We start from the raw sequence: 134,324 nt of genomic DNA on the forward strand, positions 1-134,324 counted from the left end.
CGCTTACAAACTTACACTAGCCTGCAATTTTTGGAAAATCTCAACCTCTCCTAGCTGTTCCCCCTTCCTCGCCTATCTCCCAATCTCAGCCTCTCACAATTCTCCCCCACTCAGACTGGCACAGGTTTCTCTGAAGAGCCAGAATCTTATTTCAATAAATATGAGTACCTTGTAGTCTCTGCAGAAGCATATGCACAAATATCAAACAATCAACAAGGAGTTCTGCCAAAACAAGAAATCGTCGACTCTGTGGTCCAGATGTCATGAATGTCATAGTGGTAGCTGCAGAATGCGCGCCATGGTCTAAAACAGACATGACTTGTTTCACACTGACTGAATGAAATCATCTTTATTGAAAATTTATATTTTTGACAATGGAGGTTAATTTTTTGGTTTCACATCATTCTCAATCAGTTCTTCTGACCTTTCGTTTTGAAGAAACTTACCTTCTAGTACTAACCATTACATGAGTTGTTTGAAATTTGAGCTTGTTATTCTTGGTGCTTAAATTGGTTGATGTTTTCATTTAGGTGGAGCTGGAGATGTTGCTAGAACTTTACCCAAAGCATTGGCCAAGAGAGGACATCGTGTAATGGTACTTGTCATAACTCTTGACTCGATCCTGCTCATTGGTGAGAGCACATCAATATTCCTATAGGTTCCTTGGCATGTCCCATGTGGTTGATTTTTCTGATAAGGGATTTATGATATGTACCCCAATGTGCCTGGGTAATACACAACATTGCACATCAGGTATATGTTTATTCATGTGTTGTTTCTAGTGTCAAATACATTAAGATCCTAAAATCATTATTGTTCATATTATTTCCAGGATGATTTCTTGAATTTCATAATTATGTTCATGGCGATCCATGCTTATGTTAAGAACCCTTATCTGAGAGCTAAAATGGTTGAAGTACTAAATTGTTGGTTACCAAAAAGAAAGTTGGAAATTCAGTTCTTTCAATTTAATTTCTTTCTAAAATTTAACACAATTTACAAATTTTAATTCTTACAGTGGGTTTTCTGCTACTATTGCTCTTTTTAAAGGACACCAGTTGTCTCTTGACTATCTAGTTAGAAATCTTCTTAAAATTTATGTGGATATTGAATTCACTGGTCTGCATACACAAGTAGATTTTTTTCCCGCATATATATTCATATTCTAGAAGTTGTTTCATGGGTAGTGAGTATAATGACTCAGTATAAGAAAAATAAACAAAAGGAGAAAATGTAAATAGAGGCCGTGGAAAATAAACCAAACAACTCGAAAGAGAATCCAAACTCGAGTGGGACTGACAGGTAGAACTTTTGAGTCACACGAACCTAAAAGTCACAGGAAAAAAATAAGGGGTAGTGAGTATAACAACTCGGCGGGTATAAAAAGAATAGTGCACGGACTACATAGTGTAAGTTAATCAAAGGAAGCAGTATAATGCTACTTCCTAATGTAAATAAGAGCACCAATATAAATATCTATTGATAAAAGCAAAAGCAAGAACATAACTATCTACTAACATGGATAACCAGGTATGCCAAATAACATTGTCTCCGATTATCTTACCTACTATCTGATATCAAGGATGTCAATATAACCAACAATTAACCTAATCCATCAAGTATAATAAACAACAATAATAATCACACAACCAATACAAATCTTGCGCATACCAAGTCTTGACTACGGGTAACAATATTTTACCCGGAATGAGCCTCATGGGCAGTCAGGTGTGTACATACTAAGGACAATATGCTACCACGAATAGTTCTTGTGGGTAGTTAGATGTACACATGACATTATCTATGTGCAACAACATGCTACCACGGATGAGTTTCGTGGGTAGACAGGGTGAGACAACTATTTAGCTACTGACTGCATGCAACAACATGCTACCACGAATGGATCTTGTGGACAAATGTAATAATAAGCAAGTAAGTAGTAAACAATCACACCCAAGCGTATAAGCTGCCAATTATGCAACGGTGTACTATTATTAACATAGAGCACAAATGTAAATGACAAACAACATAGTATGAATAACAACCAAACTGCATAGATATCCAAATAGATTAAAAATAAACTCAAGCAAGTAACTATCAAACTCAAGAAGCAAATAGAGTGGAGTCAAGGTAAGCAAGTAAATGCTACCTAATTAACATAAATGAAAGACAATCATGATCTAAAGAGGTTAAAGAAGAAACTATCTACCTCTATTGTAGATTGTCCTAACTGTACCGTGTTCAAGTCAAAGGTCTACCTCGAGCTCGAATCCTACAAGTAGAGGATACCAAACAAACTAAGTACTAGAATAATACTAATAACTCTAAATAATCTAAGTAGGTTAACCATTTATTCCCCTTTTTATCAAGTAATCATTTAACCTTCTTAATCATGGTGTAGCACATTCTTAAGTGATTGCTTAAGGATTTATCAATCAATTAGTTGACTTACAACCTAAATAAATCAATTTATTAGTTTATCTTGATTCAGCTATACTTAATCTTCAGTTTAGTTATGTAAGTCATTAGCAACTGTAATTAGACTTCAATTAACATCCTTAACTAATTAATTGATTATTTAATCAAATTAATCTCTATTAGTGATCTATCAAAATCGACAATGAATAAATCTTACTTTTATCTTCTTCTCCGCATCTGCATTTAAATCAATTAGTTTAATTTACCATTAAAAATTGAATTAATCTTACCTCCTTCTCTATTTGGTGTGGGCTACATGGTGTGGGGCTATGATGGGAAGGAAATAGGTTAGCGATCGGCAAAGCAGCAACTGTTGAAATCTGACATTAGTGGCGGCGACTCACCAACTTATGGAGATCTTCCGTCTTGTCGTGTGAGATTTGTTGGCTTGCATTAGAGATTCAACTTGCCACAAAATTTCTCCATGTTGCCCAAAAGGAACACCAACATTGACCTTCGGTGCAAGGGGGAAAGGTTAATGACTCAATGGGTGGAAGAGGTACGAGGCAAAATAGAGAACAACGACGCGTGGGTCATAATGACAATGTATTCACTCCATGGGGAAAAGGGTTCGGGAAGTCTGTGGTTATGCCGTGGACAAGAGAAAGAACAGGGTTCAATATAGTTTTTTTTTTCTATTTGTTGAATTAGTTAATTAATTTGATTTGATTACTTTATTTTAATAATGGTGTTAACATGCATTTAATTAATTTGATCTTTATTGATTAATGTTTTATTAACATAACACTTATTGCTTTCAGTAATGGTGATACATCTATTCTAGATATTTCAATATTTATTCAATTAAGTACAAAATCTGCATTCAACAATTGTACATGGGAAGAATGTTGTCTCATCTTTGCCCGTCCTTGCATTCCATGCTTTGTTTTCTTAGAATATTAACTTTGTCCTTCTTAGAGAAACCAATATAAATTTATAACTAATATATTTTATATTACATCCTCAAAAGGGATTATTGTAGTTTGAGTTATAGCTTTGGATTATTCAAGACAAAGTTCCAGCAATTTCAAAAGTTGAAACTAAAGATCTTTAAACTATTTCAATTCTTTCAAGTTATTGTTAATTCGGGTGACTTTTCTATCACCAGGAAATATTACTGTTGGATTAATTAATTCTTTCATCTTTTTCAAGTTGAAAGGGTAGTTAGTATGCTAATTCACTTTCTCTTGCAACTTGCTGATCTTTAACAGAGGTTTTGTAATATAAAAGATCCAGAAAAATACGAATTTAGAATCAGACAATTGTGAAACAAGTTAATGCAATGGCCATTTGACTTTTCGTATGATCTTAAATTACATTGTTGTTTAATGCCTGTGAATTTGCTGTGAATGATTGCCGAGGTTTATATTCATATTGCAAGAGGTGGCAAAGAGAATGTATTTCTTGTTGCAATCTTGAAGGATGGATGAACATATAATGAGAGGTATTTCCTATGCACGATTGTCTTGCATAGATAAGGATGCCTTGGGAATCAGCCTTTTTTATCATGATTTATGTAGTGTTAAATTTTTTGAAATTTTATAAATGAAACAGTTGTTTACATCTACCGTTGATATTTCCTCGAATATTGGCGAAGATGGTAAAGTGATCCAAGAGTTTGTTCAGTTTGGTCTCAAAACCAAATCAACAACTTCTGAAGCATTGAATGTTAAGGCTATTTTTGGAGAGATATTAGATAAATTTCTTGTCTCGATTCAAGCCTGAATCGGGTTAAGAAATTCATCTGGTAACTTGTTAAGAATAGCCTCAGTATTCAATGCTTCAGAAGTTGCTTATTTGGCTTTAAGCTAAACAAACTCCTGGATCACCATACCATGTTCACCAATTTTCGATAGAATATCAACTGCAGACGTAAACACTATTTTATTTATAAAACTTCAGAAAATTTAACACTGTATAAATCATGATAGAAAAGGTTGATTCACAAGACATCCTTATCCATGCAAGACAATCGTGCATAGGAGATATCTCATTGTATGTCCATCCATCCCGCAGCAGGAAACACATTCTTTTTATCACCTCTTGCAATATAAATATAAATCTGGGCAATCTTTCATAGCACATTCATAGACATTAAATAAAAATGTAATTTAAGATAATACGAAAAGTCAAATGAACATTGCACTAATTTATTTTCACAATTGTTTTGTTCTAAATTCGTATTTTTTTAGGATATTTTATATTACGAAATCGCCGTTGAAGATCAACATGTTGCAAGAGAAAGTGAATTAGCATGGTAGCTACCCTTTCAACCTGAAAAAGAGAAAATAATTAATTAATCCAATACTAATATTTCCTGATGACAGTAAAATCACCAGAATTTACAATAACTTATAAGAATTGAAACAGTTTAAATCATTGATGGACGAGTGATTCACAAGGCATTCTCGCCTATGGAAGACAATTGTGCATAGAAGATACATTCTTATTGTATGACCATCCATCTTTCGAGATTGGTGAAGATGGTAAAGTAATTCAGAAGTTTTTTCAGCTTGGTCTCAAAGCCAAATCAGCATCTTTTAAAGCATTGAATGTTGAAGCTATGCTTGAAGAGATATCAAATGGATTCCTTGATCTGATATAGGTATAACCTCCTCGAGTCCTTGAAAAAAAAAATCATAATCTAGTAAAGCAACACGTGATAAATTCATGATTATGCAATGAATAGTTTATTAATTTTCTCCTTGTGATGCTGACAGACATTATTACTTTTGTTTAGTATAACTGATGAGAGATCCTGTCATTTTACCTTTATCAAGAATATAAGTAGACCGGCCAGTTATCCAAAGGCACTAGCTGAGTGGTAATGTATAGTTTTCCTATCATTAATCATTTTCTTTCTCATGTCTGATGATGAAAAAACTAAAATATCGTCTTTGTCCAGACTGATCCATTCAACCGTTCCCATCTCACTCAAGACATGCTAATACTCAACACAGAGCTGAAACAAAGAATCCAAGACTTCATCAGATCCTTAGAGGAAACGAAGCTGAGGGCATGAAACTTCTGAAGAAGTTTGTGGTTGAGTAAATGCGGATCAAAGCTGTTTACGAAAATGACAACGGGTGAAGCTGAAGGGCCACCTTTCTAGTCTTCAATAGTGGGCGAAATTGTTATCCATATTCCAACACCTTTGTAACCGACAAAAAGGCCTTACAAAAGGCTTCTGCTATGAATTGTAAAACTTTTCTTATTCTTTCATTACACCTATAGAGAATTTATACTCGTTTACAAAGGTTTACAAGGTTTTTCCACTTCTCGGCTGCCTAGTTGGTTGGATTTTTTACTATTTTTTATACTTAATATTATAAATAATTATTATTCTTTATTATATTAATTAAAAATAAAATATTTAATCTAAATATTTAAAAATAAAAAATAAAATAATTTTTAATATATATGTACATATTAAATTAATAGAATAATTTTCTTAGATTTTAATTAAATCTATTTAAATTATTCCAATCATAGTTAAAAGTTAATTTTAATTAGTAACATGATGTTATTTAATTAAATCTAACTTATTCGTGTACAAATAGTTAAGTGACGAGTTTGACGCATCGTCGAGACTAGGCGCCGCCTAGGCTGTGTGACGCATTCGGATGTGTCCTTGGGTTTGGGTGATGTGTTCGGTCTTGTCGCTGGGCTTAGGAGATACGATTGGACTCGTCGGGTTCGGATGATGTGTCCAGTGCCCTTCGTTAGGCTTGGGTGATGCATTCAGGCTCGTCACTCGGCTTGGGCGAAGGGTCCAAGCTCGCATGACGCGTCCGGACGTGTTGTTTGGCCTCTCGTCAAGCTCAGGCGACGCGTCCGAACTCACACATGTTTGGACGCATCACCGGGTGCATTGTCAATCTCGGCTGATGCATCCAGACGAGTCTAAGGGTTCGTTGCTGGGCTCGGGTAACGCGTCAGAGACGACACGTCCATGCTTGCGCGCCGCGTTTGGATTCGTTGTCGAGCCCAGGCAATGCTGCGCTGTGGCGAAACAGTGGCTGCAGTAGCAATTCTAGGCACAACGATGGTAGATGGAGGTGGGTTATTGCCTAAAGCATTGTCTCAAGCAAAGACAGTGTAGTTGATGTTCGCCTCCCTTTTAGGTTGCCGCCTCTGCCACCATTTAAAACACTGCCTAAAGATAACACATTAACAACTAGGATATTTCAACAATAAATTGAAATTATAAAATGATGATTTTGAAAGTTTAGAGTGGTCATGCAAAATGGAGCAAAGTACAATGGTAAATTTTTTTTTCAAATTATCTCACTTCTTTGATAATGGTTTATTTATTAACTTCTTTATTAGAATAGTTGAAAAAAAAAAAGGTGATATTGCTCACTCTAAATGGTTCAGTATTATTGATCCCATGATAAAATATAGACAGGTAAATTATGGGTGACATTTTGTTTTAGTGCAGTGGTCTTTTATATGAGGAAGGTCAGGTAGAATAGTGATCCTATATATAGAACTAGCATGAAATTTCCTTTGTTAGCTCCCATAGGCATAACTGAGTTTGTATTCGAGTGGTAGATTGCCATAAAAGAGCATAGATCGAATCTCCGGAAGAACAATTCCTTGGGAAATAAAATCCCTCTCATCTAAAGGGACATCATTCGATCACTATGATTTACCTCCCTTTCAAATGCCTTGGGCAGACTTGAAGAGCCACCTTAGTTGAGCCCATCACCACTTCATTCAGGATCGGCGGGGAGTTTCTTCTGTACATTACATGTGTCGTGCTCGAATCTTAAATGAGTTCACGTTTTTTTTTTTTATATCTATTGAGTTAGACCTTCAATTGGTGATTAAGCTTTTTTTAATAGTCTACATAATGTCTCAATTGATAGAGATAGGAGATTGTTTCTCATTCATATCATATGATTTACTTTTCTGTCGGATTTTCAAAATTTAGACCTAAACCTATGATTTTCTGTAATATCTAGAAAATCTCAAGCTAAACTGCATGAGGTTAGTTCTTGTCACTTCCTTCAATGAATGTGGCCTTCTTTGATATGTATGGGTTTTCCCAAGTATCACTTATAAGAAGCTAATCTACATATATTCCATCTATTTAGATTGAAATGACATGCAAATGATTCTGATTTATACGAATTATGTTGACAGCATTTGTTTGTTTAGTGAACGGTGTGGTTCTTCTATCTGTTAAATAACATGTACTGTTTTTTCCTTTGTTATTTTAGTTATTCATCATATGTTCTTCGGACTGCAAAGATGAGAATCAAAAGAAGATTGCCAAGAATTCTTCGAGATTCTGATCATTTGTCTACTTAAAGAACTAAAGGAGAAATCCAGACTGAACAAAGTGACTTGCCATTTTGTAAGTTATGACTCTGTAGTGCAAACTGTAGCGAGTAGATTTGGATTAGTGAAATATTGAAAAAATAGTTATCACATTTCCAATAGTTGCTAAATACAAGAAAAAAAACATGAGGGCATAACTTATCCTCTCAATGTACTGATCTAGAATGAACTATACCTGACAAATCTGTATCAATCTCATTCTACAGCAAATAACAAAACCCTATCCTCAAGATGACTGCAAACAGAGGATAACAAGCTAAGACAGCTACAGATTTGAATGTAGCATCCTGTAAAGGAAACAAATGAACTCTAGGATGTTACACTATGAAACAGGAGATTGATCATACATGATATCTGACAGAAATTTGGTCTAGACATTGCATCCATCCACTAGTATGTGCTTTCAAAGTAACATTTATCAGTTCAATTGTTGCTAAAGGTACTGTCAATCAAAAAGAAGGGTAAAGGTTTTAAAGTGAACAATGGCATTGGGATTGGCCAGGAAAGACAACATTCTCTCAGGGATGTTTTTATTTGCCTCTAAATTGTATTCTCAATTTTTTTTTCCCACCTTCAAAAATGAGCTACAACACGAATATGTACACAGAAAATTTAGGAAAACAACTACAAATAGAATGAGAACGACATTTCTAGTTTAGGTGAAGAAGGTTGATCTTGAGAAAACTGAGAAGAAACTCTGTGATGTGAATCGTGCTTGTGATCATAACGTTCACCTTCTGTAACTCTTAACTTATGGGCTTCCTTGCCACTATGTATACGCACAACCCTCAAGAATCAAACATAAGTTGGTCAGCAGCTGGAAGAACACTATTTGAACGGGAAGCAAATTGCGGGTGCCTGCCATGGGTGTTATCTAGATTACCCGACAAATTTGTAGATACAAATGTGCATCATGACCTCTGTGGGCAAGAGGCTCATGCTTGTATTACTCCCACCTTTTATTCTCATGATTTCTAGCTGCAGGAAGTCGGCCAGTCCGGGCACTTGCTCTATCAGATTAGTTGCGGCCATGACTGAGATCAAAAGCCCTTGGTCTGTCCCCAGTATCATTTCAATCATAGTTCCGGCTCCATTGATTCCTCGAACTACATTGCTGATCTCTAAAAGAAACTGTGTACAATGACAAAGAAATTCTTTTACATGTCATATGATAGAAGTACAAAATACAGTTTTATTATTTATCAAACTTCCCTTATCCCTTTTTGGAACAAAACACAAATATATTTTTCATATCATAGAAGATACCTAACTTTCAGAAAGCATTAATTGGGAAATAGCTGATAAATCAACCAATGCCCACAAAACAAAAGAAAATGCAAAGGAGGCTATGGAGGGCATCAAAAGTCCAAGTGTACAAGGTTTTCTGGTGCAAAGAGCAAGCTTGGTTAACCAGGTATTATCTATCAAAACTTTCTCGCAAATGATAATGCATTAAAATGGCTAAAGGTACATATGGAACCAGGACCGGCTCAAGGCATAGACCACAAGGCCTATGCCCCTATTATATTGCGGCCATAAATTATATATATATATATATATATATATATATATATATATATATATATATATATATATATATATATATATATATAAATTAAATATAAATATTAATTTAAAAACATATGAGTATGGATATTAAATATTTAAAATTATAGTTAAAATAAATTTTAGTCGAGATTTATTTTTATCGATAATTTTAATTTTTTACTAGCTAAACTATATTTGGTCAAAAATTTTAAATTTTTTATAGATTAAATTTAGATAATTTTTGTTTTTTTTACTCGTGTTAGATTTAATTGATAATTTTAATTTTTTACTATTAAAACTAGATTTAGTTGGTAATTTATTTTTATTTTTTTTAATTAAAATTTAATTAGTAATTTTAAATTTTTTTAATGATAAAAATTTAATTTATTAATCAAAATTAAATTTTGTTAATAAATTAAAAATATTTATTGGTTACACTTAATTGATATATATATATATTTTTGATAAAAATATTTTTGAAAGTCAAAAATATATTCAATAATGTAGTATTATTTCTTTCTTAAATTTTATTTTTCTTTCACTTTTTTGTTAATAATTCACCATCAATATTTTCTAGCTAAGCATTTTTGAATAAATAAATTTTATTAATAATTTATCAAAGTTAAAATTGATAAAAAGACAGTTTAGTTCACGAAACTCCCGTAATGAGGGATTCCGAGGAAGAATCTATTATATGTAGTGACTATATCTAGTACTCGAATCTATTTCCTTTAGGTTACACAATAATTTTACTGTTGTGTCGAGACTTTCATTCCCCGAAGTTAATAATGATTGATATTTTTTTTAAAAAAAATTGTAATTAAAATGTATATGAATAGTATTACAATAATTTATTACTATTTATAAATTAGATAACATAAAATATTTTTTATTTTTTAAATTTGACTAATAATAAAAAAAGTGAGGTTTGACATAAGATAAAGTTATTGCTACATGGCATAGTTGGTCACTGCTCCTAATTGTATAAATAATCATTGACAATATATGAAAATATCTTTTTAAATCTTACTAACAGAATTAAATGTCACCCCCGGGACATGGTTAAGTTGACTAATACGAGATAGATATTGTTACAATGGACAAGGTGTCGAATGTCGACAAAGTCAAGAAAAATGCTCTCCCCATAGTGGTCAACTGTAGCTTCCCGATTTACCTCCTCACAGATAGTCGTAGGGTCGGTCGTGTTGGGCTTCTAGGGTGACAAATTTCACCTTTTGCTATAACTAATAAAATTAAATGTTTCTAATAATATTTATTTAAAAAAATATTAAATTAGTTTTTTTTGTCTAGGGTCTCAAGAATGGTTGAGACGACCCTGTATGGAACTGATGCATATAGAAAGAATAACTTCTATGTAAAGTAAATTAGACTAATAAGTTGCTCTATGCTTATCTTTAGATTCAAGTATCAATAGACTTTCAAACTAAAAATTTGTAGCTAACTAAAAACATCATATTGAGAAAGAGTTAACGGGCAAAAATACCGTTCAGCCTAAAGTGCCCCATTATCTATGACTAGGAAAATGAAATAAAGTGAACAAATTTTAGAATTCATCAAAAAAGAAAGAAAAATGTGAAAGACAAAATTTTACAAGCTTATTCTTCATTTAAAGCAAATTAGAAACTTCTTTTTGAATTACAAGAGTTAACAAGCTAAGTAACCAACTATAAATTAGTAGGGTAGACGAACAGATATAAATCTCCTCCAATGGTATATTAAAATTTTCATGCTTTATAATTCTTGACAATAACAATTACAAACTAATGCAATACATAGATAAGATGCAAAATATAAGCAAAAAAAATCAACTGTTAGCACAAAAATCGGATAAAAAAAATACAAGATCTAAAACAACTCAAATAAAACATCTATTATAATCTAAGGAAAAATATAAAACTATAAAAGTTTCTAACACACTTACATATTTTCTTAATATCAAAATGTTATGAAATCTTACAAGATTTGGCAGGTAAGTTCTAGTACCAACACGAGACCTCAGAGCTTCATCTACATTATGCTAGAAGGTAACAGAGGCCGCACCAAGACCAAACTGGAGTGACATAACAGGCATTTGTCGAGAACTATATCCCATAACTTGTACATAGTTCAGATTAATAGAAAGAGATCTTCCAGGACCATCCCATGGATAATGACTAGGATGATAAATTTCTGGCCCTGCATAAGGCGAAGAGTAGAATACAGTTCCATAACAAGGATTTTGACAGAACCATCCATATACTAGATTTTGCTCATGGCCATTCAGATCAATGTTTAGAATGTGAAGTAGATTCCTTGGAGAACTCAACCAAAATTCATTGAAACAGTTGGACTCACTACAGCCTCAAACTGCTCAAGGTTGTCCAATAAATAGATGTGGTTGGTGTTCAGAACTTTCTTGAAATTGATCCGTCACTTCTTCCCTATCCAATTGCCCTGCGTGTTCATCTATTTTTCAGAGTTGGAAGTGAAACTACCAAAGGGAAATACCATGTATGGAACTGGTGGACCGGTAGCAACAAATGTAGGAAAGAACTTGGAATAATCCAAGGCCCTCTACTGGGAAGTGTCAATAAGAACTGGTGCAAAAGGGATCAATGGATCTGACAGATTTTGCTCAGATTCCTAGCCTAGTAGGTTCTAGCTCTTGCATCTGGTGCGACTAAAGATGATGATTCTGTGATTGTTTGAGGCATATCATTTCCTACAGTTGAGGGTATAAAATTTGAGACATCATTATTTACCTTGACTAAACCAATGTCATAGGAACCCTCAAACTGCAATCTACTGCTGTCTTTTCTACGAGGAGATGGTGATACTGATGGAGAACTTGATTTTCTACCCCATTGTTCCCTGGCAAACCTTGAGGTATTTGCAGTTAGCTTGCCTTTATGATTTTCTAATATAGATTTGCCTCTATAACTTCTTCTAGAAGAAGCTGACCGTGACAGAGGGAAAATCCTAGGGTTTGCAGTCCAGGAATTAGATTGAATATCATCAACTTTAGTTGTTTTGGATTGAAATGAGCCATTGGTTTCTTCTCTAGTCAAACTCCCATCTTCTCTACCTACTCTATCACATTCCCATATATTTGAACCTGAATTGATGCCTCTTGCTGTCGGACTCGAGGTGAAACTGCCCTTTAGTTTTTGTTGCTTGTAGTCAGGAGAAACACTGTGACCAGGATTAGACCCTCTGGAGAGTACAACCTTTTCTTCCTGCCAATTACTGTGACCAACTTCATTTGCCTTGAGCTCCGCTACTGCAGAACCATCATTAGAAGAATCGACAGTGCCCACATTTGAACTCAATGTGGCAACATTGATGTAATGGGAAAGGGAAATGGAGGCAAGACCAAGTCTTGTTCTTCCTGCTGCATCTCCAAGGCCTCTGATACAGAAGCAAGTTCAACCCCCATCTTAGAAAATCCACAATCAGCCTGATGGCTATATGAAAGATTGTAAACATTTTTGTGATGGAATCAGCTGCTTTGATGCAGAATCATCAAAAGACTTGGAATTGTAACTGCCTCTCATTTCAGATCCCATGTCTTTCTTTCTGATATTAGAATTGAACTTTGCTTGGCTTTGTATTTTCACTGTTTCCATTGCTCTACCACGTCTTGCACGAGATAAATCCAAAGATGTTTCTGTTAGCTCAGGACTAGATCTAGTCTAGTCCTTGCAAAGTGAAGTTTACCCTGCTCTTTCCATGGATTGGCAGAGTAACTAGATTTCAATTTTTTATTTTTATCTTTGTCACTGCTAAGGGAGACTGCAGATAAAGTGTTAGCTTTGAACATTTCCTGATGATTGGTAACAATTTCATTAATCAAATTATGAGAACTTTGGCTAGTTTCAATAGAGTGTGTTGGTGTGGTTCGTACTAACGGTCTAATCCGGATTTTAATGAATGATAAGTAAGTTAAATTAGGTTCTGTCGTGATCTAACCACTTGATTGAGTATACAGGAAATCCAACTAGGTCGACAGGCCGACCGGATAGCTAGTACGAAATTCAACTAGGTCGACGGGCCGACCGGATAGCTGATAAGAAATCCAGCTAGGTCGACGGGCCGACCAGATAGCTAGTACGAAATCCAACTAAGTCAACGGGTCGACCGAATAACTGGCACGAAGTCCAGACAAGTTGACGGGTTGACCGGATGTCTGGCAAACTGGTAAGTTAAAGTAAGTCACTGGAGGAGAGTGACCAAGTGAGGACGCGTCCCAATTGAAGGGACAGTTGGCGTCGATCCAGTTTAGGTCCATTTACGATTCCTAAGCTGAAACCTAGACTAGTTCCTGGTCCTGAGAGGACAGGAACTAATTACTATTCTGCATTATTATTAAATTGTCATAATACTTATTTTGCAGGGTATTTTTAGACTAACATTGTTTTGCAGGGAAAAAAATTACTTTCAGATGAACAGTGTCAGATGATGCCTTCGAGCAGTGAAGGCACCTTCATACTGCTCATAGATGATGCCTTCCATTCTATGGAAGGCGCCTTCCACAGGATAAAATTTTGGCATCGCAACGAATAAGGGCCGGGCTATTTGGGATCAAACTTGCCTCATTGGAAACGCCTTCCACAGCCTATATAAGGCAGACTCGACCAAGCAACCAACAACAACTACCATACGACCTACTACGCATTCTTTTGAGGTTCCGACTGCTCCAGACTCCTGCTACTACTTTGCTGCGCATCTGCTGCATCCAACAACTGCTCCAAGGAGTTTCGATCGTGCCTGGCAGATCGACATCGACACGAGCACTTCAACATTAATCTCTAAGTGTCGGTAATATTTTTTTGTATCTAATTACTGCAAAAGTAAAAGTGCAGGGTGTTGCACTTGTTCTAAATTTCTTTGTATTCGATTCCCTCTTTTGGAGGTACCGGAAGAGGTTTTTAGTGAATTACCCGTCGATAGATCCACGGGACTTGGGTCTTGGAGTAGGTGTCGCCGAAGGCTCCGAACTAAGTAAAACCGCCTGTGTTTTCTTTTACTGTTTTCTTTTTATTTTCCGCTACACATACTCGTGATTTCAAAATTACAAAAAGAGAATTTTTGAAAACCACGTGATTCACCCCCCTCTCATGTGTGTAATCGATCAAACAAGTGGTATCAGAGCAGGTTATGCTTTGAATTGATACAACCACCAATCATGCCGAGGGAATCATTTTTAGATTTTTTGCATTCCATTTGAATCATTTTAAATATATCTCAAACACTGCTAATCCAAGACCAAGTGTTGGTACCCCATTTTAGTTTTTCTTCTACAGCTGCCAAATGGCACAACTTGAAGGGTACATCACCGTCCGCCCTCCCCTATTCAATAGTGATGACTTCCCGTACTGGAAGAAGCGGATGGAAGTTTATCTGAAGACCGACTTCGACCAGTGGTTCAGCATCACCAGAGGTTACAAGGTTCCAATCGATAACGCCGGAATCCCAATGGTCCCGGAACATTAGAATCCAGAAATGAAGAAAAAGGCGTAGATCGACTTCAAAGCTCTCAACACAATTCAGTACGGACTAAAAAAGAAAAGCTAAATCGCGTCGGCCCACACGAAAACGTAAAGGAACTTTGGGACAAGCTAATAGAACTGCACGAGGGAACCAACGACACCAAGGTAACAAAGAGAGATTTTTTTTAAATAAATTGTTTAATGTCAAAATGCAGGAAGGTGAGACTGCCAATCTGTTGCATGCGAGGATAAAGGTGTTAGGATGTATACTAAAAGCCTAACTTTTGGTATAAACATTTATCTAGAAATAAGAATCACATTGGTCAAATGTCTACATTTATGATAAATGTAGTTGTTCAATTAATTTATATTGTAGATAACATGGTGTGTGGTGTCACACACAGAGGATCATGTTATTAGTACCTTATAAATTATAAATAGTAGCTCACGACCAAGATGGAAAGGAACAAACCATTGGAAGGTCGTAGTGTAATTAGGTATTAGTTTATCTTAACTATATAATTACACTAGTACACTTAGAGTGTATTGAGTAGGACCATTAGAGGTCGTTTCTTTTATACTGATTTTATAAAGGAACAAAGACCTCAGTTATTATGGAAGTGTGTGCTCTTAATCCTAATATAATAACAAGCACATATATTTGATATTTATTTCTTTAATTTATCAACGGGTGAGATTTAGTTCGATAAATCAATAAGCCTGATAAGTTGGGAAATGATATCACTTATAGTGTGTGTTGTTGATTATAGAAGGAAACTGTGTCCTAGTAATCTAGGTTGAAAATGTCCCCAAGAGGAGCTCATAAGGATTGTCATGTTAAACCCTGCAGGTGGACTTAGTCCAACATGACGATAAGGTTGAGTGGTACTACTCTTGGACTAAGATATTAATTAAATGAGTTGTCAGTAACTCACTTAATTAGTGGATATTCGACATCTTAAACACAGGGAGCACTAACAACTCATAATAAGAAGGAGCCCAAAATGTAATTTGGGATCGGTGCGGTAGTTCAATAATAGTTCTCTAGTGTAATGAATTATTATTGATAAAATTAAGTTGTGTGTTCGGGGCGAACACGAGATGCTTAATTTTATCGGGAGACCAAAACCAATTTCTCCTCTCGGTCCCTATCGTAGTCTCTTAATTATAGAGTACTATACCCACATATATCCACCTTCTTACCCATCCTATAGGGGCCGGCCAAGCTAGCTTGGAGACCAAGCTAGAGCCGGCCATGGCTTGGTTCATGGGTGAATTCATGTGGCCGGCCCTAGCTTGAACTCAAGCTTAGGTGGCCGACCCTATTAAAATAAAAAGGAATTTTAATTTTAATTTTTTTTTATGTGGATAACATGATTTAAAAGAGAGTTTAAAAATTTAAATCTTTCCTTTTATAAGATTCTACAAAAGATTAAGAGAAGAGCTAAATCTCTTTCCTTATTTGTAGATTAAAATGTTGATTTTAATTTTGGTAAAAACTTTCCTTTTAATCATGTTCATGATTTCAAAGAAAGTTTAAAAATTAAAAATTCTCTTTTATTAGTTTCTACAAAAGATTAAGAAAGATTTAATATCTTTCCTTATTTGTAGATTGAAAGGAGATTTTAATTTTTAGTGATAACTTTCCTTTTTGGAAATTATCCACATGTTTAAAAGAAAGATTTTAATTTATAAAATTTCCTTTTTAACCAATCATGATGGGATAAAAATTATTGGAGAAATTTTTATAAATTTTCGGAAAAAAATTAGGAAGTTTTAATTCTTGTTTTAATTAAAACTTTCCTTGATTTAGGGATTGTAGGTGGCCCACCATTGATATTAAGAAAAGAAAATTATTTTTAATTAAATTATTTTTTATTTTTCATGGAAAAGGAATTAAGGAAGTTTTTATTAAAATTTCCTTATTTTCTAAAACCAAGGATTATAAAAGAGGGGGTAGAGGTGCCTTCATGGCGAACGACTCTATTCTTTTTCTTCCTCTCTTTTCTTCCTAGGTGTGGCCGGCCCCTAGAGTTTCCCCTTCTCCTTCTCTCTTCTCCTTCTTGTGGCCGAGACTTCATCACCTCTTAGAGACATAGAAGTGACCGGATCTAGCTTGGAGAAAAGGAGAGAAAGGAGGCTTGTTTCTTGCATCCCTTGGAGCTTGGTTGGTGGAAAAAGTTCTTCATCCTTTGGAAGTTTTTGCTTGGCCAAAACTTGAAGGAAGGAAGAAGAAGGTGCCTTGGTGGTTCTCATCTTGGAAGATCATTGCCCACACAATGTCCGAGGTTAGAAGAGGAATACGGTAGAAGATCAAGAGGTCATTAAAAGTTCACAAAGGAAGGTATAATTAGTAATTATTTTCCGCATCATACTAGTTTTATTTCTTTGTAAAAATACCAAATACAAGAGGCATGTGATTCTAGGTTTCGAATTAGTTTTCGATGTTGTGTTCTTTTGTTTTCTTTTCGAACTTGTGCTTCGATTGTTCTTTTTGGTTAACCTAGAGTTATTTAAGGAAATTAAATATTAAATTTCCTTAAGAGGCTTTGTCTAGGCGGTGGTGGTTGCTCCCATATCCAAGAAGGCCATGTGCCTCGCCATGCAATCCTGGAAGCCAAATTTAGAAATTAATATTTAATCAACTTTGTGACCTAGGTGATTTGGATCGAACGTGTTAAGTTCCGCAGGAGATCCAAATCTAAACCTAAAAGAACATATAAGTTAAACTTGGGATCAAACGTGTTAAGTTTCGCAGGCGATCCAAATTTAATTTAAAAGAACACATGGTAGCTAGGAAAAGGTTCAGACCTTTGTACAAAATTTTTGTACAGAGAAACCGTTAGGCTTTCCGAGTAGCAACCAACAAAAGGACATCTTCAATGGACTCCACACAATCGGCCACCAATTAGAGAACCGGGATCTGATAAGGTATGCCTTAAACATATTTCCTTGAAATGCACTGTGGGCATCCATTGTGGATGCCCATAAGATTTTGAGGAATTTGTCAAAATTAAAACTAGATGAACTATTTTGTAAACTAGAACTGCACGAACAGACTAAGGCCAAATCCGAGAAAGGTCTTGTTCTTATTACAGGATCATCAAAAGACAAGTCAAAATCCAAGTCTGAATCAGAAGACGAGTCTGACCCAAACTCAGATGATGAAGAACACTTGGTGAACTTGGTAAGAAAAATGTTCACAAGGAGAAAGAAGAATTTCACCAGCAAGAACTTGCAAAAGGTCAACTCCACATCCAACTCTAACAACAAGAACGTGACCTGCTTTGGATACAACAAGAAGGGTCATTACAAGACCGACTACCCGAATCTGAAAAAGAAGAAGGCCCTCAAGGCGACGTGGGACGAATCGTCCGGAGATGAATCAGATGGAAGAGAACCGAAGCACTCCAACTACCTCACACTAATGGCGCACCGCCCAGAATCGAAGAGTGAATCAGAAGACGGGTCCGAACCTGAATCGAGCCACGAGTCTGCACTCGTTTTTGAAGGTTTCGATGAGGTATATTTTAGATTAAATAAAAAGTTCTTTAAAATCATTGCATACTTAAATAAGAAATTAACTACTTATGAAAAACAATAAATAAAATAATAAAAGAAAATGATAAACTTAATGAACAATTAAAATTGATCTTAACAACTGAACCAATTCAAATTGAAATCCCAACTCAAGTTGCAAAACTTGAGGAGGATAATCTCATATTGAAAAATGAAATAGTTAAACTAAAGGAATTACTTGAAAAATTCACAACTAGATCCAAGTATCTTGACATAATTCTTGGATCACAAAAAGCTGTGTACAACAAGTCCGGACTCAGATATAAGTCCAGCTCAACCAACAAATCCTTTATATCTTTAGTTAACCAAAATAAAAATCAGAGTAAAGCTTGGGTTCCGAAAGCGTGTCTAACCATGCAAGTAGGACTCAATCAATATTACATACCTAAAGATAAAATTTATTATATAAATCATCTCCCTTAAACTCTAAAGTTAAATCTTCAAAAATAAATACAAAGCAAAAGAAAAACCTTAAGTTATTCAAATCAAACTTAAACAAATACAGTTTAAAAAAATTATAATCAAGTATACTATAATTATAAAAGTAATCGACATAAACCCAAAACTTAAAATCAAAATGTTCAACAATTCGGGGGGAGACTCCAAATTAGTTGACACCTCCAAAATAATAACTTACTGAGCAGGGTAATTAGGACTAGCTAAAATAGGGACAACAGTTTAACTTGACAAAAGTACTGACGACGTTTTGGATGATAGTAGGTTAGTCAAACTATGTCTATGCATGTCGAGGAAGATATGACTTTGACCTGGTGCATTTGACTTATTGGAACTAACTGAAGCTACCCCTTACGGATCCTAACTAGTTAGACAAAGGTTTTATATTAAGTTCAATGGATAGAACTATATGGAAAATCTCGAAGGTATAGTTACACTAATGATGTCCAGGTGACTCATCATAGCTCAGAAGTTTATCCAAAGAATGCATGTTTGTTGAACTCAAAGCTAAACCTGAATCTACACAAAGTTAAAACCCAACCCTGAAATTAAACTTAACTCATCTCACAAAAATATATGATTCCTTAATTGAAAATATAAGTCGGGTGAGATGACTAAGGATTTAAATTTAAATTAAAAATTAAAAAATAAATTAAAAATTAAACAAAAAAATTAAATCAAAAATAAAAATTAAGATAAAAAAGAAATTAAAAATAAAAATTAGATTTAAACTTAAATTTTTTTAAAAAATTAAAATTAAATTTAAACTTAATTTTAAAATTTAAAATTAAAATTTGAACATAAAAATTTAAAATAAAAAAATATAAAATTAAACTTAAAAAAATTAAAATTAAAAATTAAACTTAAAACTAAATTTTTTTAAAAAAATTTAAATTTAAAAGTAAGTTCAAATCTAAATTGATATTAACTCTTATCTATTATAGGAAACCAAGTGAATATTAGTGTTAGGACCCTTGGTAACCTGCTAGAGGAGAGAGAGAGAGGGGGGGGGGGGAGTGAATATCCCTTGATTACTACTGGAGAGATTGTTAACCCAAGGCAGATGAAGTCGCACTATTTTCTCCTTCAGGCGGAGAAACCTCTTTACAGCAATGAAAGCGCAGAAAGACGAAGTTAAACAGAAAACGAAGTGTGTACAAGTGTTGCTGGGATTTTTCTTATTGTTGTTAGCTTTTGGGAGCAGAGCTGCTTATATAGCCCTGCTCGGGGCGCCTTAAAGGGTTCCAGGCACCTGGAATGGGATAATATTTCATCCCTAACGCAATGGTACGTACCACGTCAAATTTGGCTAAGTTTTGGGTTCTGAGAGCCCCGGACTTCTCTGGGCGCCCCGGACAACCTTTGTTGACTTTCTCTCTGGCCCTCCAACTTCATCTTCGCTTGCTTCGGTCCGGATTTTCCACTCGGGCTCCGCTCGCTTGGGTGATTTCGGCTATCCGAAATAGGGCTCACCCGAATCCAACTTCCGATCTTCTCGAGCAAGTTTCTGCTCCGGCTTCTCGTCCCTTGGAAGCGTCGCATGCCTCCTTCTCGTCCGTCCGCGTACTCTTCTGTAGCATCTCGTCCCACAGACGCACCGAGCCCATCGGCTCTCTCTCGTACCGTCCTTCTCGCTAGCTGTGTCTTTTGCTCGACACCCTGTGCTCCTAAGTTCGTGTACACTTAAACAAAAGGTTAAACATAATAGGACTTAACTTAACTTGTATGATCACATCAACACTACTTTGAGGTAACAACAATCTCCTCCTTTTTAATGTGAGCAACCTAAGTTAAGTTAGGGTAAACCAACATAAAGTAAACTAACATAAAGTAAGAGCAATAAATTTGAAATTAAAGTGCAAAAATTTTAAAAAGTTTAAACTACCTCCCCTAGACTTAATCTTCCCTTCTCCCTCCTCCTTTGATCATATAAAAAATGGGGTACCAAAAAATATCTAAGGGTAACTTTTCAAAAAATAAGAAAGTTTTTTTATAAAAAAACTCTGATTTTCTGACAATTTTGAAAAACTTATCAAGTTTTTGAAAACTTTGGAAAAATTTGAAAAAAAAATTTGATATCACTTAAAAATTTGCAATGTAAATAGTTTTGGAAACTTTAAGTTTTGCAAAGAAATTTCTAAGTAAAAAAATATTGAGTAACTATTTAAAGCATTAATTTTAATTAAATGTTTTATCAGTTAGTCAATTAAATATTTTATTTCATTAATTGGCTTCTAGGCTACGACGAGGTACTAGGTCTTCTTGGTTATTAGAGCAACAACTACTTTCTAGACAAAGCCTCTTAAGAAAATTAAACATTTAATCTACTCTCTGAAAGTCCTAAGTCCAATTAAATTTTAATTTAGACAAGATTTTGAAATCCAATATAGATTCCAGTCTACTAGATTAATTAAAAAATTTTTAGGAACATATTTCTTTAAAAATTTTCTAATTTGTCCCTTGTGGTAATTTAGGTATCAATTAGACCATTGAATTTTCTAATACATTTATTATATGAGCATATATAATTTTTCAAGTTTTTTATTTCTTTTTACAAATTATCATTTTCTAATTTTATTTTATAAAATTCTTCTAATGGACAGTATTTGGCTAGAATTAATTTTAACTCTTTATTTTCTTTTCTAGTTTGCAATAATTCTTTGATAAATATTTTATAAACTGGAATGACTTATTAGGAGGAAGAGATCGTACCTGACTTACCTTGTCGATCCCGTTATCCGTAGCTCCCCCTGAAGTGTTGCTTTCTTCTGATGTCACTTCCCCTTCATCGATGCTCTCGATACTCATTTCGGACGAGCTTGCTTCGTTTTCATCGTCTTGATGACTTGCCATTAACACAAGTTTGGCAACAACTTCAATTTCTGATTCGGACGACGTTTCGTCCCACGTCGCCTTTAACATCTTGTACTTGTTTGATTGGAAAGGCTTTTTGTTCATTCCTTTGTCCTTGATCTTTAACTTAGGGCAGTTGTCTTTAACATGTCCTTCTTCATTGCAATGGTAGCATCTGATTGTTCTTTTCTTTCTATCCTACAGATGGTTAGTTTTTCTAGATTTAAATAATTTTTTAAATCGCCTTACCATCATTACCATTTCGTTATCATCAAGAGAGGATTCTGAATCTTGTTCATCCATCTTTGCTTTAAAGGCAATGTTGTGCTTCAGCTCCTTCTTTGAATCTGCATATCTCATTTCATGGACTTCAAATGTGGAAAATATTTCTTCTAAGGTGACAGATTCTAAATCTTTAGATATATAGTAAGCATCTACTAATGATGCCCACTCGGTAGTCTAGGAAATGCATTAAGCGCGTACCTTAGCGAATCTCAGTTGCTTACCTTTTCTCTGAGATTCGTGAGTTCGGTGATTAGTTCCTTCATTCTCGAGTGAAGATGTGCAACGGTTTCTTCTGCTTCCAATTTTATGTTACTCAGTTGGTTCCTTAGCAGATCCCGTCTTGCGAGCTTGGCTTCGGATGTCCCTTCATGTAGCTCAAGGAACTTCTCCTAAACCTCCTTTGTTGAGTTATAAGCACCGATCTGATTGACTTCTTGTGGTGGTAGGGCGCTCAGCAGATGGTACTCTGCTTTGTCGGTTGCCACGAAGTCGGCATGCTCCTTCTTTGTCCACTGGTATTCTTCCTTACCTTTGGGTGCTACTAAACCGAACTTCATTATTAAAAGCAATTCAAAATCAGTTTTAAAGAATACCCCCATTCTCTTTTTCCAGCTTGTGAACTCCCCCTCGAACTTTGGTGGGTAGATGCTCGGTCTAGCCATCGTCTTGTGTGCTTCGTTTGACGGTTAGTCCTCCTAAAGCATTCTGGCTATGATACCACTTGTTAGGATCCTTGGCGGTCGGCTAGAGGGGGGGGGGGTGGAATAACCCTTGGTTACAACCGGGGAGGTTGTTAATCCAAAGTAGATGAAGTCACACTATTTTCTCCTTCGGGCAGAGAAGCCTCTTTATAGTAATAAAAGCGCAGAAAGATGAAGCTAAACAAAAAAAGGAAGTGTGTACAAGTGTTGCTTGGATATTTCTTATTGTTATTAGCTTCTAGGAGTAGGGTTGCTTATATAGCCTTGCTCGGGGCGCTTGGAAGAGTTCCAGGTGCCTGGAATGGGATAATATTTTATCCCCAATGCAATGATACGTGCCAAGTCGAATTTGGCTGAGTTTTGGGTTCCAGGAGCCCGGAAGGGTTATGAGTGCCCCGACTGCTTCGGGCGCTCGGAATGGCTCCGGGTGCCCCGGACTGCTCTGGGTGCTCAGAATGGTTCCGGGCACCCAGAATGGTTCTGGGCGCCCCGAAGGTGAATGTCAACCTTTTGTTGACTTTCTCTTTGGGCCTCCAGCTTCAGCAGCTTGCTTCGGTCTGGGTCTTCCGCTCCGGCTTCATTCGCTTGGGTGATTTCAGCCATCTGAAATAGGGCTCACCCGAACCCAATTTCCGGCCTTCTCGAGCAAGCTTCCGCTCCGGCTTCTTGTCCCTTGGAAATGCCGCGCGCCTCCTTCTCGTCCGCCCACGTACTCTTCTGCATCACCTCATCCCTCAGACGCACCGAACTCGTTGGCTCTCTCCCGTGTCATCCTTCTCGCTAGCTGTGTCTTTTGCTCGATGCCCTGTGCTCCTAAGTTCCTGTACACTTAGACACAAGGTTAAACACAATAGGATCTAACTTAACTTGTTTGATCACATCAAAACAAGTTTGGGGTACCAACAATTGGACAGTGGTTGCTCTAAATACATGACAGGGAATCACACCAAGTTCACTCAGTTAACATATAAAAACTTAGGAACAGTTTCCTTTGGAAACAACGACAAACTCAAGGTAATTGGGGTAGGTAATATTGAACTTAAAATTGATTTTATTGTTAAGAAAGTATTGCTTATTGAAAATCTCAAATACAACCTTCTTAGCATTAGTCAATTGTGTGATTCTGGATATAAGGTTAGGTTCTTATCCTCTGAATATCTAATTAAGCACTTAGATAACCTTTCTATAATTCTAAAAGGGTTTCGAAAAGACAATATCTATGCAATTAACCTAACCACTTCCTCACTCAAGTGTTACTTAATACAAAAGGAAGAAACTTAGTTATGACATAGAAGAATGTCACACACAAACTTTAGAAATCTAAGTAAATTAAATGGATTAGTTAGACGCTTACCAAAATTATCTAACTTGGACTCAACAATTTGTAATGCCTGCCAACAAGGAAAACAAACAAAATCTACTCACAAATCAACTTCAAATAAATTTAATTCTAAAACTATTGCACTTAGACCTATTTGACTCCCATGGGATCAAATCAATAAATGGAAGTCTATATGAGCTAGTAATAATAGATTATTACTCTAAATTTACCTGGGTAAATTTCTTAAAAAATAAGGATGAAACATTTGAAATCTTTAGTAATTTTTGAAAATAAATTGAAAATGAAAAAGACCAAAAAATTAAAAGAATCAGAAGTGACAACGGAGGTGAATTTAGAAATTAAAACTTTGATCAATTCTGCCTTGAAAATGGCGAATATTCATGCCCTAAAACAACTCAACAAAATGGAATAGTAGAAAGAAAGAACATAACTCTACTTGAAGCCTCTAGGATAATGTTAAATGAATATAACCTGCCAAAATACTTTTGGGCAGATGCTGTTAGCACAGGCTACTATGTACAAAATAGGACCACTATAAACAAAACTGATAATAAGACATCATTTGAACTCTATTATAATAAACAACCCAATATTAAATATTTTAAAGTATTTGGATGCCCAGTCTATATACTAAATACAAGAGAATACTTAGGAAAATTTATCTCAAAAATAGGAAATAGAATCTTTGTAGGCTACTCACTAAACAATAGATGTTATAGAGTATATAACAAAGTTACACTAAGAATTGAAGAAACCTCAAATGTAAAATTTGAAGAATCTAACCAAAACCTAGATCAAACTCAGAATCAAACAATCAAATTTGTTCGAGGTACCACTAGTCAAGGGGGAGCAAATGAAGACCTAAGTCACGAAGAAGAAAATCAACCTCAACTGAATGAACCTACTAGAACCATAAGAGTAAACCCAAATAATCCAATTGACCAAATAATTGGTGACCCATACCTAAGAGTTCAGACTAAGTCATCATTTAGAAATTTAAGTCAAATATCCTTGGTCTCAAAAATTGAACCCAAAATGATAGAATAATCCTTACTTGACCCAGACTGGATAATAGTCATGCAGGAAGAACTAGCTCAATTGAAAGAAACGAAGTCCGAGACTTAATACCACCACCTAACAATAAGAAGGTAATAGAAACAAAATGAGTTTTTAGAAATAAACTAAGTGAAAATGGAAAAATTCTTAGAAATAAGGCTAGACTAGTGGCTAAAGGGTTTAGTCAAGTCGAGAGACTTGACTATGATGAAACCTATACCCCAATAGCTAGACTTGAATCTATTAGAATGCTACTTAGCTATATAGCCCATAAAGGTTTTAAACTTTATCAAATGGATGTTAATAAAAGAAGAAGTATATGTAGGTCAACCACCTAGATTTGAGAGTCTAGATCATCCTACCTATTCCATTAAGCTTAAAAAGGCCTTGTACGGTCTTAAACAAGCACCTAGAGCCTGGTATGAATGGTTAACCTCCTACCTTATTTTCAAAAGGTTTAGTCAAGGACAAATTGACCGAACCTTATTTGTAAAGTCTATCAAACAAGATATATTTATAGCCCAAGTATATGTAGACGACATACTTTTTAGTTCAACTAATTTAGAATTCTTACAAGAATTCTTAACCTTAATGGAACAAGAATTTGAAATGAACTTAGTAGGTAAACTAACTTACTTTTTAGTCTACAAATTAAACAAACTAATGAAGGAAATTATGTCTACCAACAAAAATATATTAAGGAATTACTTAAAAAATTTGGAATGAAAAACATCAAAGAAATAAAAACTTCAATGGCAACTAATACAATCTTAGATAATGACCCAAATGGAAAACTAGTTGATCTAAAATACTATAGGAGTGTCATAGGTAGCCTTCTATACTTAACTGCAAGTCGACCTGACATTTTATTTGCAGTTAGTATGTGTGCTAGATACCAAACCTGTGCTAAAAAATCTCACTTAACTAATGTAAAAAGAATTTTTAGATATCTAAAAGGAACTTCAAATGTAGGAATTTGGTATCCGAGAATAACCAATTTTGAACTTATTGGTTATTCTGACTCAGACTATGATGACTGTAAACTAGACCGTAAAAGTACAAGTGGTGGGTGTCAGTTATTTGACTCATCACTTCTCAACTGGTTTAGTAGAAAGTAACATTACCTTATCTACTACTTAGGCAGAATATATAGCAATAGGAGAATATATTGCACAATTGTTATGGATGATGCACACTCTAAAATATTTTAATTTAAACTTTACAAAAGCAAATGTACTAATTGGCAATGTTAGCTCAATTAATTTAACAAAAAATCATGTGCATCATTTAAGAACCAAACACATTAAAATTAGACATCACTTTATCAGGGATTATGTCACTAAATATGGCATTGAACTCAATTACAATGAGTCCAAGTCAAACTTAGCTGACATATTCACCAAACTCCTCCCCGAAAGTGAATTTAACAACTTACGACGTCAGTTAGGAATGTGTTAATAGACTAGGATCAAAATTTTCAATATTATTTTTAACATTTTCAAATTCTAGGGAAAAATTCTTTATTTTTCTCAAAATTTCCTTATTTTTAGACTTTTCAAAATCAGTTTTAACCTTAGTCTAGATCAAACCCATAGAAAACATGTTCCTATATATCTAGGACTTGAGCATCTCATCAACACATTAGGGTTATCTTGTTTGTAATTGTCAAACTTAGAAAGGGGTGAGATGCATAGGCAAAATGCCTGGACTTGAGATGCTTATATCAATGTATCAAAATAAGTCTGAGGGTTAAATACCAAACTTATATTAATCAGGTTAAGTAATTTAGGCTAGTCAAACACTAACTGGATAAAATAACTTAACCTGACTAACCAAGTAAACACTGCTATCTTCTGATAGCTAGTTAGTAACTAATGGTTAGACAGTTAAGGATAATTTATAGTTGATTCAATTATTTTAAAAAATAAATATCAGGTTTAGGGGGAGGATTAATAAGTCAATAAATTCTAAAAATATTTCTTTTATTCAAAAATTCATTTTTAAATGTCTTGAAAAATTATTTTGAAAACTGTTTCAATTTTGTTAAACTACTTTAAAATAATTTCAAATATTACAACACTTAGTATTTTGATTTTTGTTTTGGCAAACCTTAACTTTAAACTTTTAAAGTTTCTTTTGGAGAACTTAGCATTTTCAAAATTCTTTTTGAAAACTTTAAACTTTCTAAAGTTAATAAATTTTAAAAGTATTTTCAACTTTATTACTATTGTGAAAATACTAACATACGGTGTTTTAAAATTTGTTTTGAAAAATATCTTTAAAATATTTTTAAAATCTGCTTTACAAAACACTTTGAAAATAGTTTTGAATAGGTTTTTTTTTCAAAACTTATTTTAACTTTGAAAATTTTAAGTTGTTTTCTTTATCATTTTAAAAGACTAAATGGCTTCAAAACTATCTTTAAACATATTTCATAGTTATACATTTTTTCTTCTTTCTCCCTCAAAATAATCCTGAGAATAATTGTAAAAAATATTTTCTTACTTTTCCTAGTAATTTTTTGATGAATGCCAAAGGGGGAGGGTTAAAGGGTTAAGCTGAAACAAATCGAAATCCGAATAACTTAAACCAAATCATATGTCTATTCATACTTGCATTTTTTTCCCTAACTTAACCCAAGTTGTCATCACATCAAAAAGGGAGAGATTGTTGGTATGGTTCGCACTAACAGTCTAACCCGGATTTTGATAAATGACAAGTAAGTTAAGTTAGGTTCTGTCATGATCTAACCACTTGATTTAGTGTGCAAGAAATTTAGCTAGGTAGACAGGCCAACCGGATACTTGGTATGAAATCCAACTAGGTCGATGAGCCGACCAGATAGTTGGTACGAATTCCAACTAAGTCAACGGGTTGACCGAATAGCTAGCACGAAGTCCAGACAGGTCGACGGATTGACCGAATTTCTGGCAAATTGGTAAGTTAAGGTAAGTCACTGGAGGAGAGTGACCAAATGAGGGCGCATCCCAGTTGGATAGACAGTAGGCATCAGTCCAGTTTAGGCCCATTTGGGATCCCTAAGCTAAGACCTTGACTAGCTCCTGGTCCTGAGAGGATAGGAGCTAATTACTATTCTGCATTATTATTAAATTGTCCTAATACTTCTTTTGCAGGGTATTTCTGGACTAACATTATTTTGCAAGGAAGAAAATTACCTTCGGATGAACAGTATCCGAAGGCGCCTTCACTGCGCCTTCGTACTGTTCATAGAAGGCGCCTTTCATGGCTATGGAAGGCGCGTTCCACAGGATAAAATTTTAGCGTCGCAGCGGATAAGTGCCGAGCTATTCGGAATTAAACTTACCTCATTGGAGGCGCCTTCCATGGCTATGGAAGGCGCCTTCCACAGCCTATATAAGACAGGCTCGACCAAGCAACCAACAACAACTATCATACGAGCTACTACGCGTTCTTTTGAGGTTCCAACTGCTCCGAGCTCCTGCTACTAATTTGTTGCGAATCTGCTGCGCTCGACAACTGCTCCGAGGAGTTCCAATCACGACCGACAGACTAACATCGACACAAGCACTTCAACATCAATCTCTAAGTGTCACTAACATTTATTTTTGTGTATTTAATTACTGCAAAAGAAAAAGTACATGGTGTTACACTTGTTTTAAATTTCTTTATATTTGATTCCCTCTTTCGGAGGTAGAAAAGTTTTTAATGAATTATCCGTCGATAGGTCCGTAAGACCTAGATCTTGGAGTAGGAGTCGCTGAAGGCTCCGAACCAAGTAAAACTGCCCGTGCTTTCTTGTACTGTTTTCTTTTTAATTTCCACTGCGCATACTCGTAATTTCAAAACTACAAAAAGAGAATTTTTGAAAATCACATGATTCACCTCCTTTCTCACATGCGTAATCAATCCAATCAGAATGTTCCTTTGCAACTCGCAATATTCCATTCTCAAACACCTTCTTCCAACATTTGCTCTAGTTTTTAGGTGTTTAGGCTCAATTGAAAGAGTTTTTAGTTGTTGAAAAGGTTGTAAATCTAAGCTATGAATGAGGACGATGCCCAGTACCATGTCTTATCCATGCGTTAGCAAAGAAATCATTTAATTCCATAATTATTGCATCTTTCGTGCATTCGAGTAACCTGGCTAATTTTGTGGCTCCGAATGCAAAAGCATTACGTATTCTAGTGAAATTTCCTGACAAAAATGTCAAAATAGTTATTTTCAGAGAATGTAGAACGCCATGCTTCATACATGCAAGAGATGGACAGATGAAAATGGGCTAATTGAATTTACAAATTTCTGGAGCAAAAATTAACCTCAATGTATTTGCACAATTTAATCAACTAATAAAAGGTAAAATTCATGCATTAGACTATGCATCATCTCTACTTTCTTTTATCATTGATTTAACATGTGTGAGAAGGTGAGGACAAAAACAAATGAAATCAGAATTCACATCTAAATGCAAAAACCTGCTGGCAGCATAAAAAGTTCTGCTGCAAAGAAAAGGCAGCAATATGTAAAACCAACAAGAAGTACCATAATAGCTCCCTTATAGCATAAAATTAAACAAGAAGTTCAGATTGACACAAATGGACAACTTCCAGTTATACCAATCTAGTTGGCATTTATGGTTAAAAAGACAAAGCCATGTATACCATCTGATTCCGGACTGTCCATCTTCAATTGCACAATATCTATGAGATAGGTACAAATCATGGTTTAAACTACTTGTTCCTTGCCGGAGTAGTTTCAGTGTCCAACTAGAACAATACACTTTGATGTGTTGTGAGATTCAAGTCAAATGATTGTTAATTTATAATCCCACTTCATTTAGCTCCTCCATTTAGTTTGTTTACTACCAAATATATGTTTATAGCAATTGTAAAAATTGAACTAAAATTTTAGAGCAAGGAATTCATCTCGATTAATGTCTAGTTGATTATACTTATACCAAAATTAGTGTGGTACATCTAATAAGATTGTAGATTCTACTAAGGTTAATCTCATATTTTTCTAAGACATACTAAACAATGCTACTAAGACATTTAATATTGGAATTGATTTCTCTACGTCCATAAATATATCTTAGTTTACCATTGCAATTTCAACTTGGGCTAACATAATAACTAAAACTAATATGGATATAGGATATGAATATGTCAAAGTTAACCACGTAACACCTAAATGCATCTACCCACATTGAGTGGCAAAGACCAGGACTTAAACTCTACTCTCAAAATTATGTTAAATAACATGAAAATAATAGGTGATAAATCTTGAATATAATGTGGTTGATTGTTAATACATGCAAGCTATGTTGATTGTTACTTAAAATGGAACAAAATGACATCATTAGCAAAGGTAAGCTAAGAAATCGAGTTGCTGCTACCTTTGCTCACACTATGTGCAAGATTGTTACGTTGTTCGTCCTTAAAGGATCAATAATATTAAAATGCTTTGAAACAAAAGGTTGGCTGTGATTTTCTTGTACAATCCTTAACCAAAAATCACATTCTCACTTAAACTAATATAAAAACAGCATCCTTTTCGAAGATAATGAGTCCTGTGAGCTGAGTAATATTAACATTGTTTGGTTTCTCTTCACAGCTTTTTGTATTTTCCAGATGCTAATTACTATATTCTAGAACTCAACCAATTATGAGTTAGTTATTACTTTGGATTAAAATCATTAATGTGATCTGTTTCTGACTAAGCTTTCATCACCGATTGATAGGGTGAATGTAGAAATCCAGCAGGCAGAGCGTGAATATGATCTTAACCGAGCAGCTGAATTAAAATATGGAAGCCTTAATTCCCTACAGCATCAACTTCAAGGTGCGGAAAAGGACCTAATTGAGTATCAAAGTTCCGGAAAATCAATGCTTAGAGAAGAGGTAACTGGAAATGACATTGCAGAAATAGTCAGCAAATGGACAGGTATTCCTGTATCTAAGCTGCAACAATCTGAGAGAGAAAAGCTACTGTATCTGGAAGAAGATCTTCACAAGCGAGTTGTTGGTCAAGACCCAGCCGTGAAAGCTGTCTCTGAGGCTATCCATCGGTCTAGAGCCGGTCTCTCAGATCCCAACCGGCCAATTGCTAGTTTCATGTTCATGAGACCCACTGGAGTCGGTAAGACAATTGGCAAAAGCACGCACTTCTTATATGTTTAGTACAGAGGAAGCTTTAGTGAGAATAGACATCGAGTGAGTACATGGAGAAGCACATAGTTTCAATTAGATTGATTAAAGCCCCCACCAGGCTACGTTGGATACGAAGAGGGTCGGACAGTGAGTTTCACAAACTGAGTTATTCACAAAGGTCTCAGTAGACTTTATCCAAAAGGTTAATATTATTTGTGATAGTTTTTTATATTATAAATATATGATGTTCTCTATGAATTTTTAATATAGGATTTTAATTGTAATCTTAATAATCCTTCACTACTAGAACTAAGGACCACATTCACCACTTGCTAATCAATGAAATTTATATATTTCTATAATAGTATAATATTATTTACTTTGGATATAAATTATCATGAATTTAATTTTGAACTCTATCCAAAATATATCATACTAATAGAGATATTTTCTCAGTATATTTTTTATGTGAAATTTGATTATAATTTCAACACGATATTTCACAATAAAATGAAAGATGATTTTTTTTTTTTCTATTTTGAACCAAATTTAACTAAAGATACGGGTATAAATTATATTATAAATAAATTTTATATTTCAAAATCTGGTAGGGCATATGATTTTTTTTTGTTATATATATATATATACATTTTATTTTTTAAAAAAAAATCAATATTATCTCGAATACAAATTCCAAATGTATTACTATACCCTGTAAATACATTATTATATCAGTAAATATTTAATTTTTTTAATTTTTTTAACTGAATACTATAACTCAATTGGGAAGCCTGAACTCTAAAGATAAAATCTTAAAAAAATTTATCTTGAATAGTATAACAGAAGTCCTAAGGGTAAAGAATTTTAAAAAATTATATTAAAAAATTTTAAGATTTTATCTCTAAAGTTCAGACCTTTCAACTGGGTTATATGTTAAAAAAAATTAAAAATGAAAAATATGTTTATAGATTATAATAATATATTTAAAATTTATATTCAACGAAACTGTTGATTTTTAAAAATATTATTTTTTTAAAACAATATATAATTTATTATAAGTTCAAGTCCCTAACTCTAATTCTTGGTCCATCCCCGCTTTAATACCACCTATTCATAACATAATTTATGAGTCTTTTGAAATTCAATTTAGTTTTGATTTGGTTTAATTTGAGTGGACACCCTACTCTTTTTTTTTTAATGCTTTAAATTCAAAAAGCAAATGATTTTTTTTACTTTTCTCTCGTTCCTTTTATCTGTAATTTATTGGAAATGGAACATTTCAGTTAAATCAATATATTTGCCTTCTATACTTAGTTACAGTTGTTACTATAAATAAAATTGTCCATTATTGACCGAATTAACTAACAAAATTTTATTCTATCGTTAAATAACGACCGAATAACATTTCAATCGCTAATTAATTACGGAATAAAATTTCGATTGCTAAGTAGAGAGTCTAGAGACCGAATAAAATTTCGATTGCTAAATTAGACATCGAATACAAATTTCAATGATTAATTTACGACCGAATAAAATTTGGATGATGTTTTAAAAACAATTGTATGTTATATAAAGAAATGCCCAAAATTATTTATTTCCAGTATTATTTAGCGTATGTGTTATTAATTTATTTTATTGTTTTTATTCTTTTGGAACATCTACTTTCATAGCATTTTCACAAGATTTTAAAGTTTTTAAAAGAAGTTTTAAAAGAATTTTTAAAAATATTTTTTAATTTTTTAAAAGAATTTTTTAAAAGATTTTAATGTTTTTTTTAGAAAAATTTTTTAAAAGAATTTTTAAAAACAAGTTTTTATAAGTTTTTTAAATTTTTTTTAGAAGAATTTTTTAAAAGAATTTTTAAAGTTTTTAAAATAATTTTTAAAAAGATTTTTAATGTTTTTAAAAGAAGTTTTAAAAGAATTTTTAAAAAGATTTTAAAGTTTTTAAAAGAATTTTAAAAATAATTTTAAAGAAGTTTTAAAAGAATTTTTAAAGTAATTTTTAAAGAATTTTTTAAAATAATTTTTAATGTTTTAAAAAGAATTTTTAAAATTAAAAGAGAAAGAGACCCACCAAGGCAAAAATACCATAGATGCAAGATAGGGAAGGGAGGCCAATGCTTTCTTTTTTTTCATTTTGATCTGTGAATTGAATTTTTTTTTTAATGAACTTGCTTCATTTGTAAACCTTTCTTAAAAAATTACTATCATATGTTAAACGTTATTTGAAATATTTTATATTTTTCTCCGGGCAAAGTGTTTAATCATCATTAATAAAAAAAGTTTCTTGTTTAATTTTTTATTTCTATATATAAATAAATTGCTTCATTTTTAATGAGATCCTTCCAAAAAAATCAGAAATAACAATGTTTCTCAAAAATTTAACGGTTGATCGTAGGACTAGGGTGATTCGGTAGATATATCTAATTTTTCAAATGAAATCATATATCGTATTGAAAATTTTAATGTAAAAAAAATATATATCGATACTGTATTCAAAATGTGGTATACCAAATATTTAGTATATTAGATTTTTAGTATACTATAAATTTCATATTGCTTATATTAAAAATTTTAAAATTTTAATATGGTATATCGGTACAATACCATCCATATCAAAATTCTAAAAGAAAAAACTTATATTTACCCACTAATTAGAGAACAAATCATCATGATGGAAAACAAATTTAACAAAATGATAAAGAGAAGTATGGATAGAAATAACAAAAATTATAATTACCCAATTATCCACTAATTTGTTCGTTATTTCGATATATACCGAAATACTGAAAATATTAAATCTCATACTAATACTGATACTAAAAAGTATCATATTTAAAATTTTGATATATTGTTATTATCATTATATTGAATATATGTTAATATGGTATGTATAGTATATTAAATTTTTTAATATTTTCCTTACCTCATAATAATGTGATTTTTGACAATGTTAACTAATATACTTATTTTGGATTCATATTTTATTTTGTTTCTTTAGGATTCATATGGGTTTTATTTTGTAGTGATCTCATATTTCTGCCTCTGGACATATTTTGCAGGAATGATTCAAAATATGTTTTTAAAGTTTTCAAAGAGTTTGTAATTGATTGTGAGTTTTTGGTTCACCTTAGACATTGGACCAACTTATGACAAAAGTATCACTTAAATGCTTGCATCGATTCTTTTGTTATTTGCAAAAATATTTGACGCTATTGAATATAATTGGTTTCTTATTATGTCAAGTATTGTGATTTGTATTAAAATTATTTACACCCATAATTCTGATTATGCATTTCTTAAGATTGATTGGATAATAGAGAGTATACTTTATAAAATATATTCTTTAACACGCTCTTGGACTTAGATGTTATTGGCCATTTATATAATATAATTATTTATAATGGTGGTTATTGTGACAATAATTGTCTTATATGAGTTTTTGATGTTTTATATTGGTGTGACAATACTGACCACTTAGATTTAGGGGGTGAGAAAAATATTAAAAATTTTAGTATACCACATATATCATATTAATATTTATCAAATATACCGATATTAATGGTATATTAAAAATTTTAGCACGGTGTTATACCGTATCTAGAAGTTGTTTCATAGGTTTTATTATTTTGAGACATTTTCTCTAAATCACTTTTCATTTATTATGTTTTTTCATCTATCCTCGCTGCATAGTTTTTTTTTTTTTTTGATAAATTCACTATTCGTCACAATATTTATGAACTTTTAATATCTGTGGAGACAAGTAAAGATGACTTTTAGTTATGATTATTTATTTATTTATAAAACTTTTATCACTAATAGAATATTTTATAGCGGCTTATACAACAAACTAATATATCATATAATTATGATGTAGATGTCTAGGGAGGAGAAGAGAGCGTATTTGAATTTTCTTATCGATGATAGCATATATCTTCTTGATAAGAGTTTAAACAAAATCCTTGAACCCAAAGAAATAAAAGCGGAAATGACAAATTCTATTTAGAATGAGAACAAAGATATGCACAGGAGGGGGAATAAAGAATGCAACTTTTTCATTCATGAGAAATTGTGAGATTTTTTCATTTATTTCATATTTCAAATTATTACCATCACTCACAAACTTGCTCTTATATATAACCTCATATGTTGCATGTGAGTTTTAATGTAAATATATATGTTATCTTTCACTTGTAAAATTTGACATTTGAGATTGTCCAATTGAATGTTGGTTTGCTTATAATCACGTCTAAATAAATTTTAATTTGTGCACCCTTCCTGCTTCCTAGAATAGTGATACATCTATTCTAGACGTTTAAGTATTTACTCAAATAAGTATGAAAGATGTATTCAACATCTGCACATAGAAAGATTATTTTAAAGGTGTGAAATATATCAAAATTTTAGTATATCATACTAATATATGTCGAACTTATCAATTTTAATGGTATACTGAAAATTTTGATACAATATTGTACTATACTGAACTTTTTAGTATCAATATGAGATTTAATATATTTTTTTATACTTCGGTGTATATCGAAATATCGAACAAATTAGTGGACAATTGAGCAATTATAATTTTTGTTGCTTCTATCCCTATTTTTTATCGTTTTGTTTTGTTTTCTGCATATATATTTATATTCTAAAGGTTGTTTCGGTTTAATTAGTTCAAGTCATTTTCTCTAAATCACTTTCCATTTGTTGTTTTTTTTCTATTTATCCTTGTTGTGTAGTTTTTTTGATAAATTTACTAATCATCATAATATTTCTGAACTTTTAGAGTATTTACCAAATGTTCATTGAAAGCAACGAGACAAGTAAAGACAACTTGTAGTTATGATTATTTAAAAAACTTTTATTACTACGAGACTATTTTATAATTGCTTACCCAACAAACTAATATATCATATATTTATGGGGTAGATTACTAGTGAGGAGGAAAAAGGAGTTTATTTGAATTTCCTTATCAATGATAGCATATGACTTCTTAATGAGAGTTTAAACAAAATCTTTAAACTCAAAGAAATAGAAGCCGAAATAAGATAATGTAGATTTCTTCATTTATTCAATATTTTGAATCATTACTATCACTAACAAACTTGCTCTTACATATAATCTCATATGTTGCATGTGAGTTTTAATATAAATATAAATGTTGCATTTCACTTGTGAAACTTGACATTTCATATTGTCGATTTAATATGAAGTTGGCAAATGAAGATGTTGGTATGTTTATATTCACATCTGAACAAATTCCTACACTCTTCATGCTTCCTTGAAAAAGTACAAAAGATGCATTTAATATTTGCAAATAGGAAGATTATTTTAAGGGTGTGAAAAATACTAATAATTTTGATATACCGCACATATCATACTAATATATATTGAACATATCAATATTAATAGTATAGTAAAAATTTTAGTATGATATTATAATACCATACTTAACTTTTCAATATCAGTATGAGATTTAATATGTTTTATATATGTCGGTATATACCGAAATACTGAACAAATTAGTGGAGAATTAGGTAATTATAATTTTTTATTGTTTTTATCTATACTTCTCTTTATAATTTTATTGTCATATATATATATATATATATATATATATATATATATATATATATATATATATATATATATATATATATATATATATATATATATATATATATATTCTAGAAGGGGATTCATATTCATCACAATTGGAATATTTAGTTGAGAAGTAAAGATGATTTGTAGTTATTATTTATTTATTTTAAAAGCTGTTATCACTAATAGGACACTTTATACTACTTACGCAACAAACTAATATATCATATAACTATGATGCAGATTGCTACAAAGGAGGAGAAGGAAGTGTATTTGAATTTTTTTGAATTTCCTTATCGATGATATATCTTCTTAATAAAAATTTAAACAAAATTCTTGAACTCAAAGAAATAAAAATCGAACTGACAAATTCTCCTAATTGGGAACATAGATTTGTACAAGAGAGGAAAGAGAGGATGAGACTTTTTCATTCACAAAAAAATGTATGATTTCTTCATTTATTGCATATTTCGAATCATTACCATTTCACAAAATTGCTCTTACATATAGCACATATGTTGTATGTGAATTTCATGTAAATATAGATGTTGTCTAGCGAAACTTGACATTTCATATTGTTTGATTTGATATGTTGTCAAATAAAAATGTTTATGCTTACATTCATGTCTGAACTATTCCTACTTTCAGAAATGATGATACATCTAGAAAACATTTCAATATTTACTCAAATAAGTACAAAAGATGCATATGTACATGGAAAGATTGTTCTCTCAAACCAAAACTATAATAAAAAAATTATATTTACCCAATTGTCCATTAATATCATACTGACATATACTGAACATACTAATATTAACGATATATCAAAAATTCTCTATGTATTATAGCATATCAAACTTTTCAGTATTGATATTTGTATGAGATTTTATACCAAAAAAATTCTTTGAAAATTATCTCTTTTTCTAATTAGTCTGAAACTCTCTTATAAATTATTATTTTATTTTTTTCTACTTGCTTGATACATTAATGTGCAACTGAGAATTTTTTTTTTTATAATTTCTATATGAATGGTATTGTATCGATATTGTATCAAAATTTTGATATATCAAATTTTAGGTATGATATCAATAAATATTTTTCTTATATTAAAATTTTTGGTACGGTATATGGTTTCATATGAAAAATTTTAGTATATCATACCGAATGAGTCCTAAACTTAACTTCTATATTAAAATAGTGATCCTACATATAGAACTAGCATGAAGGCTCCTTCATTCAAGATCGAGTTTCTTCTATGCAATATATGTGACGTGCAGGAATCTTAAATGAGTTCACATTACATTTTTTGTATCTATTAAGTAGGCATTCTTGTTAATTGGGGATTTACCTTTTACTAGTCCACATAATAACTGATAAAGATAGATAGGACATTATTTGTCATTCATATTCTAAACCTATGATTTTATGTAATACCTAGAAAATCTCAAGCGAAATTATGAGAGTTATTTTTTTTTTCCATAACCCTGCACGATGAAGAAACTACATGAGGTTTGTTCTTGTTAGCACTTTGGGGATAAATGTGAATCTTTGATATGTATGAGTTTTCCCAATTATACAAAGCTAATATGTGTAATTCCATCTATTTAGGTTGAAATTGTATGCAAATGGTTCAAATTTATAGAAATTATGTTGACAACATTTGTTTCTTTTAGTGAATGCTGGCAGTACCTAGTCCTCAACCATCTCAGATTGACTCCCTTAATCGAATGATTTAGTTCTTTAATCTTCTAAGTAGCATGTACTCTTCTTTCCTTTATCTTTTCGGTTACTCATCATGTGTCCTTCGAACTTGCGAAGAAGAGATAAAGAGGGAAAAGAGAAATCCAGACCGAAAAAGATGACATGCCATTTTGCAAGTTATATCTCCACACTGAAAACTGAAGAAAGTAGATTTAGATTAGTAAAATATTGAAATGTTGAAAAAATAGCTCACATTTCCAATAGTCCTTAAATACAACAAACTTGAGGACATAACAATCAATTGAAACCATCATTGTTGGGATGAGTCATTTGTTACTGACAATTTATAAAAAATAATTCACTTATAGAAACAACACGTCAAATATTACTGTAACTAAAAATTCAACATGGTTATTATATCAATATCATTTTACTGTAAATAACAATACCCTATCTCAACATGAGGGAGGAAGATATTAAAAATTTCGGTATATCACACATATCATACCAATATATATTAAACATATTGATATTAATAGTATATCAAAAAATTTAATATAGTATTATATCGTACTGAATTTTTTGATATCATTATGAGATTTTCTTTTTTTTATATTTCGAGATAGACGGAAATATCAGACAAATTTTAATTCTCTTATAAATTATCATTTTATTGTGTTTGTTTCCTTTATCAAGATGATTTGTTCTCTAATTAGTGGACAATTGAAAAAATACAAGTTTTTTTCCTTTTATAATTTTTGATATAAATAGTATTGTATCGATCTTGTATCAAAATTTTGAGTATGAACATTATGTAATTTATACCTATCGAAAATTTGGTATACCAAATTTTAGATACGTATATATTTTTTTTTATATCAAACTTTTTGATATTGTATATAGTCTCATAAGAAAATTTTAAGATACCGTACGGATCCCGTTCTAATCTTAACTTCTACATTAAGATTTACCTTTCTACATGGATTCACAAAATTGAGACCTAAAACTATGATTTTCTGTAATACCTAAAAAATCTCAAGCTAAATTAAGAAGATCGCCTTTTTTAGTCCATAACCTTGCACCATGAAGAAACTGCATGTGGTTTCTGGTTTCTCATTCACATTCATTTTTCTAGATGAATGTGAATTGGCAGCCGCCTTTGATATGTACGAGTTTTTCTAATTATCACATATACCAAGCTAATCTGTATTTATTCCATCTATTTAAGCTGAAACGACATGCAAATGGTTCAAATTTATATGGAATGCAAATGATTCAAATTTATATGGAATGCAAATTATTCAAATTTATAGGAATTTGTTGACAGCATCTATTGCTTTTAGTGAATGCTGGAAATCCATCAGGTTTTGCAGGCTCAGAAGCAAGGCTTGGTCCTCCAATAATTCTTCAAGATTCAGATCAGCTTCTATGCTTCAAGAGCTAAAGGGCATAAATAGCGAAACGAGAAATCACAAGGTGACATGCTATTTACAAGTTAACTCCACAGTGCATAACATGCTATTTTGCAAGTTAACTACTGTAACAAATAGATTTAGATTAGTGAAATATTGAAAAATAGGTCTCACATTTCCAATAATTGCTAAATACAAAAAAAAAAAAAACCTTGAGGGCACAACTTATCCTCTCAATCTACTGATAGGATACAGAACATAGAACGAACTACACCTGTCAAATCTGTATCATCTCATTCTAGTTTAAATAACACCACCCTATCCTCAATATGGCGTGCGACTACAAACAGAGGATAACAACAGAAGACAACTACAAATTTGAATGTAGCATCCTGTAAAGGAAACAAATGAACTCTAGGATGTTACACCATGAAACACTATATTGATAATACATGATATCTGACAGAAATTGGTCTAGACATTGTATCCATCCACTAGTAAGTATGTGCTTTCAAAGTAACATTTATCAGTTCAATTGTTGCTAAAGGTGCTGTCAATCAAAAAGAAAGGTAAAGGTTTTAAAGTGAACAATGGCATTGGGATTGGCCAGGAAAGACATCATTCTGTCAGGGATGTTTTTATTTGCCTCTAAACTGTATTCTCAATTTTTTTCCCACCTTCAAAAATGAGCTACAACACGAATATGTACACAGAAAATTTAGGAAAACAACTACAATTGGAATGAGAACGACATTTCTAGTTAAGGTGAAGAAGGTTGATCTGAAGATGGCCGAGAAGAAACTCTGTGTTGTGAATCATGCTTGTGATCAAAACGTTCACCTTCTGTAACTCTTAACCTATGGGCTTCATTACCAATAGGTATATGCACAGCCCTCAGAGAATCAAACATAAGTTGGTCAGCAGTCGAACCATTTGCAATTCTTTGATCATATGGGTACATGAACACAACAGGAGGAATTAGTTGGTCAGCAGCTGGAAGAACACCATTTGAATGGGAAGCAAATTGCGGGTGCCTGCCATGTGCATTATCTAGATTGCCCGACAAATTTGTAGATGCAAATGTGCGGTCATGACCTCTGTGGGCAAGAGGCTCATGCTTGTATGACTCCCATCTTTTATCCTCATGATTTCTGGCTGTAGGAAGCCGGCCAGTCCGGGCTCTATCAGATTGGTTGCGGCCATGACTAAGATCAAAAGCCCTTGGTCTGTCCCCAGCATCATTACGATCATAGTTCCGGTTCCCTCGATTCCTTGAACTACTTTGTCGATCTCTAAAAGAAACCTTCTGTACAAAGATAAAGAAATGCTTTTAATAGAAGAACAAAATACAGTTTTATTATTTATCAAACTTCCCTTGTCCCCTTTCTGAACAAAGCACAAATAATTTCAATATCATAGAAGATCAAAAAATATCATTCACAGGAAGTATCCTGTTAAGTAGGACAACAAAGCTGATCAAAGGATGATGTTGATGAGAACCAATGCCAGTATGCAAGCGGGTCCAGAATATAACTTTGAGGAAACACATACTTGGGAAGAACACAATTTAATCACTGTCGACATAACTGTTTCTTTAGAATAGAAACAGTGCTGTACAACCTAACTTTCAGAAAGCATTAATTGGGAAATAGCTGATAAATTAACCAATGCCAACAGAACACAAGAAAATGCACAGGAGTCTATGGAGGGTATCAAAAGTCCAAGTGTACATGGTTTTGTGGCGCAAAGAGCAAGCATGGTGACACAGGTATTATGTATCAAAACTTTCTTGCAAATGATAATGCATTAAAATGGCTAAAGATACATATGGAACTGATGCATATAGAAAGAATAACTTCTATGTAAAGTAAATTAGACTAATAAATTGCTCTATTCTTATCTTTAGATTCAAGCTTAAATAAACTTTCAAACTAAAAATTTGTAGCTAACTAAAAACATCATATTGAGGAAGAGTTAACGGACAAAAATACAGTTCAGCCTAAAGTGACCCATTATCTATGACTAGGAAAATGAAATAAAGTGAAGAATTTTAGAATTCATCAAAAAAGAAAGAAAAAAGTGAAAGACAAAATTTTACAAACTTATTCTTTATTTAAAGCAAGTTAGAAGCTTCTTTTTGAATTAGAAGAGTTAACAAGTAACCAACTATAAATTAGTAGTGTACACGAACGTTTATAAATCTCCTCCATGGGTATATTAAATTTTTCATGCTTTATAATTCTTGACAATAACAATTACAAACTAATGCAATACAAAGATAAGATGCAAAATATAAGCAAAAAAAAAAAAAATCAACTGTTAGCACAACAAACAAGAGAAAGAAATACAAGATGTAAAACAACTCAAATAAAACATCTATTATAATCTTAGGGAAGATATAAAACTATAAAAGTTTCTAACAGACTTACAGAGTGTCTTATAATATCAAAATGTTGTGAGAATCTTACAGGATTTGGCAGGTATGTTCCAGTACCAACACGAGGCCTCGGAGCTTCATCTACGCTATGCCGGAAGGTAATAGAGGCCGCATCAGGACCAGACTGGAGTGGCAAAACAGGCATCAGTCGAGAATTGTATCCCATAGCTTGTGCATAGTTCAGATTAGCAGAAAGAGATCTTCCAGGACCATCCCATGGGTAATGACCAGGAAGATAAATTTCTGGCCCTACATAAGGCGAAGAGTAGAATACAGTTCCATGATAAGGGTTTTGGCAGAATCGTCCATATACTAGATTTTGCTGATGGCCATTCAGATCACTGTTTAGAATGTCAGAAGTAGATTCCTTGGAGAACTCAGAACCAGAATTCATAGAAACAGTAGGGCTCACTACAGCCTCAGACTGCTCAAGGTTCTCCAATAAATCGACGTGGTGTTCAGAACTTTCTTGAAATTGATCTGTCACTTCTTCCCTATCCAATTGCCCTGCATATCCATCTGTTTTTCCAGAGTTGGAAGTGAAACTACCAAAGGGAAATACCAAGTATGGAACTGGTGGACCAGTAGCAACAAATGTTGGAAAGAACTTGGAATAATCCATGGCCCTCTGCTGGGAAGTGTCAACAAGAACTGGTGCAAAAGGGATCAATGGATCTGACTGATTTTGCTCAGATTCCTGGCCTGGTAGATTATGGCTTCTTGCATCTGGTGCGACTAAAGATGATGATTCGGTGATTTTTTCAGGCATATCATTTCCCACAGTTGAAGGTATCAAATCTGAAACATCATTATTTACCTTGACCAAACCAATGTCAGAGGAACCCTCAAACTGCAATCTACTGTTGTCTTTTCCACGAGCAGATGGTGAGACTGATGGGGAACTTGATTTTCTACCCCATTTTTCCCTGGCAGACCCTGAGGTGTTTGCAGTTAACTTGTCTTTATGATTTTCTAATATAGATTTGCCTCTAGAACTGCTTTTAGAAGAAGCTACCCGTGACAGAGGGAAAAGCCTAGGGTTTGCAGTCCAGGAATTAGATTGAATATCATCAACTTTAGTTGTTTTGGATTGAAATGAGCCATTGGTTTCTTCTCTAGACAAACTTCCATCTTCTCTACCTACTCTATCACATTCCCATGGATCTGAACCAGAATTGATGCCTCTTGCTGTAGGACTCGAGGTCAAACTGCCCTTTAGTTTTTGCTGCTTGTAGTCAGGAGAAACACTGTGACTAGGATTAGACCCTCTGGAGAGTACAGCCTCTTCTTCCTGCCAATTACTGTGACCAACTTCATTTTCCTTAAGCTCCACTACTGCAGAACCATCATTAGAAGAATCGACAGTGCCACCCACATTTGAACTTAATGTGGCAACATTGATGTAATGGGAAAGGGGAATGGAAGCAAGACTTTGATTAAATTGCATAGTGGACGCCCATGGAGCCCCAAGAAGGGGTAAATTTGAAGGCATAACTCCAGCCAAATTTCTCTTAACATAACCCATTGAAGTTGGAAAAGGTGAAAATGTTAGTGGCAGATTATATGGGGCTACATGCATTTGATATGGAATCTGTCCATTAAAACTATGAATGCCGGAAGATCCCATCATATTCACCAAGTCTTGTTCTTCCTGCTGCATCTCCAAGGCCTCTGATACAGAAGCAAGTTCAACCCCCATGTTAGAAAATCCACAATCTGCCTGATGGCTATTTGAAACATTGTTTGTGTCAGAAACCATTTCAACATTTTTATGTGATGGAATCAGCCGCTTTGATACAGAATCATCAAAAGACTTAGAATTGTGACTGCCTATTATTTCAGATCCCAAATTTTTCGTTCTGATATTAGAATTGAACTTTGTTTGGCTTTGTACTTTCACTGTTTCCATTGCTCTACCATGCCTTGCACGAGATAAATCCAAAGATGTTTCTGTCAGCTCAGGACTAGATCTAGTCCTTGCAAACTGAAGTTTACCCTGCTCTTTCCATGGATTGGCAGAGTAACTAGATTTCAAATTTTTTTGACTTTTGTCACTATCAAGAGAGACTGCAGATAAAGTGTTAGCTTTGAACATTTCCTGATGATTGGCAACAATTTCATTAATCAAATTATGAGAACTTTGGCTAGTTTCAGTCGAATGCTCCTTGGCAACTCGAAATATTCCATTCTCAAACCTCCTTCCAACAATTGCACTGGTTTTTAGGTGTTTAGGCTCAATCGAAAGAGTTTTTAGTTGTTGAAAAGGTTGTAAATCTAAGCTATGAATATCAGGACGATGACCAGTACCATGTCTTATCCATGTGTTAACAAAGAAATCATTTAATTCCATAATTATTGCATCTTTTGGGCATTCAAGTAACCTGGCTAATTTTGTGGCTCCGAATGCAAAAGCACTTCGTATTCTGGTGAAATTTCCTGACAAAAATGTAAACAGTTATTTTCAGAGAATGTAGAACGCCATGCTTCATACATGCAAGAGATGGACAGATGAAAATGGACCTAATTGAATTTCCAAATTTATATAGCAAAACTTAACCTCAATGTATATGCACAATTTAATCAGCTAATAAAAGGTAAAATGCATGCATTAGACTATGCATCATCTGTACTTTCTTTTATCATTGATTTAACATGTGTGAGCAGGTGAGGATAAAAACAAAAAAAATTAGAATTCACATCTCAATGCAAAAACCTGCTGGCAGCATAAAAAGTTCTGCTGCAAAGAAAAGGCAGCAATATGTAAAACCAACAAGAAGTACCAGAATAGCTCCCTTGTAGCATAAAATTAAGCAAGAAGTTCAGATTGACACAATATGGATAACTTCCAGTTATACCAATCTAGTTGGCATTTATGGTTAAAAAGACAAAGTCGTGTATACCATCTGATTCCAGACTGTCCACCTTCAATTGCACAACATCACTCACACGAATACTTATCTATGAGATAGGTACAAATCATGGTTTAAAATACTTGTTCCTTGCCGGAGTAGTTTCAGCGTCCAACTAAACTAGAACAGTACACTTTGATGTGCTGAGATGCAAGTCAAATGAGTGTTAATTTATAATCCCCCTTCATTTAGCTCCTCCATTTAGTTTGTTTACTACCAAATATAAGTTTATAGCAATTGTAAAAATTGAATTAAAATTTTAGAGCAACAAATTCATCTCAATTAATGTCTAGTTGATTATACCTTATACCAAAATTAGTGTGGTACATCTATTAAGATTGTAGGTTCTTGTAACATCCTACTAAGGTTAATCTCATAATTTTCTAAGACATTAAACAATGCTACTAAGACATTTAATATTGAAATTGATTTCTCTACGTCCATAAATATATCTTAGTTTACCATTGCAATTTCAACTTGGGCTAACATAATTGGAACTAAAGCTAGTATGGATATGGGATATGAATATATCAAAGTCAACCATGTAGCACCTAAGTGCACCTACCTATCTATAAATCTACCCACATTGAGCAACAAGGACCAGGACTTAAACTTCTTCTCTGAAAATTATGTTAAATAACATGAAAATAATAGGCAACTAATCTTGAATAATAATGTGATATGAGCATAAAGAACAACCAGACTATGTTGATTGTCACTGAAAATGGAACAAAATGATATTGTTAGCAAATGTAAGCTAAGAAATAGAGTTGCTACTACCTTTGCTCACACTACGTCCAAGATTGTTGTTCGTCCTTAAAGGATCAATAACATTAAAATGCTTTGAAACAAAAGGTTGGCTGTGATTTTCTTGTCCACCAGGTGTGACAGAATATACTGCAGTGCGGTGGTCAATAAAGGCTTCGGTAAACAACAATTTGCCATCATCCTTTCTTGGAGGATCCGCTGCATGACACTTGATGAGTGTACAATAAATTAAGTAATTTAAGTTCAGTAAAAGAACTGGCCATAAACTTACCAGTCATATCTGGAAGCAAACGGATAGGTACTGGACCCCTAAGACTAATGCAATAATTTTCCCAGTCAAAATTACTAAAAAATTCCAGAAACCAATACAAGACCTGCATTGGAAGAATTTGGACGAACATCAAGCATAGTTAAGTACTGGGAGAAATAAAAGATCAATGCAACAAAGTTTAGTCACCTCAAGTGGACCAACGAATGAATTATTGAAGACATGAAATACATAAAGCACCAATGTCTCCAATGCATATGTTGATATAAGTCCATGATGTGCACCCAATATTCGACTTTCATAATAACACCATGCTTTGATTAATATAATGCTTCGTTTGAATAGATGATTTTGATCTATCACTTTGTCCATCTATGAAGTATCCAGAGGTTATATGGGCATAAAGATGCATGAGGATCAACAGGAACAACATCAATTCTACTAACCTCTTCCAGAAAACAAAGTGTGCATAGACCACCAACTTGATTAAAAGAAATATCAACAACAATATTTTCAACGAGACACTTTATAAGTTTTACCTGCACAGATGGAAACACCACCAGAAAAATGAGAGATTCATTGAACGGCGATGATGGTAACAGAAGTACCATGCAAAGCAAATTCATCTTAAATTCTAATTGATGGCCATAAGTAAATGCATCAAATCAGCGTTTAGATCAGGATAACCTAAACTAATCAAAACAACTTGTAATCCAAATTTTAAAAGTAAACACAAAGTGCAAAAGTTATTAGTTAAGAATTTTTTATTCAAATCATGTGATGTAAAAGATTCATGCAAGAGAACTTCCAACCAAAAAATGTAGCTTAAGTTTGTTAGAAAAAAATAGGCCAAATATCTTTATCTTGATCTCCGATTGCTCCTTTCACCTTCCACTCTAATAGATTCAATCTTCTAACTATAAAATATATTAGTCGTCTTTAACATGATCATCACATCTCTACTATTTCTTTTTTCTCTGTTTATCCACTATAGGAGTTACCTCTAATTGCTCTCAACTGTTACTATTTTAACTCATCCTTTCTATAAACCCCACATATAATCTCATAAGCTACATTAACTTTTTGTACGTGTTACTTTATCATAGCTTTCACTCTTGATCCATAAAGTAGGTAGGTCATACAACTTTGTTATAATTCTTCCCTATGGGATGACAACAATCAACCTAGCCCTCCTCCCTGCATCAATCCAATTAGCATCAAGCCCTCATGATGAACAAGCATATGCTCAATCTTCCCTCACCTACTGCCCTCATCACACCCATGTTTGCGGAACTAATTGGTTTCTTGACAAAGAGAGTAGATCCCCCAGCCAAAAGGAATAAAAGAAAAAGAAATTTTCAAGGACCTATATTTATAGATTGTTGGTTCACAAGGATGATAGCAACCGAATAGAAATGGATATGCAAAAAAAGGGAGTTAATTATTCAAAAGTGAAGTGTCAAAACAACAAGAGAGAGACAAAATGTGTTCTCTATCACATGCAACACTTTAGATCTTGAATCAAAATATTAGAGTTTGGCCACTCAAATTTCATTATCAATATATTGTCGTCTATTCAACTTGTGTTTACATATCAAGATGAGAAAGTAATGTCTCTTTCAATATCTCTCTAGTCTAGGAGTAAGTGTCTCTCCCTCTCTTAAAGTAAAACAACTGTAAAATCAAATCACACCATAACATTTATATCCTCTCGAGCATAAGCCTTAGTTCCCACAAAGGAAGAAAATAAGTACAGTAAAAGAGAAATCCAGACCGAAAAAGATGACATGCCATTTTGCAAGTTATATCTCCACACTGAAAACTGAAGAAAGTAGATTTAGATTAGTAAAATATTGAAATGTTGAAAAAATAGCTCACATTTCCAATAGTCCTTAAATACAACAAACTTGAGGACATAACAATCAATTGAAACCATCATTGTTGGGATGAGTCATTTGTTACTGACAATTTATAAAAAATAATTCACTTATAGAAACAACACGTCAAATATTACTGTAACTAAAAATTCAACATGGTTATTATATCAATATCATTTTACTGTAAATAACAATACCCTATCTCAACATGAGGGAGGAAGATATTAAAAATTTCGGTATATCACACATATCATACCAATATATATTAAACATATTGATATTAATAGTATATCAAAAAATTTAATATAGTATTATATCGTACTGAATTTTTTGATATCATTATGAGATTTTCTTTTTTTTATATTTCGAGATAGACGGAAATATCAGACAAATTTTAATTCTCTTATAAATTATCATTTTATTGTGTTTGTTTCCTTTATCAAGATGATTTGTTCTCTAATTAGTGGACAATTGAAAAAATACAAGTTTTTTTCCTTTTATAATTTTTGATATAAATAGTATTGTATCGATCTTGTATCAAAATTTTGAGTATGAACATTATGTAATTTATACCTATCGACCAAATTTTAGATACGTATATATTTTTTTTATATCAAACTTTTGATATTGTATATAGTCTCATAAGAAAATTTTAAGATACCGTACGGATCCCGTTCTAATCTTAACTTCTACATTAAGATTTACCTTTCTACATGGATTCACAAAATTGAGACCTAAAACTATGATTTTCTGTAATACCTAAAAAATCTCAAGCTAAATTAAGAAGATCGCCTTTTTTAGTCCATAACCTTGCACCATGAAGAAACTGCATGTGGTTTCTGGTTTCTCATTCACATTCATTTTTCTAGATGAATGTGAATTGGCAGCCGCCTTTGATATGTACGAGTTTTTCTAATTATCACATATACCAAGCTAATCTGTATTTATTCCATCTATTTAAGCTGAAACGACATGCAAATGGTTCAAATTTATATGGAATGCAAATGATTCAAATTTATATGGAATGCAAATTATTCAAATTTATAGGAATTTGTTGACAGCATCTATTGCTTTTAGTGAATGCTGGAAATCCATCAGGTTTTGCAGGCTCAGAAGCAAGGCTTGGTCCTCCAATAATTCTTCAAGATTCAGATCAGCTTCTATGCTTCAAGAGCTAAAGGGCATAAATAGCGAAACGAGAAATCACAAGGTGACATGCTATTTACAAGTTAACTCCACAGTGCATAACATGCTATTTTGCAAGTTAACTACTGTAACAAATAGATTTAGATTAGTGAAATATTGAAAAATAGGTCTCACATTTCCAATAATTGCTAAATACAAAAAAAAAAAAAACCTTGAGGGCACAACTTATCCTCTCAATCTACTGATAGGATACAGAACATAGAACGAACTACACCTGTCAAATCTGTATCATCTCATTCTAGTTTAAATAACACCACCCTATCCTCAATATGGCGTGCGACTACAAACAGAGGATAACAACAGAAGACAACTACAAATTTGAATGTAGCATCCTGTAAAGGAAACAAATGAACTCTAGGATGTTACACCATGAAACACTATATTGATAATACATGATATCTGACAGAAATTGGTCTAGACATTGTATCCATCCACTAGTAAGTATGTGCTTTCAAAGTAACATTTATCAGTTCAATTGTTGCTAAAGGTGCTGTCAATCAAAAAGAAAGGTAAAGGTTTTAAAGTGAACAATGGCATTGGGATTGGCCAGGAAAGACATCATTCTGTCAGGGATGTTTTTATTTGCCTCTAAACTGTATTCTCAATTTTTTTCCCACCTTCAAAAATGAGCTACAACACGAATATGTACACAGAAAATTTAGGAAAACAACTACAATTGGAATGAGAACGACATTTCTAGTTAAGGTGAAGAAGGTTGATCTGAAGATGGCCGAGAAGAAACTCTGTGTTGTGAATCATGCTTGTGATCAAAACGTTCACCTTCTGTAACTCTTAACCTATGGGCTTCATTACCAATAGGTATATGCACAGCCCTCAGAGAATCAAACATAAGTTGGTCAGCAGTCGAACCATTTGCAATTCTTTGATCATATGGGTACATGAACACAACAGGAGGAATTAGTTGGTCAGCAGCTGGAAGAACACCATTTGAATGGGAAGCAAATTGCGGGTGCCTGCCATGTGCATTATCTAGATTGCCCGACAAATTTGTAGATGCAAATGTGCGGTCATGACCTCTGTGGGCAAGAGGCTCATGCTTGTATGACTCCCATCTTTTATCCTCATGATTTCTGGCTGTAGGAAGCCGGCCAGTCCGGGCTCTATCAGATTGGTTGCGGCCATGACTAAGATCAAAAGCCCTTGGTCTGTCCCCAGCATCATTACGATCATAGTTCCGGTTCCCTCGATTCCTTGAACTACTTTGTCGATCTCTAAAAGAAACCTTCTGTACAAAGATAAAGAAATGCTTTTAATAGAAGAACAAAATACAGTTTTATTATTTATCAAACTTCCCTTGTCCCCTTCTGAACAAAGCACAAATAATTTCAATATCATAGAAGATCAAAAATATCATTCACAGGAAGTATCCTGTTAAGTAGGACAACAAAGCTGATCAAAGGATGATGTTGATGAGAACCAATGCCAGTATGCAAGCGGGTCCAGAATATAACTTTGAGGAAACACATACTTGGGAAGAACACAATTTAATCACTGTCGACATAACTGTTTCTTTAGAATAGAAACAGTGCTGTACAACCTAACTTTCAGAAAGCATTAATTGGGAAATAGCTGATAAATTAACCAATGCCAACAGAACACAAGAAAATGCACAGGAGTCTATGGAGGGTATCAAAAGTCCAAGTGTACATGGTTTTGTGGCGCAAAGAGCAAGCATGGTGACACAGGTATTATGTATCAAAACTTTCTTGCAAATGATAATGCATTAAAATGGCTAAAGATACATATGGAACTGATGCATATAGAAAGAATAACTTCTATGTAAAGTAAATTAGACTAATAAATTGCTCTATTCTTATCTTTAGATTCAAGCTTAAATAAACTTTCAAACTAAAAATTTGTAGCTAACTAAAAACATCATATTGAGGAAGAGTTAACGGACAAAAATACAGTTCAGCCTAAAGTGACCCATTATCTATGACTAGGAAAATGAAATAAAGTGAAGAATTTTAGAATTCATCAAAAAGAAAGAAAAAGTGAAAGACAAAATTTTACAAACTTATTCTTTATTTAAAGCAAGTTAGAAGCTTCTTTTTGAATTAGAAGAGTTAACAAGTAACCAACTATAAATTAGTAGTGTACACGAACGCTTATAAATCTCCTCCATGGGTATATTAAATTTTTCATGCTTTATAATTCTTGACAATAACAATTACAAACTAATGCAATACAAAGATAAGATGCAAAATATAAGCAAAAAAAAAAAAAATCAACTGTTAGCACAACAAACAAGAGAAAGAAATACAAGATGTAAAACAACTCAAATAAAACATCTATTATAATCTTAGGGAAGATATAAAACTATAAAAGTTTCTAACAGACTTACAGAGTGTCTTATAATATCAAAATGTTGTGAGAATCTTACAGGATTTGGCAGGTATGTTCCAGTACCAACACGAGGCCTCGGAGCTTCATCTACGCTATGCCGGAAGGTAATAGAGGCCGCATCAGGACCAGACTGGAGTGGCAAAACAGGCATCAGTCGAGAATTGTATCCCATAGCTTGTGCATAGTTCAGATTAGCAGAAAGAGATCTTCCAGGACCATCCCATGGGTAATGACCAGGAAGATAAATTTCTGGCCCTACATAAGGCGAAGAGTAGAATACAGTTCCATGATAAGGGTTTTGGCAGAATCGTCCATATACTAGATTTTGCTGATGGCCATTCAGATCACTGTTTAGAATGTCAGAAGTAGATTCCTTGGAGAACTCAGAACCAGAATTCATAGAAACAGTAGGGCTCACTACAGCCTCAGACTGCTCAAGGTTCTCCAATAAATCGACGTGGTGTTCAGAACTTTCTTGAAATTGATCTGTCACTTCTTCCCTATCCAATTGCCCTGCATATCCATCTGTTTTTCCAGAGTTGGAAGTGAAACTACCAAAGGGAAATACCAAGTATGGAACTGGTGGACCAGTAGCAACAAATGTTGGAAAGAACTTGGAATAATCCATGGCCCTCTGCTGGGAAGTGTCAACAAGAACTGGTGCAAAAGGGATCAATGGATCTGACTGATTTTGCTCAGATTCCTGGCCTGGTAGATTATGGCTTCTTGCATCTGGTGCGACTAAAGATGATGATTCGGTGATTTTTTCAGGCATATCATTTCCCACAGTTGAAGGTATCAAATCTGAAACATCATTATTTACCTTGACCAAACCAATGTCAGAGGAACCCTCAAACTGCAATCTACTGTTGTCTTTTCCACGAGCAGATGGTGAGACTGATGGGGAACTTGATTTTCTACCCCATTTTTCCCTGGCAGACCCTGAGGTGTTTGCAGTTAACTTGTCTTTATGATTTTCTAATATAGATTTGCCTCTAGAACTGCTTTTAGAAGAAGCTACCCGTGACAGAGGGAAAAGCCTAGGGTTTGCAGTCCAGGAATTAGATTGAATATCATCAACTTTAGTTGTTTTGGATTGAAATGAGCCATTGGTTTCTTCTCTAGACAAACTTCCATCTTCTCTACCTACTCTATCACATTCCCATGGATCTGAACCAGAATTGATGCCTCTTGCTGTAGGACTCGAGGTCAAACTGCCCTTTAGTTTTTGCTGCTTGTAGTCAGGAGAAACACTGTGACTAGGATTAGACCCTCTGGAGAGTACAGCCTCTTCTTCCTGCCAATTACTGTGACCAACTTCATTTTCCTTAAGCTCCACTACTGCAGAACCATCATTAGAAGAATCGACAGTGCCACCCACATTTGAACTTAATGTGGCAACATTGATGTAATGGGAAAGGGGAATGGAAGCAAGACTTTGATTAAATTGCATAGTGGACGCCCATGGAGCCCCAAGAAGGGGTAAATTTGAAGGCATAACTCCAGCCAAATTTCTCTTAACATAACCCATTGAAGTTGGAAAAGGTGAAAATGTTAGTGGCAGATTATATGGGGCTACATGCATTTGATATGGAATCTGTCCATTAAAACTATGAATGCCGGAAGATCCCATCATATTCACCAAGTCTTGTTCTTCCTGCTGCATCTCCAAGGCCTCTGATACAGAAGCAAGTTCAACCCCCATGTTAGAAAATCCACAATCTGCCTGATGGCTATTTGAAACATTGTTTGTGTCAGAAACCATTTCAACATTTTTATGTGATGGAATCAGCCGCTTTGATACAGAATCATCAAAAGACTTAGAATTGTGACTGCCTATTATTTCAGATCCCAAATTTTTCGTTCTGATATTAGAATTGAACTTTGTTTGGCTTTGTACTTTCACTGTTTCCATTGCTCTACCATGCCTTGCACGAGATAAATCCAAAGATGTTTCTGTCAGCTCAGGACTAGATCTAGTCCTTGCAAACTGAAGTTTACCCTGCTCTTTCCATGGATTGGCAGAGTAACTAGATTTCAAATTTTTTTGACTTTTGTCACTATCAAGAGAGACTGCAGATAAAGTGTTAGCTTTGAACATTTCCTGATGATTGGCAACAATTTCATTAATCAAATTATGAGAACTTTGGCTAGTTTCAGTCGAATGCTCCTTGGCAACTCGAAATATTCCATTCTCAAACCTCCTTCCAACAATTGCACTGGTTTTTAGGTGTTTAGGCTCAATCGAAAGAGTTTTTAGTTGTTGAAAAGGTTGTAAATCTAAGCTATGAATATCAGGACGATGACCAGTACCATGTCTTATCCATGTGTTAACAAAGAAATCATTTAATTCCATAATTATTGCATCTTTTGGGCATTCAAGTAACCTGGCTAATTTTGTGGCTCCGAATGCAAAAGCACTTCGTATTCTGGTGAAATTTCCTGACAAAAATGTAAACAGTTATTTTCAGAGAATGTAGAACGCCATGCTTCATACATGCAAGAGATGGACAGATGAAAATGGACCTAATTGAATTTCCAAATTTATATAGCAAAACTTAACCTCAATGTATATGCACAATTTAATCAGCTAATAAAAGGTAAAATGCATGCATTAGACTATGCATCATCTGTACTTTCTTTTATCATTGATTTAACATGTGTGAGCAGGTGAGGATAAAAACAAAAAAAATTAGAATTCACATCTCAATGCAAAAACCTGCTGGCAGCATAAAAAGTTCTGCTGCAAAGAAAAGGCAGCAATATGTAAAACCAACAAGAAGTACCAGAATAGCTCCCTTGTAGCATAAAATTAAGCAAGAAGTTCAGATTGACACAATATGGATAACTTCCAGTTATACCAATCTAGTTGGCATTTATGGTTAAAAAGACAAAGTCGTGTATACCATCTGATTCCAGACTGTCCACCTTCAATTGCACAACATCACTCACACGAATACTTATCTATGAGATAGGTACAAATCATGGTTTAAAATACTTGTTCCTTGCCGGAGTAGTTTCAGCGTCCAACTAAACTAGAACAGTACACTTTGATGTGCTGAGATGCAAGTCAAATGAGTGTTAATTTATAATCCCCCTTCATTTAGCTCCTCCATTTAGTTTGTTTACTACCAAATATAAGTTTATAGCAATTGTAAAAATTGAATTAAAATTTTAGAGCAACAAATTCATCTCAATTAATGTCTAGTTGATTATACCTTATACCAAAATTAGTGTGGTACATCTATTAAGATTGTAGGTTCTTGTAACATCCTACTAAGGTTAATCTCATAATTTTCTAAGACATTAAACAATGCTACTAAGACATTTAATATTGAAATTGATTTCTCTACGTCCATAAATATATCTTAGTTTACCATTGCAATTTCAACTTGGGCTAACATAATTGGAACTAAAGCTAGTATGGATATGGGATATGAATATATCAAAGTCAACCATGTAGCACCTAAGTGCACCTACCTATCTATAAATCTACCCACATTGAGCAACAAGGACCAGGACTTAAACTTCTTCTCTGAAAATTATGTTAAATAACATGAAAATAATAGGCAACTAATCTTGAATAATAATGTGATATGAGCATAAAGAACAACCAGACTATGTTGATTGTCACTGAAAATGGAACAAAATGATATTGTTAGCAAATGTAAGCTAAGAAATAGAGTTGCTACTACCTTTGCTCACACTACGTCCAAGATTGTTGTTCGTCCTTAAAGGATCAATAACATTAAAATGCTTTGAAACAAAAGGTTGGCTGTGATTTTCTTGTCCACCAGGTGTGACAGAATATACTGCAGTGCGGTGGTCAATAAAGGCTTCGGTAAACAACAATTTGCCATCATCCTTTCTTGGAGGATCCGCTGCATGACACTTGATGAGTGTACAATAAATTAAGTAATTTAAGTTCAGTAAAAGAACTGGCCATAAACTTACCAGTCATATCTGGAAGCAAACGGATAGGTACTGGACCCCTAAGACTAATGCAATAATTTTCCCAGTCAAAATTACTAAAAAATTCCAGAAACCAATACAAGACCTGCATTGGAAGAATTTGGACGAACATCAAGCATAGTTAAGTACTGGGAGAAATAAAAGATCAATGCAACAAAGTTTAGTCACCTCAAGTGGACCAACGAATGAATTATTGAAGACATGAAATACATAAAGCACCAATGTCTCCAATGCATATGTTGATATAAGTCCATGATGTGCACCCAATATTCGACTTTCATAATAACACCATGCTTTGATTAATATAATGCTTCGTTTGAATAGATGATTTTGATCTATCACTTTGTCCATCTATGAAGTATCCAGAGGTTATATGGGCATAAAGATGCATGAGGATCAACAGGAACAACATCAATTCTACTAACCTCTTCCAGAAAACAAAGTGTGCATAGACCACCAACTTGATTAAAAGAAATATCAACAACAATATTTTCAACGAGACACTTTATAAGTTTTACCTGCACAGATGGAAACACCACCAGAAAAATGAGAGATTCATTGAACGGCGATGATGGTAACAGAAGTACCATGCAAAGCAAATTCATCTTAAATTCTAATTGATGGCCATAAGTAAATGCATCAAATCAGCGTTTAGATCAGGATAACCTAAACTAATCAAAACAACTTGTAATCCAAATTTTAAAAGTAAACACAAAGTGCAAAAGTTATTAGTTAAGAATTTTTTATTCAAATCATGTGATGTAAAAGATTCATGCAAGAGAACTTCCAACCAAAAAATGTAGCTTAAGTTTGTTAGAAAAAAATAGGCCAAATATCTTTATCTTGATCTCCGATTGCTCCTTTCACCTTCCACTCTAATAGATTCAATCTTCTAACTATAAAATATATTAGTCGTCTTTAACATGATCATCACATCTCTACTATTTCTTTTTTCTCTGTTTATCCACTATAGGAGTTACCTCTAATTGCTCTCAACTGTTACTATTTTAACTCATCCTTTCTATAAACCCCACATATAATCTCATAAGCTACATTAACTTTTTGTACGTGTTACTTTATCATAGCTTTCACTCTTGATCCATAAAGTAGGTAGGTCATACAACTTTGTTATAATTCTTCCCTATGGGATGACAACAATCAACCTAGCCCTCCTCCCTGCATCAATCCAATTAGCATCAAGCCCTCATGATGAACAAGCATATGCTCAATCTTCCCTCACCTACTGCCCTCATCACACCCATGTTTGCGGAACTAATTGGTTTCTTGACAAAGAGAGTAGATCCCCCAGCCAAAAGGAATAAAAGAAAAAGAAATTTTCAAGGACCTATATTTATAGATTGTTGGTTCACAAGGATGATAGCAACCGAATAGAAATGGATATGCAAAAAAAGGGAGTTAATTATTCAAAAGTGAAGTGTCAAAACAACAAGAGAGAGACAAAATGTGTTCTCTATCACATGCAACACTTTAGATCTTGAATCAAAATATTAGAGTTTGGCCACTCAAATTTCATTATCAATATATTGTCGTCTATTCAACTTGTGTTTACATATCAAGATGAGAAAGTAATGTCTCTTTCAATATCTCTCTAGTCTAGGAGTAAGTGTCTCTCCCTCTCTTAAAGTAAAACAACTGTAAAATCAAATCACACCATAACATTTATATCCTCTCGAGCATAAGCCTTAGTTCCCACAAAGGAAGAAAATAAGTACAGTAAAAAAAAAGAAAAAAGGAAAAAAAATACTCATAGGAATAAGATTGTAATTATTTATTTTTCCCTTGGAAAGAACATGGGAGAGAAACTATCAATTTCAAAACTTTAATTGTTAACAAATATTTAAAGATTTAAAAATGACTTTAAAAGGAAAATTTATTTTTAAAGTTTTTTAAGATCAATTTAAGCTACATTCTATTCCTTTCTTCCAGCATTTTCCACCTAAGGAAATTTTTATGCCACCTTATTTCTTCCTGGATCTTCATCCCTCGCGGCAAAACACAATATAAATGTTGGACTTCCAATTTCACTTTTGTCTAAAACAATTTTATTCTCCTTGAAAGTTGTAACCTTTGTCTTGCTTCAAGTATCTTTCTCTAAAGTAGAAATCATAACTTCATACAGAATGTCCTTAACCATTTTCTCCTCATCTCTTAGAGCAATGTCAGATTTTAAACATGTTCTCCATATATCAACTCCATGTCTCAATATACTAGAATTCTGATCTCTCTTTCTTTGCAATCTTCAATTTAAGGGGAAAGTAAGGAGGAGGATTGCATCTATCTTTTGACAGTCATCAACAACTTTATATTTTGAAAATAATCTGCATTCTGACAAATGTTATCAACTATGTTTTTATTAAGATCTCAAAAAAATAGCTTAAATTAGACTAATCAACACCTCTTTTCAAATTAATCTAGAGTGCACTTTATCAACCTTGTTAATCACTATACAAGTATCATTTCATATTTTATGTAGTAAGTTAGACACGATAAATTTTCATGTTGAGGGGAGGGGGAGTGTTAGAAATAATAGTCGGCAATCTTATTATTAAGTGGTATTTTTAACAATATTAGGAATATTAAATTTAATATCATGCCTGTATTTTTTGAAAAATTAATTTAGACTTAAAGGCTATATGTACATAGGTTACAATCTCCTTTGGTTAATACAATGATATATTATTTTATCCCTCTCTTGAATATGTAATGTTGTAGTGTGATCAAATGTGAACAATCAAATCATAAGCTCAAATTGTAAGTCCAAAAAAAGTATAATACCACTAGGTGTGGCTCCAAGAGATAATAATAATACGAGAGACAATAGATTGAAATGATGCAAACATGTTTAAGCACAATGAATATGTTATAAAGTAAGAAGAGTCGTATCGATCATGGTGTGAAGGGTAGAGGGAAACCAAAGTATTAATATGATAACAAACAATTAAATGGATTTGAATATTACTAATGATATAAACTTGGATAGAATTCAATGGAAGATAAGATTGATGTAGTAATAGTTGGGACAAACACATGGTCTTGAATCTTGATGATGATGATGAACTACCATCTAATAATAACTTAAGATCGGATATGGATTAGATGTCCACCAACAAAGATAATCTATCCTTTTACCTGAACTGAAGATAAATTCTCCAAGACTTAATAACTCACTGAAGTCAGATTTCTTCATTTAAGCATCAAGCCAAAAGAGAAACATATTAATAGCAACACTAATCACAACAACTAAACACATGGTAATTTATAACCAAGAAAAGATAATAACATAATAACCATATCAAGAGGCAATTGCCTACATCAATACAGAACATAATGGGAAAAAAGAAACAAATTTCACACCTCTGCTTGAATATATTTAACTTCTTTTACTCGGAACTCAGCATTTTCATTTTTCTCTTCCCTCTCTAATACAGCACATACTGTAGCAGCCCACGTATCTTTTATATTCTCATTATCACTGAATGCAGTAAGGTCTATGTCTCCATCAGGTAAATAGGTCTTGAGAGGAACTGACCCAAACGTAAAAACCTGGAAACCAGAATTTGAACAAAATTGAAATCAATATCACTTGAGCAAAAGAAGACAAGTTCATCTATAAGAAAACCTAGCTAGATGGGGACCTCTTCTGTAGACAGATAACTATATATTTTGTATGTCTATATCAGCAGTGTTCATCATTCAAATAAAATATAATTTTCATTTCAGTTTGGATTTTGATAAATAAAATGTAGTTTGATTCCATTTGGAGGTTCAACTAAAATTTTGATCAGGTCAAGTTTTTTGCAAGGTCAAACCAAAAAGTAAACAGAAATGCAATACTTGTGTGCATTGATATTATAGATTTATTATTTGATAGTTCATTTGTATTCAAAGATCAATAATCAACTAATCAAACTTGGATCTGTTGATATTTGGTTCAGCACTAACAACCCCAAATTTCAGCAAAAACTGTTGGTTTCAATAGAATTTTGATTTGGCTTAATTTATATAGCTTAGTAACAAAAATCCAAAAATATTCAGTTTGGTTTGAAGAAAACCCACAGATCCCACACTCAACTCATATATTAAATTCTGAATATATGATCTTAGTATTACTTGAAAATGGTTTCAAGCGCATTATGTTAGTTACGATAAATTGCTACTTTATCATAATGATTAGTGAATAAAGAGAAATTGGATAGTGTGTTATTTGAACACTTTGCTATTTTTCTAATCCTGGCACAAAGAATGTCGATGCAATTGTTATGCTATTCATGCCAAAGGAAAGGGCATGATAAATTTAGCCCATTGATCCCTATCCTAAACCTTATCCTTGTACAGTATGTCCATGATGGGTTCTCATGACAAAAAAGCCAAACAGCCTAAATAACTCAAACACAGTAGCCAATTCCATTGCTAATTGTGTCAACTAAACTACACAAATGGTGCAATTACAATTCTGGATAGCAACTTATTCCAAGAAAGATCTAGGAACATCTTCCAAAGCTGGCGCACTAAATTAAGCAGCCAAGAGATGAAAATGGAATTCACATATTGTGGTTCACAAACACACTCATTTTTAGTAAGAAATTATCAATAGGCATACACACTCACCGGGCAGGAGAGGCAGTCTGTAATCAGACGCTGGACATAATTGGCCACAGCATTTCGGCGCTCCTCAGATGAGGGATTGGGCTGAATTCGTGCAATCAACTCAGCAGTTTGCACCTCTGCCTTAAGCCATCTATCTGCATCACGCATTTGGGCTGCATTGGTCATTTCTTCAGGCAAAAGACCATTTGGAAGTAGGCCATTTAGCTGTGGCCAAACTCCATGATCACCCATGTGAAGCTACGTTCAGTTGATAACAAATGACGTCTCAAATGCTTCTCTCTCTTCAAATGCAAAAAATTGAACCCTAGAGACGTTCTCAGCAAAGAAGTACACCGAAGCGGAATGCTCACAATATCCACAAGAAATAAACGGCAGCTGCAAATTTCATAAGACCCCTTTCTGATCTTCAGCCAATATAACAATATAAACAACAAAACCTGATCGTCGTTTTCTCCATGACACCATCAACCAGCATCCAGCAAGTAAAAGAAATTAAGTATCGACCACTGACTCTGTTAGACAAGGCTCTTCCCGCTGGAAAAGTCGAAGATTTCACTATATCCGCAGGTAATAAAATAAATAGCTCTAAAACCGTAACGAAGATAACTCTGACTACCAAAATAACAAGCGGAGAGAAGAAAACTAAATGAGAGCAAAAAAAAAAAAAACAGATAAATCATCCACCTCCAGCACCACACTGTCCAATCTAATTAATTCCCGATCAAACCACGCCAACCCAAGGGTAGCGAACACAAAGTCGGAGGGGCGAAAATCCCCCAATGGCGTGGAACACGGGAGACCAACCAAAGGGCAAAGAGGCCCCACTCCCTCAACCGCACAAACCCTAGAAAAACATGGGGGAAAAGCAGGTTCCAACCTGAGGCAAGTGCAAGGAGAGAAGAATTCGTGAATCGGGGCGACGGCGGTGTGCAGAGGATCAGGAGACTAGGGTTCGAGCGAGGAGCCGAAAGCTTATGAAGAATTTGTGGGGGAGATCGAGGAGCAGACGCAAGCGAGAGGAGCAGGAGAGGAATGGGTGGAAGAATGCGGCCAGCTTCAGGGCCCAAGCATTTGTATTGAGGGCTCCAATCCATGACACGGTGACACCTAATAATTATACAAGTATCTGCGCACTGCGTGTCACTATTTTTTTAATTATTTTTTAATCAAACTGCTAAAAATTATTTTAAAAATTACAATTATATTAAGTCGATAATGACCCATTACAATCATGGAATTAAAATTGCTCTATCGGCCACTGTCGTAGTGCAAAACTTTTTTCTATTTATTTCGTAAAAAATATGTTATATTTTTTCTTCTTTATTTATTTATCTATTTAATTTTTGTTTTTTTTTTGTTTTTTTTAGTTGGTACGTCAACTAATCAGCTCGATCCTTTCACTTGTCACCGAATAAATAAATAAATAAAAATCATCCTTAATTTGTGATTAATCATATTTGGGCTTCTAATTTTAAAGTCAATTAGACGGAAGAGGATTAATCAGACGGAAGAGGAATAATCATATTTGGGCTTTGGGCTGAAGTAGAGGCTCCTCAGTCCTCACAATTACACTTGTGCGCGAACGTCCCAGAAGGCTGCGGCGGAGGCGGAGGCGGAGGCGCGGGGGGCTGATGGACAATCCCTCTTCTCCTCGGCCTCGTCGGAAACACGAGGAGGGGGAGGAGAGCGACCGGCCGAGGTTCTTCGACGCCAAGGCCAAGGCTATGTGCTGGAATAATGCGGATGTGGTGTCTGGCCGCCACCCCGATCGGTGGCGCAAGGACTCCGCTGGCAACGTTGTCTGCAAGCGCTTCTGCAACTGCCATGGATGCCTCTGCTACGAGTTCGACCACATTATTCCCTTCTCCAAAGGTGATTTTGAATTTTGATGCCTCGGGATCTTTTCTGTAGTCATTCGAGGTGAAATAATAGAAATAAAAAGTTGTTTTTTTAACCATCATCTCCGAAGGTTTTGGGACTTCGTTGTTGCTTGAATCTATTAGTATTGTTGTCAAATTGCGATGCCTCGATTTAGGTGGAGAATCAACTGCTACGAATTGCCAAATTCTGCAAACGAGGGTCAATAGAATGAAATCAAATAAGCAGTGGATCGACAAAGCAGAACTAGAGGGTTTCTCGTGCGACATCAAGTTCACTGGTACTGTCTCTCGTTCTGATTTTTTAGTTTATACAGTGGAATATGTATGCGTTTGTTTGCGGATATCTTTTTGTACTTTCTTTTTTATGTTCCAAAAAACTCACACTGATGTCGTCAAAATTTTCAAATAACATCCCACAATGTATAGCTTTTCTTTTTTAGAAAAAATACCACTCGTTGGTTGGAAAATATCAAGAAACAACTCACCATCTTGGCGTGGAAGCATGTAATTTCATACTATACTATACAGAACTACGACCAAGTGCAGAAGTGGTAGAGGATTCTTTACTCTTTCTCCAGTTGCGAACTTAAGCAATCTCCAATATGTAAAACTAAAGAGGCACCAGTGTTGTTAAGCTACAACAATAAGAAAATGGATTTCTTGTCTTTTGTCTTAGGTGCACTTGGATTTCTACTGTGCTGGGCTGAAGTTGGTTGCTTCAACACATTGCCTTCACACAAGATAATATGTTCCATGTAGGGTACTTGTTATTTGCCTAAGGTGCACACAGAATTCTTGAGATAGGGATATTGTAGAATGCTGAAGAGAAAATGGTCTAGCCATGTGATAAAGAAATCTAGAATGGTGAAGAGCAAAAGTCTAGCCATGTGATAAATAAGTCTTAGAATAGTGAAGAGCAAAAGGTCTAGCCATCTAAGAGTTGCTCCATCTATACAATCTTGTACACTAAGATGTCATTGAGAAAAAAATGGAAAGAGCACTAGTAAGTCCTAAGGCATTACAAGAAATTCAACATGCCTGTGATGGGTTCGAAAAAACAATATTTTTCTTGCTCTTCAAGCTCATCCTGATTTAGTCATATCTGGATCAGAAACTAAGATTGGTGAAGTGGTGAATTGCATGTAGTTCATGTAAGTAACTCATTAATTACCATGGATAAGAAATTTATATTCCACTGCTATTGCAAATTGGTGAAGTGTTGAGTTTCATGTATTTAATGAAGCAACACATCAATTACTAGTAATAAGAAATTTTTATTTCATTGTTACTGCAAATAATTCCGTTAGTTTCACTAGATTGGTCAGGTAGGAAGGATGCAGGAAAAGGAGAGGTACCTGGATGAATAATAACCAAACAACAGCTTAACCATACATTTTCTTTTAATCTTTCTTTCTGAAGACAAGGGTAGCAATATGGGTGGACTGCTATGGGGCATGTTCTTCGATGGGTGTGATGCGGTGCTTATGGAGATGACTGAATAGGAGTTAACAGATTCAGCAAATAAGACACTGATGTAAACTAACAATCAGCCAAAATTAGGTTGGATTAGGATAATTTGAAAATGTTTGCAGATGTGGTGTTTTGAATACCACTTAGCCTCTTGGAGTGTGATATCACGAGCACAATCTCATAATTTGAATCACATGGGCATATTCTTGAAGTTTCAACAAATTGGACTGGCCATACTCAGCCAGTTGAAATTAAGAACTAGTCAAAGTCGCTAAGAAGCATATAAAAAATCAGTAAGGATGGACTCTTTTTCTACATGAACTATATAGTTTAATATGTTGGGTTATTGAAGAAGCCAAGAATTATCAAAATTGCTAAGGAGCATCTGAAAAGTTGGTAGGATGGACTCTTTATTTAGGTGAAACTATAAAATGTGTATGCTGGGGTATTGAAGGTGCTTGTTTTTATGACGATATATAATCCATTACATCCATGGGTTTGGTAGATGCAGTTAGCCTAAAACAGATAAACTGAACAAATCAAACTGAAAATTTTACTTTTTGTTAGAAACTATGAATATATACACAGACCCATATTAACCTTAATTAACTCTAATAAGTATGTGTATACATCTTTAAATCAGCGTTGAGCAAATCTATATGTTTTGCAGATAAGGAGCTTGATATCATTGAGATGGCTGTGTACGGGGATGTTATTCGACCAGGGAATCAATGTCGTTGCAGGACTGTTGCAGAAATGATGGGGATAGTGAAATCTAAAAACCCCATGGCAGCATGTGAACTACCATACAAGCAAAATCAGGGACCAAATGACCCTGCCTGATTAATCCAACTCCACCTCTTGCTTCTCTAAACTTATTATTCCATTTCATTTCGCATTTCATAAACGTGAGTTATTAAGGCTAATTGTTTGGAAGGGTTTGGCTATTGACTTTTGAGCTTTATCATTTTTGCGACTATAATGGTGATATATTTCTTCCAAATGTAGGTCAATTTGGCTACATGTTTGACAAACTTGTAGCCAAATTGTCATCAATATCAATATTTTCCACAAGGATCCACTAATTGCAAAATCCTGTACTGTGGAAGAAAAGTATGATAAGAGATTCCTATGTATCCAAATCAGGATTGAAATTACAACTAAATGATAATCAATCACCTAGAAAGAGTGATACAGCAGGTATTCAAATTAAGAAACACTTATTCTTGAGTAAAAAGCTAAATAATGATACTCGAATGGATCTCACTTGGTTATGTATCTGGTAAAATTAGGGAGGCACAGTTGTGCGGAGTGCCAAGGTTGCAGCATTCTCTCGCCAAACTGTGAGCTCCGCGCCGGTTGTTGCAATTCAACCAGCAAACATTCTGGAGATTCTCTAATTCGCCAGAAAAATCAGTGAACATAGAACTGATCGGAGCAAACATCTAGCTTTCCCTGTGTGTGTATACTCTGATGGAAATGGCTCAGATAAGAATATCACGTGAAGAAGTTTTGTTCGCTAAGAATCCATTGCTTTGGCAGAGACATTTCCCTTTGGTTCAAGCAACTGGGCATCCTCACCGGTTTCTTCGATGATAGAGGATCTACAGGTGAAATAGAAGACCGCGCTCATCATGGAATCGACTAATACAACAAACGAATACAAGAACACCAGAAGCGGTCCCTCCCATAGCCGTGATGAACCATCGCCGTAGCTCAGAGTTTTCACTCTGTGCTCGAATAGCCCTTCTACAAGAGCCATCCCAACCGTGGAACCAAGGAAAATGAGCAGTCCCGCCTGCGTCTGCCCCCTGATCACCTGCACCGATCTGAACAGTGCTTGCAGCCCAGAGACCTCTTCCAAGACGGAGATCACGCCGGCTAGGTTGCAGAGAATGATGGTGTGAGCGTAAACCATCGAGAAGATGAGCACAGTAATCAAAGCGGGGTAGACGATGATTTCGGGCGGGTAGCCCATTACGGCGAACACATTGCAGACGAGCAGAATGAGGGCGATGAAGATGGAGAGGCAAGCAGAGATGGATGCGCAGACACAGATGTAGGTGGAGAGGAGGCGGGGCCAGATCCGCCGCACGACCGCGAAGAACTCGGAGTGGAGCGAATTCTTGCCGGCGTAGGAGCAGGCGACGGAGTAGGAAATGGAGGAGCGGGCGAGGAGGAGCGCAGTGGCGAGGAGCGGGAAGCAGGCGGCGGCAGATAGAATGGAGGCGGCGAGGCGGCGGCAGAGCTGGAGGAGGGGCTGGAGGGGCGGGAGGCCGCTGGCGATGGCTAGGCGGGCGAGGCGGCGGGAGAGGGCTTCGGTGGCGGCATGCGGGGCGAGGACGTCTGAGAGGAGGGCGGCCGAGACGGGGCAGATGAGGAGGGCGAGGGTCGTCATGAAGGGGGACGGATCGGCGCGGAGGATCCGCACGGTCTCACGCAGGATATCCAGAGCGCTCATCGGAAGCGGCGCTCTTCTCAATTCTGGCACTCCGCCGCGGCCGTCGAAGCGGCGAGAGTTGCGAAGGGGATGCGTCCGTCCGGTTTGATTGATGATCCTGAGCGCCGATGGCCTGCCCACCGAGCGACCGCTTTGATGGCCCCAGCGACTATGGTCAAGATATCCACCAGAGTTGATTAGGCAGAACATAATACTTGAACAAGAACGATCGTTACAATATTAGGCCAAATAATCGGGATCCAAAGTCAAATCCTGAATGAGTTTGTTGGGAAACACGATTTGATTCGACTTGGAATAACCGGACCGCGCCAAAAATTACCGTTGTCGGTGCCGATAAATTACCGATGTCGGTGGCGTACACGGGCTCGTGAAATAGGGCCAACAGGCCGCTCCGCTGCGGTGCGGTCTGCTCTCACAATACGTCCCTGTGATCCGCGCGTTCAGTAGATTGTCATTAGACAACGCGGAATTGGATAGGCTTCGGCTGGCTTGGAGGGCAAGACTGGAGCGTTTTGATTACCTACGTGGAATGGAAACTGCAAGGAAATGTAATTCATTGTACTTTCCAATTTATTTATAGGCCACAATAAATCCAAATTAAACCTTAACACATCTAGGCAAGACGAATTGTGATCTACATATTTGTAAATAGAAAAAATTATGCTATAAAGTATGATCGCAACGACATCAAGTTGTGTATTCAGGCTCCTCTAGGAATTTTTCCCGCTTTTTCTGTTGAGATAACAGCACTTGTCAAAGCATTTATGTAAAGAAATGCAGAACTACACAAAATTCGATCAATCTATTGGACTCGACAACCTTGCTCTTCAGCCTGGAGGGAGATTAGCCCATGGGAAATCCTCTGATAAACAAATACCAAAACACGTAAGAACTATAAATGAAGGAGATAAAATGATTAAAATTTTCAGATGTTAGTACTTTGCTGGTATCTTGTAGCCGCAAAAGCTCCAATCTCTCTGATGGCCTTATATTTAACAAGTTGATAAGCTGCCAAAAATGAACAGTATTAACATGCTAAAACGGTATTTTGACCATGAGATCCAACTGCACGTGACATACCCAGAAACTGAAACGTTCAGGATTATCTAGCTTCGGCACTCCCTCAGCTTCAAAATGTTCCAATTGCCTTGATCTTCTACCTGAAAAACACAGTGCATTTAACTTCTTTCTAGCCAACCCAACACCAAAACTCTCTTGGCTAAATTGAAGAGACTACCATATAATTAAGCACCAATAAAATGAAATAAAATTCCAAATTTGCAACAAAAATATAAGCCAAGTAAAAGATGCACGAAAAAGTATGGAACACGGAAAGCATGATTATCAGTCATCATTCGAGTACCTATTCTCATGGATTCTCTTGCACGCTTGAACCATGCTTTTGTCAATTCTGCTGCTTCAATAGTCATTTGCATTAACTATTCAGAATCCAACAGGCAACTAAATTAATGAGTGCTTGTCCATTGCAACTTCAACTCCAAGACATACGTACATTACATATTAAAACACACATTAAAAGTTCTGTAATAAAAATCATAGAGACTTTGATGCAGAAAAGACAAAAAGGTACAATAAAAAAAAAGTTGAACTGAACAGGCAACCAAAATACCCAGCGTGCATAGTGTTTGGGTTTAAGGATGTTTTGGTGTTTTTGTGCACCTTACTAGACTATAGGAAATAACAAAATGTCAATGTGGATAACTAAATGGTTTATCATTCCTGCTTCACTAGAAACAACTATTTGTTTATTGTGTAGCTTGTCTCATAAGTAAGAACAAGAGAAACAACTTAAAGAATCCAAAAGGCTTTCCTATCTGATTGTCCTAGTAGCAATGACCCATTTTTGAGCCAAAAGGAGGGCAGAACCTACCAACTACTAAAGAAGTCCAGCAATTTCCTTTGCTGTATTGGTTAAAGTGTGCTGCCAGCTCAACCATAATCAAATTTTGTAAAGGGGAATTTTATCAAGAAGGAAAAGATTCAAAACACTAGTGATGGATAATAAAGACACTCAGTATTATATAACCAACCAAACCAACCGCCCACAATTGAATCATCAGGCCATTTATTTGAAAAGAAAATATTCATTGTAAATATAGAAGATTCTTAGAAAAAGGACGTGTCATGCTTACATCCTCCTTCTCTTGGGAATCTTTTGGTGGAAGAGTATCCCAAATCCATTCAACTTCGGCAACACGATACCTGCAGTTATTCATAAATGATATTGCCTCTTGTCAAAGTGCACCTTTAAATCTACTAAACTTGCAAAAGCTCATGTATACTAATTAGCCTCTATATTACTAACCCATCTTGATCCCACGATCGTAGGATACGGAATCGCCTTTGTCCTTCTACCTACATACAGAAATGTGCTTCATATTCAGTTAATATCACGGCTACTAACCGTACATTCAAATACAAGTCCAATTGAAATTCCAATAAAAGATACTAGTAGAGGCAGCACAATGAACTAAACCAACCAGTTACAATAAAACAAAACATAAGTATACGCAATAATAAGTTGTGTCCCAACACAACTTAAGAACAGTTACCTAAAGTTTATCCTGCCATTAATCAATGATGATAGTCAGGTCAGTTTTAGATCTCTCAAAATTTTGTCTTTGTTTACCCTCCCCTTATTCAATAAGTAATTCAATTTGTCTAACTATGAATTGCATGATCCTTATTTGAACATATACTCAAAGCCATATGTTCTCTCATCATCATCATCATGGGCACATTTAACCTTCCACAATACATCTTTATCTATTGCTCCTAGTGACTTCACATTCATCTTGATATTAACCAAATATAGATACACAAATATATATTTTTGATCTACAACCTTTTGGCAAGTTTTTGTTATTTAATTAAGATGACATGATGAATTAAATCCTAAATGGCATTTTGAAGTAGGACGACTAAGAGAATTACTATAGTAAGCTAACTAGTGGTTATACTCTTGAAACTTCTGGCGAGATTTGTTAAACTTTTGCAAAGTCAGTTCCCATGTCTAATTAATCCTTACACTACTTACCAAACTATCACTTTAAGTTCTTACCAAATTATGATAGTTTTTCAATGCTTGTAACTATACTATCCTGGTCCACAATCCTAAGGGATCTACTGGTAACAATAATTTTACAGAAATAGGACAATGAAAAGCAAAGGAACTAGGACATTGAGAAAAGGAGACAACCATGAGTTTATACTTCTAGCTCTGGAACAATCACTATCCTAATCAGATATATAATAACATGAAAAAGCTGTCTACCTAACCTGATTGAATCTAATAAAAATGATTGCATAGTTGTGGACGAGGACTCATATAGCCGACCCCACTTAGTGAGATAAAAGTTTGGCTGTTGGTGTCAGTTGAGGATAATGAGAGTTTTAGTGAGACACAGGGTCTATATGAAAGAAATACAGAAAAGTTCAAGAATCTAATTGCCTTAAATAGTGTGATATATTGCAAATTTGCAAGTGGTTGAACAAGAATAGCCATTCTTCATACCAAAATGCATGAAACAAAGTTTTAGTGCACAATATCTAAAAAGAAGAAAAAAAGAGAATAAGGCCAACAGTAACCCCTGCAGTAAGAAGTCAAGTAGAGCAGCACCAGAGTAAAGAATATCAATTAATCATTCTGATGGCTATACAAATATTATCAACTAACATTGCTAAAATAAGGTAATCACAGAAGCATCAAGAAGGTGGGTATATTTGTTATAGGATGATCAAAAAGGTCGAGAGAGAAGGAAAAGTGTGATTATATGTTTTTAAAACAGAGGTATATGGACACACAACAAATGTTACCTCCAGATAAAACCGACCATCTGGGAGTGGTTCACACCTAGAAAAGAAAAAAAAATCCTTTCATACATGGACACAAAAAATACAAGATTTTAACAACTGAGAAGGACATAAACCATGAGAGAACCAACACTTACTCAAGAATTTCTACTTCACAAGCAAAATCAGCAATTGAGCCTGTTGCAGGATCAACAGCAACCTGCAAGTTTACCAAAACTAGATATATAACCTACAGAAATATTTTGAGAACTTATTGCTAGAAACAATATGTGACCATTCCCATTCGACGATTCCCTTCCATGATCCTCCTAACCTGTAGAAAAGCGCAGAGCAAAATAATAAGTTGCAAAAAAGATTTTGTTGGGTAGAATAAAGCAAACAAAATAGAAGTCAAATTCATCCAATATTTTACACAATTCCAAACAAACTATGGCTGTGAGCCTGGCCTAAATTAGTCACGTGTATTAAGATTATTCAAGATTCCAATCGTCTGTATAACAAAACAAAGTATGCAGATGACTGTCTAACATAATACTTCGTTTAGAGTTACTTTGTCATATGGATTGCAAATGACAATTCAAACAATTCACCTCAGCAAAACTTGCTAAGAATTTAATCCATATCCGTTAAGTAATCTTATCTGCGGCAACATTTTCCTCATCTATAAAAGCACTAGCACTGAATAGCATATTTTACCAGGAAAAAAATCAGGCTAGTCATTACTGAAAGATAATTTTACCAACATAAACACATATTTTTTATAACAAGCAGGTTATTTACATTGAATTTGCAGTTTCCCCTCATTTCTCTTTCGATGTTACATTATAAAACAGAAATACTTAAAAAATAACTTTAACAAATTCATTCTTCAAGTTATGACATTTCTACCACTGTGCCCAAACAAATTTAGAATCATTTTAAAAAATGCAAATATATTGAAATTCAAGCAGAAAACAGATACAAAGGTGTTATCTTAGTAGGTTAGAGCCTAAAGTGTTTAAATATATACACATACCATAAGTCTGTAGCGAGGTTCAAATATGTTAAGTGATATCTTTTGACATGGGAGGACAACATCCATGACAAAAAGAGGCATTATATCAACTCCTAAGTGAGTCAAACTTTCTTGCTCAGACTTCCTCTCAGCATATTCTTCTGGAAAACTTTTCTGTATGATATTATTGAGTGTCACACTGAAAGTGAAAATTAAACAAAAAGGTCAATATTCTGGTCCCTGAAAACAAAAATGAGTGGAAGAATAAACAACCCAAAAGGCAATTCAGTAAAGAAACTACTATTCGTGGCAAATGTCCCTTACCTGATAGGATAGGTTCTAGGGCTGATGAATAAAACTCTCCGACACATAGGACACTTGTTGCCTACCAGAATAAACCAAGTGACCAGGAAGTTTTAATAATAATAATAATAATAATAATAATGATAGAAAAGTAAAAGTAATAATACTATGTGTACCATGGTCCATAGACTGATGCAGGCAAGAGCGGCAAAATGAATGTCCACATGGAGTGGTGACAGGTTCATACAGTAATTTGAAACATAATGTGCATTCTAAGTCATCTGTACGTTCTGGCTTCCAGTGTTTAACCCTTTTAACTGAACCAGCCACAACCCTATCTATCTCCTGGAGGTATGTCTGGAGGAGATTGCTACACAGGAAAAACTAACCAGTATGACATTCTATTTTGGCCTATAAGCTGTGTATACCATTTTTATCACAAAAGAAGGTGCTACACTGGTGAAAGAATCAGATAACTTGAGAGTAATGTCGTACCTCATAGGATCAATTTGAAGGCCAGAAAGAATGGTTTCTCGCGCCTCTTCATACTGTTCAAGCTGAAAAAAAAATGAGGAAAAACATAACTTAGTTCCACACAACAGGATTGGAATCTAGTGTTTTATATAATTGTATCACGTGTATGAACTATCTGATCATCTAATCCGAAAGTGTTGCCACCAATACTGTGTTTCTGATTTACATATGATAAGATATAAAAGGCATAATTACCCATTTATTTTGTAAGCTACTTAGTGTTGACACCCAGCATAAGTTCAACCAAGGACATTCATTACCAATGTGCCAGTATTCGATAGTATTTGTGCACCTTTTACATACAAAACCAACATACATGCGAAAAAAAGACAACACACTCACACACAAGGGATAGAAACTTTTACAAATGAATCCAAGGGGAAAATTTCTCCAACACCCACACAATAGCGAGCATTATCCAACATGTGAAAGATTATTTTAAACCATTACACCATTGATTGTTTTAGATGATGATGAATGTATTCATAAGACAGCCATTATTAGCAGCATGATTTAAAATTCCGCAGCATGCCAAGCGAAACGGCGGAATTTGCCGTTTTGCTCGCTGTTCAGCATCAGCACCGCAGGCTGCTGTGGGATCGTGGCGATTTCCACGTGGTCAAAGTGGCACCGGAATCCCACAGTGCCTCCGTGATCCCGCGGCACCTTCATGATCCCAATTTTTGTTCTTGAAAAAATATATGTTTTATTTTTTATAATATTTAGGTTCACATTTTTAATTTTAATTATTATATTTTATATTTAAAAAATGTCGAAACCATATCAACATGTGGCACGCGTCATAAACTAAAATTCCGATATGGGTCAAAATTTTAAATCATGATTAGTAGTTGGTAAACAAATATCTCGCAAACACAATCATTGGATGTTATGTGGATGTTAGATCGAGGTATTTTCTAACGCAAAAAAAGGAAATATAAGTAGAAGAGGAAAGAAAAAGGGATAAGGGAGGCTAACAATGACATCAGCCTTTTCGAAGAGGCACAACCTCTCCTATGTGAGAATTACATGAAGAGTCTACTTGAGGGTTGTACAAAATGAATAAGGGTTATGTTCCAATAGGAGGGAATCACAAGATCTCACAAACAACATGTAGACATTTGGAAAAGGGAAAATAAATGGATAGGGGGAGGGCGATGGTAGCAACAACCTCCCCCTAGAAGAATACATCTTTAGAAAACACCTTTGAGAAAGGGGAATCATATTGTGTTGCATATAATTTCAACTTTCAAGATAACCTATATGAAAACTCCCATGAGCTATATAAAGTATCACTAAGGGACTAAACCAACTAGACCCAAAACCCTATTAATCTATTATCTTTAACAAAGGGAGGAGTACAAAGAGAGAATATCCAGAAGCAAAAAGTAGGACATTCACTTAAAAATATTATCTACTTGGAAAGAAACAAGGAAGAATTGAAAAGTCAAGAGATCAAAATTTGCTATTTTCTTGCAATCCAATCTCTCAAAACTTAAAAGAACAATTAGAAAAAATTTAGGGTGTGTTTGGTTTCCATTTTTCCATTTTCATTTTCTGGAAAATGCATGTTTTCTAAAAAACAGTGTTTGGTTTGCATTTTCCTCGTCTGTTTTCTGAAAAAAGAGATAGTATTTTCTGGAAAAAAATAGAGAATGTCTAACAGTCATTTTCTATTTTCTAAAAATGCACGTTTTTCAAAAAATGGAAATGGAAAACATGTAAACCAAACGCTCCCTTAAGTTTCTAAAATGTTCTCCAAGTGAACAATTAGAATGAAAATCTGAAACATTTCTCTACTTTATTCTCTTTCTCCTTCCCTTTCTATCATGTTTGGAAAAATCGAGACCCTAGCTGAGTTGGTATCCAAATGAAAGACTTGCATCAATGGGCAAGGGTTCGAATCGCGGCTGCGGCAAATAACTCTCCTACTTAGGGGGTCGGTCCGTACTTGATTTACATCCCTTCATCTCATCGTGGGGCCGATGATGAGGGGCGTTTGCGTGAGCGTTATCACGTTTTACATCAATAGTTGGCAAAATCGATGGATCCCAATGTGAATCAATTGAGTTGGATCGCAATCAGTGGAAGTTGATTCAATTTAATCTAGACCTCTGATTCCCCCTCGGAATCTTTCTCAATTGATCGACGGTGTGGGGATGCACATGTTGTTCTAGATCTAAAAGAGTCTTACCTTGATTTTAAATTTTTGAGAAGAATAAAGGTGATTTGACATCGTGCGCAAGTGAAAAGGCTAGAGACAGTCCAACTTCACATCTTTATTAGTTGTTCTCAAGGAGAAAGATATGAGGTGTTCTCTTTGTCTTCTCATATTCTTTGGGTGCTCTTGAGGAGGAAAGCAAGGAGCTAAGTCTGGTCGTTGATGCAAGGTGGTCTAGTGTAGGATTTAGAGGGGGTGCAAGATTTAGAGCTAATTGATTAATTAATCATTCCCAAACATAAATTTTAAAAAAAGACCGGTGCATGAAGCTCTCACCAGTGCGAGGTCATGGAGAAGGGTTGGACCACATTGAGTCAATTGTACACACTCTTACCTTGCATTTTTGCAAGAAGTTGTTTCTGCGACTCGAACCCGTGACCTTAAGGCCACATGGCAGCAACTTTACTATTGTGCCAAGACTCCTTTCATTCCCAAACCTAAATTAAATAATTTTAATTAGAATAATTTAAATAGTTTCATTTAAATTAAATAATTAATTGAAATAAAATAAGTTTAACAAATAATAAAAATTAATAATTAAGTGCACATAATTAATCTAATCACAACTAAAATAATTTAAATTGGATGGTAATCTAATTTTAATAATTAATATTGGAAAAATTATTTGAAATTTATTTTAATCAGATTCTAAAACTAGTTTAGTAATTAATTTAACTGCATTAACAATAATTCGTTAAAATTAAGTTAGAATTGATTTAGTTAACCAAAATTCAGTAAATTAATTAAATGTTTTAATCAGAATTGAAATTGATCAGATGAGAATCAAATTAGTAATGTAAACTTTATTTGAGTCAAAAACAAAGTAAGAGTGAGTTTTCTAATTATAGTATTTGTATTTAATCAAATAAAGACACATGATTTTAAATTGTTTATGTATCTTTTGTTATCTTATTCAACTTATTGTTATTTTGTTCTTTTCATATATAATATTTATTTATTTATTTATTTAATACCAGTTTTGATCGCACAAATTCAATACAGCTTATGCTTTAGATTTTTTAAACTTCTGACACTAATACCATTACTTCCACCCGAGCTTTTTTTTTTTCACTACATAAGTAACATGCCTTGTTATATGTACTTTCATCTACGATCATCTTGTGAAACTTCAAGATGCAAAGAAGAATATGGGGTATGGATAGTTAGAGTATTCAAATACATTTGATGTTTGCATTTAAGTATGCTTGAAAGAGAATCTAAATAATTAACACAAAAATGGTAATAGTCCCAGTGTGTGTGGTTAAAACAGGACCAAACTAAAAAATTGCAAGGTAGGCATGCAAAACCAAACTACAAGCTCTTTGGTTGTGGTTGGTGGACACCATTAGTCACATATAAGCCTTCACTAAGAAAAATGAATGTGTGCAAATAAGCAATCATCCAACTTAGTAATCTTCCATTCAAACAAATAATTGTCAGACTTAAGTAACCACAATTCTCAAACTCTTACCAGAACAAGAGCATTTGCCTTTAAGAAATATGCCTTTGGTGAGGTACAGTGGACACGAATAACTTTTTCAGCATCCTTTAGTGCAAGCTGATAAGGTAACTGAATGATTAGAATTCTAAGCCACTTAGGAAGTGATCAAGATGGAAAAGATTAATAGGCTGCTATACCTCAGCATGAGTAGTAGGATCAAGCCCATTCAGGGGTTGATATTCAGAATCACGCGCCGATCGATCCTTAAGAAGTTGACTGGTCCTGTAATCTTAAAACGATTAGGTTAATGAGAATAACATATGAAAGGACACTTTAAAAAAAAACACTCCAAGCACAAGCACAACAAATGGAAGCAAAAAGTACACATGCCAAACAAAGTCGAACTCTCAAATAGTAAATTAACCTGCAGAAAGCAGCACTTCGATTGCCAAGAATAACAGGGTCTTGAGGTTTCAAAGGAAGAGCTTTGGAGTAATATGAAATTGCCTGTCCAGAGCCTCAATATAAACACAAACATTACAAGGAAAATGATATTACTAAATCAGTATAACCTAATAGAATAAACAGAAAATTCTAAGAAGATAAATGCATACTATACAATCGAATCATTGGATATGGGGTAATAGAATGAACACCTTTAAGTATAAAAAGAAAGACACTGCGTGTTCTACACACAAGAGATGACCCCAACCAATAAGAAAATTAGCTCATTTTGACAGTACACCCATCTGTACCCATAAACCTCCTCAATTAATTCACAACTTTAAATGTGGAAAGAATTATACAATGTCAAATCTATCTTCATCAAACCCAAAAGTCTAGATTATAGATAAGAATCATTGCCAACGTGACTAAACTGAGATATCATGGAAGATGAACTAAACAAATGAAATAGACACACAAATATAGATAGTCACAAAAATATAGTAAATGCAGATAAAGATATACAATGAGGAGAGAATCCACATATTCAAACCTCCATGGGGCTCACTAATTAGCGTCTCTTGACCTTGGTTGGGAACAAAACTAAGGTTTGATTGAGGAAGTCAGTTGTGTGAAAAACAAAAACAGAAAAAAGATTCATTGGTTCGCCAAGTTCTTAGTCATACATTATGAGATAATTGAAGCATCTTGCCCTCCTCCACTAGCTTCTTTCGTTAAATAAAAGTGATCAGAATTATGGTTTAGGAGTCATTTGTTGTAAGTTTTAAATAAAATAAGCCACCAAGTACGAGGTCATTCACACACTTTGGCCATGGTTAGTCGAAAACAAATGGTAAATGACGTTGAGCCACTGAGGTTACAGAGGTAGAGCAAAGCTTTAATTTCAATAAAACTGGCACGGGAGTGGCACTTTAAGAATTGTTCTTCGCTTGCTTATGTCAAAAAAAAAAAACTGTCAGCGTGACGATGCCTCAGAATCAACACTAACTGAATTAATTTCTCCATAATTTTCAGTACAAACAAAGCACGAAGGGATTAGAAATCACGTTGCCAAACCATATCGATAGTTTTGCCCCAAAACCTCAATTTGCATCTTGAAAGCTCACCTCCTCGAATCTCTTCTCCCGGAAGGCACGGTTCCCCCGTCGCAAGAGATTGAACACCTCGGAGAACTTTTCCAGCGGGATGCCCATATCCGCCTCCTCGACCTGCACGCCATGAAGCTGACAAATCAAACGAGAACAAAAGAAAAGATGAGACCGAATCGGAGAAAGGGAGGGGGAGGGGCGCACCCAGACGAACTCATCGACGTCCTGGGAGGAGGGATCCGCCATAGAATGGGAGAAAGAGCGAGAGAGGAAGGTCGGATGGAAGAGGGAGGGATTAGGGATGGAGGAGATAGAGAGGAGGTTTGGTGTCGCTGGTACGAACGCGCGGACACAAGCGAGGCGACGTGGTTCGCTGCTTCTCCTACACCATAGTACGCTCCGCCACCACAAGAATGAGAATTAAAGTAGAAATATTTTCTTCGATTTCGTTGAATTCTTCATGGGTGATCGGTAATTTTGCTTTTTACCAACGAATTGAAATTTTAAAAAAAATCTTGATCAATTATTTTTTATTGAGATTTTAAGGAAAATATTTAAGCAAATAGTTTATAAAAAATAATTGTGAGGAATTAGAACCTCCTCTTGCTTCTTCTTCTCGGCCCCTCTTGCTTCCATGACCAGCAGCGTCCGACGGTCACCTTTCCATGTGAGGCACACCCTCTTTTTTGTCAAGAAATTTCACCAGAATACGTATTGCTTTTGCATTCGTAGCCACAAAATTAGCCAGGTTACTGGAATGCTCGAAAGATGCAATAATTATGGAATTAAATGCTTTCTTTACTAACACATGGATAAGACATGCTACTGTCATCGTCCTGATATTCATAGCTTAGATTTACAAACTTTTCAACAACTTTGGATCCGAAATGATAGGCAGTCACAATAAGAAGTCTTGATGATTCATGCATCAAAGCGGCTGATTCCAACACATAAAAATGTTGAAATGGTTTCTGACACAAACAATGTTTCAAATAGCCATCAGGCTGATTGTGGATTTTCTAATATGGGGGTTGAACGTACTTCTGTATCAGAGGCCTTGGAGATGCAGCAGGAAGAACAAGACTTGGTGAGTATGATGGGATCTCTCGGCATTCATAGTTTTAATGGACAGGTTCCATATCAAATGCATGTAGCTTCATATGATCTGCCACTAACATTTTCACCATTTCCCCTTTCCTCTTTACCTTTTCCCATTACATCCATCCGAATTTGGATTACATGTTTGATATAGAAAGATACCTCATGATACGTGAAACTCTTTTACATATATAGAGAGTCTGACCGATCTAAGCATTATCAGTATATTCGCAACTCTAGTAATATCTGCACAAGCACAACTGTGCTTGTCTTATGAGTAAAGTTGGAATTGTAGTAATGTCTCTCTCACACATGAAAAATCATAAGTGCTAGCTTTATAGTCTAAGATCTGAAGCTAATTTCAGACTTAAAACTTAGATCTACTTTATTTTAGTTAAACTAAAATAAAATAAATTCCAAAATTAATGTACTATCTATGTGTAACCCAATAGGTTATCGTAATATTGGCAGTGACTCTAAAATCACATTTTAAAGACACAAGAGATGAGTGACATATAGTAATGCATCATTACTATCCAAGTGACGAGAATATCGTAAATCCAACCAAACCTATCTGTGACTATTTTAATGTATAACTTTGTCCTTTTGTCTATGATATCTAGATTGATTAACGAGTCATCAATCGTGTTATCCTCTCATCAATCTATGTGTTTCTTGATATCAAGTTGACTTGCTTAACCAAATAAGCTCAATATATCATATTGACTTATTTGAACATAATCATACATTCAGTAGTCTTACTTAATTAAGGGGCTCACAGATATCACTTCCGTTATATAGAAGTGACAAATTTCATTTACATCGCTTACATCCCTCAGCATGACTCATTGCATACCCAGTAAATGACTTTATAATCAACCTTATTACAGATGACGTTTATCGATACTAAAGTACATAACTCCTTATATAGGGAATAGTAGTGACTTCAGATTAAAGGACTATTTATACTAATAGTCACTATGAGAATGTTTATAATACTCATATAACAATTCATGAAACATTCTCATGACAGGTCATTCAGTACATATTATCTAATATATACTCATGTGTTAGCTTGATATCTGATATCCATAATGATCCTATCCAGAAGCTAAGAAGACGGAACAACCGGAATGATGCTGCTGAAATGTTGACCGAATCACTATGACCTGGAGGGAAAAGAGGAGTGAGCTGTCATCTGGGTTAACCAAGTCATCAAAAGACCTATGGTCAACGATACCTATAGACAGCGACCGAGTTGTCCCGGTCCCTGGTACCTCGAGGCAGGTCCCAATAATATGTAAAAAGCAAGCTAAATAGTAGAATAATGAAATGCATGGAGAATAAGTATGAAAAATATACCCTCCCAAGGAGACGTCCTCTAGTAGACTGGTTAGTTGGTCATGATGCTGATTGAGTCATCGTGACCCGGAGGAGTAGATGAATGTAAGCCGATTGAGGCGCTGGATCTGACGGCATAGAGCTGGACACGACATGGATCTGAAAGACGACACCTAAGCCGAAATATGATAGTGATACGCAGATTAAGATATAACAGTGACACGCAAATCGAGATATAGACACGACTCTCAAGCCGGGTGACCCAAGAACTAGAACCCAATAGTGATGAATTGAAGGTCGGAACAATGCCAAAAATGTACAACAAGGCAGATCGAATGTCAGGTCGGTGTCGGGCGTGTACGACAAGCTAGATCGGAGGGGCATACAACAGTGAGGACGGTCCTGAGGACGGTCCGGAGGACGGTGTCAGCCGTTAGAGGCGGTGTCTGTCGTTGTGGGTGGCGTCAGCCAGTTGTGGGCGGCGTCGGTCGACTATGGGCAATGTCGACCGGCAGTGGGTGGCCAGCTGTGGGCGGCATCGGTCGATAGTGGCGCAAGGAGGGAGGTGAGATCGATGAAGGCAAAACTGAGGGAGAGGTGTCGCATGAGGGGGGAGAGCGGCATGCGCACTTTCGCTAGCAGCGGTGGCATCGGAAAAGCAGTATGCGTGGAGAGGAGGCAAAGGTGAGGGGGAGTCGACAGCGTCTACATAGAGAGGGAGAGGGAGGCGGTTGCTGGCATCACCGGCGGTTTGCGTGAAGGGGAGAGAAGGGACGACTGCTCACGGGAGAGGAAGCAGTGGCAAGGGAGAGTCGATGGTGTCGGAGGTGGCGAAGGTGACATCGACGTGCATGACCCTGGTGGTGGCAGAAGAACCCAACAAAAAGACACCCCCCCCCTTCATGATGAACAATGCCCCCACTAAAAAGACCTAGCCCTCCAAATGTGAAATGGCCAACATGCCCTTCTCCTCCACGTGTTCTCATCTCATCACCGCATCACAAGCCTCCCCTTTAAGTTTAGTTGAAGGAGGCGTGAGTCTGACTAACTAGATAGTTAGTCGCAAAGGTTGAATTGCTCCTGATAACCGAGTCAAATTGGTGAACCTATCATATAACATCTTGCCTATAGCTGTGGCAATGCCGATCGAATGGCGGAAGTGGTGTCGATCAAGTTACGAAAAATAATAATGAACTGATAATCGAGCAGGCGATCATACTAATGCCAAGAAAAAAGTAAAATAGGTGTCGACCGAGTGGTGAATCAGGTGTCGAGAATCAAACGCTAACGAGAGTGGAGCCCGTGAGTCAAGCAGGAGGAGAGCCCATGAGCCGAACAGGCGCGGAGCTCATGTGTCGAACGAGCATGGAGCCTATGTGCTGAGCAACCGATCGAATTAATGCCAAGCAGGCAATCGATGAATGTCGAGTGGGTGGCCAAGCGGTGCTGAGCAGGCGACCAAAAGAATACTGAACGGGCACCCAGTGAATACGAAGCGGGAGATGGTCAAGCGGTGCTGAGCGGACGACCAAAAGAATGCTAAGCGGAGGGCCAAGTGGTGTCGAGCGGGAGTGGATCTTGAGATATTGAAGGCCACGGAGCATGTGTAATCGAAAACGAATGGGAGTGAAACTCGCAAGCTGAGTAAGAGCGGATCTCGTGAACTGAGCAAGAGCATATCCCAAAAGATCAAAGAGCATGGAGCATGTATAATCGAAAGTGAACATGAGCAAAGCCCGTGGGGTGAGGGAGCGGACCCCTTGAACTGAGCGAGAGCGGATCCTGAGAGATCAAATGGCACAAAGCCTATGAAATCGAAGACGAACGGGAGTGAAGCCCGTGAGCTGAGCGAGAGTGGGTCCTATGAATTGAGTGGGAGCAAATCCCAAGAGATTAAAGGGCATGAAGCTTATGTAATCAAAGGCAAACATGAGCAAAGTCGGTGAGCTGAATGGAAGTGGATCCCAAGAGATTGATGGGCATGGAGCCCATGAAATACTCGCTCTGAGACTAATAGAGATAGCTCGACCCCAAATGAGGGAGGTTTAGGCTTGAAGAAGACATACTGATAGAGATACTCTAGTCTGATATGAGTGGTGATACTATGGTGCGAGAACAAGCTCGCATATTGTTGGAGCAATCCCAATGGTCCGTGCGACCATGTGTTTTAATGTTTGGGCAAAGGGTTTAAGTTAGGATTATCCTCGTTATTTGATATGTGTATGTGAGTGTGCAGGTTTGCAGGATACACATACGACTCAGCTTGATGGCTTCGGATCCGGTGAAAGATGGAGCATCCGAGGGACCGTAGACAAGGCGGTAAGGACAAGAGTCGAGGGAAGCTCACTTCGAGGCATACGCGAAGGATGACATTGGGACGAGCCGCAGACTTGGATGCATCTGAGGGACGAGAGCCAAAGGAAGTAAGCTTAAAGGCAAGAGGTCAAAGCTACGAAAAAGAAGAGTCAAGTGAGTCATGAGGGTCCGAGTGTGAGAGAAATGTACTCGAGAAAGGGAACCCTAGGTTTAAGGTTGCACTAGTTGACTAGTACTGGGATCAGTCGACTGGGGGAGAGCACAGAGAGCTTCTGTACCCAAAACGGATGACACCAGTCGACTGGTAGAGAGTTGTTGGGCTGGCACCAGTCGATTGGTGCAAGGACTAGTCAATTGGTAACGGTAAAATAACAGGGCTATTTTCTTTCAAGCTCTATAAGAAGGAGCTTGGGATGACTGGCCAAGGTGACGAAATTGGACTTAGTTAAAGTCTAATTAGTAGTCACTAAGTGCTCAACATTTCCTTTGTGTCCAAGTGTTCTTGGTGAGTATTGTGGTGAGGTTTCTCCACCCATAAGGAGGTTTGAGCTAGTCAAAGTTTCTAGGAACTAATCCATCACGGATTGAGGGATTGTCTACCTTATGGACAGCTGTGTAGCAGGAGTAAGTTATCTCCGAACCACGTAAACAAACGTGTTAGTAGTTTGTGCTTTCCTTATTATCTTTAGCTTGCTTGTTTTGTATTATTCCACTACACAAACTAATAAGTGTAAGAAGCTATCAATGTGGGGGCGTCATCCATTCAACTCCCCTTCTAGCCGGTCACCGATCTCCTACAAGTGATATCATAGCAAGTCCGCTTTTCGTCGGACTAATCGTCGAGGAAGCTAAGAAGATGACCGGCTTGATTGATCGTTGAAGTATGAAGGAGGAAGTTTATGGGATATCACCTTTTGGATGGTGAAAATGAAGAACTTCTTCAAGATGAATTGGGACACAATGATGGTCATCGAGGAACCATTTGAAGTCCCAAAAGACAAGAAAAGGAAGAAACTCCAACCGTGATATTGGACGGATGAGCAAACATCACGGTCAAAGGAAAACGATAAGGTAATATCAATGTTGATTGAAATTTTGCCTTCTAATGTGATAAGTCATGTAAGTGAATACAAAAATGTCCACGAGCTGTAGAGCAAGGTAAAGATGGTTTTAGGTGAAGAACTCATGCATACACATGAAAAGGAAAAATCTGAAAAAAGGAATGAAGTGGCTCAAATAGAGGAGGAACAAACTGAAGTTAAGTCATTCTCAACATCCGAGAAGGAGAAGGGAGATGAGGCATCATCAAAGGTTGAAAAAGAATCTAAGACGGATGAAGAAGAGGTCTTGAAGGTCAACTTAGTGAGTGTCTCCACCGAAGTCAAGTCAAAGGATCACGTCATTTCCTTAGGGTGCAATGAGAAGGAACATACAAGAGTAGGTGCCCATTGGATAAGAAAGAGGTAACTCCTAAACTCAATTAAATTCCTTTAGAATCTAATTTAAGTTGTAGGAAAGAAGAAGCCCAAAGGAAGAGAATGTGCATTAGATGCTTCACATGTGGGGAGAAGGGACACTACCACACCAAATGCCCCAAGAAGAGGGAAATCAAGAAGCTTGCACATTTAAAGAAATGAGAGAAGAAGAAGAGGAGCTCAAGTCAAGGGGGAGCTTCAAGGGTAAGGAAGGTATACCCTAATTTGAATCATAATTCAAATTTAAATTCTTATGTTCCCATGCATGCTAGGAGAAATGATTTTGATTATCATTGTATGCTCATGTAAAATTTTGGATTTAAATATCATGATAGGAGTAGGGTCAATGTGGATCATAATCCTAGGAGACCAATTCATGATAAATCTAGACACGGTAGAGCTAAGGAGAACCAAGGTATTAATCCCAAGAAGGGGAGATACATGTCTAAAAAGGGTAGGTATAGGAATGTCTAATATGGACAAATCAACTCTAGGGTTAGGGATCTAGAAAAGGAAAATCAAGCTTTAAAGACAAAGCTTGATCGATTGGAGAAAATCCTAGCTAGATTCACGGTTGGATCTAGAGGGTTGAGTATAGTGTCGGGAAGTCAAAGACCCAACAATGATAGATCAGGTTTGGGATACCGATCTAGTGTCTCCAAGACTAAGGGAAAGTCTTATGCTAGGATTGTATATGACTATAGTAAGGAGAAGTCAATAAATGATAAGGGAAAACTATTTAATGGTAAGAAAAAATTAACCAAGGACAAGATATCCAAGGTTAAAAAGGTTAAGTTTCTAGGCCAAGTGTCACCGAAGGTGCACTGATGTGGCTTGACAATTATGGATGAGTCACCTAGGGAGGTGACCAAGGTTAAGAGCTTTAGGGGGAGCTTAAAGAGTCAATTTGGAACCCATGGCCAATGGATCACAAGTGGGTTTTATTTGGGAGTCTAGAGGAGCCATGGAGTATGACAAATGGTTTGGAGACGGACTTGAGTCTCAAATATAGGAAATTGGCACATATTGGGTTGTGTTTCATGCAAGGAAATATGACATTGGGGTCATATTACATGATAATTGATTTTGGATATATAAATTGTAGGATCGAAAAGAATTTAGATATCTCCACAATAGCATGATATTGTCCACTTTGGGCCTAAGCCCTCATGGCTTTGCTCTTGGGCTCTCCCCAAAAGGCCTCATGCAAATGGAGATATCTTTTCTCTTATAAACCCATGATCTTTCCCATGTGTTTCCAATATGGGACTATGTTTGCAACCTTGCAACCCCAACAATCCCCCCCTCAAACAAAGGACCATAGGCTTCCCACGTCCGATCCTCGACCCACCAGATCTTCCTGCCCCTCGGTCAACCCGACCTACTAGGACTTCCTTGCCTAGTCGCAATTAGGACTTCCTGCCTAGTGTCTGGTCCTCTTGATCTGAACATAGGAGCCCCCACTTTCTTTGTTGGAGGTTAATATTGTACCCACATGGCTCAATCAGACCATAGCCCTTGTGCACAGTCAGCGGTTAAACCTTCTGACAGTCCGGGCTCTGATACCAATTGTAGGATCAAAAAGAATTTAGATATCTCCACAATAGCATGATATTGTCCACTTTGGGCCTAAGCCCTCATGGCTTTGCTCTTGGGCTCTCCCCAAAAGGCCTCATGCCAATGGAGATATCTTTTCTCTTATAAACTCATGATCTTTCCCATGTGTTTCCAATATGGGACTATGTTTGCAACCTTGCAACCCCAACATAAATATCATATAAACCAATGCTAGGGATGTATTGTGGTTTAGTATGGGCAAATACATCAAGAAGAAGCCAAAACTAGGACTTTATGTTAAGATTCAATTAAACCATTTAGCTAGTTTTAGGTTTTATGTAAATCTTGGGATCGGTGATAGATACATTTTGTAATGTATTTTTCCCAAGTAGACATAGGTAAAACATACCTCTCTATAAAATTTATGAATTTTTAGATGTCCGTGGAATTTTTTATGCATTTCTAAAATTATGTTCAGAATGTTGAAATAGGCTGGAAAAAGGGTACCAGTCGACTGGTGCAGATACCAATCGATTGGTAGCAGTGAATTTTGAACATAGAAGGCTCTGTGAGTTGAAATCAAAAGGGGTAGTTGACTAGTACTTGAGTACAGTTGACTGATATCAACCTGAAAGTATTTTTCAGCGTTGTTCTTAACCGGGTCAACTTGTTTAGATGTATGAGATCCATGGGGATAAATACATGAGTTTAGGGTCAGTTTGATGATCAAGTTTTCGACAATTATGATATTTTTGGAAAGCTTTTTGGATGTTAGGCAAAGGGGGAGAAATAAGATTTAGTTGGGAAAACCTTAAATGTCTTTCAGTAGGGGGAGCCTTGTGATAGGTTCTTAAAATCTCTGTGGGAAAACTTTTACCAAGCTGAACACCAAGTTTGTTCACGAATGCTTAGTTCATTTACAACCCTAGGGAAAATAGTCGATCATAGTTGATCATCCTCCGACCGGCCTCATTATATTAAGGTCAACCAATTTCTCTTCAGAGCCTCCTACATTCACTAGATTTACCTGACTGATTGGCCTTTACTCTTTGGGCAACCTTCCCAATCGGCCAGAACAAGTACAAGACCCCCACCTTCCACCAGCTCGACTCCACCAACGAGCCTTATCCTAGACGCTTCTTCCTCTAGGCAACACTCTCCTCTCAACCAAGACCGTCAATTTTCAATTCACCTATGGTTTGTCATCCCAATAGGGAATGATTTCTACTCCCCAATCATACGGGATGGTAAAGTTATAAGAGTTGTTAGCCGAAGTGTGGGTGACTGCGAGAAGATGACAAAGGGAATTCTCTACCTCCGAGCACGTAGACCAGTATGCTCGGACCACAACTATGGTAAAATTTCTCCAACAACATTTCTCCATTCTATTCTTTTTAGTTTTATGCCACTGGGCTAAATTTAAGCCACCTAGAGGTGGATCTGTAGAGAGATAATAATATTATGAAAGAGTGTGTGGAGGAATTGGAATTCTCTGCTTCCGACCCAAGTGACGAGATGGTCAAGTTACAAAAGGAAGTGGATTATCAAGCCGAACTCTTATCAGGTATGGAGAATACCTTGAGTGATTCTCAACAACTGATGGATTCTCAACAGATAGAAAAAATAAAATTAGAAGTTCTATTGAATTCCAGTGAATCTTGACTCCGAGCAAATATTACTACAAAAGTCAAGGCCTTATCTGACCTGGCCAAAAGACTACTCTGTTGGAGGAACTAAGGATTTCTCATGGCTCAATCATAGCCGACCAAGCTAGAAAATTATCCACCAAAGATATATTAATCTTGGAACAACAATGCAACTTAAACACGCAAGAATCCTAACTATAATCAATGCAAGATGAACTAGAGTCCGCTAAGTTTGAGCTAACGTCTTACACGGCTGAGGTGGACCAGCGTTTTGAGATTAGGCGGAAAACCTATCTCAAATCTTGAGAGTTCAATCTGATATTTGACGATTGAATTGCAAGGATGCTCATCCTTTGAGCTAAAGGGGTGGTTCAATAACTACATGAGGGTGGATACTTCTTGGTAGACCCCCCCCCCCCCAAAGAAAAAAGATTCATAGATTGATAGCGACTTTTAAGAGAACTTCCTAAGGATCTTTTGTGCAAATTTGATTAAACATACAATGTGCTTGTAATGGCTGAATATGAAAATTATAATTCAAATGCAAAAGATGCCTTGATCATTATTGAATCATACTATCTTCGTGTGTTTTTGACATTTGTTAATACTTCCCTTATGAGATGCAATCTGAATGAGTCCTTCCCCTTGAGAAAGTCTCAATATTACGGAGATCCGGAGGTTAAGTGTATAATGATCATTATAATAAAGTCAAGCGCAATGATAGGTCGGGCGGTATAACGACACCGAGCAGAATAATTAGACCGGTAGGAATAATAAGACCGACAGAAATAATAAGACCCTTATACAAGATGAAACTCGAATGAACATTCCTAAATCGAGCAGAATAATAGGCTGGGAGGGATAATGACGTCGAGCAAAATAATCATATCGGTAAGAATAATAAGGCCCTTGTAATTTGAGCAGCATAATAAAGCAATGAGAAACTTGTCAGAGCAGTCTAAGTAATGTACATGCGAGAGCATAATCGCTTATAATTCATCCGGAGACTTGAGAGTGTTAGAGTGTATACTAAAAGCCTAACTTTTGGTATAAACATTTATCTAGAAATAAGAATCACATTGGTCAAATGTCTACATTTATGATAAATATAATTGTTTAATTAATTTATATTGTAGATAACATGGTGTGTGGTGTCATACACAGAGGATCATGTTATCAGTACCTTATAAATTATAAACAGTAACTCACGACCATAATGAAAAGGAACAAACCATTGGAAGGTCGTAGTGTAATTAGATATTAGTTTATCTTAACTATATAATTACACTAGTACACTTAGATTGTATTGAGTAGGACCATTAGAGGTCGTTTCTTTTATACTGACTTTATAAAGAAACAAAGACCTCAGTTATTATGGAAGTGTGTGCTCTTAATCCTAATATAATAACAATCACATATATTTGATATTTATTTCTTTAATTTATCAATGGGTGATATTTAGTTCGATGAATCAATAAGCCCGATAAGTTGAGAAATAATATCACTTATAGTGTGTATTGTTGATTATAGAAGGAAACTGTGTCCTAGTGATCTAGGTTGAGAATGTCCTCAAGAGGAGCTCATAAGGATTGTCATGTTAAACCCTGCAGGTGGACTTAGTCCGGCATGACGATAAGGTTGAGTGGTACTACTCTTGTACTAAGATATTAATTAAATGAGTTGTCAGTAACTCGCTTAATTAGTGGACATTTGACATCTTAAACACAGGGAGACTAACACACTCATAATAAGAAGGAGCCCAAAATGTAATTTGGGATTGGTGCGGTAGTTCAATAATAGTTCTTTAGTGGAATGAATTATTATTGATGGAATTAAGTTGTGTGTTCGGGGCGAACACGGGAAGCTTAATTTCATCGGGAGACCAAAACCAATTCCTCCTCTCGGTCCCTATCGTAGCCTCTTGTATATAGAGATTTATACCCACCACATACCCACCTTTTTACCCAACCAATAGGGGCCGACCAAGCTAAGCTTGAAGCTCAAGCTTAGGGCCAGTTGGTGGCCGGCCAATAGCTTGGATCCCAAGTTTAGGTGGCCGGCCACATCATATTAAAAAAGATTTTTTATTAAAATTATTTCTTATGTGGATATCATAGTTTTAAAAGAGAGTTTAAAAATAAAATCTTTCCTTTAAAAGCTTTCTACAAAAGATTAAGAAAAGATTTGAAATCTTTCCTTATTTGTAGATTGAAAGGAGATTTTATTTTTAAGAAAAACTTTCCTTTTTGACCATGATAATAATTTAAAAGAGAAGTTTAAAAATTAAATATTCTCTTTTATTAGTTTCTACAAAAGATTAAGAAAAGATTTGATATCTTTCTTTATTTGTAGATTGAAAAGAGATTTTAATTTTTAGAGATAACTTTCCTTTTGAAGATTATCCACATGTTTAGAAGAAGAATTTTAATTTATAAAATTTCCTTTTTATTAACCAATCATGAAGGGATAAAAATTATTGGAGAATTTTTTATAAATTTCTAGAAACAAATTAGGAAGTTTTAATTCTTGTGTGAATTAAATTTTCCTTGTTTTGGGGAATTAGAAGTGGCCGGCCATTATTATTAAAAGAAGAAAATTGTTTTTTAATTAAAATAATTTTTCTTTTTTATGACAAAAGAATTAAGGAATTTTTTATTAAAATTTCCTTATTTGTCAAGACCAAGGATTATAAAAGAGGGGGTAGAGGTGCCTTCACGTGTGATCAACTCTATTATTCTTCTCCTCTCTTTTCCTCCGTCGGCTCTAGCTTCTTCCTCTTCTCTTCTTCTTATGGCCGGCGGCAACCTCTCTTGGAGCTCTTGATGGTGGCCGGTTCTAGCTAGGAGAAGAAGGAGAGAAAGGTGGTTTTGTTTCTTGCATCCCTTGGAGCTTGGTGGTGGTGGCCGGACCTCTACTTCTCTTGGAGAATTGTGGTGGCCGAAACTTGCAAGGAAGAAGAAGGTGCTTGGTGGTTCTTATCTCGGAAGATCGTTGCCCACACAACGTCCGAGGTTAGAAGAGGAATACGGTAGAAGATCAAGAGGTCTTTTTAGAAGGTATAACTAGTAATTTTTCCTTTCCGCATCATGCTAGTTATTTATGGAAATAATACCAAATACAAGAGGCTTACGATTCTAGTATTTCGAATATGTTTTCGAGTTGTGTTCTTTTATTTTTCTTTTCCTTGTGATTTGATTGTTCTTTTGGTTGACCTAAAGTTATTTTAGGAAATTAAATATTAGCTTTCCATAAAAGGTTTTGTCTAGTCGGTGGTGGTTGTTCCCATATCCAAGAAGGTCATGTGCCTCGCCACGTCAGTACTGGGAACCAATTATGGAAATTAATATTTAATGGAATTAATAACTTAGGTGATTTGGATCAAACGTGTTAAGTTCCACAGGAGATCCAAGTCTAAACCTTAAAGAACAAATAGATTAAGTTTTGGATCAAACGTGTTAAGTTCCGCAGGCGATCCAAAATTTAATTTAAAAGAACACATGGTAGCTAGGAAAAGGTTCAGACCTTTGTACAAAATTTTTGTACAGTGGAACCTCTAGGTTTTCCGAGTAGCAACCAACAATTGGTATCAGAGCTAGGGTTTTGCCTCTGTGTATTTGGTATTAGTTTAATTATGCACATGTCATACATAATTTAGGCAGGTTAATAGTAGGATGTGCTAACTTTGTGGATGCAGGATCCAACTATTATGGCTTTTAGTTATTATGTGTGTGATTGGACCCTTGGACATGTCAAGGGCATTTATCTATGTGTGCATGATTGTATTAAAATACAGCAGGAGCTGTATTTAGTTTTATTAGGATTTTATTTTTGATCTAGATACATGTACATTCCTTTTATGGAATATAGGATCAAAATGTAAAATTCTATTTATGTCGCGGATCGAATCTTGCAAAGCGTGGAACCTTCTAAGGACCAGAGGCGCAGCGGAACTAGGAGCAAGATGCTAGACCCGGTAGCGGTGGCCAAATATGGCAGCAGCTTGGGATGACAATACACGGAGGATAACTAGAGATAAAAGTCATAATAGTTGAAAATTAGATTTTCTATTTATTACTTTTATATTGTCTTTGTGTGCATGTTAGTATACATGACTAGTAGGCTAGCATAGTTAAAATTCCTCGTTTATAAATAACTAAGTGGGAGAGGATTTTAAATAAATCTCATGGTCTCCATTCTTGGTTTGTAAGTGATGCAAACAAGCTTGCGTTGGCTCGAGTGCCTTCCTCCATGCGGATGAGCTTGTTTGTGGATCACTAGAAGACTTCCATTTTGGATGACTATAGAAAGTTAATTAAGAGCGTGTGATCTTCCCAACCGGAAGGGCATAATCTTATTAATGGACTTAGTGTCAAGTAATGGTATACACTTAGACACATCTAATAGTATCCTCCCATCGGAGTTCACTGCTATTATTTGTGTGACCAAATGAAACCAACTATTAATTTGTCATAAAACTAGGTTGACAAGATAATAAAATTAAAGGGTTAAAACCCCTCTTACAAATGATTGATTTTGTATACGTCCACACTAACGTGGCATACAAAATTAACGGTGTTTGAGATAATTTTATTTGTCATAAAGATACGTTGACAAGATAGTTAATGGGTAAAACCCTCCTTTTACAAATGTTGAATTTGTATACGTCCACACTAACGTGGCATGCAAAATTCACGGTGTTTGAGGTGTTGGTGAATTTAAATAATATTGTTTGAGGAATCAATATTTTATTTTAAATTCAAAAAGTTTTGACCAAATATTTGATCAAAGACAGATCAACTATTAATTTTATTCGTCAAAAAGTAAAGTTGACAAGATAATAAAATTAATGGATAAAATCTCCTCTTTGATTTTGTATACGTCCACACTATCGTGGCATACAAAATTCATGGGGATTTTAAAGAATTGATCTTGACCAAATATTTTTGTGATTCTTAGGATTTAAAATGTTTGTCAATCCCCTAGTTGTTATACTATAGAAAAGACTTAGTAGTCTCAATTGTAATGATTGGAAATAGGACTTGGACATTAAGGTAGACTGTCTTCTTAGAACTAAGAACAATATAGGTGTATTTAATTCATTAGTTGAAACATGTTTAGTGGTGTTATCTACCAGAACCTGGAGTGTAGATACAGATGCCATCAATCATGTTCGCAATTCATTGCAGGGTTCCAGAAAATCCGGCAACTAAATGAAAATTAAAACACCGTTCACATGGGCACTACTGTAAAAATGGTAGCTGTTGCAGTGGGAGATGTTTATCTTTTGATAAGAATAAAACATGGATTTTTGAGTAATTGTCTTTACGCACCAAGTTTAGAAAGAACTAGTTTTCAGTTTCTAAACTATTCAAAGAACTTGATATTCTGCCTCTTTTAATAACAAAGTTATTATTAAGAAAAAGAGGGAAGTTATCTGTTCTGGTACGTTGGTTGACAATTTATAAATCCAATAACTCTCACGATGCAACAAATGAAAATTAGTAACATATCTTCTAATTTTAAGAGAAAGCAACATTCGGAAATGAACCATTAATATCTTTGGCATCTAAGACTAGGTTATATTAACTTGAGTAGGATTCATTGGTAGCTGATGAACTTTTGGGTTCATTGGTAGTGGAAATCTTTCCAACCTGTGAGTCTTACTTGGAAGAAAAAATAACCAAGAAGCTTTTAAGTTTAAGGGGTATGGAGTCAAAGATATATTGAAATTGGTTCATTCTGATTTGTGTGATCCTATGACTATTCAGACAAGAGGTAGTATTGAATATTTCGTCTATTTTATAGACAACTATTCAAGATACAAATAAATTTACTTAATGTACCGCAAGACTAAGTACTTTGATTAGTACAAGGCTGATGCAGAGAAATGTTAAAGTAAAAGTCACTATGGTTAGAACATAGTAGCAAGTACCTCTTGGGAGAATTTAGGAGTCACTTATCAGAAGTAGGGATTCAATTCCAACTAACTGCACCTGGTACACCCCAACAGAATGGTGTAGAAAAAGGAAGGTATAGGACTCTTATGGAAATAAGTAGATTGATGAGTTATTTAGAATATTACCAAAATCATTTTTAGGATATACTCTGGAAACGGAAGTGAATATAGTACCTTCTAAAGTCAGAACTCTTTACTCATATAGAATTGTTGAATAGGCGTAAGCCTATTTCGAAGCATATTCGGATTCGGGTAGTCCAGCACATATGCTGAAGAGAGACAATGATAAGTTGGACAGGAATTCACTTGTTTGTAGGTTATCCTAGAGAAATGAAAGTAGGTTTATAGTCTTAAAAATCATAAGGTCATTGTTAGAATCAATGACCGATTTTTAGAAAGGGACTATGTAATAAACCACGTGCCCATAAGAAAATTTGTTCTTAAGGAAATAATAAAAGACATGTCTAATCTAGTACCAATTGTACAAGATGAGATACCACAAGGAAACTGCAACACGTATCACAAATGATACACAATTGCAGAAAGTGCCTTGTCGTAGTGGGAGGGTTGTTAGGCAACCTAAAAAGATTCATGTTTTGGGAGAGTTTTTGGACTCGATCCCTGGAGGACATGAACCTGATCTCCGGACATATGACGAAGCACTCCAAGATAAAGATGCAATATCTTAGCAAAGAGTAATGAATAACAGAATTAGAATATATGTATTATAATAAAATCTGGAAGCTTGTAGAACCACCATAAGGTGTAAAAGCCTTTGGGTATAAAAAGGTCTATAATAGGAAAAGAGGGATAGACAGGAAGGTAGAAACTTTCAAAGCAAGGCTAGATGAAAAAGGAAACTTTTTCACTGGTAGCCATGCTTAAGTCTATCCGGATACTTTTATCTATTTGGTAAGTGGATGTCAAGACAACATTCCTTAATGGAAGTCTTGAAGAAAGCATCCATATAAAGCAACCAGAAGGGTTCATTGCAAAGGGCTAAGAGTATCTTGTGTGCAAGCTCAATCAGTCTATGGACTGATGCAAAGCTTCAAGGTCTTGGAACATCCAGTTTATCAAAGTAATCCAGACCTATGGATTTATTGAGTAAACAGATAAGTCTTGTGTATACAAAAGATGGAAACGTGGTGATATTTCTTGTACTATACGTAGATAACATTTTTGGTAGTTGGAAACAATATCAAAATGTTGTCAGAAGTAAGGGTATGGTAGTCCAAATAATTCGATATAAAGGACTTGGGAGAATGTATATATTTTTGAGATCAAAGGATCGCAAGAAAAATATACTTATCCTAAGCTTGATACATCAGAAAAAATCCTTGCTCGTTTTAAGCATGCAAAACTCCTAGAAAGGTTTCTTACCTTTTAAGCATGGAGTGTCTTTATCTAAAGAGATGTCTCCGATGACATCAAAGGAGATTGAGGACATGTAGGTAGTTCTTTATGCTTCGACAGTTAGACAACCTAATGTATGCTATGCACGAGATCAGAAATCTGTTTTGTCAAGGGCATAGTTAGCAGATATCAAAGTAACCCTAGACAAGGACATTGGACTGCAGTAAAGCATATATTAAAGTACCTTAGAGGAACTAGAGATTATATGCTAGCTTACAAGGCAGTTAATTTAGTCCTTGTGGGTTGCATGGATTTTGACTTCCAATCGGATAGGGACAATAATAAGTCAACCTCGGGGTTTTGTGTTTACTTTAGGAGGTAAAGTCATAACTATGGAAGAGTGATAAGCATAGGTGTTTTTCTGGACTCCACCATAGAAGCTTAGTATATGGCAAGCCTCTGAGGAAACCATAAAAGCTGAATGACTTAATTACCTCAAGATAGACTTAGATATGATTTCTAGTTTGTCCAAAGATTATTACAATTTATTGTAATAATAATGGTGCAGTAACAAACTCGAAGAAACCATGAGTCTATAAGGCAAGTAAACACAATAGAGCGCAAGTACTACCCAATACGAGAAATCGTATAAACGAGGAGAAGTTGTTGCCGCCTAGAATGCATCAGATGATGACCTATAGATCTTTTCACTAAGGTCCTTAAGGCGAGTGCTTTTGATGGACATGTTGAAGGGTTGGGAATCAGATGTATGGCAGCAGATATGGCAGCTTAGTCTTTTAGTATAAGTGGGAGATTGTTAGAGTGTATACTAAAAGCCTAGCTTTTGGTATAAACATTTATCTAGAAATAAGAATCACATTGGTCAAATATCTACATTTATGATAAATGTAGTTGTTCAATTAATTTATATTGTAGATAACATGGTGTGTGGTGTCACACACAGAGGATCATGTTATCAATACCTTATAAATTATAAACAGTAACTCACGACCATAATGAAAAGGAACAAACCATTGGAAGATCGTAGTGTAATTAGGTATTAGTTTATCTTAACTATATAATTACACTAGTACACTTAGATTGTATTGAGTAGGACCATTAGAGGTCATTTCTTTTATACTGACTTTATAAAGAAACAAAGACCTCAGTTATTATGGAAGTGTGTGCTCTTAATCCTAATATAATAACAAGCACATATATTTGATATTTATTTCTTTAATTTATCAATGGGTGAGATTTAGTTCGATGAATCAATAAGCCCGATAAGTTGAGAAATAATATCACTTATAGTGTGTATTGTTGATTATAGAAGGAAACTGTGTCCTAGTGATCTAGGTTGAGAATGTCCTCAAGAGGAGCTCATAAGGATTGTCATGTTAAACCCTGCAGGTGGACTTAGTCCGGCATGACGATAAGGTTGAGTGGTACTACTCTTGTACTAAGATATTAATTAAATGAGTTGTCAGTAACTCGCTTAATTAGTGGACATTTGACATCTTAAACACAGGGAGACTAACACACTCATAATAAGAAGGAGCCCAAAATGTAATTTGGGATTGGTGCGGTAGTTCAATAATAGTTCTTTAGTGGAATGAATTATTATTGATGGAATTAAGTTGTGTGTTCGCTAACACGGGAAGCTTAATTTCATCGGGAGACCAAAACCAATTCCTCCTCTCGGTCCCTATCGTAGCCTCTTGTATATAGAGATTTATACCCACCACATACCCACCTTTTACCCAACCAATGGGGTCGGCCAAGCTAAGCTTGAACCCAAGCTTGGGCCGGCCAAAGAAAGGTTGGTCAAGTTAGGGGCCGACCAATGCTTGGAGCCCAAGTTTGGGTGGCTGGCCACTAAAAAAAATTATTTCTTATGTGGATATCATAGTTTTAAAAGAGAGTTTAAAAATTAAATCTTTCCTTTAAAAGCTTTCTACAAAAGATTAAGAAAAGATTTGAAATCTTTCCTTATTTGTAGATTGAAAGAAGATTTTATTTTTAAGAAAAACTTTCCTTTTTGACCATGATAATAATTTAAAAGAGAAGTTTAAAAATTAAATATTCTCTTTTATTAGTTTCTACAAAAGATTAAGAAAAGATTTGATATCTTTCTTTATTTGTAGATTGAAAAGAGATTTTAATTTTTAGAGATAACTTTCCTTTTGAAAATTATCCACATGTTTAGAAGAAGAATTTTAATTTATAAAATTTCCTTTTTATTAACCAATCATGAAGGGATAAAAATTATTGGAGAATTTTTTATAAATTTCTAGAAACAAATTAGGAAGTTTTAATTCTTGTGTGAATTAAATTTTCCTTGTTTTGGGAATTAGAAGTGGCCGACCATTATTATTAAAAGAAGAAAATTATTTTTTAATTAAAATAATTTTTCTTTTTTATGACAAAAGAATTAAGGAATTTTTTATTAAAATTTCCTTATTTGTCAAGACCAAGGATTATAAAAGAGGGGGTAGAGGTGCCTTCACGGGTGATCAACTCTATTATTCTTCTCCTCTCTTTTCCTCCTTGGTGGCCGGCCCTAGCTTCTTCCTCTTCTCTTCTTCTTATGGCCGGCGGCAACCTCTCTTGGAGCTCTTGATGGTGGCCGGTTCTAGCTAGGAGAAGAAGGAGAGAAAGGTGGTTTTGTTTCTTGCATCCCTTGGAGCTTGGTGGTGGTGGCCGGACCTCTACTTCTCTTGGAGAATTGTGGTGGCCGAAACTTGCAAGGAAGAAGAAGGTGCTTGGTGGTTCTTATCTCGGAAGATCGTTGCCCACACAACGTCCGAGGTTAGAAGAGGAATACGGTAGAAGATCAAGAGGTTTTTTTAGAAGGTATAACTAGTAATTTTTCCTTTCCGCATCATGCTAGTTATTTATGTAAATAATACCAAATACAAGAGGCTTACGATTCTAGTATTTCGAATATGTTTTTCGAAGTTGTGTTCTTTTATTTTTCTTTTCCTTGTGATTTGATTGTTCTTTTTGGTTGACCTAAAGTTATTTTAGGAAATTAAATATTAGCTTTCCATAAAAGGTTTTGTCTAGTCGGTGGTGGTTGTTCCCATATCCAAGAAGGCCATGTGCCTCGCCACGTCAATACTGGGAACCAATTATGGAAATTAATATTTAATGGAATTAATAACTTAGGTGATTATGATCAAACGTGTTAAGTTCCACAGGAGATCCAAGTCTAAACCTTAAAGAACAAATAGATTAAGTTTTGGATCAAACGTGTTAAGTTCCGCAGGCGATCCAAAATTTAATTTAAAAGAACACATGGTAGCTAGGAAAAGGTTCAGACCTTTGTACAAAATTTTTGTACTGTGGAACCTCTAGGTTTTCCGAGTAGCAACCAACAGAGAGTCTAGATATTGGTGCGAGAGCACGCTCGCTTATAACATGCCTGAAGGCTCAGGAGTCTGGAATTCAGCGCGAGAGCACGCTCACTTATAACCCGCCCAGAGGCTCGGGAGTCTGGAATTTGACATGAGAGCATGCTTACTTATAACCCACTCAGAGGCTCGGGAGTCTGGAATTTGGCACTAGAGCACGCTCGCTTATAACTTGCTTGGAGGCTCGGAAGTCTAGAATTCGGCACAAGAGAACACTCTCTTATAACCTGCTCGGAAGCTCGGGAGTCTGGAATTTAGCACGAGAGCATACTCACTTATAAACCGCCTAGAGGCTTGGGAGTCTGAAATTTGGTGCGAGAGCATGCTCATTTATAACCTGACTGGAGACTCGGGAGTTTGGAATTTAGCGCGAGAGTACGCTCACTTATAACCCGCCTGGAGGTTCGGGAGTCTGGAATTTAGTGTAAACACTTGCTCATTTATAACTCGCCCAAAGGCTCAGGAGTTTGGAATTTGACGCTAGAATATGCTCATTTATAACTCGCTCAGAGGCTAAGGAGTCTGAAACTTAGCGCGAGAGCACACTCACTTATAACTCACCCAGACGCTCGAGAGTCTGAACTTGGTGCGAGAGCACGCTCTCTTATAACCCACTTGATAGCTCTAGAGTTTGGAATTTGGCGTGAGAGTGGGCTTCCTTATAACCCTCCAGAGGCTTGGGAGTCTAGAATTTGGCGTGAGAGTGCGCTTGCTTATAACCCTCCAGAGGCTTGGGAGTCTAGAATTTGGCATGAGAGCACGCTCGCTTATAACTCGTCAAGGGGCTCCAGAGTCTGGAATTTTAGCGCGAGAGTACGTTTTCTTATAACCTGTCCGAAGGTTCGAGAGTCTGGAATTTGGAACTTTTGAGACAACCGCTCACATTTCCATTAAGTGTAGATATTCAATATATTACATCAATATATTACAAACATACTCTCAAGCCCTAATACAAATATACTCTCAAACCCTATTGGGTTGTAGATTATTAGCACTCCAGGGTCACTCTAAATTTTTTTCCATCCGCATCTTGGAGGTAATAGGAGCTTGAAGTGAGCTTTTGCACCACCTTGTATGGTTTGCCCCACTGTGGCTCCAACTTGTTAACATCTCCAGCCAGCTTGATCCGCTTCTAGGTCAAGTTACCTACCTAAAAAAAATCTAGGAATAACCCTTCTAATATAATTTTGTCACATTCTTTGGCGATAGCTCTATCATATCGAGCTCTATAAGGCCTAGGACAACATTGTCTTTATTGTATAGTTGTCTCCAATCAGACTCTACAATAACCTCGATTGGGATAACTGTTTCACCACCATAAATAAAATGAAAATGGGTTATACATGTTGCTTCTCTTCGGGTAGTGCAATAGACCCACTGTACACTGGACAATTCCTTGACCCAGCTTCCTCCAACATGGTCTAACTTAGTATTAAGCCCTCGGATGATTTCTTTATTAGTAACTTCCACCTTGCCATTACTCTATGGATAAGTCATAGATGTGAAGGCCTGCGAGATACTGTAGCTTGAGCACCATTCTTTAATTTTTCTTATCCTAGAATTGTCTCCCATTATCTGAGACTAGCTTATATGAAATCCTGAACTGGCAAACAATGTCTTGCCAAAGGAATTTGAGAGTGACTGTCATGGGAAAAAGTCCTACGATATTCGTGCCCCACTGATTGAACGAGCAAGACACAATCGAGGTCTTCAACAACTCTGTAGGATGGTATGGGATATTCTGGTGCATTTGACATAATAAGCAAGTCATTGCCAATCATGCAGTGTCAGCCTACAAAGTAGGCATAAGATACCCGACAACAATACCTTTCGAGTGAGTGATCAGTTGCCTGCATGGTTTCCGTAAGAATCTTGATGTACCTCTTATAAAATATATTGCATGTCATCTAGTCTAATACATTTAATTAAAGGGCGGGAAAAAACTCATTTGTAGAGGTTATCCTCTATTAATGTGAACCAACCAACTCTCTTCTTGAGCATACGTGCTTATTCCCGGTCAGCTAGTAAACTGCCCTATTGAAGAAATACAATCAATGGTGCTCGTTAGTCACTTTGTAACTCCAGGTTAGCTTATCTTGCAAAGTGAACTACTAATAGTGTTTGTTCTACCGGCTTGTCTAGGATCCATGAAACTATGGCGGAGGCTAATTTGGCTAAATCATCTGCTATTTGATTTTTTGCCCGGGAGATTTTTTGTATATATAGTTATCTCTTGGAATTCGGCTTTCAGCTTTTCAAATGCCCCTGCATAAAGTTTGAGTCATTCATTGTTAATCTCAAATTTTTTTGACAATTATTGGGTGGCTAATTGGGAGTCCAAATAAATTAAGACCCGGGTGGATACCACGTGCCTTGTCACCTACAAATCGACTATCAATACTTTATATTCTGCTTCATTATTAGTAACCTGGTAATTCAACCAAACTGACAACTATATTCTGTCCTCCTGAGGGATATCATAAGAATTTTAATTCCATTTCCTTGTAGGTGGATGATCCATCTACATTTTGTTAGGATGTATACTAAAAGCCTAGTTTTTTGTATGAACATTTATTTTGAAATGAGAATTACATTGGTCAAATGTCTACATTTAGTTAAATATAGTTGTCCATTTAATTTATATTGTAGATAACATGGTGTGTGGTATCACACAGAAAATAATGTTATCAGTTCCTTATAAATTATAAATAGTAGCTCACAACCAAGATGGATTGAGACAAACCATTGGAATGGTTGTAGTGTGATTTGGTATTAGTTTATCTTGACTATAAAATTACACTAGTACACTATGTATGTATTAAGTATGACCATTTGAGGCTTTTCTTTTTATACTGACTGCATAAAAGAACAAAACTTCTGTTATTATGGATGTACGTACTCTTAATCCTGATATAATAACAAATACATATACTTAGTATTTATTTCTTTAATTTATCAAAGGGTGAAATTTATTCAATTAAATCAATAGGCACGATAAGTTGGAAAATAATATTATTTATATGGTGCGTTGTTGATTATAAAAGGAAACTGTATCCTAGTGATCTAGGTTGATGATGTCCCCTTGAGGAGCTCATAAGGATTATCATGTAAACCCTACAGGTGGACTTAGTCCGATATGATAATAAGGTTGAGTGGTACTACTCTTGGAGCTAGATGTTAATTAAGTGAGTTGTCAGTAACTCATTTAATTAACGGACATACGATATCTTAAACACAAGGAGATTAATACACTCATGATAAGAAGGAGTCTATATTGTAATATGGGATTGGTGCGGTAGTTTAATAATAACTCTTTAGTGGTATGATTTATTATTGATGAACTTGAGTTCGGTGTTCGGGTCGAACACAGGAAGCTCAAGTCCATCAGGAGGCCAAAACCAATTCCTCCTCTCGATCCCTATTGTAGCCCCTATAAAGTCTCACATTCACCCGTTTTGGTTTTGCTTCCTACCCAAGAAATGGGCCGACCACATCCTTGCTTGGTGCCCAAGCAGGGGGTCGGCCAAACCAAAAGGAAAAGAAAAGAAAAAGAAAAGAAAAGAAAAAAAGGGGGGAGATTTTTTTTTCAACAGAATTAGAGATTTTTCTAAAAAGAATTACGTTGATTCTTTTTTAGAAATTTTCTAAAAAGAATTAGATTAATTCTTTCTTAAGAAATTTTTCTAAAAAGAATTATGTTAATTCTTTCTTAGAGATTTTTCAAAAAAGAATTATGTTGATTCTTTCTTAGAAATTTTCTAAAAAGAATTATACTAATTCTTTCTTGAGAAATTTTTCTAAAAGGAATTATGTTAATTATTTTCTAGAGATTTTTCTAAAAAGAATTATGTTGATTCTTTCTTAGAAATTTTCTAAAAAGAATTATACTAATTCTTTCTTAAGAAATTTTTCTAAAAAAAATTATGTTAATTCTTTTCTAGAGATTTTTTCTAAACAAAAATCTATTACTTTTTCTTCTTTTTTATCTGGGGCAAAGGGTTATAAAAGGAGAGGAGGTTGTGCCACAACAATCAACAATTCAATTAAGAATTGATAAGTTTCTCTCCACAACTAAAAACCCTCTCCTTTCCCTTAAGGTCGGCGCCCCATTCTTTCTTTTCTTTCCTCTAGGGCCGACACCCCACTTCTTTTCTTCTTCCCTTTTCTTCCCTCTAGGGTCGGCGCCCCATCTTCTCTTGGTGGCCGGAGCTTGGAGGAAAAGAAAATGAAGAGACGAAGTACCTTAGTGGCCAGCGATTTGGAGGAGAAGAAGAAGAATAAGGTGTTCTTTTCTTTGCATCCTTTGGTGGTAGACAGCTTGGAAACAAAAAGGGTTCGGGTGTTTTTGTCTTGGTAGATCGTCGCCCACACGATGTCTAAGAAGAGGAGAGGAATACGACAGAAGATCAAGAGGTCTTTGTCTACGAAGAAAGGTACAACTAGTTATTTATTCCGTAGTACAACTAGTTTTGTTTTCTTTGTATGGATCCTGAATACCAACACAAGAGGCTAGTGATTTCGTGTTTTCGTTTTTGTGCTTCGATTTGTGTTTCAATCTTGTGCTTTGATTGAGGTCTCTGTAGTTAAACCTAAGGTTACTGTGAGAAATTTAAATATTCAATTTCTTTGAAAGGCTTTGTCTAGGAAGTGGTGGATGATCTCATAACCAAGAAGGTCTAATGTCTCGCCTACGACCTGGAAGTCGATCCTTGAAATAAATATTTAATCAACTTCTGTAATATGGTTTAACTTCAGAAGAACACAAGGGTTAAACTTAGAGAAAAAATGTTAAGTTTCGTTCCAATCCAAGTTTAACTTTGAAGAATGAATTTGGAGTAAAAATGTTAAGTTTCATTTCCAATCCAAGTTTAACTTCTGAAGAGCACATGGGTTGCTAGGAAAAGTTTTGTGCTTGTACAAATTTTTTTTTTACAGGGAATGGTATTCCAAGTAGCACCCAGCACATATATCTTCCAAGTTTCTTTTGGTTTGAGGTTTTATATTTTTGTTATAAAATCTATCAAGGCTTGACCTTAATGACTGCTCGGGGTTGATATTGTATATCTACTCATTAAGCTCTGTGGTCCACTTGATCAACCTCCCTAAAGCTTTTTGGTTAACAAGCACTCGACCCAAGGTGTTATTGGTTAATACTATGATTGAGTGAGATAAAAAATAAGAATGCAACCTCCGAGCGGCTAAAACCAATCCATATGTCAATTTCTCAAGTGAGGTGTAGCGACACTCAGTCCTCTTTAATAAATGACTTAAGAAATATACAGGTTGTTACTCTTTTTCCTCTTGCTTCACCAACAGTGACCCGACAGCATACTCATTTGCAAACAGGTAAACCCACAAAGGTTCACCTACTATTGGTTTAACAAGTATAGACATGGCAGACAAGTAATTCTCAACTCCTCAAATGCCTTGTCGCAATCAGCATTTCACTAAAATTTGGTCGCCTGATGGAGAATCTTGAAGAAGGGTAATCTCCGGTCAGCCTATCTTGATATGAAGCAAGATAATGCAGTGATATGCCCGGTGAGCTTTTGTTCTTCTTTCAAGTTGTGTGAGGGAGCCATATTTTGGAGAGCCTGTATCTTACTGGGATTGACCTCTATTCCCCACTTGATGACTATGTAGCCAAGAAAGCGCTGCTCTTAGCTCTAAATAGACATTTGCTAGGATTGAGCTTTAATCCGTACTGCCTTAAGGTTTGGTAGGTTTCTTCAATATCAACATAGAGATCAGTTGCTCAGAGAGATTTGATAAGGATATCATCTACATAAACTTTTATATTCCGCCCGATCTGCTTCCAAAACACTTTGTTTATGAGTTATTGGTAAGATTTATTTCTGAAACACTTGTTCATGAGTCGTTGGTAAGTTGCATATGCATTCTTTAGTCCGGATGACATAACATTATAGTAGTAATGTCTTTAATGGTTATGAAGCTAACATTTTCTTAGTTCTCCTTGGTGAGCGGGACTTGATGATATCCCTAATACGCATCTAACATGCATATAAATTCACAACTGGAGGTTGAATCTACCACCCGATCTATGCGAGGTAGAGGATAAAATTCCTTGGGGTATGCCTTATTGAGGTCTCTAAAATCGATGCAGACCCGCCATTTATTTCCTGGCTTAGACACCAAAACCACGTTCATAAGCTAGCTTGGGAATTGGACTTCCCTAATATAACTGGCTTCCAACAGCTTGTCCACCTCCGTCCATATTATTTTATTTTGTTTGGCTCCAAAATCTCATTTTCTTTACTTGACTAGCGGGGCATCTGGATAGACATGGAGTACATGCTCCATGACCATAGATGAGATGTCCGTGATTTCCTTGGGCTTCCAGGCGAATACATCATTATTACATGTTAGACACGCAATGAGCTTTTCTTTAAGTTTTGGAGCTAGGTCGACAGCTATCTGGGTGGTAGCCTCTAGGTAGCCTGGCCGAATCTGCTCCTCCTCTTTTTCTTCATAGGGAGTGCAGGAGGGGCTTCACAAATGATGTTGACCTCCACCCGCTAAATCTTCTGAGTGACGTTGGCCTCCTTCTTGATAATATCGACACAGTACTTGCGCGCTACCAGTTGATCACCTTTAGCTTCCCCGACCTGGTCATCCACGAGGAACTTTATTTTTTAGCAGAAGGTTGATACGACTGCCCAGAATTCATTTAGGGTCAATCGACCCAAAATAACATTATAGACTGAGGACGTGGTCACTACTATAAAAGTTTATTAGCGCGTCCTCATTATGGCTCCTCCCTTAAGGATATAACCAGCTTTATTTGTTTGAGCGGCTATATCTCATTGTCCATGAATCCATATAGCAGAGTTACCATGGGTCAGAGTTCACCTTCGTCAATCTACAGCTGCTTAAACACCAACTTGAAAATGATGTTCATCGAGCTACCTATATTAATAAAGGTACGATAAAATGTTATAATTAGTTATAACAACCTTAATTATTAAAGCATCATCCTGGGGTACTTTGACCCCTTCCAAATCTTTAGGATCGAAGCTTATTTTAGGTCCTCAGGCCTTCTCCTAGCTGCAGTCGACCGTGTGGATCTCCAGTTGATGAGCATGTGATTTCCTCGCTCGGTTGGAGTCTCAATCGGTCAGGCCTCCTGTAATCATGCCAATATCCCCCCGAGAGGCATTATTGCAGTTTTTCTCTTACCGCATTGGGGTGGGGGGGGGGGGGGGGGTGCTCCCGTTGGACCCAGGAGGGAGCCTGAACCCGATCTCCTTTAGGTTGTGTCGTTCTTTGACGTCATTCGACACCTTGGTAATCTCTTAGTGGCGGTCCATTCGACCACTAGTAACGATGACAATTGGGCGACAGTAAGTGCCAGTGGAACCCTTAGTTGGTTGCCTAACGATTTCCTAGATTGTAACAATCCCAGGTATTATGGGTGTCTAATCGGTGATATGTGCAAAACCTTTGCGGAGCCCATCTAGGAGGTTCGAGATATCTGGCCTGCTAAGCCTCCACGTGCTATACAACGTGGGGTCGCTCGGGAGCTGAGGCCGACGCGGGCATGGCAACTTCCTTCTTACAGGCGGTTTGCACCTCCTCAACATTGATGTACTCGGTCGCTCAACTAAGTTGATGGTCGAAATCTCTAGGGTACCTCCTGATGAGGGAGCGAAAGAAATCGTTGTCTATGAGTCCTTGAGAAAAGATGCTCACCAGGATCTCTAGGGTGGCCAAGGAGACATCCATGACCACCTAATTAAACTTCTTAATGAGGGCCCTGAGCATCTCCTTGAGCCCCTATTTGAGCGAAAAGTGTAGTGAGGAACCACCTCTGTGCCAAGACGAAGATGTTAGGACCGAAAAGTAGCTAGAGGGGGGGGGGGGGGTGAATAGCTTCGCTGTGCTCGTCGTGCTTCGTTGCTTGTTTCTTCAAAGTGATGCGCAGCGGAATACAAGGAAACAAACTACAACAATGCTAACAATAGGATTTTACTTGGTATCCACCTCACAAGAGGTGACTAGTCCAAGGATCCACGCACACACACACACCTCCACTAATAAACACTCCTTTTCGGTAACTACCGAAGGCGAAGAAGCCCTACAAGACTCTCAATACAAGTAGAAGAAAGGGTAGTAAAAAATAAGCAAAAGCTTACAAGAGATGCAATAAAAACCCTAGCTTCTTCTTCTTCTCGTTGCAACTCACCTCTTGACTTGGATGAACCTCCAAGAACCTTCAAGAATTGGCGGTGAGGAGCTTAGAGAGTGCTGGGGAGGAGCTGTGATGAATCTGGAATGAATCGATGAAGTTCTGCTGAAGGAATCGCACGCCAACAGCTATAAACGACGCCAACGGTCGAATCCCAATCGATTGGATTGCTCCCAATCGATTGGGGAGGCTTTGGATCGATCCACGGATTGATCCAGAGCGCCTCTGTGCTCTGAAAAAATATCTGGATCGATCCACGGATCGATCCATGGATCGATCCAGCGCTTATCGCGCGAAGCAGCAGCGTCCCAATCGATCCACTGATCGATTAGGACCTCTAGATCGATCCACTGATCGATCCGGAAGCTTTCTGTTCGCTGGGAAAAGCCTGGATCGATCCACTGATCAATCCACTGATTGATTCAGCTCTTGGTTTTTACCCAAAACCAAGTCCCAAGCCTCCCAAACCAACATCCGGTCAACCATGACTTGTTGGTACATAAAACCTAGCATCCGGTCTCCCTTGACCAGCTAGGACTCTCTCACCAAGTGTCCGGTCAATCTCTTTAACCCACTTGGACTTTTTCTTCTTGCCCAGTATCCGGTCAATTCCTTTGACCTACTTGGACTTTTCACCAAATGTCTGGTCAACCTTGACCCATCTGGATTTCCCTTGTCTGGCTTCACTCACCAGGACTTTCATACTGCCTAGCTTCACTCACTAGGACTTTCTCTTCTGCCTGGCTTCACTCACCAGGACTTTCATCGTCAAATATCCAGTCAACTTTGACCTACTTGACTCTTCTTCATCCACACTGATCAGTCCCTGATCAGACTCTTCCCACATAGACAACTACACCTACATTGTCGATGTGTCTACCTGTATTGTCAAACATCGAAACCATGACCAAGACTCAAGCTTGGTCAACTAGGTCAACCTTGACCTGACGGATATTGCACCAACAATCTCCCCCTTTTTGATGTTTGACAATACCACATGTTGAGTTAGGAAATTAGACTAATCTCATAGCCTCAACTCCCTTCATGCCAATATATGAATGATGGTTTCCTTCATTCTCCTCCTTTTCTAGAGGGCAAACTCCCCCTTTAGGTAATGAAGACCTAACTTAACCATACATTCTCCCCCTATTGGCACACATCAAAAACATGCCCCCATCTATGGGCACACATCAACAACTTAACTTGTTGAATAACTCTCCCCTTTGAGACTCTCCCCCTGAAGAGTTGCTCATCGTTGTTCACAACTTCACTTGTTGTGATCAACACGATAAAGAAGGTCACATACCCTTCATTTATCCTAAAATCTACATTCTCCCCAATGTAGTCAAATGCCCATCCTTGAGCATTTTGAACGTGTCACAACTTGTAACCACTTGAACAATGAGGATATGCACTCCCCATTAAAGTTCCAACGCTCAACCTTGAGCATATTTTTAAAAGAAGGTTAACCACCTTCCAAGGTTCATGAAAAATAGGTTTCATGCCCTTAGTGAGTAACTCCTCCTAAAGACATGGTGGTAACTTCTGTCATTGCACCAACAATAACTTGGAATCCCTAAACCTTTAGGAAACCCAAAATTAGAAGTTTCGAGATTCAAATATTCAAAATTTGAAACAACCTCAGCCTAAACTTCTTCTTAGTCTCACTTAGCCAATCCATCCTTGTTTTCAACATGAAAACACCATTTTTATGTATACAAATGTATTTAGAGGGTTTGAAAAGGTTCCCTAGACTAAACATGGTTCAAAAGTGCTGAAATTAGGCTTTCCCAGCTAAAATCAGCAACTTGGATCGATTGGAGTTGGGTTCCAATCGATTTGACCATGCTGAATCGATTCACTGATTGATTCAGGCTTCCTGGATCGATCGACTGATCGATCCAGTGAACTTCTGCTCGTGGAAACTGCCTTCTCAATCGATCCACTGATCGATTGAGGCACTCCAATCGATCGGGTGATCGATTGAAGCTCTGATATTTCTGAAATTCACTTTCAGTGAATTTCAGAAACCCCTAGAAAAATCTACAAAATTTCAAAAATCATAAAAATTTGTGTAGACATTATTTAGGGTATACTTTATCATGGAAAAATAGTTTTCTAAGATAATACTTCATATTTTCAAAGATTGACACAAACTTGAAAACTTACAAAAACTTTAGTGTTTTCTTCAAGTTTGTGTCTAACTATTCAATGATGATTACTATCAAAAGATAGCATTCACCAAGGTTTTCCAAAATCATTTTAAAAATATTTTCAAAACCAATATCCCACCATGTTCCTTGGGCTTAATGCACATGACTTGTACATTAGCTTTCCCAATGATGGGAAAACACATAACTATGTGTTTTGATGAACTTAAAACTCAAGGAAATGCACTAACTCAGCATGTTGAGTTTTGTTCGTCTTCCTAACATCTCACTTGTATCTATTGTGCATAAAACACATACAAGTCATCTTATAGGTCTTTGTGAGATGTTAATTTTGGTTTTGCCCTAACCTAGGGTTCATGCATATTTATCTAGGCATCTTGTGGATATTGACCATCCACCTAGGATGTCATTTGGTATATCACTTGATGATAACTGCCATTTGTCCTTAATTTTAAGGAAATAACATAATGCATGATAATGTTATGACATACATCAAAAAGAAATAATTTTCAGAAGAAAATTTCCTATAACTACATGGTGTATGTATGTCATGACATGGTTTTTTTTTAGTTTTTCATAATAAGTCATGAATGCACAAATAAACATGATATCATGGCATATAATGGGCAACCAAACATGGCAAGATTTAGCATAATTAAAATATACCTAGATTATCTATCTAAGTATCCTTAACCCTTAGCTAATCCTAAAGCATAAACCCTAGATTGCCCAATTTCCTTAAGAAAATATCAAAACCCAACTTGACATTTCTTTAATCTCTTGAATTAATTATGATAATTAAAAATTTAAAACATTCCTCAAATGTTGGCATATTTCATTTTCCCATAAGAGTAATCACTTTAAATTAAGGCTTAGATTTGCCTTAAATTCCTAAGACAATACCAAAGTCCCAATTTGGTATTTCTTAACACTTGATTTCTTGTGCCATTTAAAGTCATCTCAAATTTCTTCCTTTATAGCACATTTTACTCTTTCCAAGAGTAACAATAAATCCATTTCATTTTCAAAGGTTAACAAAAACCTTGAAAATGCTCCTTGAGTGTCAATTTCTTCAAAGTTGGGTTAACTACCCTTCTTCTCAGAGTTGACACTCTCTAACCCATCTATGGGATAGAGAAAATGCTCCTTTGGTGCTCCTTGGATGCTCTAGGTATTCACTAAGGATAACTTTCCTAGATACATTCCTAGTGACCTTGTTTGACTTCTTAGAAGTCTTGGTCACCTTTTCTAGGTCAACTCTAGGGATTGCTTCCCTTGTAACCTTCTTTGTGACTTTCTTAGACTTCTTAGAAGTCTTAGTCACATTTGTTGCAAAAATACTCTTAGGGATAACTTCCCTTGTATTTTTGGCTTGACCACTAGACCTAGGGTTGGTTCCATAACTATATGGAACCCTATGGTAAGAGATTACATCATTCTTAGCCTTTAGTTTGTATCCCAAACACCTATGGCCATTAGATGACCTTTGTGCTCCTAGACCTAGGCTATGCTCATTTTGCCCTTTTAGGATATTTTCCATCCTTTTTAGGGGTTTTTCCATTTTATCAAGTCTTGACCTCAAGACTTGATTTTCTATCACTAAGTCCTTAGTTTTTGGGTTTCCATTAAATTTATGAGCATTTTTATTTCTAGGCTTATAGCTAAGGTCCTTAGTGTGATTGCCTAGATTTTTATCTACATTCCTAATCCTATGTGTGGTAGTTTTAGCATGGTAAGCTACATTATTTTCCTTAATTTTACCATGCTCTCTATTCTTATGGTAAATAGCATTAAAATGATATAAGTTAGAACTAGCATGCTTTTTACCATAATGTAAAGGGGTAGGCTCAATAAAAGTTACCTTCCTTTTTACCTTAGAGGCTCCCCCTTGACTTGAGCTTCCTCCTTGAGTCTTGACCATCTTCTTCCCCTTAGTGCATTGACTCCGGTAATGCCCCTTTTGATTGCAAGAGAAGCACACAATGTGCTCCTTGCTCTTCTTTGTTCCGGGGATGGTCTCCTTTGGCTTCTCCTTGCCCTTAGGTGCCACTTGGCCCTTCTTCTTGGCCAATTTAGGCTACTTGCTTTTGTAGTGCCCATGTTCCCTACATTCAAAATATATAATATGATTCTTATTATTAATTGAACTATTTATACATTCTTGTGTAGGGGTGGCACTTGCTCCTCCATTTGATACGAATGTAGAGGCTTCCTCTTGATCCGAAATCGATTTCCCTCCAATTGATTTATCTTGACTTGTGGAGGTGGAAGCTTCTTCATCCTCTTCTTCTCTTGACCCGGATGTGGAGGATTCTCCTTCTTCTTGATCCGGTGTCACCAAGAGTTGCTCCCCCTCAATCCTAGAGGTGGAGGCTTCACCTTCTTCTTCATCATCTTGTACATGAAACAAGGAATATGCTCCTTCCTTGCTCTTTTGATTACACTCCCTTGAGAATGAAGCTTCTTGGATTTCCTCTTCTTCGGAAGTTGAGCATCTCTCAACTTCGGAGTCCTCCTCTTGATCTTGCTCTAATGAGTCACCCTCTTTGGATTCTTCTTGGTTAGGTACAGTGGAGGGGATCTCATGAGCCTTTTCCAATTTGCTCCATAGCTCTTTGGCATCTTCAACTTCTCCAATTTTCTCCAAGATGTTGCTCGGCAATAGATTGACCAAAAGCTTGGTCACCTTATCATTGGCCTCACATCTTTGGATTTGTTCTTGGCTCCATTTGCTCCTTTTGAGAACTTTGCCCTTTGAATTCCTTGGAGCCTTAAAACCTTCCATTAGAGCAAACCATTGCTCTATCTCCATCATCAAGAAATTTTCAATTCTTGATCTCCAAGAATCGAAGCTTGTGGATGTGTATGGTGGAGCCACCCTTGTATCAAATCCAAGTCCATCTTGGAATTGCATCTTGAAGTTGAGCTTCTTGAATTCTTTGACTTTGATGAATTTGCTCCAACTTCTTCACCCTCTAGCTTTGCTTGTTATGTTTGCCCCTTCCGGCGGTGATTCCGGTGAAGAGCAACCTTGCTCTAATACCAATTGTTAGGACCGAAAAGTAGCTAGAGGGAGGGGGGTGAATAGCTTCGCGTGTGCTCGTCGTGCTTCGTTGCTTGTTTCTTCAAAGTGATGCGCAGCGGAATACAAGGAAACAAACTACAACAATGCTAACAATAAGATTTTACTTGGTATCCACCTCACAAGAGGTGACTAGTCCAAGGATCCACGCACACACACACACCTCCACTAATAAACACTCCTTTTCGGTAACTACCGAAGGCGAAGAAGCCCTACAAGACTCTCAATACAAGTAGAAGAAAGGGTAGTAAAGAATAAGCAAAAGCTTACAAGAGATGCAATAAAAACCCTAGCTTCTTCTTCTTCTCGTTGCAACTCACCTCTTGACTTGGATGAACCTCCAAGAACCTTCAAGAATTGGCGGTGAGGAGCTTAGAGAGTGCTGGGGAGGAGCTGTGATGAATCTGGAATGAATCGATGAAGTTCTGCTGAAGGAATCGCACGCCAACAGCTATAAACGACGCCAACGGTCGAATCCCAATCGATTGGATTGCTCCCAATCGATTGGGGAGGCTTTGGATCGATCCACGGATCAATCCAGAGCGCCTCTGTGCTCTGAAAAAATGTCTGGATCGATCCACGGATCGATCCAGCGCTTATCGCGCGAAGCAGCAGCGTCCCAATCGATCCACTGATCGATTGGGACCTCTGGATCGATCCACTGATCGATCCGGAAGCTTTCTGTTCGCTGGGAAAAGCCTGGATCGATCCACTGATCGATCCGGAGGCTTGGATCGATCCACTGATCGATCCACTGATCAATCCACTGATTGATTCAGCTCTTGGTTTTTACCCAAAACCAAGTCCCAAGCCTCCCAAACCAACATCCGGTCAACCATGACTTGTTGGTACATAAAACCTAGCATCCGGTCTCCCTTGACCAGCTAGGACTCTCTCACCAAGTGTCCGGTCAATCTCTTTAACCCACTTGGACTTTTTCTTCTTGCCCAGTATCCGGTCAATTCCTTTGACCTACTTGGACTTTTCACCAAATGTCTGGTCAACCTTGACCCATCTGGATTTCCCTTGTCTGGCTTCACTCACCAGGACTTTCATACTGCCTAGCTTCACTCACTAGGACTTTCTCTTCTGCCTGGCTTCACTCACCAGTACTTTCATCGTCAAATATCCAGTCAACTTTGACCTACTTGACTCTTCTTCATCCACACTGATCAGTCCCTGATCAGACTCTTCCCACATAGACAACTACACCTACATTGTCGATGTGTCTACCTGTATTGTCAAACATCGAAATCATGACCAAGACTCAAGCTTGGTCAACTAGGTCAACCTTGACCTGACGGATATTGCACCAACAGAAGAGTGTAGTGAGGAACACTCGGCACTTCACACCGACTGCCTATTGATGAAAGAGAGCGACATTCTCAAACTTAAGGAGGTGGTCTTCAAGGTCAATTGACCCTCCATATTCCCCTATTGTTATAGGTTGATAATGTTCTGGCAGTTTGTCTCCCAATATCTCCTGAGAGAATGACACACTTGTTCATTTGGGAGAGTTGTTAACTCTCGGGGCTTTTCCCTTGCGTATATCCCGCACCGGCGCATCCCCAATAGATGATACTTGGGGCCTTTTCTCTCAGTCCATCTCCCCGAATGGAGTGCAAAATGGCGCTTGATGGTGTGTTATCGGGGATGGTGGCATAGGCGGTAAGTCGACTAACGGGATGAATGGTTGCATAAACCTCTCCGCTAGTGGAGGAACTCGTTGAAAGTTAGTCGGGCCTTCCACTTGAGTCCTTTCAGTATGAGGACCCGTTCGGGACGCTGCCGAATCATGCGGTAGTGCATCGGCGCCAGTTGCTTGTTGTTGTTGAATCATCAATCTCTGTGTTCGGGCGTTGATTAACATTTCTAATTCCTCTGGTGTTAAGGTAACCGTAGTGAGTTGTCTAGCTTCTTCCATCTCTATGTTTCAGATTCAGGCAAAAGTTTTCACAGATGACGTTAAATTTGTTCCTGTCTAAAAGATAGAGACGACGCATTAGGAAGGTGGTTGGGATGTTGACTGAACGAAGACTTAGAGTTAGAGAAAAGACCACGAATGAGAGTGAAAAATCCTCTTTACACACTTAAAAGAGTAAACAAAGCGTGGGGGGTTGCAGAGACCCCTTCAACGCTTATGGGTCTCTGGCGAAGAATCCCCCCCCCCCCCCCCTAAAACACACACACACTTTGTTTACTCTTTTGAGCGTGTAAAAAGGATTTTTCACTCTCGTTCGTGGTCTTTTCTCTAACTCCATTTACTCTTTTGAGTGTGCAGAGATGATTTTTCACTCTTATTCATGGTCTTTTCTCCAACACCAAGTCTTCACTCAGTCAACATCCCAGTCACCCATCTAACACACCATTTCTCTAATTTTTAGATAGAATCAGCCGAATAAAAATCATTTATCGCTTTTACTCATCCGAATTGAAACGCTAACTGCTGACCATCAATAGTCGGCGGTTGATAACGATTTCTCCATTAACCACACATTAATGTATCCGTTAGACTATTGAACAGCAACCAAAAATGATTCAATTGGTTGATTCACTTGGGCATGGTTCAATCGTGCTTACACACAACTCACCATAGGTTCCGTATAAGATGAGTCTTAGATTTACATCTCTCACGGGTACACATGAATGAGAGTTTCTTCATGTATTTATTTACAATTCAAATGTTTGCATAAACCGACCTCGTTGTGATGAAACTTTTAATACGAGATTAAAATCTCATTCACAGTGAATTCTCTTTTATCCACCGCTCTTTCCATTCACATTTGTTTTTTTTCCCACCAAGGCCTCTTCTTGACCCTGACAGCTCCATCAGCAGCAGCCAGGAATAAATTTGCTTGCAAATGAGCTGGGAGAAGGTCAACTTCCTTGGCTTCTCGTCCTCACGCTCACTGAGAATGATGTCATTTTGCTCAGCAGATTTACTTGTCTCTTTTTTTGCTGGCTCGAGCAAGAGAGGCTCTTCGACAGGGGAGAAGTGCTGTGGATAAACATGAAGCTGGATGGATCAGAAGCTCGCACTTGCCAGTGGCCACCGACAAGCCAGACAATGAACATCAAGGCGATGATGACCATTGATGGACGGACAACCACCATGTATATGAGAGCAACATGGTCTAATTTTAACTACTCTGTTGATTGTTGATTGTTTAAATCATTCATTTAAAATAGGTAAGTAGATCAATTACTAGTTAATTGTTGAGGAACATTGATGATTAAATTTCTGTCGAGTAAACTTTTTCAAAATCAACGGGTAAGATAGAAATTCTATATAAAACAGAAGTATTGTAGCTAAATTAACTGATTAGTGATTAAAGACTACCAAGATCCTCCACATAGGAGTATTACGTATTTTTGTGCTTAATTTGTTATTTTATCTAATGCAATTAAAACTTAAATTTTTACGAGTATAAAATTTCAAATTATATTCCTCCCCAACTTTTCCTGCCCTATATTTCTACAACTTCCTATTTGATTTTTAGTTTGATGTGAATATTATTTTTTACTTTTGCCCATGATCACAATGGCAAAAAAATGATTTCGCTTATCCAAACGACCCAACATCACCCAATCCTCCCACAGTGAAATACATCACCGATCCTCCCACAGTCAAACAAGTCTACTCGTACTATTTTAACGAATGCATTAATTCACAACAAATTGAGACCCAACTGCAGTTTTAATGAATGCGTTACTCTCAAACCCAAAAAAATGACAGGGTCACAATGACATGAGTTTACTAGTCATGTAAATTAGTTTTAAAACCTAGAGATTAATTGATTACAAATAACCTTTAATTGGCTTTCAATGAGTTAAAATTCAAGAACAGTTAATAGTTTTTTTTAAAAAAAACAATCAGATATAGTTTTTCTCAAATTCATGCAAAAAAACTCGAGCAAAAATTCATTTAAAAATAGATGAAAGAGTGGGAAAAAGGTTTGATCGGTGTTTCCAAAATCAAATATCATCCTTGTATATATTCTTCATCTCCATAGTCATAGCCTTCATCACCATCTCCCTTTCCACCATCATAACTATTAGATGCTCCTGGCCCATCACCATAGTTGTTATCTGGGTTATCTACATGATCATCCTTCTTGTCGGGAGTTTTCTGAGGATCATCTACATAGTCATCATCTTCATCACTGTCATCTTCTAGTTCACACTGTTGAAAGACATATCAATATAATTGAATGCAATTTAAAAGAGAATAAAAGCAGATATAGAGTTTATTTCAAGACGATGTTCAAAGGCTAGAATTTTACATGATGTTGTCGATATGAAATCATCTATACATGTCCTAAATGCGTCGCGAGAATTCTAAAAAGCTCAAGTTGCCCAGCAGTCAGTAGATAAACTACAAGTTGTGACAACTAACTTGCATACATAACCATGTAATTTAGCCAAAAATATGAAATTCTCTTGAATTATTTTAGAGCGCACACATAAAGTTTACACATTCGTTGTGAGGAATATTACTGTGATTGAACAATAGCTAAAAGCACCTAAAAGAAAAGCTTGACAATATTTTCATTTTAGGGAGTTTTATATATAATATTACAGTATTACAAAACAATCAAAGTTTTCATAATATGAATAAGATTGCCACTGCAATCCTATATTTGAATAAGAAATATATCAAAAAGCAAATGGAAAATTTTTATTGGTTCAATCTCTTTAATTAATTGTAGCATATGGATGAAAGTATGACTTGCATTAAATATAAAGAAAAAAGTAGAAAGTACAGTGAAAGTGAACCGTGTTTGCGCTTCGTAGGTGGCTTTTGAGCTGAGAAGTCTGAAACAAAACATTATATAGATTATCAAAATATGAGAATTATTAGCATCCATGACTAATTTGTTTAAATGAATAACTACAGGATATGTATAAATTACATAGAAAGTGGAACATGATTAAACGTCAAATACAAGCACATCTTATATAATATGCAATTAACAAATACTAGTTTTGCATCAATCAAAAAAGTATATCATATTAGTTAGCTTAATCTACATAAAACAACAAGAAATTGTAATAGCCGCAACTATAGGGGGTAAGCTTAATCGAAATAGAAAACATAAAATCATAAACAGTTTTGAATGAGCGATTAATAAAGATAGAAATTGTTTCATTTGAGCCAATGAATTTGGGCACTGACAATAAGAATTTTAATTCATGTAACGTCATCTACTTCTTAATCCATCTATACAATTAACTAGCATACCACCTGTCCAAAAGATATTGCCGAACCATGTCATCAGAGTGTAGCAGATGTAAACCATCTTCCAAAAGAAGTCTGAGTTCATTCTCTTCCTGTGACAACGCTATCAAAGATTCAGTTTAAGGATTGACTACAGAGTAAAACAAAGTAAATGACAATCAAAACAAATGTTATAGATTAAAATACAAAATAAAGTTGAGACAACCTTAGGAAAGACAAAGTAGGCTACATGCTTTTTATTAAGGCTGACATCTAAGAGTTCAAACTACAAGCGAACATATTTGTTAAAGATTGGAGAAACAATTAAAACTTGGAACTAACACAGCTTGAGGATGATCATGAGAAACAACTATAAGTAAAACCATGATCTACATATATTAATTACATATGCATTATTACTGGACATGGTTATGTGCATATAAAAATAGATATATAATATATTCCTGACGTTCTTCTAACTTAAGTTAAATTGGCCTGAACATTAAGATTGTGCAATAAAAATGACAAGCAGGTCAGGAGAAAAAGAAAATCCTTGTTATAATCACTTATCACATGTGTGATCAATGGAAGAAGTTCAATTCATTTGATTTAATCAAACAATTTAAACAGCACAAATAATGGCAAGAATGAAACTACACATGCCTTATCAGTAAAAGAAAAGAACAAAAAAAATATATCAAATGAGAAAAGTATATGCAATAGACCCCTACTGATTAGAGGCCCAAAAACAGATTAAGCCAAAGAAACCTCATAAAAGAATCAACCTTTGGACAGAAACTAACCTCGTGAGTCAATGAAACAGGTTGTGGTTCATCATTCTTCCATAACTCTTCAAGTTTGTTAATTTGCTCATCACTTATTTGCCATGCTCTAAGCTGTTCCTGTTCTGAAGGTACCTGTAAAAGAAACCAGAATAAGTGACATGGACATGCAGAACAGCTACAAAATGTTAGTGAAAGTACCAAACCTTAATAAACCATGGTAGGAAACATCCATCATCAATGATTGGACGCCATTGACTAAGATCACAATTCATGCCCCTTAATACATTGACATTCAAACAAGGTTCTCTGCACAAGATAACGAAGCCACTTCTAGTTGCAGCAGAAGTAAATCCAAGAAGTAAAACATTTCGGCAACCACAATTATAGCATTCAAGGATACTCTCTCCTAGTGGACTGTCCTTGTGGAGCAAAACTTCCTTGTGCTTTGCTCGCACCTAAAATCAATTAATACAAAAAGTAATTATTAGCCCATGAACCAGAAATGCAATATTCTGTAATGGCATCCCACTCTACAACGGCAGCTCTAACAAAATAAATAAATGCAGTTTCTCAACCATCAACCGAATAGAAGTTGTATAAATCAACAAAATACTCTAACATATGCTTAAATGTTGCATTAAAAATGTAAATACCACCTTTAAATGTAACCCAATAATTTGTAGCAAGATGACTGGCGAATTATATTTCACTTATCAGGCTAGTGTTGTAATCAAACTACAGAATGTAACAGATGAAAATTGAAATAGATGACTGAACAGAAGGATTAATAATGGTAAAAAACTACTCTTTCTCCCAAATTTCACTTACATGAGGGGTCGATAAAAATTTTCTGACAGAACTGGATAATATATGTTTCCAACAAAAGGAAGTATCAAAGATGGGCCCTTGTGTTTTCCAACAAAAAAGAAAAATATTCAAGTAAATGGTTAAATTGAGTATCATTTAGAAGTTAAGAATAAAAATACATAAAGAGGACAAAATATATAGAAAATTGCAGTAACAATTTGATAAAAGTTATGATGTTTTATGTGCTTGGCATGTTGAAATATGGAAAGAAATATAATCAATAATATCCCAGCACCTACCACATGATTCACAATATGAGAACCCCATGCGTTCCCCCACAACTGACAGAACCACTTCCTGCACGTCGGAATGTTGCATCTAACGATACACCCCGGATTCTGCACCCCACAATACCCGCACGCGTGCTCCGTAAAATTGCCCTGGCCAAACTCGTAACCCTCATCCCCAGTCTCCTCGAAGTTAATCTCGCTCATCCCAGCCGCCAGGGTATCAACCGCCGCGGCAGCCGCCTGCCCACCAGCGGCCCCCATGGCCTTGGAGGACGAGGAAGGACCGCCGAGGGGAGTCGATGCGGAAGGCGACAAGGTGGGCTCAGGAGAATGCAGATCGGATGCTGGGAAGTCCGGCGCGGGCTCGGGCGGTGGCGGGGGATGGGGCCCAGCGGGGGATCGGGAGGGCTGCGAGAGCTCCTGGAACTCCATGTAGTCGACAAAGTCGTCCTGGGGGTTGAACTCGAGGAAAGTGTACGCGTGGCCGCCAGTGTCTGGCTGCGAAGGCGTCTCGTAGAGGTTGTTGGCCGACTGCGCTCCGGCTAACCCCGCGAACAAAAGTTAGGGTTCCTAGTCGCGAACGTTTGGATTTGGAATTTATCACCAGATTAAAAAAATTATTTTGTTAAATTTAGATATATTAATTTTTTTTATTTTTTTTATCTCTGTAATATTTAAAAGATGAATTTCAGAAAAGTATTTATTATTTATAAATATAAAATTTAAAAAATAAATAAAATAACTGACTTAAATTTTTTTTTTAATTATCATAACTAAAATTTAGAATAAAATCTTTAAATAGAATGTTAGTTGTAGATGATTTTAAAACTTTACAAGATGAAGTCTAAAATAAAGTCATGAAACATAGTGTTGAACCGGTCTTCTATTTTTGACTAGACAACTCCTTTTTTAAAAAATCATTTCTATATTTTTAAATTAAGTGTTGTCAAGCTTGTTAAACTATTTGTGGCATAAATTAGTTTAAATTTATTCACTAAAATAGTTTAAGATTTATTCACCAAATTAATTATTTAAGATCGGTGATTCCAATTATACATGTTTAAAAAAATTATCTATAATATTTTTGATGAGCCTCTCCTAATTTAAGATTTATTCATCCGTACGGCTTGCTTGTTACGATTTCACTCCAATCACTAGCCCCGCCATCGACATCTCCTCCTTGCAGTTAAGTTAATGACTTTAGGTATGGCTAGTTCACATAGTGTGGCGGGCGATGTGTACAAGGCCTAGGAACGAATTCACCATCGTATGGCTGACCAACGATTACTAGCGATTCAGGCTTCATGCAGTCGAGTTGCAGCTTGCAATCCGAATTGAGGACGGGTTTTTGGGGTTAGCTCACCCTCGCGGGATCGTGGCCCTTTGTCTCGACCATTGTAGCATGTGTGTCGCCCAGGGCATAAGGGGCATGATGACTTGACGTCATCCTCACCTTCCTCCGGCTTATCACCGGCAGTCTGTTCAGGGTTCCAAACTCAATGGTGGCAACTAAACACGAGGGTTGCGCTCGTTGCAGGACTTAACCCAACACCTTATGGCATGAGCCAGCCATGCACCACCTGTGTCCACATTCCCGAAGGCACCCCTCTCTTTCAAGAGGATTCACGGCATGTCAAGCCCTGGTAAGGTTCTTCGCTTTGCATCGAATTAAACCACATGCTCCACCGCTTGTGCGGGCTCCCATCAATTCCTTTGAGTTTCATTCTTGCGAACGTACTGTTAGAATTTGAGAGATGTTCTAAGATAAATCGCCTTACGATTTTACTATTTATTGGATAAATATAGATTCACTATTTGAGTGCATATTATATGTTTGAAGGTCTTAAACTCATTTACTAAATATTCACAATACAATTCATAGCATGAGAGAAACCGTGATTGGATCACAACTAGTGATTATTATTACATGTGCAATTATGAACGTATTAGAATTTCCCTAGTCATCGAATTGATGCATTCGGCCATCATCAATTCTGTAAGACTAACATGAGTGATACTCTTTGGTTTGGCCAAACAGTTGTTTTCTCACTAGCTGGAGACATTGGGATGTCGAGAGTTAAACGTGGATACTAATTATGATAACTAGTTCATTGGAATGACTCACTGTAAGACTTCATATGGTTATCTACATATATTGATATGTTTGTGAAGTTCTTACTGCAGCTCGAGTGCAAGTTTCCTTCGACTTAAGATATACAAGTTATCTTGGTCATGGAGACTTATACTTTGATATCTTAAGCACGCATCTCATCGAGATGTGAATCCGGGATGATTGGGTATAAGTCGAAGTGTCCGAAGATGTTTGGATAGCCCAAAGAGGATTCACCACTCCTTGCAAGGAGACGTATACCCTATGCTCACTCGTTAGATTATTACTCAAAGTCTTTAGCCAAAGCATCACATGTAAAGAGTGTGAGACTCTTGAACACATGTACAAGTAATTTGAATCTGCAAAATAAGGAAGTATTACTTGGGCTAAGTGTGATGTAGTCAGTCTAGTGGGGACAAATACATAGACCATGTACTGAACCAAATGTGTATAAAACGAGTGAAAGGAATGAGACACGACTTACTGTAGTTGCTGAAGGGTTCCGAAGTAATTTTGAAATCAACTATGATTTTTCGACTAATTGGGGATCATGATGTACTACTAGGTGTCACTCTTGATTGTTCCATAATTAAGTAGTTAATTATGGACGACCAAGTTAAAGTGGGAACCTATTGGGTCACACGCACACCGAGTCTCTAAAAGACATAAAACAAATCAAAGAATAGGATTTTTAGATGAAGAGATAAATGTTTGATTGGACAATACATAAGACAAATATGGAAATATTTGTTGGAGTGGAAGCGTGGATGGTCCACATCACTAATAGAAGAGTTAGACCAAATTATATTAGTCATGAACCAACTTGGTTTAGTTGTGAACCAAACTAAGGGATTAATGGGCTAATTTTTGCTTAAGGGATAATGGATTGGATTTGGGCTTTCTAATCTAACTCATTAATGAGACCTATATAAAGATATGGTTAGGAGAAGAAATATAACATGAGATCATTATTGGCTTATAAGGGTTTTGGAAACCCTTAACCCAATTTTCTTCTCTCCTCTCTCCCCTCTCTCTCTCTCCCGCCGCCAACAAGGAGAGGCTTCTCCTTGTTATTGTGAGCCACAACTCTTCCTTGTTTTGCTTTCTCTTCTTCATCTTGATCCCTCTTCTTCGCTCATGACTAGTAACTTCCGAAGGAGAGACTTGTACTCACGGAGTTGTTTTGAGGAGCTTAGTGTGGATACGAATAGAGGCGAGGTTCGACAACGTCGTTATGGTTGATGTCCTTCTCGTTACAAGTCATCCGTAAGATATACCTGGAATAATTATTATTCGTTTTTGTTTTGTGATATTGTCTGTGTGATTGTATCTTGCATGCGTGTGGTGTGTGTGTTGTAATAAATTAGATTTATTTACGTTTAGTCTACCGTTGTGCATGTTTACGAAACATGTTTTAGAGCACACTGCATCGGACATATCCCAACAGTGGTATCAGAGCCCGATCATGTTTCGACATAATCGTAAAATAGTTTACGAATGTTTGTAGTTATAGTTTTATTTGTTTTGGATGTTTAGGGGAAAAGATATTGGAAATTGTTTCTAGGGCACAGAACCTCACTGAATCGATCAAGTAATCGATTGATAATGTATCAATCGATCGATTCACAGTTCAAAAATCACAAAAAATTGTCAACCAATTGATTAGTTGATCGATTGAGAAGAGATTTTTGGCTATGGATCGATTGGCCAATCTATTTAGAATCGTTCGTGCAAACAGAGAGCTTCTGGATTGATCGGTCAATCGATCCAGATGCCCTAGATCGATCCAAGAAGGTTATGTTCACAACAAAAATGAGTTGGATCGATTAGCCAATCAATTGAAAGTGGTTGGATCGATTGACCAATCGATCCAGTGACGAAGAAATTTTTCTTTGTCTCTGTTCGCTTTTGGATCGATCAGCCGATCAATTCAACTCCTGTTTCCGAAACAGGAAGTTGAAAAATTCTAATTTTGATAATTCCGAGTTATTAAACAAAATTCTAATTGTTTCCTAATCTGTTAGGAAATTATAATTAGAGAATTTATTCCCAAAATTATATTTAGGGAATTTATTTCCTAATATGTGATTAGGGAATTTGTTTCCTAATTTAGAATTGCTTAATTAGGAATTATTTTCTCTAAAGAAAATATATGATTAGCTTTGGAAATTTGTTTCCAAATCTAAAATTAAAAGATTTTATTTTGTGAAATCAAATCTTTTACAGATATTTTATAATTTATAACTAAAGATTTTTTATTGGTGAAATCAAATCTTTAGAGAGATATTTTATAAAATATATGAATAAAGGATCATGATTTATAAAATCAAATCCTTACACATATTTTATATATCCAAATAAATAATGATAACTATAAAATTAGGTATGCATCTCATGTCATGTGTATGTCATATAAATTGCATTGTTGTTATGCGTGTGATGTGGCATACTATGTCATGCGTGCGACGTGTCATATCATCATTTATGGCATGCGTGTAATGTCATATAGATAGAATATTTGCATGATGTAGATGAGACCAAAATCCCTTACATAATATTAAAACTTACACCTTCCGTTAATATGGTAAGAACCAGAGTTTAAGTTCTTGTTTGAGTTATTGGCCAAAGTTAAACTTAACTTGAAATTAAATATGTTCAAATCATTGAGATGTTATCTCATGATTAATGGGCCAATTTTAAACTTGAAACATTGATTTATTATGTCATCGTCATGATCAATGTGAATAGAGGTGAAGTTGGGTGATATGCATTCAATGTATACTTGTTAATGTATTAACAACCCGATGTTTATGCGAAGATCAATTGCTGACATAATGTAATAGTTGCATATAAGTGATATACAATCGGTAAACATGTTACCTACCGCTATAGCTAAGAATGACTTGTTGGTCATAGTTAAGGTCGTTCTTATCTATGGTGGATATCAACCCACTTGGAGAAAACCTACCATCTCCCGAATTCAAAATAAGGGTATTTGAATTTGATAAATAAGCAGGCTTTATTACATGTAAAATGTTTACATAAATAAAATCATGTCTCTTATACATTCTCATTTTTGTATTTCTAGGTTAATCATTTAATTATAACTTCCGTTAATTTGCGTTTGATTTTGGACTCGAACAAACTGTCTAGGCTGAACTTCTTAGACTGGTTTCAAAATTTGAGAATTGTTCTCAAAGCTAAGAAGCTAACTTATGTCCTTGATCAACCTCTTCCCACAAATCTTGATGCTGATGCAACTGCGGACCAATTGTTGGTCCTTCAGAAACATAAGGATGAGTCTATACTTGCAAGTTGCATCATGCTAGCAGCTCTGACTCCTGAATTATAGAAACAACATGAGCATTTAGTTGCTTATGATATTGTCTATCATCTTCGTGAGCTTTTTGATGAGCAAGCTAGATCCAAAAGGTTCGAGGTCTCCAAGCTTCTCTTTTGCTAAAAAAGGCATGAGGGTTCGTTTGTAGTACAATATGTGTTGGGACCTTGACACCCGCTAGAGGGGGGGTGAATAGCGTCTCACCTAAATCGATGGCTTCCTACGTATTCGTTAGTGCGCAAGCGGAATAATACAATACAAATTACGAATACGAAAGCTAAAGATAAAGAAAAGAACAAGCAAACCAATGCACGTCGATGTAACGTGGTTCGGAGATGATGCTCCTACTCCATGGCTGCCCGTAAGGTGGACGATCCTTCAATCCGTCGGTGGATTAGTTCCCGGAAACTTCGGCTAGCTCAAACCGCTCCTTATGGGTGGAGAAACCTCACCACAACTTCAACCAAGAACACTTGGACACAAGAGATCCTTGAGCACTTTAGTGACTACTAATTAGGCTTTAACCAAGTCTAATTTCATCACCTTGGCCGACCATCCCAAGCTCCTTCTTATAGAGCTTGGAACAAATCAGTAAGCTGATTTGCCCGTTACCAGTCGACTGGTCCTTGCACCAGTCGACTGGTGTCAGCCCAACGGCTCTCTACAGTGCACCAGTCGACTGCTACAGTCACCAGTCGACTGCTACAGTAACGCTACAGTACTGCTTCAGTAACGTTACAGTACTGCTGCAGTAAATCCTAATTCTAGGATTTTACCTCGAGTACATTCACTCAGCACTCGTTCTCGCCCGACCAACCTAGACCTAACCTTCTAGCCTCCTCCATCAGCCTTGCGTCCCTCGGATGCCTCCCCATCCTTCACGTCTTGCCTTCTGGAGCTTCCATCGGCCTTATGATTGTTGTCGGGTCTTCCTTTGCCAAGAGGTTGCGCCTCCGGGACTTCATCCATTGCCAAGTCACACTTGGACTTACGTTGCCAAGACTACATGCTTGGACTTACACCGCCAAGACTCATTCTTGGACTTTCCTCCTTTGCCAAGATCACACTTGGACTTTCCTTGTTGTACCTGTATCCTGCACACTCATAATGCATATCAAATACAACAATAAACCTAACTTAAACCTTTGCCCAAACATCAAAACCTAGGGCACCTAGATTGCTTCAACAATATGTACTAAAGATGAATGACTACATAGAGCACTTAGCATCACTCGGTTTTACGATGGATCATGAGTTAAGTATTGACTTAATTCTACATAGTTTATCGAAAAGTCATTCATAATTAATGATGAACTATCAGATAAACAATTTGGAATCAACCATCCCCGAGATAATTAATATGCTCAAGACTGTGGAGACTTTTGTTAAAGGTGAACAGAAAACTGTAATGTTAGTAGACTCCTCCAAGAAAGGTTCTAAAAGAAAGCTAAAATATTAGGCTAAAGGGAAGAGCAAAAAGGTCAAGACAGTAGAATCGGCACAAAAGGGTCCATGCCATCGTTGTAGCAAGATGGGACACTGGCGAAGAAACTGCAAGATTTATCTTGAGTCTGTGAAGAAGAATAAAGCATCGATGCCCCATCCACTTCAGGTATTTTCTTAAGCCCGCCCGAGCATAAAGATATTTAGCCTTACATAAAACTCTCAGGATACAATCGGTCGACTATAGGCTGAGCGAGCGCCCATGTGCTCATATATACTTAGTCGGGCAAAGCCCGTCCGAGCATAAAGGTAAGTAACCTTATAATATTCCTAATATACAATCGACTTAAATGACCGGTCGAAACATATTTAGCAAGAGATATTCTGAACAGTATATACAACCAGCTTAAACAATCGGCCGAGACATATTCAGTAGGAGGTATTCTTAACAATATATACAACCGACTTGAACGATCGACCGCAACATATTTAACAGGAGGTAGTCTTAATAGTATATGGCTAACTTGAACGACCGGCCGAGACATATTCAACAGGAGGTATTCTTAATAGTATATATGACTGGCTTGAATAACCGGCCAGGACATATTCAGCAGGAAGTATTCTCAACAGTATATATGACCGGCTTAAACAGCCGGTCGAGACATGCTTGATAAAATATTTGGCAGAAAATGTCTTCTAAAAGCTTCTTTAATTATGATGGTGTACCCCCATTATAAATACAAGTCATAAACGATAAAAATAGGTACATCTGGGGTACGAAAAAAGATTCCTTAAAGAATTATTACACGAAGTGTAGAGGATGACTTCATCTCCTAACAAACTTTAATGGATCGGGGACCACCTCACGACTACGGAGGTCACGTGAGGTGGTATAAAAAGGAGGATATTCTCCATTGGTAAGGTACTCAAGTTCTAGTATCCAAACTCTATTTCACTTCAATTATTGTTCTTCTTCTTCTATCTGTGAGAATAACTGACTTGAGCGTCAGAGGACCTAGCCAGGGATCCTCACCCCGATCTTAGGTCACTAGTGTTGTGTTGGCTCGTCTCATTGTGTGTAGGAGCGTTGAGGAGTTTCTTCAGATCGTCAGAGTTCATCTTCATCGGAGATCATTATCATTCATCGGAACTAGTGCTCATCTTCGTAGATTTCAGACAGGATAAAATTTGACGCCATCTGTGGGAATTATTCACCTGGATCTGAGATTGCGAAGATGGAGGAAGCTGGTAAACCCAACACCATCACTATATCTCAAGATGATCTGGAGTTTCTCATCAATGCCAGAGTACAGAAGATGCTACAACAACAACAATAATAAGTCAATACTAGTGGTACGTTACCTGTGGTACTTTCCACCACCAAGAAAAGGAAATCAAAGAAGGAGATCCGGCTTATCTGTTCTCTGTTCCTCTCTCTACCCCTCGACGTCCTAAAACTTATTTTCGGACACCGCTGGAACAAGGAGGATGAAGAGAAGCTCTCCAGGAATCCTCTAGAGAAACCCTTATAAAGGAAAAGAGAAAGGGGAAAGTGGTGGCTAGTGATAGTTCTCCTAAAAAGATTATCACTCCATTTTCTCAACGGGTGTTGGACGATCCACTGTCGAAACATTTTTAGAATCTAAATGTAGGAGAATATTCAGGAACAACTGATCCTGAAGATCATCTTCTCAAGTTTGAGCATGCAGCGCTTCTCCAACAATTCACTGATGGAGTTAAATGTCAGATGTTTCTCACTACTTTTGGAGGAGCAACTCAAGAATGGTTTACGCGACTGCCGGAGAATTCTATTTGTCACTTCAAGGATTTCCAGAAGATATTCTTACATCATTTTTCCAGTAATAGGAGGTATCATAAAACTCCATGGAGTCTCTTCTTTATCAAACAAGGTCCTAAACAGTCTATTAGGCTTATATTAAGAGATTTAATCAAGTGACTATTGATGTTCCATCGACCACTATAGAGATCTTGGTAAGCCTCTTCTCTTAGGGGTTTAATGATAATGATTTTTTTTAAGGATTTGGTTAGGAATCTTCCTACCAATTTTGATATATTAATTGAACATGCTTTGAGGTTTATCAATGTGGAAGAGACTCAAGTTGGCCGTAGGAAAGAGGTTAACGCCACTGCACCGGTTCAAGCGGTAGCCCGCCCGAGGGACCTGCCTAGCCTTCTAAAGGACCTCGGGCGGACCTGCTCCATTGTCATCCCAAGCCATAGCCTCAAGCAATGCAACATGTGGGAATTCCTCAACATTTTCCTCAAAGATGGTGCACATACCATCTGACTAATACTCATAATACGAAAAATTGTTTCACTTTGAAGAATCAACAAGTAGGCAACACTTGATACCATCGGCGTTCTCCAATCCCAAATCACTGGCGGTATCCCCAACAAGACAACCCATTCAAAATCGAATATCAACGAGCGGATCACAAGATGGAATATTACCTCACCCTGTGGTACAAGCTCAAGCACCTGGCTAAGCACAGTCAAAGCCATCATCGGCTTGACAAGAAGAAAATCGTAGTAACGCCGCTCGGGGCAACATTAGCATGACAGTAGGAGGGCCCACTAATGGCGAGTCTAATCGGGCGAGGAAGTCGCACACTTGACGACTAACAATTCATGCTGTCAGATGTAGTGCTGAAAAGGCGACCGGGACGAAGATCAGTTTCGGACCCAGAGATTTGGTGGGGGTAGAAGTATCCGATGATGATGCATTGATAATCAAGGATGTTATAGCCAATTATAATATTTCATGTACTTTTATTGATACTAGTACTTCTGTTAACATCATTTTCAAACAAGATTTTAACCAGTTGCAGATTGACCTAAGTGAGCTTCAACCTATGGTTACTCCATTATATGGGTTCATGGGCAATAAGGTACAACCGTTGGGTTAGATAAAATTGGCCATATCCTTAGGTGAGGAGCCTCTTATGTGGATGCATCGATCGATCTTCATAGTTGTGGATGCTCCATCTGTATACAATGTTATCCTGGGTCGACCGACCTTGAATGAATTCATGACGATCGTTTCTACTTTCTGTCAAAAGATAAAATTCTCTGTGGACGATCAAGTAGGGGAGGTTAAAGGAGATCAAATAATAGCACATGAGTCTTATGTGGAAATTGTAAGGGCGGAAGCTAATGCCGCTCGAAAAGCTCAAAGGATGAATATCAATACTATTCATGAAAGGCCGCCTACCTTGGTATATGAAGAGAAGGAGGAAGTACAAATACAGCCTGGTCGACCGGAAGCTACCACACATATCACTTCCGACCTGAATCCTGATCTCAGAGAGGATTTGATAAAATTGTTGGATCGAAAGCGCTAGAGGGGGGGTGAATAGCGCTCGTGGCTATTTCACACGTTTTGGAATCGTAAGAAAAGCGTATCGAGTTAAAGCAGCGGAATGATAAATGGAACAAGCACAACCACACAGAAGACAGAGGACACCAAGGATTTACTTGGTTCGGAGCCTAGGGCGACTCCTACTCCAAGGCCCGCGATCGTTGATCGCTTTCGGTGGGCATTAACTATAGTATCGAAAAGATGATTACAATTTGAATTACAATTAAGTGCAAATAAAAGAAAAACTATACCAACGAAACGAGAACACAGAACTTTGGAGCTTTAATTCGTTGGAGTAGCAGATGTTAGTTAGAGCCCTAGAGCCAACCATTTGATGATTGTTGTATGGACTCATTGTATCATATTCTTATGTATATAAAGGTATTTGTTTATGGTTATTATACTTGCTTGTATTGGTGTCAAATAACTAAGTATAATAGCGTCCTTAAGTAGAAAGTTCTTACCTATATCAATCGATTGGTTGAATCGATAGTGAGATGATATAGGGAACACTACTCTTAATCATTCCTAGTCAAGTATTAACATTCAAGGACAATGTTAATACGACGAGACTAGCATGTAGGTCAACTCGATGACTTGATCTCACAAGTCATGGATATAGAGATATCAAGTTGACACATGGGTATGCATTGGAGAATGTATACTGAATGACCCGCCATGAGAAAGTATCATGGATCGTTATATGAGTGTCATATACTTTCTCATATGGCTATTAGTATGACTATTAGTCCTTGTACCTGAAGTCATCATGGTTCCCTACATAAGGAGTTGCATACTTTGACTTTGTCAAACGTCACCCGTAACTGGGTGGGCTATAAAGGCGATTACTGGGTATGTAACAAATTATGCGGAGAGATGTGAGTGATGTAGATGGGATCTATCCCTCCTATATGACGGGAGTGACATCATTATTCTTGATAGAGTGAGACCGCTAAGTGCATGGTCATGCCTAAATGAGTCAATATGAGATATTGAGCTCATTTGATTATAGTGAGTCTACTTGGAGTTCAAGATTTAGATTGATTAGAGGATGACACGGTCTATGCCTCAAGTTAATCAATCTAGATGTCAAGGATAGAAGGACAATGTCACATATTGTGAAGAGTCACAATTAGTAGTCACAAGGTGATGTTGGATCTCAACATTCTTGTAACTTGGGTAGTAATGATGTGTTGCTAAATACCGCTAATTACTTATGCTTCTAAATGGGTTTAGGAGCATTGTCAACGTTACAAGAACCTATAGGGTCATACACAAAGGGCAATTAGATGGAGATTAGGTTCATATGATGAACCAAGAGGATTAGGTTCATGTGATGAACTAAATTGGATTATAAGTAATCCGAATTAAACTAATTGAGTTGGACTCGATTTGATTCATGTGTTCAATGGATCTAATTTAGATTATGTTTCATTGAATCAATGAATAGAGATTCATTATATTAAATTAATTTGAATCAAATGGTTAGATTTGATTAACCAAGGGAGATAAGTGATTCAAGTTTGACTTGAGTTGAGAGGGAAGATGAAGAGTCAAGTTTGACTTGACTACATGCCATGTCATTTGTGACTTGGCATGGGCTAGCCAATGATGATGTTCCACATCATCAAGGCCACATAATTAGTATTCCCAATGTGGCCGACCATATGAATGGAATAAGATTCATTTGACATGGAATGCATTAAATGCATTCAATGTGGTCGGCCATATGAATGGAATAAGATTCATTTGGTATGGAATGCATTAAATGCATTCAATGTGGTCGACCATATGTAGGAATGAGTGATTGTCATTCATTTTTCATCGAATTGAATTTTTCTTCCTCTCTAGGGATTCCTTTTGCTCTCCCTCTCCTCCTCCTTGACCGAAACCTTCAAGAGTGCTAGCACACTCTAAAGGTTTTTCTCCACTGTTTTGTCCGTGTGGATACTTGTAGAGGAGTGTTCATTTGACACTCTTCGAGATCCGGCAAGAACTTTGGACGAGCGGGATACGCGAAGGGCATTGCTTCAAGGGTAACTTCTTTATCATTTAGATCTAATGTAGATCTCGAGTAGAAAAACATGTACAAGTTTATTTTATTAATTTCACATGGATTCGGTGGCAAGTTTTTCGGGGTTTCCGCAACGCAAAAAAGCGGTTTTTTGTGGCTCGAAATCCTTACAGCAGAGCGTTGTTGGAGTGTTTATAGCAGCGCACGGAAGAGCATAGGTTGTTCTGTTCGAGCTTGTCTTCGGCTACTTCCGAGGCTCCTTTTTATAGGCTTCTGTGAAGTTGATCCAGATCCCCAAGTTTCGGGATCAGGCTTGACCCGAGGTGGATCGGTCGACCGATCCCATCCTTCGGTCGACCGATCAACTCCTCTGACTCGATCAACCAGGCATGATCTAGTCGACGCTGATCCTTGGTTCGTCGACCGACCCTAAGGTTCGGTCGACCGATCCTCTGGTCGAGCCTGGTCCAATCTCTGGAAGTTTGATATGCTGGCTTGGGGGTTCGGTCGACCGATCCCAATGTTCGGTCGACCGATCCCGGTTAGACCTAACCCCGCATAAAATATTAGTTTCCTGCAAAACAGAGTTAGAACACAAACGATAATATATAGAAATAAATTTGACAGTCTCCAGACTGTCCGGGTCCGACTTCAGATTTTCGACCGGAAGACCCTAGGTCGACCCGACGCCTACTGTTCCCTCTGCGGGGAACGCGTCCTCACCTACTCCTCTTGAGAGAGTTACCTAATGCCAGCTCGATCCTCTAGATCGACTGAACTTTTGCTCGGCACTCGATGCTTCCGGACTTTCTGCTGGACTCCCACTTCCCGGCTCATCCAGTCTTTCACCTAGTTCGCGACACCAGGACTTTCCACCTAGGGTTACCACCCCCTAGGACTTTTGCCTGAAGCCCTCGACCCGCCAAGACTTTCCACATAGGGTTACCGCCCCCTATGACCTAGGGTTACCACCCCCTAGGGTTTTCCACCTGCCTAACCGCAACTAGGATTTTTGCCTAAGTACCACTTAGGACTTTCCTGCAAGCTCCATGAACCTTGTTAAATAACAACATAACCTTAACTTTGAATTCCTTTGCCATTATCAAAACAACGTTTAGATCATCAGATGCTTCCCGCACCAACAAAAATGTCTGACAAAAAATAGTGATGTATTCGCTTGGACACCTAAGGAAGTGAAAGGTGTCGCGCCAACAATTATGGAGCACGCTCTTCATGTTTATCTTGATGCCCGGTCGGTCAAACAAAAAAGAAGGACTTCGGGGTTGACTAGAATAAGATTATCAAAGAAGAAGTAGACAAGCAACTGGAGGCTGGACACATTCGAGAAGTGTAATTCTTAAGCTGGTTGGCTAATGTGGTTCTGGTTTCTAAGCCGGGTAACAAATGATGAGTATGTATTGATTTCAGGGATCTTAACAACGCTTGCCCGAAAGATTATTATCCTCTACCTCGCATAGATCAAGTGGTGGATTTTAGGGCTGGTTGCGAGTTTATTAGTATGTTGGATGCCTATCAAGGGTATCATTAAATTCCACTCGCCAAGATAAATCAGGAAAATGTTAGCTTTATAATTGCTGAAGGTACTTATTGCTATAATGTCATACCTTTTGGTCTTAAGAATGCAGGGGCTACTTATCAACGACTTATGAACAAGGTTTTCCAGGAGCAGATTGGAAGAAATATGAAAATTTATGTGGATGATATTCTTATTAAAACTATATGGGCTTCTAGTTTATGTGCTGATATCAAAGAAACTTGTTTGACTCTGAGGAGGTATGGACTCAAGCTCAATCCCAACAAGTTTTTATTTGGAGCTAAGAGTGGGAAGTTCCTGGGATACATGGTGATCGAATGAGGAATAGAAGTCAATCCCAGCAAGGTGAAAGTATTGCAAGACATGACTCCCCCCAAAGAACTTGAATGAGGCTAAGAGATTGACAGGGAGGATTACTGCCCTGTCTCGCTTCATCTCTCGGTCGGTCGATCGAAGTCTCCCCTTCTTCAAGGTACTCCGACGAGCAACTAAGTTCCAATGGGATGAAGATTGTAGTAAGGAGTTAAAAGAATACTTGTCTACTCTTCCTGTATTAGCTAAGTCAGTAGTAGGAGAAACTTTGTGGGTGTACTTATCTACCAATAATCATGTTGTTGGTTTTGTATTAGTGAGGCAGGAAGAAAAAGAACAATTACCTATGTATTTTTTGAGTCATTTATTAAAGGGAGAAAAGTGTCGATATACGATACTCGAGAAGTTGACTTATGGATTGATTCTAGCAGCTCGAAGGTTACACCCTTATTTTCTATCATGCCCAATTATAGTACTAACTAACAACACTCTCGGTCGGGTGCTTGTTAACCCAGAAGCGTCCGGAAGATTGATTAAGTGGACGATCGAGCTCAGTGAGTATGATATATAGTATCAGCCTCGGGCGGCCATCAAAACTCAAGCTTTAGCGGATTTCATAACAGAAATAACAAGTTCCGAAATAGAGGAAGCCTGGATTATCTATGTGAATAGATCTTCTGCTCGATAAGGTAGTGGAATTGAGATTCTTATTATATCTCCTAGGGAAGATCGAATACAATTATCTACTAGATTGAATTATAGAGCTAACAACAATGAGGCTGAATATGAAGCATTGATAGCTGGTTTACAAGTTGCTAAGCATGTGGGAGCTGCTAGTGTGGTAATCCATTCTGATTCTCAATTAGCAGCACAACAGTTGACGGATCATTTTGGAATTAGTAATGAAAGACTCAAACTATATGCAGAGGCCTTTGATAAGTTGAAGGCTGAATTTCAAGAAGTAAGTATAAAGAAAATCTCTCGAACAGATAATTAAGTAGCAGATGAGTTGGCTAAATTAGCCTCTGCCATTGTGTATTGGAATTTAGATAGACCAGTAGAACAAACCTTATTAGTATCTTATGTTGAACAGCAAGCTAATCTAGAAATTCAAGGTGATTGGAGAACACCAGTCATCCTATTTTTACGATAAGGAATTCTACTCACTAATGCAGAACAAGCTAGAGTATTCAAGAAAAGGGCAAGTCAATATACTATGGTTGGAGATCACCTATATAAAAGGGTCTTCTCTAGTCCTCTGCTAAAATGTGTTGGATCAGATGACATACAATATATTCTACAAGAGGTGCATCAAGGTTCTTATGGTAGTTATATGGGAGGTAGATCTCTTGCTAGGAAAATATTATTAGTTGGATATTTTTGACCTACTTTACAAGCAGATGCTACTCAATTAGTGAAAACTTATTTGTCTTGTCAGAAACACCAAAATATTCCTCATCATCCTATTGAATTATTGAAGACTTCTATAGTATCTTGTCCTTTTGATCGATGGAGCATGGATATAGTAGGGTCTTTCCCTCTTGCATCTGCTCAGAGGAAGTTCTTGTTAGTAGCAGTGGATTATTTCTCTAAATGGGTAGAAGCAGAACCATTGGCAAGAATTACTGAACATGCAGTTATCAAATTTTTATGGCAGCATATTGTTTGCAGATTTGGTATTTCACACAAAATAGTCTCTAATAATGGAAGACAATTTCAAGGGAGGAAGATTAAGAAATGGTGTTCTAATTATGGTATCATACAAACTTTTACCTCTGTGGCATATCCACAGAGTAATGGACAAGCTAAAGTAATCAACAGAGAAATTATCAGAGGACTTAAAATTAAATTAAATCATGTTGGTGGCAGCTAGGTAGATGAATTATCCAGTGTATTATGGACATATCATACTACTCCTCGAGAATCTATAGGAATCACTCCTTTTCATCTGGTTTATGGTGATGAGGTAGTGATTCCAATCAAAATTAGAGTGGAGTCTGATCAAAGAAGGCTTTATGATGACAACAATATAGATCGATGCCTTATGGAGCTTGATTTAATAGAGGAAGCGTGAGACAAAGCAGCAACCTGACTTATTTTTTATCGGCAACGAATGAGACAAAATTACAACAAGCGAATTATCCCAAGGTTCATTCAGGTAGGTGATTTGGTATGGAAGCGTATCAAGCCCGTAGGAGATGTTAACAAGCTAAAACTGCAATGGGGAGGACCTTACAAAATCATATAGAAACTTGTATCGGACGCCTATTACTTTCAAGATGCAAAAGGAAGAAAACTCGAGTGGCCTTAGAGTGTTAATCATTTGCAACCATATAGAACCTAACAAATATGCCTA

At 36.4% G+C, this 134,324-nt stretch overlaps 6 protein-coding genes and 1 pseudogene across 9 annotated transcripts; 2 read left to right on the forward strand and 5 right to left on the reverse strand.

Moving 5' to 3' along the window:
• The first annotated feature begins 18,288 nt into the window (after positions 1 to 18,288).
• Positions 18,289 to 31,426, forward strand: LOC122023234 (annotated as a pseudogene).
• A 9,150-nt stretch (positions 31,427 to 40,576) lies between these two features.
• Positions 40,577 to 46,982, reverse strand: LOC122022773. The gene is made up of 6 exons (XM_042580888.1): positions 46,803 to 46,982; positions 46,546 to 46,728; positions 46,360 to 46,462; positions 46,101 to 46,286; positions 42,443 to 44,847; positions 40,577 to 41,280 (listed from the first exon to the last, which is right to left on the reverse strand). Exons 1-6 carry the CDS (start codon positions 46,980 to 46,982, stop codon positions 40,735 to 40,737), a joined length of 3,603 nt encoding a protein of 1,200 aa, XP_042436822.1. The 3' UTR covers positions 40,577 to 40,734.
• A 2,999-nt stretch (positions 46,983 to 49,981) lies between these two features.
• Positions 49,982 to 61,497, reverse strand: LOC122022379. The gene is made up of 9 exons (XM_042580350.1): positions 61,285 to 61,497; positions 60,408 to 60,941; positions 59,154 to 59,342; positions 56,204 to 56,296; positions 55,947 to 56,129; positions 55,761 to 55,863; positions 55,502 to 55,687; positions 51,844 to 54,248; positions 49,982 to 50,685 (listed from the first exon to the last, which is right to left on the reverse strand). The coding sequence occupies exons 2-9, from the start codon at positions 60,636 to 60,638 to the stop codon at positions 50,140 to 50,142; spliced, it is 3,936 nt and encodes a 1,311-aa protein (XP_042436284.1). The 5' UTR covers positions 60,639 to 60,941; positions 61,285 to 61,497; the 3' UTR covers positions 49,982 to 50,139.
• Positions 61,498 to 61,947: 450 nt separating this feature from the next.
• LOC122022265 lies at positions 61,948 to 64,739 on the forward strand. Its single transcript, XM_042580219.1, has 3 exons — positions 61,948 to 62,279; positions 62,443 to 62,565; positions 64,428 to 64,739. Exons 1-3 carry the CDS (start codon positions 62,039 to 62,041, stop codon positions 64,598 to 64,600), a joined length of 537 nt encoding a protein of 178 aa, XP_042436153.1. The 5' UTR covers positions 61,948 to 62,038; the 3' UTR covers positions 64,601 to 64,739.
• A 141-nt stretch (positions 64,740 to 64,880) lies between these two features.
• On the reverse strand, positions 64,881 to 66,622 carry LOC122022264. The gene has a single exon (XM_042580218.1). It carries the CDS (start codon positions 66,405 to 66,407, stop codon positions 65,277 to 65,279), a length of 1,131 nt encoding a protein of 376 aa, XP_042436152.1. The 5' UTR covers positions 66,408 to 66,622; the 3' UTR covers positions 64,881 to 65,276.
• A 145-nt stretch (positions 66,623 to 66,767) lies between these two features.
• LOC122022262 (LON peptidase N-terminal domain and RING finger protein 1-like) lies at positions 66,768 to 77,814 on the reverse strand. 3 transcript variants are annotated; one of them, XM_042580216.1, is made up of 20 exons: positions 77,696 to 77,814; positions 77,303 to 77,480; positions 77,117 to 77,218; positions 75,970 to 76,052; positions 75,743 to 75,827; positions 75,576 to 75,662; positions 71,845 to 71,906; positions 71,526 to 71,719; positions 71,371 to 71,431; positions 71,068 to 71,245; positions 70,327 to 70,365; positions 70,190 to 70,251; positions 70,056 to 70,092; positions 68,545 to 68,594; positions 68,372 to 68,441; positions 67,582 to 67,657; positions 67,299 to 67,378; positions 67,158 to 67,226; positions 67,038 to 67,080; positions 66,768 to 66,950 (listed from the first exon to the last, which is right to left on the reverse strand). In XM_042580216.1, exons 2-20 carry the CDS (start codon positions 77,342 to 77,344, stop codon positions 66,919 to 66,921), a joined length of 1,452 nt encoding a protein of 483 aa, XP_042436150.1. In that variant the 5' UTR covers positions 77,345 to 77,480; positions 77,696 to 77,814; the 3' UTR covers positions 66,768 to 66,918. The 3 variants fall into 3 exon arrangements, with proteins under 3 accessions (XP_042436150.1, XP_042436149.1, XP_042436151.1); XM_042580215.1 differs by lacking the exon at positions 77,696 to 77,814 and having other exon boundaries at positions 77,303 to 77,525; XM_042580217.1 differs by lacking the exon at positions 77,696 to 77,814 and having other exon boundaries at positions 66,768 to 67,080; positions 77,303 to 77,524.
• Positions 77,815 to 114,551: 36,737 nt separating this feature from the next.
• Positions 114,552 to 118,404, reverse strand: LOC122025137 (regulator of nonsense transcripts 1 homolog). Of its 2 annotated transcripts, none has more exons than XM_042583901.1 (6): positions 117,825 to 118,404; positions 116,922 to 117,173; positions 116,737 to 116,850; positions 115,961 to 116,046; positions 115,479 to 115,530; positions 114,552 to 114,898 (listed from the first exon to the last, which is right to left on the reverse strand). In XM_042583901.1, the coding sequence occupies exons 1-6, from the start codon at positions 118,245 to 118,247 to the stop codon at positions 114,698 to 114,700; spliced, it is 1,128 nt and encodes a 375-aa protein (XP_042439835.1). In that variant the 5' UTR covers positions 118,248 to 118,404; the 3' UTR covers positions 114,552 to 114,697. The 2 variants fall into 2 exon arrangements, with proteins under 2 accessions (XP_042439835.1, XP_042439836.1); XM_042583902.1 differs by having other exon boundaries at positions 114,755 to 114,898; positions 115,492 to 115,530.
• Between the last annotated feature and the right edge of the window lie 15,920 nt (positions 118,405 to 134,324).

The sequence above is a fragment of the Zingiber officinale genome, chromosome 9B (genome assembly GCF_018446385.1).
Source record: "Zingiber officinale cultivar Zhangliang chromosome 9B, Zo_v1.1, whole genome shotgun sequence".
NCBI lineage: Eukaryota > Viridiplantae > Streptophyta > Magnoliopsida > Zingiberales > Zingiberaceae > Zingiber > Zingiber officinale.

Excerpts from the sequence above, each read along its gene's own strand:
- LOC122022773 (XM_042580888.1), bottom strand. The coding sequence starts at position 46,982 with ATGAATTTGCTTTGCATGGTACTTCTGTTACCATCATCGCCGTTCAAT. Across the intron at positions 46,729-46,802 it reads CACTTTGTTTTCTGGAAGAG|ATGGACAAAGTGATAGATCA; the intron begins GTTAGTAGAATT and ends GATACTTCATAG. Across the intron at positions 41,281-42,442 it reads GAACATACCTGCCAAATCCT|AAGGTTTCTTTTAGAGATCG; the intron begins GTAAGATTCTCA and ends ATCTTTGTACAG.
- LOC122022379 (XM_042580350.1), bottom strand. The coding sequence starts at position 60,638 with ATGGGTGATCATGGAGTTTGGCCACAGCTAAATGGCCTACTTCCAAAT. Across the intron at positions 56,297-59,153 it reads TTAAATATATTCAAGCAGAG|GTAAAACTTATAAAGTGTCT; the intron begins GTGTGAAATTTG and ends CCATCTGTGCAG. Across the intron at positions 56,130-56,203 it reads CACTTTGTTTTCTGGAAGAG|ATGGACAAAGTGATAGATCA; the intron begins GTTAGTAGAATT and ends GATACTTCATAG.
- LOC122022265 (XM_042580219.1), top strand. The coding sequence starts at position 62,039 with ATGGACAATCCCTCTTCTCCTCGGCCTCGTCGGAAACACGAGGAGGGG. Across the intron at positions 62,280-62,442 it reads CATTATTCCCTTCTCCAAAG|GTGGAGAATCAACTGCTACG; the intron begins GTGATTTTGAAT and ends GCCTCGATTTAG. Across the intron at positions 62,566-64,427 it reads GTGCGACATCAAGTTCACTG|ATAAGGAGCTTGATATCATT; the intron begins GTACTGTCTCTC and ends TATGTTTTGCAG.
- LOC122022264 (XM_042580218.1), bottom strand. The coding sequence starts at position 66,407 with ATGTTCTGCCTAATCAACTCTGGTGGATATCTTGACCATAGTCGCTGG.
- LOC122022262 (XM_042580216.1), bottom strand. The coding sequence starts at position 77,344 with ATGGCGGATCCCTCCTCCCAGGACGTCGATGAGTTCGTCTGG. Across the intron at positions 70,366-71,067 it reads AACCTCGCTACAGACTTATG|GTTAGGAGGATCATGGAAGG; the intron begins GTATGTGTATAT and ends GCTTTTCTACAG. Across the intron at positions 68,442-68,544 it reads CGATCGTGGGATCAAGATGG|GTATCGTGTTGCCGAAGTTG; the intron begins GTTAGTAATATA and ends GAATAACTGCAG.
- LOC122025137 (XM_042583901.1), bottom strand. The coding sequence starts at position 118,247 with ATGGAGTTCCAGGAGCTCTCGCAGCCCTCCCGATCCCCCGCTGGGCCC. Across the intron at positions 116,047-116,736 it reads CTGTTTCATTGACTCACGAG|GAAGAGAATGAACTCAGACT; the intron begins GTTAGTTTCTGT and ends GCGTTGTCACAG. Across the intron at positions 115,531-115,960 it reads CGGCAATATCTTTTGGACAG|ACTTCTCAGCTCAAAAGCCA; the intron begins GTGGTATGCTAG and ends GTTTTGTTTCAG.